Source organism: Paralichthys olivaceus, chromosome 14, assembly GCF_024713975.1.
Source record: "Paralichthys olivaceus isolate ysfri-2021 chromosome 14, ASM2471397v2, whole genome shotgun sequence".
Lineage (NCBI taxonomy): Eukaryota > Metazoa > Chordata > Actinopteri > Pleuronectiformes > Paralichthyidae > Paralichthys > Paralichthys olivaceus.
In genome coordinates, this window is record NC_091106.1 from 6,831,667 (window position 1) to 6,959,398 (window position 127,732).

The 127,732-nt window shown below is 40.2% G+C and overlaps 1 protein-coding gene and 1 long non-coding RNA gene across 2 annotated transcripts; both read right to left on the bottom strand.

The window, feature by feature from the left end:
* Window positions 1-599: 599 nt before the first annotated feature.
* Window positions 600-70,598, bottom strand: LOC138413661 (uncharacterized). The gene is made up of 4 exons (XR_011246074.1): window positions 69,757-70,598; window positions 68,852-68,915; window positions 68,130-68,248; window positions 600-1,123 (listed from the first exon to the last, which is right to left on the bottom strand). It is a non-coding gene; the product is annotated as an uncharacterized lncRNA (long non-coding RNA).
* A 2,700-nt stretch (window positions 70,599-73,298) lies between these two features.
* LOC109635942 (rab11 family-interacting protein 2) lies at window positions 73,299-91,102 on the bottom strand. The gene is made up of 6 exons (XM_020097429.2): window positions 90,939-91,102; window positions 89,103-89,667; window positions 84,801-85,207; window positions 83,435-83,789; window positions 80,914-80,986; window positions 73,299-78,117 (listed from the first exon to the last, which is right to left on the bottom strand). Exons 2-6 carry the CDS (start codon window positions 89,453-89,455, stop codon window positions 77,893-77,895), a joined length of 1,413 nt encoding a protein of 470 aa, XP_019952988.1. The 5' UTR covers window positions 89,456-89,667; window positions 90,939-91,102; the 3' UTR covers window positions 73,299-77,892.
* Window positions 91,103-127,732: the final 36,630 nt, after the last annotated feature.

A 127,732-nucleotide genomic window follows, 5' to 3' on the forward strand; every position in this document is an offset into this window, starting at 1 on the left:
CTTCCCTGATGGCCCGACACAGAACGAGGAAAGGGAAAGTGCTCTTTGGGGCAGGCGGGCCTGCCAGCCAGGTCAGGGGAGTTGCTCAAGAAAACAGGAAACTGACAAGAGAGACAAATGATAGGGCTCACCCAACCACAGGCGTTTAAGCACTTTGCCACAAAGGTTGATCATCCATAATTACTGCAAGAGTCATACTTAGAGAGGTTTTATTTTAAATAATACACATCTTGTGAGATTCAGTTTAAAAAAATGAACAGCTTTCCTCGAGCAATCAACACGGCAATGTCTATTCAGAGATGGGTAACCACAGTTTGTTCGGAGTGATCCCATTCCAGGTAAATCTGTTACCACTGAAGCCTGTCTGGGATGAAGCAAGGATAATCACCTATAAAGGAGCTCTCACAGTTTGTCATAGACACAGCAAAGCGTCTGTTTTAATCCACAATTAAAAGAAACATTAACTTTGTATGAGTTTTTCTAGAAAAAACACAAAGCAAACATTGTGACATCGCAACAGTCTGAACTGATATTATCTATTGACCCTGCTGGGACTGTTCGCAATATGTTAGTTACATATTTTCTCTGGACAGGCTGGAGGGAGGATTGTGTGTGTGCATGTGTGTGTATTTGTGTGTGTGTGTTGGAAATGGGAGGTGAGTTCAGAGTAGTGAAGCTGCTTTTGGCCAAAGGCAAAGATAAGCGAAGAGGAGTGGTGGGGGGGACACAATGGATTGAGCCAAGCAATCAGTGAGCGATCTGGGGCGGTGTTTAGTGGTGCTGTAAGATCTGCTAAACTAGCCCTAATTTCCCCTGTTGTAGGAGATGTGTGAGTTGAGGTGGAAAGGGGCAGGAGGAGGGGAGGCCTTTGGTCTGTCAAAGTGGAGTTAATCTGAACCTGAGGCATCACGTTCACTTTTGATGGAGGCCAGAGATAGGATGGCGAGGAGGAGGAGGAGGGCTGGAAGGATGAAAGATCACCCACACCTGCAAGGGGCTGCCGAAAGTTACAACTCACTCAAAGAGGCCTTTCTATCGCTGCTCCATTTGTCAAAGATGATGGGGGTAACTGCAGCGAGAGCACTTCACTCCATTTCTGTTTCCACTGGTGGCTCAGCGTGTGCTGGGGGATAAAGATCACATTGATTTGTCTTTAACACCAGTAAATGTTTCCCAAATGAAATTTAATGGCATATTTTCAAGCAGAGAAAAAACTTAATAACATGGGTCTGTCTGTAAAGCAGTTAAGATGAAGTAATTTAGTGCTGGTACACTTTTCATTTTTTTGTCACAACAGAATGGACACCAAAAAAATAAATCATCCACCACTGTTTATAGGATTCACCATGGCCTCCTTTTGGTTTTGAGAAGTGTCTGTGTACGAAATCCCCCATAATCCTCTTGGAGAGAAATATGAAGCACCGCCCCTCGAGGTTAGCCCTCTTTGGCCCTCCGTCTCCCTTTCATGCACCGAAAGATTCGTCAAGAGCTTTCCTTTAACTTATAACTGTAAAATGATTAGAGCTGCTTGCTGCCTTTGCAGCCTCAGATCAATCCATTCTGTTTCAACAAATCACACTATTGTTAACAATAACTCACTAACAATTATTTACTGCTGTCAGAATTTAACACAGAATTTGAAACATGCTGAACTTAGTAACTGTGTCAAGAGCAACTTCATAAAGCAGCTGTGACATTAATCTACCTTGTTTGAATGTTCGTTATTCAAACCAGAGTGTCAGAGCATTTGTTAATGGGTCAGTTCCACTGTATGTGGCCAGTAGACACAGATGCAGGTCCCCAATAAAAATGGTCAGAGAACATTAATCCCCCTCCTCTGACGGTTTCATCTGGCCTTTTTGCTCTTTGCCAAGGTAATGCTCTTCTGCTCAGCTGGCAGCTCAGACCATGCCGGGAGCACAGCACATCTGGATCAGAGGGCTGAAGGAAGGATTGTGTGTGTGTGTTATGTGTGTATAGATGACGAGCGCTTGTGTGTGTGTGTGTGTGTGTGTGTGTGTTTGTGTGTTTGTATTGGGCAGGTGGGCAACGCCACATGTATGGGCATATCCTCTCAACTATGAAGAAAATGCCCACTTTGTCCTGACATGACAGGGTGAATTCCCAGGCAGAGGTAGCTGCTCATAAACCAGAACATATGGAGGGGTAGAGAATCATAAAGATTTTGTTTCCGCTGCCCTGGAGTCCCACTGAGACCAAAGTATCAACTTAAAGTCAAAGAATGAGTGTGTACTGTGAGACAGCAAATCTGTAAATTATTACCCAGACAAGGCGAATAAGCATCTCTCCTCGAGAAACAAGCCAAGCTCGCAGCTGGGAATGAATTTGATTGTGTTCTACATGTGTATATTTGGAATGAGTCATGTTAATTGTGAACTCGTGTTCACATATTGAGATGTTTTACCAGTGCTAGACACATTACCTCTCAGGATCTGTGACGGTGTGAGTGATCCCTCTCGTCCAGACCACCAAACTCATACGTGGAATGTTTTTGTGGAGTGTGGTTTGGATTTTCATGCTTTTGAGTTTCACTTGCAAATCAATTTCCACATGTTGACCCGCGCTTTGCAACGACAAGGACTAAGAGTGAGATTTGTGCGTGTGGTGAGCACTGCCATAAATTCATGTTCTCTCTCTGAGCTATTCTAATGAGAATCTGCTCAAATATAGACAGGGGAATTGCTGGTGTCATATATAAACAAAGCAAAACCATTGTGTTTGACGAGTGAGCTAACGGAGGCTTGTATATGCACATCGCTGGAGTTAGCTGCGGCTCGAGGCTCTTGTTGAATAGATGTGAGGGAAAATGTGGGTCAGAATTCCAGGCAAAGCTGACAGGTCAGGAACCATTCACTTGATAATGGTACAATGTTGTGAAAAACAGGTGAACCAGCAGCTCACATTTCACGCTCATGGCTAATTGCTTTAAAGAGCATCAAGAGCATTTGAACATGACCATAGGTTATTGATGGGTCTGTCTTAACCCTTAATGCTACTACAGTGGAATTATGACTATCAGAATTGGTTCTGGCTGGAAATTTCCCATTTATTTTCTCCATTGATGTTTCAGAAAATCCTTATAAAAAAGTTTTGAGCCTGGAAACAGGTTGACCAGCTATGAGAGGAATCTTGACCAGAAAACATTTGATTTGGAGGAAAATATTGGAAATACAGAAAAAAGGCTAAGGTCCCAGAATGTACATCATTATTTTGAGTGGAGAACCAACACATTCCTGAAACCTTTGCAGATGATCCTTTTCCTATGACTTCCAACACGTCTTCTGGATTTAACCCCTTTGGACTTTTCTCTTCCTTATCTCATGTTAGAAAGGTAATGTAATGCTAAACGATCTGATTCAATATGATTTTCGTGTTTGTACTAAACATTTAACAGCAAGCTCCACCAACCACACCTGAGGGTTGTGAGTAGTGTAGTACTTCTCCTTGACAGGAGCATATAACATCGTTTCACAGTCCTGTTGCTTGTGGTACCTCTGATGGTTACAATATCATGGCTGATAATCAAAATATCTATTCACAAAATGAATGAGATTTTGACTTCCTGAACAACTCTGTTGACAATGGGTAGATCGTTACACCATCAAACCACATCTTCAGTTACAAAGTGGATGGAGTGGCAGTGTTCGCTTGAACCAACAATCAAAAGACTCACACACAGACTCACCTGTAAGAGGCAGCTCGTCTTTTCTTTTGTCAGTGTTCTTGAAATCATATACTGACTGTGAGCAGCTAACTGGTGACGTTGGGTGTGAGAAAGTGTTGTTGGAATATTTCGCCACATGGAGGGCAGCGTAATTGTGTGTACAGTGCCGTCTCTGCAGGGATTAGCAATGCCATTAAGTGGCGATGAGTTGCGGTGGGGGGCCGCATCCCCTGCTCCCTCATTAAATCGCTGGCAGCTGCCCTTTTTCACAGCTCCTCTTTGCCGCTGTACTGTACCATCAGCACCTGCGCAGCACCCATGGTTCCAGTTTAGGACCTTTGACCATCATGAACTCTCTCTTGACAGCATGAAGATGAAGTTTAATTGCCGGCTATTATAAGGGACACACAGAGCTTTTTGTTATATATTTCTAACTTGAAATTTTTCAAAAAAGTTTTCCTGCATGTTTTGATCACAGGAGAAGAAGTGCAGGAAATGAGAGAAAGGGATTATAATGACTGAAAAATCTACAAAGCATAGATTGTGCAAAAAAACACACAAATATAGATATATATATATATATATATATATATATATATATATATATATATATGCTTTTCTGTTTATTTACTGTTTAAGTATTTGTCATTCTCTGCCCATTAAGAGTTTAAAACCACAACCTTCACTCAGCAGCAAAAATCTGTCTTTAAACTAAATTAATTTTATTATCTGGATAAATATTGATATCAACTGAAAATCTTGACAACATTTTGGACATATCGTCCAGCCCTAGTCTGGGATGTTACCTTGTGGTGGGGATGGTGACCAATCACTCAGTGGGTGTGTGAACATGGAGACGAGGATTGATTTGCTCTGTTCAACGACATGACAGTGATCCTCACAGCATTAAGCTTTTTCAAGAACATTCTTTTCTCTTATAGACACAGCTCTCTCATGGCGCTTTAATCCATTACAAAAATTAATCCATCGACTTGTTTTAAGTGTGAATGATGGAGAAAAAAGACTCTATGCTCCTGCATGTGTGTGTGTGTGTGTGTGTGTGTGTGTTCCACACCACAATGTATGCAACAATATCAAAAGAGATCCATAAATATCCCCTGGATCTAAACAGCTTTTGAACAGAAGAGGTGTGTTCAAACACTACCCAGAATGCCGTGCCTGAGGCCATGGCCGCGGTTCAGAGATGGGACAGAGGGGGAAATAATAGGTGGGAGAGGCAATAATGACAAGCTTGACATGTCTCTCCGAAACGCCCACTTTTGTGAAGTTTGTCATTTCCTGAAGGCATAATTGATTTCTAGAATCGTCAGGCCTCCGTTTAAAGACAGTGTTTCCTGACTCAGTGTATTTTAGACTTAAGACAAAATAAAACACATTGATACATATACAATCTGTAAATGCAGAATCTTTCTTAACAAAAATAAATCTGTGAAGATTCTCAGTCATCCAGGTCATGGTATTTTACATCTCTTCTTTTTGAATGAGAGGTGAAAAGTCTTCAAGTGAGTCCAGTTTCCTTCGAACAACACTTAAAAACACAAAAGCACTTCAACAGTTCCACTGTAATTCTTGATAAGTACCGTAATAAAGAGACAAGAAGCGAGTCCAAGGCAGTTTAGTTTCAGTAGTTTCAGTGTTACAGAGCACAGCAGTCCTGCCCCAGTCTCAGCCCCTAAGGCAATGGAGCCGAGGTGAGGTCCCAGAAATACAATCATACACACATGGATTTGGGGAAATTAGAGTTTCACGTAAATGTAAGCATTTACAGGTGGTAAATATCCTGTTGGATTTCACAAATGTAAAAGCTTAAGCATGAAACCCACAGGCTACGGAGCAGACACAGGCACACACACGCACACATTTATGTTGGAAATGATTTAGTATTCAATGCTAAGCAATTCTGATGTATATGTTTTTTTTTCCCACACCTTTGGTTTGATAATGTAATACATTCTGAAACAAACACAATTTCAGTGATACGGTGTATGAGAATACCAACTATAATATGCAATCTGTGGCAATCACCAACTCAACTGCTGGATAAACAAATGAAATCTCTAACCTATGTCAATTTGTCATATCTGCAGCATGGAATATGAGTCTAATTTCAAGGTAATTAAGATGATCTTTTTCCTATTTATTTTTTCAATTTACGTGCCTTTTCAGTAATATCTTCTCCCATACATCACCCCTGGATATAGTTAAATCAAATTTGTACCCCTTGAATTGAGTATATCACAAACCTGATTGCATCTGCAAATCCACCTAGTTTCCAGGGTTTGACTTTAGTCATGCCTTGTGTAATTACGTCGCAGACGATGGCCACGACGCTCTAGACAACCGAATTACATCGACACACGGCTAAGGTTAACGCTCATCCGAGTTTCCACTGCAGCCTGAAGTTTGCGACTCTTTCATTGAAGCGGAAAAGAGATTGTAAAGACGATTGCTGCCACTCAGCCCCTCCAATTTGTTACTGAGTGTGTTGCCATTACCTGGAGAGCTGCTGCAGTTAAAAGAGAATAACAGCCATAATGGAGATCTCTATCCAAGGTTACATATCTGATCGAGGGGCTTTAAAGATCAAACGGTTGGCCAAACATTTGGCATTCCTCACAGAGTCCCTTTTGATGTTGTGGGCCACCTCTTTTCAAAGGTGTTGTCTTCATATCACCATGAAGATGTAAACATTTGTACTGTTAATCCATTTGGCCATATTGTGTTTGCTTTCAGGGCAGAGCCATATTTGTGCTATGCAGCAAGGCTCAGATCAACCATTCGTAACATTGTTAAAAAATTGAAATGCATAAAATATGTAGAATTTGCAAAAGCAGATGCTCATCAACTTTACTGGAGCCTTTATTGTAAGCAGCTCCAAGAAAAACGTTTTTCCATTTCCTCACTTGTAATACTTTCAGTTCAGTTTGCAAATAAAAGTTCCAGTCCCTTCTAGCCTGAGAAAATCTTGCAGACATTTTTACAAATTTTCATATAGATGGCCAGTTATCACAGTATCCCTGATTCTCATTGACTGCACTATATCTTAACCGCTCCTAAAATAAGAAGATTTATTCTACACAAATGTTAAATGAAAAAAATGGCAATCATTTAGATTTTGACAGAAATATCTTTTGGCTTACATCACCTTTATTCTGTACAGATGGACCTATTATCTGGCAAATGATGTCTGAAAAATGGAGAATATTAATGATGACTGTCACGCAGGCCCAATCACTTCCCCGGAAGAAAAAAAATATAGCGGATTATTTCTGAAAGGCAGAAAAACATGACGCTTATTAAATCATTTCTGTTCCCCCCTTCTTCATGCTTTTCATGGGTGGTCAACAGTAATCAGTTTACCGTCTGGCTCTTTCAGGGTGTTAAGACATCCACTTTTCATTTGCACAAACAGTATGATAGTTTCAAGCACCCATTTATATTAATCCCCTTTAAAGTTTTGTGCCGTCCCTCTAGAAAAAAACAAACCTCCCACTTTTAATCTGAAACCTATGGGTTTTTTTTTTTTAGGAAAAAGGATTTACCCATAATTCTCACTGCCTGCATCCCTTCCCCCCACATGCAGGAAACACATTTGCACTCTTTTCGAGCAACGAACGCAGACCTACACACACACACACACACTGGCGCCACACACAAACACACACTGTATAATTTATAAAGCCTAAGCTCTTTCAATACTCCAAAATGCCAGATAAACTTTTCTCATTTGCTCCTAATTTGGTCACGCAAGATAATGCCAACATCTGAAGGCTTTTTAAACTGCTTTTTAAAATGCATTCCTGAAAGGAGCTGGCACTGGCACCTCTGCACCTTGTCAGCTCCAATAATTATTTCCAATCCGGAGCTAGCCCTTAATGTGCTGATTAATCCAGCCCTCTCCTTGCTGTGAGATGCATTCAGCTCCATTAATTTTTCAAAAAGGCCTCACTCTCTTTAGCTCGGAGCCCTGCAGATGTCAGGGCTGTGACAGAGAAAGCCATTAGAAGTTAACACCTCCCACTCCCCTGAGACTGGCATGGACTTCACCCTCCCTCATTCTAATGCCAAACAGCCGTATTATGGACGTCAGCTGCCAGGCCTGGCATTCCCTGAACTTGGACATCACCATCTAAGCATCACCCCCCCCCACCCCACCCCAAAAAAGAAAACAGCCTTAACAAGAGTGGTTTCAAGAAAGCAACATAATGAGGAACAAGGGTATGGAGCACTCAGCCTCTCACAAGCAGTGTCAACATCTTCTCTTTCGTTTTCTGGGAATATTCAGGATTTGTGGGGATTCTCATGTCGTGTGTCACCGTTCTTATCCAAACTCTAGGCTCAGAGATTCCCAGCCAGGTTTGAGATCAGCCTCTGTGAAAATGTCCTTTAGAACAACTCGCTAGCCAGTGTGTTCAAATTCAAAGCGATTTGAAATCTGTGCTCCAACCTCCTCTCACTCTAGAGCTTTGTGCAGCTCCCCCCTTGTGCAGACTGGTTACAAGCTGTCTCAATTGAGGAACCCCCCCCCCCCTTCAACCAGCTTTTATCTGCCTATAGGTAGGTGAATGGTGGAAATTAGGATTCCTGGAGAGACTTGGGATGGAGAGAATAGAAACAAAGACTTCCCCATGTCGGGAACCGATGTCTCTTTTTCCACTGCTTTTCCCTTTCATCCCAAGGGCTCCTGTCAGGCAGAGGGAAGGAGAAGGAGAGCACATATAATACCTTTTAAGAGGCTGCCAGTTCTCTCCCATGCGATAAGCTCTGCTCGAATCACAATGGAGTTTCAGGACCCTGCAGTCACCCCACGGTAGGCCTGAGAACACACTCCAGCATACACATGAACAACGATATGCAAACCACATTGAAATATAGAACTGTAGCTAATTAGACCTACAATATTGGATCCATTTTACACTAAAAGCTCATTTTCCCTGTGATCATTTCATCCAAATAGTCTTTAGAGTCAGACTGTATCCTCTTAAGTTGCAATATAGCAAAGAAACACTTGAGCACTTCAACAACTTCAACATACATACATCTGTTTACAATGCAATGTTTTGGTTGCCAATATGGTAGTGTGGAACCCAACTCAGCACTGGAGATACCATGTACACAGCATTTTGTACACAATCCCCCACTGCAAAGTATTCAGAAATCTGTATAAACAGAGGCAGTGTCAAAATCCCAGCCCTTTTGAATGTTAATGAAACCGAGGTGTTAGGATGTCAGAAATCTGTCCAATAACGATAACAGTACAACTCCTGTTTACACTGAGCACGCTTCAGCTCCCAAAACCCAAAGTGCAGCCTCATTTACGTGCTAATGTGGGGAGGCAGATAAAGGACGGAGGAGCGATCACATGCCCTGTCAGAGAGTCACCCTTTGAACCATCCCTCATGCCGGTGAAGAGGGGGGAAATTAAAGAGCCTCAGCAGGTTTACCACCTTTCAAACAAAACTCACACTCCACTCGAGTCCTCACATTTGTGACAGATAGAAAAATAACTGCATTACTGCCGTAATACACATACATACACACTCTCAGGGCAGGAGTTCACTGTCATGCATCTGTATGGGAGATTTTCTTTGGCAATTAATCCAAATTATTGTTTGGATGGAGGAGAATTAAGTTGAGACTGCTGTACTAATGTACATGACAGCACCAAAAACAGCCATACTTACATGTATGAGGAATTAAGTACACACCAGTACGTTTAATGCTTTCTGGTGTAATGCTAGGGACAGTTTGGCTTGATAACAAGCTAATTTAACTTTCTGATTACCAGAGACTAAAAATAACCCATTTCACAAGAACAATTCTAAAAGACAAACCATGTGTTAAAGATCAGACCAAACTATCACTCAATGATTAATCAGAGAACTATTACTTGTCTCCACATTTCCCCTTAGTTCTAATGAGTGCTTTAGCTCCGTTCAGCTCATTGTTTTGGTTTTACAACACACAACTTTAATGTTTTGATTCAGTCAGCAGGCAGCTTTTTTCAGTGAATCAGGTCTGTGCATTACCTGCCCAGCACCAAGCAGCTGTTAGCAACCCGGTGCTGAACGAAGTTGAGCGATTCACTGCTTAAGATGCAGATATTTTTCTCAGGAGATGGAAGAGACAAATGCTGCATTCAAACATGCACTGAAGTGCTGACATTTTCCTGAAAATCTCTGAGTCAGTTTCTTCTGAAATGTTCTGAAACTTTGCCTGCTGGCCCCTTAGTAAAAATTTCCAGAAAATGTCCAAGTGAACCCTGCAGGAAAATGTCTGGAAGATTCCAAGCAAACGAGTGGGCATGCTCTGCTGTTGTTATTTCAAAAAAATAAATATGATTGTAGATTGCTGATTTTTCAAAAGTCTGATTGTTTCCAAAACAATAATTTCCTCATTTTATTTTCCTGTCACAAGGAAAGCTGAGATAATTGGTTCAAGAAATTAAAAAAACAAAAGCGTGGACTTTCTAATGTTTCCGAATTTTTCCATACAAGAAAAAAAAACTATTGAATTATTGATTTCATTAACTAAAAAGAAAGAAACAACACACACCCTCCCAAGACTTTCTCAGTTGTGGTGATAGAGGTAAAATACATTTAAAAAAAATAAAATAATACAGCTGCAGACTATTCCTCAGTTTCGGCATTTCATCCTCTGACCTTTTTGACGACTTCTGTCTTGTCCTGAGTTCAGGGAGATGAAACATTAACATAGTAATACCAAAATATTTTGACTGCCACAGGAAAGAACTGTGAATCAAACACTTTGTGACGCTGTCTGGACTGTTCCAGTTGAGCAAACCCCACCCATCTGGTGCCCCCAGAAGGTTAAAACAAATGAACTACTTGCTTGCACTTTATGACCCTGATCTGTTTAGGGTTAAAATGAGGTAACAGAGGACTGATGGAGCACGTACGTGATCCCAGCTGCATGCTTCTTTTTGGAGGAGTGACTCTCTCAGAGGAGGAAGTCAATTCACGAGATCCTCATGTAGCGTTTCGGCGTGCGTACGTTTTGAACAAACAGACTGGATGGATGTTCTCCATCACCCTGTGCCCCAGCCCTTCTACCCCAGCCATCCTACTAATGAGAGCAGCCAGCTAGGACACATTAGTGGTGCTGCATTAACTGTTCCCACATGTTGCTGAATTCTGAGGTAATGCACCTGTAATTTTTCCTCTATTCGTTAATATTTTACATGCGGGTTTAAGGTCGCTGTTACTGAGTCTAAAGGGTCTGGGTGGGCCTGCGGTCACAGTTTGATACTTCTGTTCGGTTTCCATTCACACCTGCTTACAGTTTTACAGACACTGACTGCTCTAACATATTGGTGGTTGTGTAATGTGCTCACATAATTCATAATAATGCCCACATAAAAGCAAACTGTCTAACTCAGGGGTCACTTCAGGGTGTAATCATTTTCCATCTGGTCACGTAAACTATATGACTGACTATCTTGACTGTCTTTTACAGTCAAGGAATTCCACTTTCATCCAGCTATGAAATAGTTGCATGTTTGCAAATGATTGCTGTAATATGAAACAATGTGGTTTTGGTAGCGTGGTTACTTTCCAGACTGCAAAAGGAAACACCCACATAGAATGATGAAGGTCTGGTGAAGGCCTGACTTGTAAGATATTCCCGTTCTTGTAATTCATGGAGAAGGATCAGACTCTAAGAGGCATACATTTTGAATAAAATTTCTGAGTAATTATTCAGGGGAGATTGGAACAGTGGAACATTTAGGCCTTTATCCCATGTATTATGCAGGGAATTAACAGCTCGAGAGCTATCTGCATTTGGCAAGAGGAACTAAGTAAATACCCCAGATGGATGAACCAGACAACCTAGAATCACACTAGATGCAGTCATTAAACTTCCCTGCATTTTGTTGCCCATGTTCATTTGTGTGTGGAACTGGGAATCATTACAGATTATACTGACGTTTAATTCAATTCAAATGTATTGGTATTGCACATTATCACAAAGTACAGAGTAAGGGAGAGACCCTACAACATTATAGAGAAAACTCCAACAGCACAATGAGCTGCACTTGGTGAGAGGAAGAAACCTCCAACAGAACCGGACCCAGGGATGTTATGTTGCAAAAAACAATAACAACACTGTGAGAAAAGCAAAGTACAATGACTTTGTTTTCCCTCTGCCTTTCTTTCATTTGGAGATATTTTGGCTGTGACAACAAAAAAATGAACCCCCAATGGCTGGAGTTCAGAGAAGGGGCAGCCCAGATTGCAAAAGAATTGCTTTGAGTAGTGGATCGGCATTGCAGGAATTTTTTAATTTCCTGTTACTCAATAATTCTGCTCTTGTTAGGTCCTTGGACAACATCCTGCGCTGTACCTTGTCTGATCAGTTCAATCCATTGGACAGATGCAGGGGAAACATGCTTTAATCCTTTATCATTGGTCCATGACATGGTGGCCCTGTGTGACCGGCCTGGCAGGTAGGAGACTGGGTGTAGTGATTTGGGAGGCGCTTGGACTAAGTGGTCAGGCTCAGTGATGTCACACACTGGGGACATACCACAACACCCCCTCGCCTGCTGTACAAGTGATTATTTTATCCTTCGGGCTTTTTATGAGCTCATGGTGATAAACAGGAACGATTCTGCTGTCTTTTAGTGGGGAAATAAAGAAAACAGTCAGATGAGAAGCAGAACGAAGCAAGCGGGTAAGTGCTTTACAGTGGGGGCATTGACTTCCAGGCCTCCGGGGCTGTGGAGCTGGTTTTCTCCTGAAGATCTTCCCCTCTTCAATCCACCGCCCTCCTCACAGTGCACTCGTCATGGCTGTTCAGGGTCAAATAAATCACCTGCCATCGCAGGTGCTGACCTGTTGTTTATTAGTAAATGTCTAAAGGACAAGCTTTGAGAGGGGGAGGAGTTGGAGAGAGGTAGTAGGGGTTAAAGCACTAGTCTTAGGTCTTAAGGTTGATTTAGCAGGCCCTCTGGGAGACTGCTGTACTACCCTGAAGAAATGAATGCCAGTAAAGCCTGCAGTGACTGATGTTTGAGAGAGTCTTAATTGTCTTGTTAAAAAGAAAGACGATGGTATGTAGGAAGAAAATATTCTCTTGGTGCTGTGAGCGTTAAAGATATGGAGAGCATTCTAAAGGTTGAGAAATGGATTTACAACCGCAGTTTTGGAAAAAGTGCAAAGTGACAGTTAAGAGATACCTGGTTTTTATACAAACATTTTATGTAAAAAAAACTATTCCACTTCATTTATTCATGTCCTGTGTTAAAATGCTGGAGGATTATAAAGGGATTATTTGATGAGAGCGCCGACTGTCAAAAATGACAGACACAGACGAGAATGTGCAAAATGACTTCCATCATTGCTTCATACCTGAGACAATAAAGGACTACATCGTATAACCTCTGGGAGAAGCTAGGACTGACAGCAGAGCCTGATCTTCAGCTATCTCATAAATTACACTATTGTCTCTTCACTCTTGACTTAGCCTCCTGAAGCATGTGAACTGGAAAGAGACCAAAGCGCTGGAGGCCTTAACATAACACCCCCGATGCCACCATCCAACAATGACTGGCACCTAGCACCAAAGGTAAGTCAACCTTAAAAATTTTAAATTAAAATAATGATTGTCTAAACATTTATACACTCAATTTCTGTGTACATATACGCCTTTGTCTAGACAGTGCGCTGCCATAAAGCCGGCAAAACAACATTAGCCTGCGAAAGCGGTACAAAATATCAGTATCAAATGATGTCATCTGCCCATGTAATGTAAAGCTAAGATTGAGCTCGATCAATTAGGATTTGCAGCAGAGCAGAAAATAGCTTATGACAGAGCTAAGGTGCAGGAATGTATGAGCAAAATAAACTTTTCCTCTGACACACACACTATTGCAGATTCACTATTCACACAGTACAGCCAGGCTATATGTGTTAATGTGCTTACTATGGAAAACATGCCACAATCATGTATGAATCTTACTGTAAATAATAATTTCACTGGATTGACAGTTGCAGAGATGCCTACACTTCCGGATTCTTTTAAACCAGGAAAAACACCATTGACTCCATTTATAACCCTTCGAGGGCAAGTGCAGAACCATGGGGAAAATGACATTCTGAGGTAGTTATATTACATCAGTGTAACACAGGATTAATTTACACAGCCTGTTAGATCAGACAGTTTTTTGGATTTTTAACTGTTTCTGCTGAGGTACTGGCTCAGTTCTGATCACATCTGATCACTCTGTTGTACATGCTGGGTCGGGCAACAGAGTACGCAACTATGTGCCAATCCAATTCCGTATAAATTTGTTTCACTCACATGAAAATATAATTTTTTTTCACAAATAAAATGGTAAAACTGGTAAAAATGGTATTGGAACATCTAGAAACTAAAAAGAGAAAGTCTTGAAACAAAACCCACTTAGCAACAAACTTGTTTTCTGACATTTCTCAAAAGTAGAACTTTAACCTTACTGTTTATACTAAATACTAAGATTCTTAGGTCAGGCAGACAACGTTTTGGGTGTGAATCCAGCTTGGGCCTTTGGCTGCATTTAATCTCCCCCCTCCACTCCCCTGGTTCTCCAGTCTGTTTCCACTGTCACTATTATTACAATAAACAATGCCCCAAATAATTATTTAAAGAAAAAATCTTTTACTGACACATCAGCGAACCTGTAGAGTTTTTCTTTTCATAGCCTATAACTTGTAACAGATATTATCAGTGTGTATATCAGCACGTCAAAGTGAGTTCAATCACGAATCAGATAAGAAGACTTATTACCTGCTTAATCTGACACATCACCTTGATCTGCTTTCAAACACACTGGCGTTAACAAAAAACTTCCTCTAAGTGAGCAAGTCTGAGCAGCCGGTCATAAGCAGCTCAAATCATGTTTGTCATTGAGCAAGAGGTTGAGAGCCAAGGCTTTGACGGGCTCGTGTAATAAGCCGGTGAGTTGAGATGACACCCATGGGTGCAGCCCAGGGGCAAATAAGGCCTTGGGAGTGTCTGAGGATTCCTCAGCTATAATGTAACCCTTTGTTTAAACTGTACTGCAGAAATGGGAAATATGTTCATGCTTGGCGTGTTCTTGTAATGCCGGGGTAATGAGTGTCGAAAACCGATGGCCATTCCAAATGCCTTTTGGCATCATGCATCACTTTGGTGTCAAAACCACAATCTCGAAGCAGGTGTAGATGTAATTGTTTCACTTAAGAATATGTGATTTATTTCAGGAGTGAGCTTTGAAGTGCAGGCAACATAAATACTGTATTACTCAGTAGTAACTTTCATATCAAGATATTTAAGATCAAGATCAAAAGGTTTGTATTTATATCAGTCCGGCAAAAGAACTGGATAAACTTTAACATGGAATCTATTCAGATTTTTATAACTAATAATAATCAATTAATTCATAATTAACTTTTTAACCATTAATTACATGCACAATACTTATCATAACTATAGCAGTTAGCGACAGTTAGCAATACTTTTCTTGTCGAAAACGATAAGCCATGTTTATGTAATTGAACAATTACATAAATAGAATCTTTTTTTGTGTATATAACCATGACACAAACTCATCTTTCCATTTTTTTTATCTACCCTATTTAAGGAGGGCGGGGAACACTCGACAATGCTAAATGCTGGTAATCCTAGCTGCAGGCCTCAGACAACAGAAATACAAATTTTCAGCTGTCTTAATTACTGGATTTCAAAAACAAACAATAAATCTGACTTCGATAGAGATGCTGGTAGAAAACAAACAACCTCTGGGCTTATAGATTGTTATCACCATATTCTGATGTCTTAGGGAGATTTGCATATAAGATTCATATAGTGTGGAAACGGGCCTCTGCACAGGTTTGGACACTTAAAATTGTGTAAATAATTTCCTAAACATAATGAATTCTTGTTGTTCAGAGCAGATTTTGGCAAAGGCAGTAACTTTAAGGGTTGTTGTTTTCCGAGTTGATTCTTATATGACTGAGGTACATCTCAGTCATTGGAACAAGGTGTGTCTGTTATACGCATGAGTAAAAGCTTTGGCTGCACAAAGATGTGCTCTGTTCTCCCCTGACCACCCGAGTATTGCTGCCCAGCTTTTGAGGTTTTGATTATATTTTATGAGTCCTAATTGTGACTGACCTGGGCCTGACGGTGGCTTCATTTTCATCCAAGGGAAGAAGGGTCCTTCCTGCTGATTGGGGCATCTCAGCCCGATCAGCGTGGCTGTCTGCTGACCTCCACCTTCACAGGACGGTGAAGGACACATCTCAAGTTCATCCTCCCCTTGGGTGGTATGGCTCTCAGCTTACCTCCACCTGTCCACTGGGGCCAGCTTCTCCCTTCACCCCTCGCCCTCCAGCCTCTCTGTGAGACTACTTAACATACCCCGCTCAGCTCCTTTTACAGCTACAAAACTCTGTCATTGTTTACTGACACTAGTCAAGGGAAAACACTGCTTTCAAGTCCTTTTAACATTTATTCACTAGATTTTATATATTTATATATTTTTTATAAAAGGAAGTTGCTCTGAATGAACCTTATATGGTTTATTCAGATGTTAGTGTAATACAAAGTAACAACAAGTATTTTTTTCACTCTGAAGTCCAGTGGCTATTCCTCTCTTTAGGTAGTAACGTAAGAATGTGAATCCAACCCTTTATTAAACTGCAGATTCCTCACTGTTTGTATAACCCCAACGTGACTCCTGAGTCGCATTTGTTCTCTAGGACTCCATACAGCAAGAAAATGGCCGCTGCATGACCAGAATCCTCTTTGATGCAATAATGAAAACAAATGAGTGTAACATGATAATATATCTAGGAGTGCTGCAGTTTCAAAGCTGACATCGTGGGGAATTGAGGTGCAACCAGGGTAAGACTAAGCTATGTTTGTCATCACTCTCGACATTGTCTCTCGCACAAATTATTTCCTCCAGTTCACTTCAGAGTATTAGTCTTCTTAAGGCCTCAATTAATCAAATGAAGCACGGTTCCACATGCCTCTGCTGGGCGACTTCTACTGACCCCGCCATCACTGCAGACTTAAAGCCATACTTCATTATTCTCTTCCTGGGTTTTTTAATGCTACAAGTAATGCTTGTGTAAACACCGAAGAAAACTGCAAATCATGTTGAAAAAATAGCACCTGAAAAATAAAACTATTTAGCAATAACAAATGTTGCTTAAATAGGACTTCCAAGGAATTATTACTATTATGGTGCTTCAAATATGGTATTAGGACATGACCCAATTTATCATGTGTGAATTGAGTTACGGAACCATATCCCCTTATTTCCATAAACATAATTTTATCTTTATAGACGAGGTATTACCTGCTATTTAGGTAGACTCCCAAGTTATTTTCTACAAGCTCACCTGTTGTTCTCATAAGGAAATCAATGCCTCTCTCTGGTGGTATAATAACATTCCCGCTGGAGAGTAACAGCTTAATTCACTCTTATCACTTTTAGTTGTCTGGCTCCCAGTCAAGCTGGGGTCCAAGAGGTGAAATGAGTTTGGCAACCTAAACTCCAGGCGCGAAAAGAGAACACACATCATGGTACAGTTAGTGGAAAAAAGAGAGGAAAAATTGCCTGCATAAGCAGGAAAGATAGAGTTTCATCGTCATCCCACTAAAAACGAACACTCGTCTTTGGCAGACTTCAAACACTTAATCGGCAATCATTTTTCAATGAGCCCCAGAGGAGCACATTTTAGTGCTCCACCAAACAGTCTGCTGCTTTGTGCTCTCTAATCCCTCACGGTTATGCATCATGGGGAGCCGGTGGTCGTTCTTTAGGCAGAGGTTAACCCCCCATCTCCAGACTCACAGACAAGCAGACAGAAGGAGACCCCAGCAGCTCTGCTCCAGTCCTCTCCCCTCTCCTCTACTGCTTCTCCCCTGGCTCGCCCGCAACATCTGTATCCATCAGGAAACACTCACTTTCTATTGGTGCAGCCCTCAAATTAAGATTGTCTTTTGATCTGGAGGCAGGACAAAATGCAAATGAAATGTGATCCTATAAACGGCCTTCTCATCCGCCTTGTTAGGCTGCATGGAGAGGTTGAGTCGTGCCTCTTCTGGACTTGTATAACACATGTGACTACTTCACTTCAGACACGCACGCACGCACGCACGCACGCACGCACGCACGCACGCACGCACGCACGCACGCACGCACACACACACACACACACACACACACACACACACACACACACACACACACACACACACACACACACACACAGACACTGCCTTCCCTTACCCTCCTTCCTTTATGCCCTTCTTGTATTTTGCTTGTGTTCACAATCTGAGACATAGTGCTTGGGAAATAAAAAATCATATGCAGGGAAGCTAATAATCTAAACAGCACTTAACCTGGCCGGTTGAGGAGTGTATTTGTGTGATGAGAAAATCTCCAGGCTCTGGCTCCGTCTCATTAATGAGAAAAGATGAGCGTTCCCCACTGCAATTAAGAGTCAATCTCCTGCATTAACTCACCGCCCCGCGGCCACACACATAGCACAAAGACAACAGGCCATCCCCTGTCACTCATTTTCCTGGGGAGAGCAGTGCGGGGAGCACTCCCAAGATAGATTAAATTAGATGCTCTGTCTTTCTGAGCTCACCTGCTGAAACCTAAACTAGGAGAAGGTAATGTTGCGAGGAAATGCGATAAATGCATTTTGGCGTATTTACTGCACCAAATGGTGTAAAGATTTTATGAACTTGCAGTGAATGCTTCACAATCTTCAACTTCAAAAGATCATATTGTTTCACATCAGCTATTTGGACTTATTATAAACGCAATGGCTCTGTTCTAGTTCAAGTGTCCCAATCAGTCATGACAGTGTGACAGTGAAACAACATGTACAACACCAGGACTCCGAAACTGAAGCAGCTAAATGTAATTCATCCATCATTAAGTTTATTTTCGAAAAAACTGCTTTTTCTGCTGTGATAAAATATATATAAGTCAAAGGTATTTTTCCATATTTAAAGGCTATGTTTAATGTTTATCATTCAAATGGATTGAATGAATCCAGGAGGAATAACAAACATGGTGGGTGAATTTAATGTACATTCTGTTTACTTGCTAGCAGTTTACTTCATCCTTGTCCTTGGTGGTACAGTGCTGTGTCTTGCTTTATTGCAACTTCAGGTAGATCATAAGTAGGCTATAGGGTGACAACACATGAGTCACTAACATTATTGTCATGCGCAACAGATTTAGAGTTGCAGATACACAGACTAAGGAGTGAAAGTTCTCATGTGAGAGAGATAACTGCATTGAAAGCTACTTGCAGGTACACTCACAACTGCAGCTGAAACTATGAGGTCTGCATGGAATGTAAAAACTAAAGTGAGCAGGCTGCAAATAGTGCTAAATAGAGCTATACAATACAGCAATGGAGCACAACAGTTAGAGAGCTCTTATGTTACAATGAGAAGTGTAAACATTTTTTTGGGTTCATTATGAAACTGTGGTGGGACAAAGTAGAATATGGCGGGCAGCCACGTCTGGATAATTAATGGGAAACAGTGCTTTAACATGGCAAGATAGGGCATTAGCTTTGGCGAAGGAATGCACTCTCAGAGCACTCTCTAGTTTCCATGTGTGTGGGTTTGTGTGCAAGCACAACAACAAACAAAATACAGGCCCTTTCCAAAAATAATTTTACAGAGCGCTACTAGAAGTCAGAAACCTTTTAGTTCAAAAGTATCATAAAGTGCATAAGGTAGCATATAGACTCATCAAACTTAAAGGCAACCTGTAGAGTTTTATTATCAACAAAGTCCCTTTTTCCATTTGTTTCTAACCAAAATGCATTGGAATAGCATTAGATCAAGATGTGAATTGTATATGTGCTCACATCATCGTTGTAAAATGGACATGCAGGACCCAAACAAAACAGGGACCCACACATACAAATATTGCTCCCTCACACTACTAGCAGCCAAAAACTCACACATGGTAATTATCAGGTAAAAATCAAAGAAAACGTAATATTTCCATTTGCAGAAACTCCCTGCAGGCTTCTCGTAGCTTAAACAAAGGTGTCTCACATCATAAAAAGTGAGCCACAGCAGATGCACTGTGTGACACTATTTTAGAGCTCTCGGTGGAAAAGCAGGCTTGGACGACAGCATTGTAATTTAGACAGCAAACATCATTAGGTACTCTAAGAGCAATATTCATCAAACAAGATTACTCAGGCACTCAAAAGGAGCGCAGTGCCAGGCGACAACAAACAGGCAGTCATGTCAAAGACGAACACGCTGTGGGCGTGGCAGGATACAATCTCAGCAGAAATACTGAGGATAAACATGCCACTTGAAAACCATTATTCTGTTTATTATGTTACATCATCATGTCTTTGCAGGACTAGAGTAGCAAACAGAGTCTGTGGATGTCTAGTGTGTGCGTGTTTGCGTATGTGTGGTGGTCATGGGGGTATTCAAGAGTCTGAGGGAAAATAAGAGACAAGTGGAGGGATAGCAGATTGAGTTGGGGTGGGGTGGGCAGGCATAATGAGTGACATATTGTGAAATCTTTACCTACAAAGCAGTCTTCTCCCATGCAAATGAGACTCACTTGATAAGGATCTGTTTGATGGGACACATGCAGAATATGAGGCAGTTAATTCCCTCATTAGTATTCCACAGAGCTGATTGGCAAAGACCAGAGAGAGCCAGCCGGAGAGCATCTGCAAAACCCAATATTGATTTGTTTAATGGTGTCAGGGAGTCAAAAATCGCAAATCTCCTGTCAATTGTTTATGAGGCTGTTTAGCGGGCCAATAGATGCCCCTCGCTTAATTAATACCTCATTACGGAAATGTGATTATATGCTTGAACTGTTAATGGGGCCCCTGAATTTCAAAGACCACCATAAAAGGTGTTTTGACAAACAGAGCTGGGGAAAATGCGATATCTGATGAGTCTCAGTGTGTTTGTTGATTTGGGACTCTGTTTGTTTTCTTCTCTTTTTATGCTTCCATTATGCATCCGTGCTCCAAAGGCTCATCATTTTCTTCTGGTTGAGTCCCGTTTCGCTTTCCAACATTTGATAAAGAAATGTCAGGCTACTTCAATACTACTAGGTTTTCGTTTGAAAGCAGCATTGTCAAACTAAAACGATCTCTGTCCACTCAATTTTGGCTCCCTATAAATATGAATTCCCGTCCATACTAGCACACCTGAAAAACGCATGTCACGTGACTACTTCCGTATACTGGGCATAGCGTGCTGGTGTACACAGGTATTCCCAGATAGCATGTAAGTAGTTGCACCTGTAATTGATTTGAACAGAAGGGGGTCATATGATAGGAGCCTGATAAGCGAACATCGTAAGCTACGTCATGACCGAAAAGACCCAATCAGCGAGTGGCTGTGAGTGTGTATCCGTAGCAGTTTTAAAATGAAAATGTAGTGGATGTAACCTCAGTTTACTGGAGCGGTTAACATCAGCCTAATTAAGTAGACTGCTCATAAAACAATAAACACAAGCAAACCTCTCATAAAGATGACAAATAACACTCCTGCAAAATGTCTGCGAGAAAAATTATTCCTGACAAAGAGGCCGATCCAAAAAGCATTAAACATCTTGTTACAAATGTCAGAAGAGTGAGGGGGCTGATGTTCACCTCGGCGAGCACACATGGCTGATCTGAGGGGCTCTCTATTTAAAGGCCCATAAAGAGAGTGATAATGGCATAGGTTTATGAGGACTCAACCCAGTGAGACAGGCTGTTACTGCCGCGGCTGCTGTTGTTGTTATTCCCACTGTTCCTCGATGGCCACTAAAGCGGAAAAATGGATCCCCACTTTGGGTTGAAATATGAAGCTAGGCTTATTCTCCCTCTCTTTCTCTTTTTGTGTGAAAGGCGCCCAGGCATTTGCCTGCATGGTTATGGAGTTAAATGCTCAGCTCCATGGCTGGGCTTCTGCATGGTCCCCCCCACCCCTTCCATTTCATTCCCCCTGACAGGATTAGCAGGTCTCCAGTGTTAGAAATACATTAAGTGGACCTTTGCAGTCACTTATTATGCCTGATTATGCAGCTGGAATGGGGAAGGTAGGCTCTGTTTGTAGTTAAATAACTTCTCAGATGCATTTTTTTTACAGCAGCAATCTTCAAAGCATGAACGGGTCAGTGGCTCAGGCACAAAGCTGAGATTGATTTCCACCCTCCTACTCTTTGTTCCCGTGGTTTAAAGAGGACAGGTTCTACTAAATTAGTTTGCCCATGTTATTAATGGAATAGCCAATTAAACTCCCATACAGTGGTGTCATGGCAAAACAATGCAGCCACTGAGCCTTCCCACAGCAATGGTTAGCCCAGCAGGGTTAATGAAATGGTTAACTTATGTTGATGTATAGATTAGCCTCCATCTGGGTGCAGTGTACCACTCTATTAGCATGAAGTCTATCATACAGCACAGAGTCTCAACAGCTGGCCATTTTATAAACCTGTATCACAAACCTCAGCCGAGCGATCTATTCTGGGATCTTCTCAGGTCAAGGCGATACATAGCGGCAGCATTGACATCACCCGAGATGACGAGCCTGTCAAATTCTGACGCCTCTTGTTTTGACAGCTGGGACAAAACAAAGTGAGAGGACAATTCAGTTGAGTCTGAGAAAGTTTCCATGAAATCAGCAGAGGAAGTGAGATTGACAGGGGAACAGGGAAAAAGAAATTTCACGAACAAACAGTGAGGAAAAATGTGTGTAGGTGTGTGCATTAGGAAAGTGGAGGTATACAGCGTTTACGTGGGTACAAAGGATGGCTTACTGTCAACTGCGTCAGAGCATATATTGTCCAAAATTAGAGATTATTCATTGTCCCGCCAACAATGAAACTCAATCCCATGTTCTTCCAACCTACTTGAGTTATTTTCTGTAACGCCAGCAACATTCGCCGTTTTGTTATTCATTCATTATCTCTGACAATGTAAATGAGTCATCACATTTAAAATGGGTCCCTAGGGTGAACAGACCCCAGGCATGATGTGAATGAAATCATGGGCATTTAGGTTACGGCTGAGTTCCCTTGGCCTAAAAATTCCAGTTAAGAGTACAAGGCAGAGCAGAGGGAAAATTAGTCGTCCTCGCTTGATGGCTGTTATACTTGGCCATTTCCTGACCCTCTGTGAATAAAGCTGCAATTTATGGCAATTATCCGTGTTAAAGACGGCACCCAGACAAATTAGCAATAATGCCAGAGGTGATGAGAATGTGCATGCTGAAGCAGCTATTATCATATTCTTTAGCTGGAACAGCTCAAATGTGCAGCAGATCCCAGCTAAAATAATTTCACATATGTTATCTTTATATGGAAAGTTGTGCTAAAACTAAATTGCTAATATTTCTATCGATGCGCCCCAGAGAAGCAGTTTATTTGTGGCAACAAGGAGAGTAGGAGCCAGCCTTCCCCCCAAGAACAGCTGACACAAGTGATCCGTTATTTCTTGGAGGGGAGGTCCAGCACATGGGGCCTCCACACATCACACACCTCAGGCCATGACCAGTCAGCAACGCCCTCCCCATCCCAGGCCTATAGTCCTGTCACATCTGGCCCCAAAGACCCAGGTTTTCTTTCTCCTGTTCAAAATGCACCAGTGGTTCCCATTTAACACCTGTTCGCTCTAATTTCCATTTTCAGGGACGCTGTGGATTTCAAATCATTTATCACTTCCCAAAGTGCTTCCACATGTGCGATGCCTTTCCCTGTGCGCTGGGTTCCTGCCTCCGGCCAACCTTTTCCAAATGTATTAAAATTCAGTTTGGTCCAAAGAAGTTCAGACACTGATGTTTCATTGTGGTGATGTCTGGTAATTATTAGTCTAAATTACGGCTCCAGCATGTGACTTGACAGGGTGGACTCCATGTTTAAAAGAGGAGATGGGGCGAGGAGGTAGGGCCAAGGTGGTCTGTCACGCTTTGTGCACTTTTATAACTCTGGACCCCAACACTGGGATGTCAGTCAGACTGAAACAGTTTCGCCACCGTGGAAACACTTGTGTGGTTAGGGACCTTAGAGAGTCCACTGGGGCCCACTGTGGGGCAGCTGGGTGAAGGCTGTGTCAAAAGCACTCCACTATGAGGGGAAGACTCCCACATCGAGCACTGATGAACATTAAATACCACCTCCAGTCCGGTTGATATTCCAGGTCAGAGTTCGTATTGTAAACCAGGATTAGATCTCAAAGTGGAAAACGATTTGAATGAAAGTGAAATCAGATTATGTCTTGGGGCTCTTTGGTCAACAGTCCAAAGCCTCAGCAGCACACCAACAGTGTGTAATTGGCTTTGACAAAATGGGACGGGACACATACAACCTGCTTGGAAAAATTGTGATGTGATTACAGTGTGTGCATAAAAACATGTTCAAGCATCGACCTGTAACGGCCTCTCCCACATATACTAGTTTTTCATTGTCGACACCTCTGTCAACAAATCGGCCCAATCTGGAACTATGTCCAAATCATAAAACATGCAGCTGAGTTTAAGTTCAAACATAAGTTATAGAAATTAAAAACAAGTTGCAAATTAATTGTGTTGTTACAATATCAAATAATAACCAAATATCATTGAAGGTAATAAATCCTTATTATTGCCACATATAACATGTTCAAAGAAGTGCTACAGAAGTAGAAAAAAAACATTTCCAAAAACACAAATTATTCAAATGTAATCGAATTAAAAAAGCAAAATGCGACATTTATGTTTACAAAGTAAGTTTCTTTTGACGCACTGAGCTCCATCTTCAAGTGGCGAATGTTTGAAACTGTAATGTAAGTGTGCTTAATTAAAGTGGGCTGTGAAAATGTGCACTAATCAGATATGGTTGGTAACAAAGTCCATGAAATTACTAATTAGAATTTCATTGAAAGGTACTGCTTTATCATCTGAGGAAATCGTAACCTTTAAAACGCTTTCAGGAAGGCAGTGTGCCTCTTTAAATGGGCTAAAGAAATGACTGGCTTTTGATGTAATATCTCATTTAGGATTTGAGCTAAATTGGACCATTTAAACATGTCATTGTTTTGGACGTAATTTATCAGACTAATTAATGACAGTTATTGCCTGAGTTGGGTGGTTGACAGAACACCAGGCTCCTGCAGGAAGAGATCACAAAGACAGACATTTAGCTTGGATGAAAACACACCATTAGGCAGCATTTGCCAAGAACAAGAGCCACCTCCTTTTTTTTATTTCTCATTCTTAACAACTGATTTCAAAGTGTTAAGGAGAACACAGAACACATGCATTCTGTGCTTATTTTAATCCTTGAGTGTAATTTTATTATAAGGGTTTCACAGTCCCACTTAATAGAGATTAAATATACTTAAAATGTACCAACACATGCTACATTTTAAATTCTGTCCTAGTGAGTATTTTAAAGTGAGCATCCTATGGGCGGTATAGAGTGTCATTCATGTGACTGGCTGCCTGATTACTATTCCTCCCATCAATTGGTCAGGATGGGCTGTGTTAGTTGAAGGGATCATATGTCAGCACTCAGACCTGTTTATCTGAAGGACAGAGGCACTGGAAGAAAAGACAATCTGTTCTTCTACTAATGACTGCTTGATTTAAGTGCCACAGAGTTCACTTCTTTCTGCCCTGACTCACCAGAGGAGCCAATAACATGCAAACTGTCGACGTCGGGCAGATATGTGTAGAAAGCTGATTAGTTGATAGTTCACGGTGGTAACACCCATGAGTCAGAGGTGAGCACGGGTGAAAAGTGAAAAGTAATACTGTAGGTTTCCCCTGTGTCGTGCCCTCACCAGAGGTGCTGGCCTGCTGCAGATGTTGAGGAGGGAAAGCCTCTGGAGCAGAGAGGTACATTATGGGGCCAAAATTGTCAGTTTAACTGGATGCAGTTTCAGTTTGACTTTACAGTCCAACCAAGTTCAAATGAAATCAGGAACCTGATCAGGTCCAACTAAACCTGGGAACTCAATCTAATGCGAGGCTGCCATTAAGTTAACTGCCAGTGTGGTGCAAAACAAGGCATGTTGGGAATGCAGCTGTTTAATTTGCCCTGCAGGCTTCATAAACCTTTTCCTTTGAAATACCAACCATGGTGGCAACACTCTGCTACATGTGTATACATGTAACACACCCAAGTGTTTGTCCTGGATCATAAATCTTCACAAAAAGAACAATAGGATACAAATGTAAAACACATATCTTTCTATTTTATTTTAAGGGTTCTTTTTCCATAAGTACTCATCGAATCGGCTCATAAATTGAAAACAACTGGAGCACTAATGAAATTGATTAGCACGGACAATTTAACTGATTTAGCTTGATGTCGGAGGCCAATTGATGTCGTTAGTTTGATTTGTGGCACACCCTGGTTCCTGGAGTGGAAACTAATTTGCACCTTTGCACTGGCGACACTCAAGCATTAACTTGTGAGTGCGTCAGTACCTGTAATTAAAGCAGATGGTCAAATAACCCTGTCAGGACTGTTAACAAAGTAGGGCCTCTACACAGTCCTAATTCTCTGCCCTGCTGGAGAGCCACATTGTGCCTCCACCAATTCCCCCTGCACGTTGTTACAGAGGAGTTGTTTTTTCACTTGGTTTGGGCCTCATTAAAGCTGTGGTCACAATTAAGGCGTACAGTAAATAGACTGGGTTGAGGACAACAGAGCAGACGTTTAGGCGAGAGTGTCTGTGACATGGCAGATATGACCTCGAATGACTTGAAATGAAACCGGTTAATACAGAGCCGCCTAATCTCCACTGCACAGGTACTCACTTTTGAATGACCTTCAATCAGCCACCAAAAGGAAAGGAAAAAAGAAAAAGAAAGACAGAAAGACAGAAAGACAGAAAGAAAGACAGAAAAAAAGAAAAAAAGAAAGGAAAAGAACAAGTACACCATGGGAGGTCAGTAAATGAAAGCTGTGACTGATCTGTAAGTTAGTGTGCGGTCGGGCTTCTATTTGAAAATAACAGAGAGATCCCTATTAGGCCATTTTCTCTAAACTAGATCCAAATTTATGTTCCTTCGCCCCTTAAATTGTGAGACGTGTTTAAAAGCACCACACTGAGATATGTGCTAAATACCAGCTGAGCAAAAAAAAAATCCCCATATCTGTCATTAAAAGGATCATAGAGTATAATCATCATTTTAAGATTGGAACACATGCTGTAATAGTGCATTCAGCAGTCCTGTGCAGTCACTATACTTTCTGACATGATACTACAGCACATAATGCAGCCTGTAATTATCTGCTTCCTGAAGGTGGAGGGCTGTGTAAAACTGCCATGAGCTCCTGTGTGCCTTTCATAAAACGCTTTTCTCCTCTTTGGCAGTCACTCTCAGGCTGACTCACTGGGCTTCGACAAGGAACTTAAGCAGGTTCACACCAGGAGGGGCAGTAGTACAACAGCCACTGGGTCAGGAGAACAAAGACTGGTAAAATATAGTGCACACCAACGCACATACTTTCCACACAGAGTATTCTTCAACATATTAATTTGGGAGAGGCATCAGATTGAATCATCACCAGCTTTGGAGCAGAAATATTTTTGCAATGGACTGAACTGGCATCATGCTCTCACCCAGCCATTGTAATTGAGTTTAGCCCAGGCTTCTATTTCAGGCCTTTACTTGACTCTTCATCCCCACAGACAACTGTGAACAGCCAGGATACCATGATATGCATATCTCTCTGAAGCGTGAGATTAAAGAATAAACATAATCAGCACAGGCGATAGTGCTGTTGTCCACTGCCTTATCTAAAAATACTCGTGAGACGTTGTTGTCCACTGCCTTATCTAAAAATACTTGTGAGACGTCATCATCCTGCTGCTCAGATTGGTGGAGGTATTGAAGCGCTTTCTTAATGATACAGCAAATGAAGGCAGCGAGAGACGATGTGTGTGTGTACGCAGTTGCTTGTGGTGTTAGAGGAAGAACAGGAGGAGAGAAAGAGAGGGTAAAAAAAAAAACATTAATTATTAGCCCCAGTGGGATCTCTTATATTCTGTCTAGCCTGGACAACACCAATTAATACAGCAATTATTATCCTGGCCCGTAGCACAGGGTTGACTAAGCTGGCTTGCCTTCTGACGATTATGGCGTGAGGGGGAGCAGGAGAAGAGAGGCATGCTGGAGCGAGATTATTCATCTCATGCTAAACCCCTGCTTTTATGATGCATGGGTGATGGGGGAGATAGAGCCTAAGAGTAATTTAGTCTGCAAATTTCAACTCAGCATTACTGCAACACAATCTCCCTATAGATTAATTTCTGTCGGGTGTCATCTTTAGGGGCGTAGTGCAACCCCAGTTCGATAAAAGAATGAGGCACGCAGATATTTTTTTCATATTTTGCCCTCCTCTGGAGTAACAAGCAGGCCTAAAGCTGTACTTTAAGTCTGAGACCCTCTAGATCCTGTGTGACAGGTGCACAGTTCACAGGGCTTCTCCTTTTCTTTTACCCCCGAGGTCTTATTCTAGGCTGTGACCCAGCCCTGCATTCATTTCCTAAACATTGTCTTCTCCCCTCCCCGCTCCTGGCCCTGATTCCTCACCAGTGGCTGCAGATGTAAGCAATAGCTCCACCTAGTTTCTGTGGTGCTGCTCTCTCCGGTGCACTCCTTTTACAGAGCAGCAGAGACGACTGAACGGGGCTCGGATGAGAGGAGATCTGCCGTTTCAAATAAAAGAGTGTGCCCATATTATCCCCCCTACTCCAGTCAAATTATCCACTGCGCTCTATTCTTCCTTATCATCTTTTAGGACAGGAGAGCTCTCTGTCTCTCTTGTTCTATTTTTTGCGATTCCCCGTACTCGTCCCTGCTCTCCTGCAGTGACAGCCCTTGCAGGAGCATCTTAAGCACATATGCCCCTTTTCCCTGAAGCCACTGTAAAATCTGTGCTGACAGCCAATGAAAACAACACAGATGCTTGCATGTTATCTTGACATGGCCATGTTAAGCTTCGCTCTCGTGATGCTAAATGGTCGTCATAAACCTTTTAAGATCTGTGCGGCCTAATGTGGACTTTTATAAAAACATTATGCTGTGTAATATGTTTAGGTTCAGCGAGGACATACAGTAAGCAGCTACAGCTCACTGTCACAGAGCTCAGACATCAGGCACAATGTGTGTTCTGTATTCAGAAAGGACCAGCAAGGTGTTCACATAGATGCATCCTCTATCCCCTGAATGGGCCATTTTTCATGTTAGGGCAGATTTGTATTCGGACAAATTTATAAATGTACGTATATATATTACATATATGTATATATAATAGCAATGATGTTAATATTTTACATTTCAGAATTACTCGACTGTCACCCGCGCTCTAATCTATCTCTACTTCTCAATGGGATCAATTGACAAAACAATTACAGTCTACAGGATCTTGTCTAACAAGCCCTTGGAGTACTAAGAATGATTAGATGGCGGGTATTACATGAGGAACCCATCTCTGGATTAGTGATGAACACAATAAATTCTGAAATAAGTGGAGGAATATGTACATCCCTTTCATGGAAGACGCTTAGGTGATTGCTGCCACGAGAGGATTTGTCAGCATAACACAGGATCTCAAACAATAATGTGTGTGATAGGACACCATGGAACACATTCACAGCCGAATTCATTGCCTGTTGTGTAAATGGATTTCTCCCCCATGAAACCGAGCGAAGGGCCAGAAAGAATTCTGTTTGGTTTCATCATCGTCTCCTTGAATACATTAAACCCTCCTCACCATCATCATCATCAAAAGTCAAGAGGAAATAACATTTGTGCCTTACAAATATGTTAAATTCAGGAAAATGTTTGCCTCCCACAGATCGCAGGTTTTAATTGGTGCATGTTGCGTGTGTGTTTTATTTGTTTTTTCACCAGCAGCGCCGTCATTTATTTACACGGGTGTTGTGTTGCGCCTCAGCACATAAAACCGGTCAGGCCTCTAAGAGGAGGCGCTGTCATTGTCACTGTGAGGTGTAGGATAACAGCTCTTGAGCAGGTTGTAATTAGAGTGGCTGAGGTGTAATGAGGGTGCAAGATTCCTGCTCCTGCAGCCCGTGCCAACCTGGACCGAGGCACTGATGGCACACCGTCGAGTGGAATCCCAGCCAGGGCAGGGTTTCCACCTCTCATGTCTCCACCTGTGACATGGAGCGGTACAGTGGACACCTGAGAAAAGGCTGCGTTACATCAACAGGGGTTTGGACTGAAGTCGCTGAATATTTCCACATTAGTTTCTCAGCTCATCTGGAGTGGTTCCCAACAGGTGGTAGTGTTAATAATAATAATGATCCTGAGGAATAATAACAGAGGCATTAAAGTGATTCTCAAGTGGGGACCAGAGGGAGCGTTCTGGCTCGCACAAACCGTGAAAGAATTTGTGGTTTACTGAAAATGTTTGTTCGTGCTGGGTGTTGTTTGAAAATACATCAAATTCTTTTTGGCCAACTACTCTTTTTCTACAGTCTCATTTTTAACTTGTGTTCACAAGACGTGTACAGTACACCTCCCAACAGACACACACACACACACACACACACACACACACACGCTTCTTTTTGCACTCTTGGCAAAACGAAAACTTCTGTCAGAGTCAGATTGAAATTTATATCAGTTTGTCAGGCGCAAGCCAAAAATGATCTTACTGCACATATTATTTTGATAAGTTTGGTGCCAGAGATAGAGGAGAAATAGAGGAAAGAGGGAGGAAAGTACCACAAACTCTACACACCAGATAAGTGCACAAGCCAAGATTCCTCTTGCTGCTCCATCAGAGAGTGCTCAACCTGACCCTCAAAAAAACATTTTGGTAGAGATGCCTCTTTGCATAATATTCCACCCCCAGCTAAACTCTCTAAAGTGCACACAATTCTCTCAGGGAAGAAAAAGCATCAATCACACTCAGATATTTCAAGAACAATCCAGTGAGGTGCGTTTATTCAACACTTCAGCAGTGAGCTAATTCGGCTTTTTGTCATGTGCCGGTTCTGTACACAAACTGTACTACTGTGTGTGTGTCTGTTTGTATTACTAACTGTACTACTGTGTGTATGCGTGTGTGTGTCTGTAACTGCACTAGGAGTTTGTTACAAGCCACTACTGAACGTGATTGAACTTTTAAATTAGTTTGTGAGCACTTCTCCATTTGACACTCGGGCAACAACTTTGCTGAGGAATAGTAATGAGATGAGCGGAGAAAAAATGTATGTCAATAATGTGTTGACATATAATTTTCTTCCCTTGTTTAGTTTTTTTAAATGAAGAGAAAGCCTTTATCAGTGTCTGAACCAGCACCATAATGTTTTATTTATTTTTTTTGGCTGTGTGTGGAGTCCACCACAGTGTAACACAGTTTACACCACGTCAGCGCTGCAGCAGAGAGAGATGCGATTAATTACTGCTCTGCTAGAGAACATAACCACAATAAAAACACTCCTTTCCACCAGGGCAGGGAGTGAGGGCAGCCACTGTGTATGTGTGCAGCTTCAAGAGTAAAAGGAGTGGGAGAGCTGTAGTGTTATTCCAGTCAAAGTTTACTTTTAGTGTACTCTAAATGAAAATAATGATCAGGCTCATAACATAGTTATTCCCCACTGATTATTTTTACAAACATCATTAAATTCATGGTTGCACCTACGAGAGCAGTTTACTCCAGCATCTGTCTGCAGTCTGGCATTTGCTGATCCTGTCAGCGACCGTCATTTTCCTACGGTTGGGCAAGTGGGAGCAGACCCCCACAGGCCATAAACTCCATAATGTAGGCCATCACAGCAGCTAGCCCGTGTAAGTCTGACTTCTGTGGGGCTTCCAAAATACCATGGCAGCGCTTTCATTTCCCCACCACTCGCCAGGCAGCTGCAAGAATGTCAATACAAATGAAAGAATGTCTCGGGGAAAATGTCGAGAGGATTAATCAACACCTGTACTCCTTGGATGTGGTTTGACAAATGGTCCTACGCTAAGAGACAGTGAGCAAAGCAAATAATAAGAATTCATCTTTCTTTGTATTCATCACATTTTGAGCAGAAATTGTGAAGTGTGTTCTACCAGGAAAAGGTTTAAAATGAAAACAGAAATACTTTCATTGTCTTAGTGTCTTTTTCAATGGCATACATTTCAGGATGAATGTGAAATCTGATGGAGAATGCATGACCATTGGTTTATGATTATTATGTCAATCATTCAGGAGAAACTGTTTACATTAAAAACAAAGAAAAAAAAACTGTGCATATCTGTGTTACCATGTGCCTAATGCTAATGTGCAGTGGTACAAGTATTCAGATCTTATACTTGATGAAACTATACCAGGGTAAAAATATTTCATTTCAAGTAAATGTTAAAAAGTGTTAGCGAGTTTCAAAAGTACTCACATGTAGTGGAGTAAAATATAAACCCCATGAAATACTTTCTAAAATGTATAAATCATAAATTATTAATACTCCTATAATGTGCTCTTTACTGCCACGCAGTAGTGGAATCAATGCCCACTGTTACTTTCCACCACTGAAAATGTGAATATTAACAAAATGACCAGTGATTATGTCACAGCAATTGTCAGTAAATTCCTCATTCAACATGAAATAATGATATTGAGCCAATTTGATAGTTATTCCATTTTTCAAATCATTTATGAAAAGCAAATACTAATTTAAATCTCTTTGCAAATGAGACGTGAAGGAAAAGAAGGTATGTTCTTCCTATAATATCATGGTTATCTTATTACCATGAGGTTTAGTACTGATGGACAGGCGTGAGAATAATAGATATCAAAAATGAGCTTATCAGTGTTTAGTCCTATTATATTCAATGAACAAATTACTTTGCATTAGTGTACCAGATGCATTTTATGACCTAACACTGAGTAATATACAGCCCTGTTGTCGGTGCTGATATGTAGAGAGCTCATGATGTTATGAGGTGATAATGACCAAGCCGGGGTAATTGCTCTGCCAGTAGGAGACCTGTATTCACTGCATGTGATTATGTAACGGACATTGCTGATATGGAACAGGTGAACCCAGAGAGGGTTTATTGATTCTGACCATCTACAACAGAGGCTTTATTTGCATGTGCACAGAAATGTAGATCAGACTGTCCTCCTCAAGTTGTGTTAAATATGTTTAGTTGGGGCTAATTAACTTAATAACATGTGGCTGCTAGAGGGCTGTCTTTATTATATTTACTTAGTCAGGATATTGGTAATCAACACAGTACTGCTTGTATGTCAACAAAACCAGTGTATGGCTAGCTTAAAGGATCAGTGGTAATATGTGTTATATCTGTCTTTCAACTTTTTGTTCCATGAAAGAACTAAAATTGATCTTATGGATTAAATAAAAGTCTAATATCACATATTCCATAGTTTTGCAGGAGGTTGAATATAGTCCCCTACATAATACACTAGTAACAAGAAATACTAGTTCCCAGCTATTTTAGGAAATAAATCAGCCTTTAAAACATTGTATTTGTGGACAATTAGCCTTATCATTTAATATGATGACAGAAGTTTTCATTTATTCAAAACACTTATATACTGTACATATATATATATATATATATGTGTGTGTGTGTGTGTGTGTGTGTGTGTGTGTGTGTGTGTGTGTGTGTGTGTGTGTGTGTGTGTGTGTAGGTAAGTAATTGTCCATAAGGTTCTTGAAATATGTGCTATGGACAAAATGTGAACAGGCCTTCCGCTATTATTACCCTGAATGATAAATGAGCAAAGCAAACCAAGAGATCTCAATCTCCAGCACCTTAGCTACATCACCTGCACCCAATTGCCTTTTCACCTGAGTGAGAGATGAAAGTCAGAGTGGTGAGAACGTTGAGCAGAGCTCGACCTCCCTCGTGCTGGCAGACACTGGACCTGTATCACCCTGTCTCGCCCTCCAACTGCTGTCTCACCCTTCACTGGTCAGACGCTATCCGTCTCCCTCAAACAGGAGGATCCACGATTCCCAAGCAAGGTGCAGCACATCGCTGTCACTGCCCACCTCTTCATTGCCTGCACCTGCTAAAACATTTGAGGTATTTGAGCAGCAGGGCAACACATTTGCTTTTCATTTAACCTGCCTTTGGAGACCTTTGAAGCACATAATAGCAGAGCAGCATAGGTCCCCCTCCCACCCCCCTTAATCATTTACCTAGTGAAGGCACATTCTCTGCAGCTAACCCATCAAGCGGAAAACGAGTTTGGCCCGCTATTTCTCTCACCCTCCCTCACCCCCCCTCCCACCTTTCCTCCCTTGCTCTTTCTCTCTCGGCCTGTTTTGCTGCGTGTGAGTCACTCCCACTCCCCTTCCCATTGTGAAACCCTCATGCAGTCGCTCACTGATTCCACTGTATGTGAATGAGGGAGGCACAGAGCCAATTGTTGGCCACAACTGGGCGTGAAAGGCTTCAAAAGATGGTGTGGCTGGCAGCCCACTGATATTACATGGCTAATTATCATTTGCGTCCAATCGTGAAGAAATGTATTGGCATTGGGAATATAGTCTTCGTATTTTGGGCAAGATAATGAGACGTGTGTGCTTCAACAAGGATCTTGAAAAAAATCTGGTTCTAAATTCGAGTTGGGAATGGAGCCAGACTTGGTCTAAATGTTTAATCATCTCCAGTGATAATAACATATGCTTTAATTTTTACTTGTGAATATCCTTATTAGACAGATGGGGAGTGTGTGTGTGTGTGTGTGTGTTTCACAGCTGTGATTTAAATATTACGTAACAAATAAATCATTATTTCTTATCTGAGGTCTGTGGAGTTATTCAGAGAAATAAGAAATACTTCTGAAGAATGAAACAGCTGTTTATATTTTAGGTTATCCTTCAATCAGAAGTGAATGCCTGGTTTAGATGGTCTGTGCACATCATATGGCAGCTCAGGAGGTAACAGCCACATAAACATAGGTGGAGGCAGTGATGGTTTTAATGGATGAACCCCCGGGAGTCACACACACTCTAACTGCCCTCACCTGTGAATGCTCACCTGGACCTGGGAACTTTTAACAGACATTATCAAACGCATTAAAGACAAAGCCAAGAATCGGAAGATGCCTCGCTGGAGAATGCACTAAGGAAATGCCACAGGGCAATTTTCCCCACCAGCTAAGGTTATTTGTACATTGCAATCCATGTGGCTGTGTGCAATAACAAGAGCAGACTGGGAGAGGACGTTCCAGCTTCAGACAGCTGGGGTAACAGCTGCAGGTCTGCATCCTGCTCGCAACAATAAACTTAAAATATTGTCCAGCGCTCTCGAATGACTGCTTGATATTGTTGACAGCTATTTGTTTGTGGGAATACTGTACACTTAAACTTTATATGTTAAAACAGACACAAATGTGAACTTGACAGGCACCATTGTCATGGTGAACATTATGGACTGGAGTCACTGGAGCTAATTGTGTGCGTAATGTGCACCATGCTGTAGATGTGCAGTGTGCACATGAAAACTGTGGGATTAGAAAAAATCCATTACCACATTTTATGAGTTGATGTGTCTATGACTCAATGACATGTCTGCTAATGGAGCGGAGAGTCTGGGGCAACATCTCTTTGAAATAAATTTGTCCAGGACATGCAGAGTTGCAAGTGTGAAAATACAGAAGCCCTGATGAATGGCCAAAAGCCGATGATCATCTTTTGCATCTGGACTTACTCAAAGTCTGCAGGTCATCTAGTGTTCCACGTGCAGTTTTTCATGAATCATAGTGATGAATGCACAGGTGCACTTTTCATGTACAGTCAACTTCGTCCAAGCAAACACAAAGCCTGTCCAAACTATAGCAATAGACTGTTGCCAAACTGGCTGCAAACTGTTCCCAAAATAGCTATATATTGAAAGATATATTATAAACACGCACATGTACTATGCAGTGTGATTAGTGGTTCAAGTGATAAAATGATGCTGATTTTGGATGTGTGGACAGTTATCATCAGTCTATTCTACTAAGAGAAAAATTAAAGTGCTCTTAAAGCATGTTTAAAGCATGGCCAAGACTCAAAAGCTCTTTTACAACCTTAAGAACACACTTTGTCACTGGTTTATTAACGAGGAAAATATATTTGAATACATGGGAAAATACAAGAGAAAAACAACTAGAGTGGTTCAGTCAATTGTCTTTGGTGGTTGCAACGTCACAGAAAAAGCAGGCTGCACTGAAATCAGTAGCAGCTCTTTGTTACACGGTAAGAGGCCTTCTGGGCCATTGAGACATATTTGCTCCATCACTCCATTGTTCAAGACTCAAATCCACATTTAAATCCTCTAGCCTTTGTCTTCTTCTAAGTCACATGGCTGCCTCCCACTCTGAAAACTACATAGATAGGAGCAGACTACAAGCAACTGCATTTATCTCTAATGTAAAACATCATTACTGGCATAAAGTTTAAAGCTCAAATGTTAAATTGTCCCAAATTTAGAAAAAGTGTTTCATCGTTAACATCCAGCTCTGACCAGTAACCATCAGAGCTGAAAATAGAACTAAAGCGAGTGGTTAATTAAAACCTACACAACACACATTAAAAAAACTTAAGAGACAAAATAAACAGTTTCTGTACACATCACTGAATATATCAGTGCACTCAGTCCTCATGCTGCTATTAATGTCAGTCACATCTCCTCACTTGCATTTCACTAAGGCCCTTGAGTGCTTCTGCTTAATGCTCAATTTAGTACAATCACCGTATAAAAGATCCACCTCAGCCACCTTCCTCCGGGAGAAAACCAAGATCAAACTCTTGACCCTGCAAAATAAAAATTTTATGGCCCCTTCCGAAAGAATCTAATGTTCATGCTTACTTAACATATCACCTTTCCCTGTTCATTTAGATTTTTTATTATTGGTGCTGTTCCCTTGCTGCCAAAGCTTGTGCTCCTTCTGTCCTGAAGTGATCTGTTTGTGCAGTTTCTAACAGGAAAATAACATGAGAGAGGAGACGTGACAAAAGAGGAATAAACTGTTTGGATAATTGTAACTGAACACAGCATCTCAAATCTGCATCTGAAGTTCAATAATCAAAAAAGTATGTCATAGTCCCTGAAAGACCACTTTAATGAGGCCAAACAATATTGCCCCCAAGAGAACAGACAAATATTTCCTCTTTGGTATTTGTTTGTGTTTATATGCATGACTGTTTCTCTCTCGGTTATGTCAACCAGAACTAAAGGGCTTGTTAAAAGGGGCCAATCTTCATGTTATCTAGAAATCCGAAATAATATGGAGTGGTTAGAAGAAAAAAAAAGATGAAAAAGGGACACGGGGCTTAAAATCAAATAAATCACACCTGGATCCTTGGTAAAAAAAACTGGCAGAGTGCTCCTTATATTGCACTCAAATTACTCCATTTGTTCCCTAAGATATTTTAATCCCAACTGACCTCAAACTTCCCATGAACCAGAGTCTGAACAAAAGGCCGCCCACTGTCCGGGCAGTAAATCTGTTGTCTCCCTTCTGGGCCCTCAACAGGGGATCATAGATCAGCACTGCTCTGCAGCTTGCTTCAATTTACTCAATTAACTCGGCTGAAGAACTTGTAAGTTCTGCAGATGTTGGTTTATTATCAAGGCCTAAAATGTACAAGTGGGTTCAGGAGCCCGGGGTTGTGGCAAGGTTCACAAAGGGGGTGGGGGGTGGGGGGCAAACTAATATCAACCCTTTTTAGTACAGAACATAGATTATGATAAGTCATGGCGAATCTGCACAGTTCCTTGTGACTGTTACAACCGCGTCTGTTCTTTGAGGCCTTTCAATGTCAAGCTTTATTGTTTAGGTGGTGATCAACACTAGCTCGTGGAATGATAGAGAAGGCCCCTAAAGATGAGCACACGCAATGTATATATTACTTCCGCTGCTGCAGCTGTTAGACTTCCAACCAACCTCTCTAAATAAAGTTCTCTGAAGATCTTATAGCCACATGAAATGGCTTAGTCCCGTGGTCTGAATCATTTGCAGATGACAAACCTCAAGAGGGTAGCCATAAGTCACGATCACAGTATTATTGCAATACCTACAGTTATCTCAGGAATGACCTTGCACCTAAATAATTTGTAAAAAAAAATGTTTTATGTATTTATCACTTCCTAGTTATCAGAAAATCTCTTGATTTGCAAGAACAGAAAACTGCATTTTTATCTCCCTCTAACCTCTCTCAGATAAATCAAACTAAAACTGACGTGAGGAATGTAAAGTATACAGTAAGGAGGATGCTAATATTAACCAGGTGTGGTTAGCATCACCATAAAACATCCTGCCGACACCATCCCTGTGTGCCCATATATTTCCTCGCTTGGCCAACTACATTTCAATTAAGAGCAGCAACACAGTATGACATTCATAGTGCTTTAAAATAAGGTTTTGACAAATTATTTTCCTCTGTCAAGCTAATATGCTAACTGCGGGGTTGGCTCTATTGAATGAGGGCTTATCTTTCTGTAGTTGGTGAGTCACAAGCCAAATCCAAGTTGGGAGGCTCTGCACAAGTTTTAATGGCTTGCCAGTTGATTTTAATGTGAAAAGTATTGCTCGTACACAGGTACAGCGGCTTCAGGTGCAGCACATATTTCTCATAACCTCGCTCCTCATAAACACATCAAGCCTATACCCCGGCAGTGATGCTGCTCTAAGAGGTTCTGAAAGCTATTTCAAGAGGAACCATTTTCTCAGCTGATGAATGAATCTTGGACGTGGACACTGTTGGATTTTTACTGAAAATCATCTCTGAACTAAGACTTTTGACAGGATGGGATCAGTTTTTATATATTGATAAAAACTGTGATGTCATTTAAATTGTGCACAAGTTTTTAGAATCTACTTATTCAATATTTCATGTTAGGATTACATGAATTATTGGCATACTAATGCAGATGTCATGGCCTTCTTATGCTAATATTGAATTTATGAACATTGTTCTGTTTTAGGAGAATTTCTCAGGATATCTGGTGAAGTTTTAAGTGGAATAGACAATGATACGATTAAGAAGAGCTATTCAGTCACATATATGCTATTTATCGTTGGAGTATGTTACTTATAATAGAATTTAATCAAAACCATAAAGAAATTTAAATCTTCAGACATCCAAAATATCTGTTTTTTGGTCTAATTCAATTTTACCTCTGCCAATGTTTCTGGCGTTTGTTTGACTATTTGGCAGGATTACACAAAAACTACTATACCAATTACCATAACATTATCTAGAGCAGTGTGGCAAGACCCAAGAAAAAGCCATAACATTTTGGAGTAGATCCGAAAAAATCTGATCTAGAAATTTATTTTCACTTTGTGAAAATATTGTGTTTTTCAACATAGTTTTTTTCCTCAAAATTAATTCATAGATGTTGATGAAAACAATCTGGTATGTTTGGGGGACTGATATTTATGAATGTGTGCAATGTGGTGCAGATCCAAATAAAAATCTGAATTTAGTAAATTTAAATGTGGTCTCATAAAGGGACTCTACACCATGATAGTTATAATTTAAAAAAAGGTTATCAGCGAATGACATATAACAACCCTTTGATATAAAAACAACAACATATATATATATATATTGATAAAGAGCGAGAGAGAGAGAGTGATTGAATTATATCTGTGAAAGATATTTCAGTGATATTGTATTAATAGCTCGTGCAAACAAGAAGTTATGGCTCCAGAAAACTGTAACAGATTAGCGTTACACAAACACAAACTATGAGACAGAAGGCAGCATGAAAGAGATGACACATACTCCCGATGTTTCTCCTCCATTTAAAAGATGAAGAGTAAGACAAAGTCTTTTGGGAGGATATAAGAAGGAATTCTTTGCTAATGATATTCCCTGTGGGAAGAATGTAATTTATTCAAGTTAATGCGTCTTATTTTCCGTTCAAGGTGTATTCCACGGAATTATCAAGCAAATTTAATTGTTAATCCATCTGCTCCGAAACAACCAAGATCATGTTCAATAAGCTCTGAGTCAGCTTGATCCAATTATGCTAGAACGGAGACATTTGTAATCATTTGCCATCACACCACCCCTGCAACCTACACAGATACACACACAAAACCGGCTTATGCTGTTTGGGAGAAAGCATGAAACTTGGTGCTTGGTGAGAAGCAGAGCAACACAAAATGTTTGAAATGAAGTAGTGACCCCAGAGAGTTCGAGGTCAAGGGTCTCGGGGTAAGAATTGTAAATGACATGTTCACCCAGGGGCTCCTTCTAATAACTTTTTTCTGAGGAGAGGATGAGGCCTGCTCCTTTCTCCACTGTCTTCATTGACAGGTCTTTGGGGAGTGATATGCAAGTATGGAATTGTAATGAACTTGTTTTCCTTCTATGAACCTCCTTGCTGTCTCCTAAATCACCTGCACAGCACATGAGCCACCATCCTCTCTCCCACAGCTGCACTTGCTCTGAAGCCCTGAACTACACAAAGTGGTGTTGATTGTAAGCAGATACAGACCCTCTGTCCAGTCCGCTGCTGATTTATTGACCAGGCTCTATTCATTTAATTGTGAGCTTTGCAGATTTGAGATTATCTGAGTTAATGATGACAGAATCTCATTATCAGTACTGCTCTATACAAATAACAGGTGTATTGCCGTTTTTCCACTAAATGTTTTCTACATTCGTGGAAACCTTGATGATCTTTGACATTTCCCACTGACAGAAGATGTATCTAGAATACATCTGGAAGTTTCCGTATATTTCCATTGATGCATAATGTTTACATATGCTAACATATAATATTAAAGTAAAATACTTTTTGTGCGGTTCCATTAGTTTCTGTTATTATGTCAAAAGTTTCTATAAGCACAGAGTAACTGTACATAACCTCCACCTTGTTAGTAAAGCAGATAATAACTTCTGACCTCAGTAAATTAAACGCCAGGCCAGTCACAACCTTTATAAATTGTTTTTGTTTCCTTTTTAAATTTTAGTGCACTGGGTGATTAAAACTCAAAACAAGCAGTAAGTCTGCTGCAGGCCTGTCTTTAGCAGGACCCTTCCCCTCCACACCTGGCTTCCATCTTAAATCTCGCTAGAGCAGCTTGTATTATTTATTTTTAGCTGTTATGGATTTGTGCATCCTTCTTTAGGAATGACGACATTCGCCATCCATCCAGCATTTGGTGCTAGAGTTTTAACACAAAACATTTTTAAATATATACAGATTTAACACATCCTCAAACATACTATCCATAGATGGTTACTTCCAGTCATTTGTTGCCTCTATTACTTATTTCCAATATCAAACTAAGCCATGTTTTCACTCACTCCCCCTACTGGCCAGGAGTTTTCAATCCTCTTATAAATTGTTTGTCCTTATCTTCACTACTGATTCTTGTTAGAATCACTCACCTAACAAACCGTTTCCTACGATAAATATGATTTCTAGTAAAATCCCACAACTAACAAAACCTTTGTGCTAAATGACACATCCAGCCAATTAAGATAGATATTAGCTTTTGTTTGTAACCAACACATGTACCTAAATGATTACACCTTTATCAGTTATAGAGTTTGTCAAACTGATCTATTTTAGTTTTTTTAGCTCATCATCCACCTCGCCCAAATAGCTCCTTTTTAAATGAACTTAGTAATTTTTATTCTCAAGGAGCTTGTTATTTTTTTATCATAATGTGTCTCATTTGGTTTGGATATTTTACCTTGTTGTCGGGTCCCCGGTGCTCAATACTTTAAAAACCTCCTCTGGTCTCCCTGGTATTTTACCTCCTTCATTGCAAATAATATGCATTGACTTCATTGGTGTGCTCTCTATAATCAATAATTCATTGACATTCCTTCTGTTCCAAGTACTTCTTATTTCCCACTTGTCTTCCAACACCAGCAAAAAGCAAAGGTTGTCTGATCAGTGTTTATTGATTCTTACTTGCTCAGGGATCTAGACATTGTGCTCTTGAGGCTGTAACTCCTAAACTTTGGGACTCTCTCCCTTTAGACTAAGGATCAAGACTAACATGATTAGTGTGCAGATTTCAGTTTTTTTTTTTCGATATTTCGATTTTTTTTTTTTGTGAAACACTTATTGACGTCTCCTCTTTTAGCATTCCTTCAATCAGCTTATCCTGATAAGGAGGTCATTTTCATTTTCTTCTCTATTGGCTGCTATCATGCTTTCTCTCCATCATTAAACATCAATATTTGTAAAACATATAAAACAGCCTCATGAAAATGAGCACATTGACAATAAAAATGAACAATCTCGGATGTTGAGAAAGGGTTACTAATATCAAAAACACAAAATAGCATGAACACTGTTGCTTAGATCAGTTGTCGTTGGTCAGCCCATTTTGAAGTTTGCATTGTAGTAAATGATATGTGATTACCACTCAAAGGCTTCTGAACACCTCAGTGAGGCCTGTGAAAGATGTGATGTGTTATATCCTGCACAGGGTGCACCGGTGGGTTACGCTCAGGTCTGCTCCTGGTTAACTGAATAGATCTTAATCTTCTGGGTAGACCGAGTGCAGCATCTGTGGTATTCAAAGAGGATTGATGTGCAGCATTCCTTGATTTTTTACCCCTGCCCTTCCTCATGCCCCTCCCATGATGTAATGACATTATCAATTAGCCCCCATTAATTTAGCAAAAACAAATAAGCATTTCAGTACACCTCCCTTCAAGCATGTGGTTCTGATTTCCTGAATGTTTGTCAGTGGCCGCTGTTTGGTTAATCCTTTGGCTAAGGTGGTATGGCAAAGAGAGGTCATGCCTTTCTCCTCCCTTGAACTCGTTTCCTCCCTGTCCTCTGAAGGATCTCTGCAGCTCTGTGGCACACTGTTAACTATTAGCTTCCCTAAGTCCCTCTTGTTTGCTTTCTCCACAGTCGTCTATAAGAAGCAATTATGTTCAAGATTTTAACAATTAGGAAGATTTTACCATGCAACAAACTGTTTTTATTTAATGAAAGGAAAAATTCAACTAAAACAGAATTTAGTTGAATAAATAATATGGTTTGATGAATAAAAGTATTTGTCACAGCGAGAACTGCCCAAAATATAGAGATATTCAGCACTGATGAGAATATTTCAACCTTTTTATTTTGGAATAAAAGCTATGAACTTAGAGTACCTATCTATACTATCTATATGTTATTAACATTAATTATCTGTCTGCTAGCTACAAACAGAAACTTTGTGGTTTAACATAAACATTAAATGTTCCCCCAGAAACCAATGTAGGCTACAACTAAAAGACCATTGTTCTATTTCTATGTCAGTAATGGTCTCTGTAAATAGTTAAACCCATAGTCAGGGCTTGTATGGGGCAAACTGACCCACACATACACTAATTTACAAAACAATTAAAGACAAATATTGTAAAACTACAGCATATATTATCAATGTGCATGATATGGATTAATGTTATTTACAGGGAATTAATGTGGAAACACATCAAAATGAGCCTGAGGAAAAGTTGACAACCTCCACTGCGATCCCCTGCATCCCAGAGGAGCAGTTCATACATTAATACTCCACCCCTGCAGGAAACTGGGGCTTTCCCCCCTGTATCTCTGTAAAACATACTCCACTGCAACAAAGACTATGGAAAGTAGCCCGTTTTTTTATATCAATAATGAGTTTAATGCTGACGCTCATAGATTAGGCCACGACGCCTGGCTGTACGGCTGAGACATGAGAAGATGACCCCCTTTCCTGCCTGACTGTGAAGTGGTGGAGAGGGGAAAGGAAAGTTACAGATCATACAGTTATGGCTGCTGCTAAAATAACTACTTTCTTTAGAACATTTGACCATTGATGCAAGTCTTTCATTGCCAAATCTAATAGTTTTTAATTAAAGTTATAAAAGAAGAAACACAAAAAGCAGTTGTAATGATAGGGCTTCACTGACTGTGATCACTGAGGAAAAAAATTTATCGTAACTATTTGTTTTTTTACTACAGTCAATGTTTCAACTACTGTGAAATCAGAACCACATGCTTTTATATAGATGGACAGCTCTATATAGTCAATTAAATTAATCATGTTGATCATAGGTTGTAAAATAATAATAAAAGGATCTGGAACAAACTGATCTATGCATATTAAGATAGATGACATTACTTCTCCTGAAAAGTGAAGCCAACATGTTAATCTGTGGGCTGGCTGCAGTATAAGTCATATATCCCCCCTCCTCAATGTTAATGGATGGGACATGGGACAAAAAGTTATATTGCATGCCAAGTAGTTCTTATTATCATTGGGTTAAAAACCTTTTTGTACTGTAAGTTTGGTTTTAATTAGTTGTTTGATATATAAAACATAGACGAAATGTCATGATTGACACTGACTCAGGATAGTTTGAGCAAGTGTATCGGTGGCACCTCGATACAATCACAATCCATCCCCCGATTGCTCCTGTGCAGACTCTAGCTTCAAATTGCGTCATTAGAGCGAAATAACAGCGTTCATATGCAGGATGATTTGGCTTTATTTCTGTATAATGGGAGGAAGTGGAGGCGTGTTATGTTTATATACAATAGTCAATGGTCTCGGAAATAAAGTGCTGTGGTTATCATAATTGCCACTCTAAGTAACTAAAAGTAACTGCCTACATTAATTAGTGATGAGTGGTTAGAGTTGAACACTGAGATGAATAAAACCATTTACTTAGGGTCAGTATCAAATACTAAACCACCTGCTCCTGGGTCAGTGTGCATTAGGTCTGTTCTCTTTTCACTCAGTAAATCTTCTGTCTGAATGGTGTCACGCTGCCTTGACTCAGGCCACACTGCTGCCTCTCTGTGCCACTTCAATGCTCATGGCTCATTTACTAACAGATGTTATTGTTTCCGAGGGCCACTTTTCAAAAGCAGTGAATGCTCAATATGCCTTGATTGAACTTGAACTGGAACCCATCATTCCAAAACTATCAGCAGATGGAAAATGTTAAAGAGTTTATGTGCCTGCAGATTAAATTGAACTGCAGTGATTCTGGTTATGACAAAATCATAATCGAGACTGCTGTGTTTTCTTGATAGCAGAGCATGTGCTGGCTACGCGATGGCTTCCCTCCTGTCTATCCTATTTACTTTAGACTGAAGTGAACAAATCTCTAGCTTGTCCCCCTGGTTGCCACAAAGTAATTCCTGAAGAGAAATCAAGGACCTTGAAGCGTGTTAATGCTCATTTATATAAGTCGTACAGCATGGTTAAGATACAGTACCTACAAGGGAGCACAGATAAGAAGGTGTGGACAGTGATGTGAAGTTTCTTCAGCATGTTTGTGTAATATTGCATTCACACTTTAGAGGTGGTGTGACTCAGCTCCAGACTTTGCTCCTGACTTGTGCTTAACCTAGGAGGAGCTTTCTAGACTGCATTCCAGAGAAGAATTCTGCATCAGGTTTTGAAATTTTAGAGGTAAAAATGCAGCTTTACAAAGCAGATTTTCTTGTGAAGTAATTTTTCTGTTGTGATGCCCTAAAAATAAATGTTTTAGTATTTTCTAATCTATAATCTACACAATACAATCACAAAATAAAGCCATTTAAATGTTAAATTACAAATGATTTAAAACTGATTTTATAAAACTACACATAGCATAGCTAAATACTATGTTTCAGCCTACGACTCTGGCAATACATCCCAGCATATCTCAGCTAAGGGACTCAGCAAATCCCAATCACACTGGCATGATGTAGGACACTCCGGTCTTGATTGCAAGCATTTGCAGTGCACCCTCTCATGCAGTAAATACAGTAACTGTCTGTTAACTTTGTATATATAATATTCTCTCTATATGCTTTGAAATAAACAATAAGAAACTTACAATAATAGTAAAAATATTGATAATAATGATAAAAAGATATATATAAATAGATAATAAAGATAAAAATGCAGATAATAAATGCAGCAGCTCACATGATAAAAGCTTCTTTTTTTTATAAAGATGTGTCTTAAGAAGTGAGATAAAACGGGTAACCGATTCTGAAAGTCTAATCTCTTCTGGCAGATTCAAAAGTGTAATAAACTGTTGGCCTTAACACCGTGTACCTTGTTTTCAGAAATATACTTTTCTCTATGTGTTTTTGTTTTGACTTATGTAGGAAAGTGAAGTAATACAAAAATCTACTATTTTAGACTATGTATTGCAACTGATTGTTCTAAAAGACTTGATTTATGAGGCCTTACATCACACCACTCTATGTTTTATTCAGTAGTTTTTGATAGTAGGTTTGTTTGTCTTTTTTTTATGTTTCTGTCTATAAAATATACAAATGTAACCCACAATACTCATAAACTGCTAACACCTTATAATGATGCATAGTGACATTATATGTTAGGCAACATATAATGGCTGTAGGAAGGTAATTGATGCATAAAGACCTATAAAGTTCACATTAGAAGCTACATAGATGAGTTCACGAAACCCTAAAACCAATCGTCATTGTTTTAACCATGACTGTTCTATGACATATGACTCAGCTGCTAATGAATGTAACCATGATGATGAAGGTCCTAACTAACCTTCAGGAAGTGCTAATTTTAGCCCAGATCATGACCTTTTATGTAACCTGGCCAGGTAGTTCTTAATCCTAAACCAAAGAACCCATGCATCCATCCATCTAACCGTCCATCTGTCCATCCAATCGCCCATACATCCACCCACCCTTCCTTCTTTCTATCTATCCGTCTGTTCAACATCTATACCACTTATCTATTATGGTGTGTGGGTAAGCCAAACCAACTTGTGATTGCTCTCTATAGTTCTTCAGGTGGGAGGACTTGTCTGATATTAACATAATAATATTACCATTATTTAACATGCTATTTTATTTATGTATGGTGATGATAAAAGCACTCCAAACACCATTGTCATCATTGATCCAGGATCATTCTCTAAGGTTTGCCATAATAAAGCAACAGCTTCCTTTTTTCTTCCTCTCACATATCCACAGCTGCATGTATATACAAGGTTTTGGCTGGGGAACAAGAGAGAATGGAATTCCTGCTTTGATTTATATGATGGACCTGCTTTTGACCCAGTCCCACTGCTGGAAGCTGGCCATTACCCCCATTCAGTTATCAGTAAGCTCTTGAAAGTGACCAGGCAACATTTTACACCACACTTGGGTCATTCTGGGCAGACTGGGCATTTAAGAAGTGGAGTGTCTTGTCAGTAAATATGTCATGTATGGATGTGCTTGCAGCTTCGTTTATTAAGATGGGATGACCAGAGATTTAGATTTATGAAAGGCTGCTCCCGGTGAAATAGTTTTGATAACAAGTTTACAAACTGTATGATTAAAAAAGTGAAAGTAAAAGCCATCCCTGCTATGTGTGTTGTATATCTTTTATCCGAGGGGGAGTCAAGTTGATGGAGACTCACAGAAAGTACAGAGTACAGTAGCTCATTCTTTTTTTTTTTATATATCTGGAAGGGCGATGTTAAAACCTTCCAATGAGCACTTGTAAAATGTCTGCTGGTAAGATGTGCAGTAGTTGGATAAGCAGAGAGGAAATCTAGAAATAAATAAAGTGGATTACATCCTCTGAAAGCTGCATCTTTGTCCTACAGCCGACTGGGTACCTCTCCTGTCTGCATGATAATGCCTCTGTCAAGGCTTGTGACCCACTTGGTACAAAGCGGGAAATTACGTCATTTGCAAATATGCTTTTATTCCATGATAGTGTATAATTGTACAAATGAAATGAGATTATGTCTGTAGTCCTCCACAAACGGCCATGCAGCTTTATAGGGGGGATTGGAAAAGACTGATAATTTGCCAAAAAACCCGTGGCGTGGAAGCATGTACTCAACCTTGGGCCCAGGTTATTTTAAGGAAAGCCAATCTTTGATCAGCCAAGCTGAAATGGCTAAGATAAGTGGGAGCTACATCTCGCGGCAGGACCGCGCACCAGTCTGATATTGCTATTTCCTCCCTGGTTTCTCAAGAGCGGTAAATAGCGGCTGCCCCCACCACTCCCCTCACTGCACCTCCTCGCCTCCCCCTTATCTACTCCCCACTTTCTTCTGGAGATCTCTGTCACTTTAATCCACAGAGTCTGCCGCTGGTTAACAAGGAAATCCTGTGTCAATTATCACCAACCACTTCCTGCTGGGAGAGCAGCGGGGAATCAAAGGGGCCTGAGAGTCTTTCACACCAGAGAGGAGCAGTAGGCCTAATTAAATGGCCCTTGTGTCCCGCTGGCTGCTGGTGTCCGGGTGACAGATAGCCCAGCCCAACGATAACTTCCTTCAGCTGATGATTGTTTTGATAGGGCAGCTAGTAGGCACTTTAGGTGCCTGAAGGTTGACAGATTGCGATCCAGGAGTCTAAATTAACTCATACACTGAATGCAAAGGTGTATAGGGAAAATGATGGATAAATTCTTTGAAATGTATGTAATCATAATGTAATGTGAGTATAACAGATTCATGGTGAAATGAGATCCAAGCTGTTAAAGCTTTATAATACAACTTGCATTTTTTTAGAATGGAACCATAAGCCTTTGCAAAAAAAATCAGTTCCTAAAGTACAAGTCAGTTGAGTCATTAAAATTCTGCTTTCATAAATCTGGGACTGTGAACCTGCAATGCATCATTTGCACACTAGTGGGTAAAGCGTGCATATTAAGATTTGATATGCCATATTTTATCTCGATTCTCAAAAACCAGCGTGTGGGGAAAAAGGGAGGTTATTTGAAGCCCAAATATGCAACGCTCAAAACGACAATTCCCAGATCACTTTCAGGTGGAGGTCTGTGAAGGCACAACTCCAGGTTCAAACTGCTTTCTATCAACTTTAAGCATCGTATGAGGTCAGCAAATCACTAGCCCGCCTGCCTTGTAGTTGTCATTTCACTCTTAACTGTCACTTACAGGTATCTTGTGTCGCCTGCATAATGTCAGATTAAGCTATCACCCACAGTCACTGCCAAAGTAGCTTTTCCTGTTCATTAAAAAAGTTAGCTTCTAAAAAAATTATCATTTCAAATAGTGGCTGTATGAAATATGTTTCCCAGGGATTGGCTATGGATTGTGCATGATTGATAGAATAGGCAATTTAAGGGTGGGGATGAAGTGAATGTGAATAAATGTGAGCAGAGCCTGCACACAGTCAAACGTTGTAGAATATTTAACATTTAAATAGGCTAAATATAGTGCTGAAGTTTTACATTGCAGCCAAGCATTAAGAACAAAAAAACCTGCAGCTGGATGAAGTTCATCGCAATGTCCTCCCCTCTGCGTCTCTCAGACTCCACTCCTGTTGGAGACCGCTTCAACCCCCTGTGCCTTGTCTACCTTTAAATTTTCATATGGAGGAAAAGGGCTGCAGAAAAACCAATTTACTAACAGAGCGACATCATCTGTTTGGCCGTTTATCTCTGACACACCACCCCTCAGTCCAGTGTTGACAGTACATGATATTCCATTAATCTGCCTAATGAAAATTTAACCAGTGTTATAAACAAATAATTGGCCATTATCCTCTCAAAGATCCCGAATAAATTACTTGGGCGTTTTTCATGGCTTCTGAAAGAAGAAGAAGCCGGCCCCTCCTGATTGATGTTGGAATAAATGCGGGGCCGGCTCCGACGCTGCGAGTGGGTCTCGGCTAAGCCTGTGATTGACTTAATGAGAGTCTTTGGGGTGAGTAAATGTTCCAAATTGCTCAGTCATTAGCTTTTGCTCGGCTGTCTGAAGATACCCCCGGATCTGCAGCGCGGGTCTCTCCTCTTGTACCATTCCGCCTGCAATTACATTTTCATTTAGAGCAAACCTCTGAAGTCCGATAGGCAGGCCCCTTTTCATTATGCTGGCCTCCTTTTTCTTTTTTATCTAAATGGTGTGAAATGTCTCTTCATTTAGACCAATTAAAGTTGAAAAAGACTGCGCTGTAATGAATTATCATACAAATTATTTACTTAATGCCACAATCTCTCTCCCTCTCTCCCACTCCTCTCTCATCCTCCTCTCTCTGGCACCAGGGATGCACAGAGTCAGGCAGGCAGGGAATACTGTGTGAGAGGAGACATGGCGGGAGTCCACAATGGATCCACTTTGAAACTGAAACTTCCTTCAAAATGATACACATTTTTCTGAGGTTATGCGTCTCTTTGGCATTTATCTGCCTCTTGCATGAACTGAGCTCTGCATATGAACGATCTTCACTAACCAAGGAGGATGGGGAAGCCAACATCCGAACAATGGGGAACAGTATGTCGTCAATATAGCTCATTTCAGATATTTCATTTCAGGAGATGTCTAAGCTCTTCTTAATTAAGGACAAGCTTATGGTTTCAAATTAACTCATTTAATTGAGGGGACCAGTTCTTGTCTGCAAGACAGTGTGGAGAATGTCTCCAGTCTCCTTCCGGAGGCTGTTGGCTGACACATAAACACGGGGATAGTTCACAACTATCACAGCAGCCCCATCCATACCTCTGGGACAGCCTCTCTCTCTGTCTCTACTCAATGAGATGCACACTGCCAAAGACTCCCTCCATTAGCTTTTCACCATCAGAACAGCTATTCACTGCATATTCTCAAGCCATTATTCATGTTAGCAGCCAATGCACCACATTAGGGTTGTTTTTCACCAGCCGACATAATGGAAAGACGAAAGAAATGGTATATTTTCTCTCAATGATTTGTTGTTTTTTTTAAAACCAGTCAATTCTCAGGCTGATCGTGCTGGGTAAAGCTGGTGGAGCTGAAGTGACTTGTCACCATGGAGACGGCAGCTTCTACTTCATGCCAGAGCAGTTCTGCTAAAGCTCCGAGATGAGGGGGCAGCAGGAAGGGGCTGTTGGTTTGTCCCCAGCTCAGCCACCCCTTCCCTTACAACAAATGAGGGGGACCGGCCCGACCTTAGATGGAAGCCAGATTTGTCACTGGAGGCCATATTTAAAAAAGAAAAAAACTAAACCTGGAGCTGGTGAAATGAAAAGTCCCAGCCTGGATAAATTACTTTTACGACCCACACAGAAGTCAGAAATCTATGGGGAAAAATAAACTCAAGAGGGGTCAGTTTCAGAGGAGGTGTCAAAGTGTTGTTAAACTCACTGGGCAATAATCTTAAGTACTCCATGATTTGCACTAATTGGTATGAAATCACCCACAGTGCTTAAGTGTGGCTACCGCTTCGGTTTGCTGCATCTGCTCTATGTCAGGGCCGATTCTTTCTGACAGCCTGGAAACAGAAATACAAAATTACTATACAAATTTCCCACCTTTGACCTTAAGTCACAGGTACAGAGAGGAAATGGATTGTCACCACAAAATCTTTATTGCTCTATGCCTTCTTATCGGCAGTAAAGAATACAGAAGCTATTCTAAACATTATGAAATAAAATGATTTAAACACAATGAAAGGATTGCTGCTTGGCAATTGGTACATGCAGTTATTAAGTGAAGGGGTGACATAATATGTCATAATATTTCCAGATATGTAATACAGTAACACAAATAAATATTTCATCTGTCAGTAAGAGACCGGTGATTATGACAGTAAGAAACTATCACTGTGAGAGGACCCTGTCAGAGTTTTATGTCTTAAATACCTTGCTTAGATCGTCATGGGATAGTGATATCCCATAACCACTCAGGGCTGGATGAGGCTATATTTGCTCTCTCTCAAACATCAAGCTGTGTGAGTATTCATACCTCATTATGTGTGGCATGCACCCTAATGCATACTAATTGCTGCCTATTAACCTAATACTTCCATTAACACTGTTTAATTTGAAGCAACATAAAAATAATATGGAACAACTGTTGAAAACAATTAAAGCAAGGTTGCACTAATATGAATCTCTCCACAGTCAGTCAGCAAAACAGTTTTTTAAATAAGTTTCATTAATGTGCCTTAATAATATACAGAATATGATTGAAATGTTGTTTGTGGCTCTAGTTTATATGAAAACCAAATCAGCACAGGTTAATCCCAAGTGCTTATGCAAGCACGTAGCTGTATATTTAGTTTCACTGCAGCTCTGAACAAATCTGCAAGTGATGATCTCCAGTGAATGAAATAGCCACCTGTCATGAAATGTTTCGGTCTCAGAGGAGCAGTGTCATGAGTTGTGTTAAGTAGTTAGGTGACATGGGAAGAAATTCTTAAACATATAAACCTGCAGGCTAACTACCTCCCTGTTACTTTAACACAAAGGGGCTTGTTACTTCAGCATTAATAATCAGGCCTCACCTAAAAAAGAATTAATTTGAAACTATGCATACACTTCTGAATAGGAGAGGGTAAAACTATTAATTAAAAGTGGAACAGGTTCTTATTTTAGTGGAAAGTGGAAAAATTATGAGCCTTTGTTAAGGAAGGCCCAGGAGCAAAGCTTTCATTAGCCTACATGCATGGCAAAAGCAATTCATCAACTGTAATTTTGCCTCAATGGGCAAAAAAGAGGGATCAACCTCAGCATGCTATTTATGGAGATTTACGGAAGTCTGGGAAATGCTAATGTGATTAACATTTATCTAGAACATGTTTCAAAATGGCCCTCGTGTCCACATTTTGCCTTTAAGATTAAGTTATTGCACTTGCTCAAGAAAAAAGTGAAAAAAATACAGAGTGATACAGAATCTGCTTCGCAGTGCAAGAGCACAAAGATGATTTTTTTTTGGGGGGGGTTCTCTGTCACATTAGTGGAGCATCCCCCCCCTCCGAGTCCCCTCCCCTCTGTCTAAATATCTCTCTTTATGCGTGTCTGTCCCCAGATGAAGGCGCGGCGAGCAGAGCGGCGCTTTTGTCCTACCGGAGTGTCTCTCTCGAAAATGTGAACTGTTCCACGGATTAGCCGAGCAGAGATTTATTTAATGCATCCTCATAGAGTATTGTTGAAATCTATTTTGGGATACGGAGCTTGCCAAGCTCTAAGCCTGGTAATATATGCCTGCTACAGTTTAAGAGAGAGGGTTCACAGACCCTCTTTATGTCGGGATCATATGGATCATAGAGTCATTGAATATGAAAATATTTAGGGCTGGTAACACATTTATTGTTTTTGCACAGCTCCCACAAAAAGGCTTGTTTCTATGGCCCCCCTCCTGTCTCTTATTTGTATGGCCTGTTTAAATATTTGATGTCCTAGGGAATGATTGTGATCACCAGATAAGATACTGCACATGCATATGCCATGAGAGGCCTCTATTTAAGATAGCAGCTTAAGGTTTCTGAGAGGCCAACAAAGCCATGGATGGAAAAGACTGCAGTGCATTTGCATTTGAGCTGTGGATTTAGGAACAGCAAGAGCAGAATGAATACTAATAATGTATCTAATTTAAAATGCTAAGTATTTACTTTAGAGTATATTCAACCTCCAAACCTTACAAATAAAATCAAAAGACGCATTTATATTCACCATCTGCAATAGTGTGTTTTCAGCCAATGACGACCCTTTATGTTTATGAAAAATAATAGAAGTTTAACACTGTTTGTCACTTGCAGTTAGACGACTGATCAGTTTCAACTCGCTGACATCAGCAAAGTCCTTAAAAACGGAATCAACTGCCCCCGACTTTGACTACACTTCCCAGCATGCCTTCGGGGGATAAGGTTTGGACCGCTTCTCCTCGCAGTAAACGGGTAGCAATGTGACAGAGAGTGACACAAAAGAGGAAAGCCAGGGGGTGTGCAGGAGTGGGGGAGAGGGAGCCGGACAAAAGAGAAGACATGGGCTTTGCACGGAGGACATGATAAAGCCAGGAGCATTATCGTCAGTGTGAAAGACGGGGGCCATACTTCAAACGGGATTTTCTCTCCATGACAGGATACTCCGCTGACGCAGAGCAAATAGCTCTCCGTAGCAGTATATAGCTTCAGGGCTTCTCGGCTTCTTTGTAAATTCAACAAACTACAATGCAATGATAGGATCTCATACAGAGAGGCCACAATGCTCAGTATCAAAATGATAGATAAGTAAATAAAAAGGGTAAAGTAGAGAAAGTCAAGAATTGTAAAAAAATATATATACTAGCAACTGATGCATTACTGCAGCTGCTATAGTGGAGGCATTAAGCTTTTCAAATATGACTCTGGAAAAGAAGCCTCAGGGTTCAATCAATTAGTCTGTGATTATTATTACTTCTGTTGTTATTACTAGTCCCAGCAGCCAGGCTGTTATGGTAACCCTAGACGCTGTCCATACTACTAATCCTTGCCCCTTCCCTAACCTTAACCTTTACTCTCTTAATCAACATCATATTCTGAGCAAGTGGGCAAAATATTTACATGTTTTATCTTGCGGCGTTCACTGAGAATTTGCTTTCACTCTGGGAATTCTCAGCTGAAGTTGTTTACATCACTGTTAAAGTGTGTGTATACAGTGAGTGTGTGCGCGTGCTATTCTGTCAGGATTCCTTTGTTGGCTTTTCATCTTTTGTCTGGGTTGAAAGTCACAAGTACATTAGGGTCCCAATAAATTAGAGGAAGAAAGGCTCCCATTGTAGATGGGCTGTAGTGGGTGGTGTAGTTGTGTCTTTATATAGCTCTGTCTTGCACATTGTGGTGTGACTGACATAACAGTTTAGGTCTGGCCTTAGAAGTTGTGGTAAAATACAAGATATTTTGAGTTAATTAAGTAGAAAAGACAGTAGTACAACAACCGCAGCTAGACAAGTTTATATGCCAGACTGGTGCTAAAGCTCTTCTTTTATTTTGTTCAATATTTAACCCATCTGTCCAAAATTCTGAAAATGACTATTGAGAAGTTTGATCCAAAAGCAAATATAAAGTGGACAGCAAGATAAAGGAAAAGCACGGAAACAGTGAAGCAAGCAAACATTGCAGTGAGACAAAGATATTTCTTATGCAAAGCTCACACACAATGTCATGTGTGATAGCGACGAATCCTGTCCAAGTCACACGCAGGGGGGTTGGTGGGGAAACAGAAACGAGGTCGGCTGCCTGCATCTTCCAATGACTCCCCCTCTTAGCTTTGATTCCGCTGATCCAGTATCTCGCCATATAGCAAGGGGACACAAAGCAGATTTGAGCTTTGGGCTAATCTCATTAAGAAACTCTAACCACCCCTATGAGTAGTGGGGGAAAAGCAACTCATTCTGCACTATGCCAGAGCCAAGGCTCAGGGAGGCAGGTGTAATGTTACATAATTAGCCTCTAAACGGTAAAAAGGAGATTATTGCAAATGGCCTACTAGCCAGCACATGCAGTGGACCTGGTCCCTGAAGACTTGTCAGTCTAGTGAAGCTGAAAACATCCTGGGGGAATTGATGTGTGAAAAAGAAAAAACAGGTTATTTGCAGTTAGTGTGTGGTAAAGAGTGGTCAAGACCCTTTGTAATTTGGTCCACTTTAACAAATGAACATGAGTTTGATTATGGTGTAAGTGCAGGCAGTTTAAAACAAAGTAGTGGGTAGCCAGTTTGGAGCAGTAGAACAGCAGGAAGATGAATTGACATGTTGCTGAGCCTTCCTCCATGTTTCTTCTCTTCCTCTTCATGAGTGAAAATGTTACTTTCAGGTATATAAAACCTACACGAGGGGGGTTTAGTGAGGCCTGACTTTGGGCTGGTGCTGAGATGTCCTGTCAACCACCAGCAGGGGCTGACTCCTGCAGGGAGACGACCAACAGAGGGATTGACAGAGTCGGTCTGATTCAGGGAAACCACACCTAGTCACTCATAACCTCAAGACTGGATTACCATGTCAGATTGTTGCCATATGTGGCACGGCGCACCACTCTGCCAATGACAGTGATCAACTACTGCCGCTCACCATAACCATCCAACAAATATTACTGTCAAGAGTTCAAACGCTGAACGGACTCAAATAAAGGATTTCTGCGCCATGATGAAACACAATAACCCATACTGTCCAGCAAACATGCTAATTAGAGAAACAGATGATCTGAAAGTCTCTCCGGGCAGAGCCAGTTAGGACAAAGAAAGAATGGCGGCATTCCTTTGTTTGCCTCTTCAGACACGCTGCAGCATCGGCTTGCTGTTACATAAAGTTGTATAACAAATGAGCCTGGGCTCTTTGAACTGGCTGACCACACAGGCCTGGAAGAGTCACTAGGAGCCCAACATGTGGCAACAATAAGATGGCCCAGTCCTCTGCAAGACATGTGGGAGACACTGCATTCCAGTGGAGCTCATTAAAGCTAAGAGACAAATCCAACAAACACTGCCCCATTCTCACAGGAAGACTATGAAATATGTGGGACAGGCCTCGGAAAACAATAACTGCAGTTGCATCTATTTATCTACTTTTTTATTAATAATTTGATCTATTATCTATTCCACATGACACCAAAATGAGGGGAAACTATTTGCTCATCATCTCAGACACTTAAGCGAGTCAATGTGACGGACAGCTGATTTTCAGACACGTTTTAAAGACAATGACATTCTCGATGGCTTTTATAAAGTGTTCAGATGTGGTTTAGTGTTTGAACCTGTCATTGAATTTGGCTTATTTATAACGCTGTTTGTTCCACCAGTCTGCCCAGTTAAGCTATGTGTTCTGTTTAACTTGGCTATAAACAGACTATTGCTGACTGTTTGAACTCCTCCTCATACATCCACAGGAGCAAAGGGTGTGTTTGTTTTCAACTGTTATTATAAAATGTGACATGATATTCAGTTTGTGTACACGACTTCGCAACGTGAGGTCTTGTATTATGAAGATCCTGGAGTGTATTCACTTAAGATTGATAAAAAAAAAAAAAAACTCAATAAAATCAAATGCCCACCGGGGAGGCGGTTTTTCTCGCTGTAGCAGACATCTGGCATGATTATTTTCAGCTCTTCAACTAATCCTCTCTAAATGTAAACTGAAGAAAAATGTGCCAAATGGCTTTAGAGCAAGACTGAATTTTGGACTTGTGGAAGATTTAAATGAGTTTTATAGAAATGTTAGAGGCATTATTGGAAAACACAGTGAGACAATTGTAATTAGTTTTCAGCCTGTCACATTTATAATCATTATCCCACTTTTTAGACATGCCAATTTTTGACTCCTGTTAACCATTGCAGCTGTGGAGAAGCCATGTAACATACAGGAGGGTTTTTTTCATGTTTTGATGGGCTTTCATCTGTGTTGCTGGGCGTTAGATGTTTGATATGTAGCGTTGTGACTGGAAACGCTTGAGTCGTGTGCACGCCATTCAGAGGTGGCCCAGTAAGAGCTAATCTACTTGTCAGGGTTGACTGCCAAGCATATCAGCCCACACACTTCACAATATGACTTTATTCATACTGTAGATCTGGGACATTAACTGTCTCTGCCCGCCAGAACACAACACTTACGCCCACCCCTCCCATTTGAAAGAAACCTACATTATAAGCCTGTGTGAGTGATAAAAACTGATCCACATCCTTTACACCTCACATCCACAACCCCCGTCACCCTGAGATTATAACCTCAGCCTTGTTGAGACACATGCTTTACTCACATTTACACTTAAACAGCACCATTTTGCAGTTTCTCTGCATTTTGATGTCACCATTCAGAGGGCTTCAGGAAAACTGCCAACAGGATGTTTGAACAAAGCTCCACTTTACAATGTTTCAGTTCTCATGCAGCCATATTTGAAATAAAAAAGACTTTAGGGGCTATGAGCTTTATAGCAACTATATCATTAGGGACTTCTCAGACGGCTACCAGCAGAGTAAGCACAAAGGATTGTGCATAACGCTAAAGCTGTGTGATTAGATGAGTCAAACCAAAAATTAATTCCATGCAGTGACAAATGCAGTGATAGCTTCCGAGCAGATGACCTGGAATCATCTTAAATAGAAAAACTGCATATCAACTTTGACTCGGAACCACAACATGTGTTTGATCAAGCTTATGGCACTTTTTACCATAATAAAAGTGGCTGGGATGAGTTATTGAGCTTAAAAAATGGTGCCTCATGGGCATTTCATAAATCTCTAATAGGCCAGTGACCTCAGTTGCCAACACTTCATAAATCTATATCAACAAAATTGGAACTTCAAAACGCACATAATATAGCAAACATGTCTAATATATTTGCTTCAATTAAAGAAATTGAGTACAGGTCAAATAGGCAGGGTTCACATATACATTAATAGTAACCCGTTGAGCAATTATTTACAAAGTAATAACTCCTTTATAAAGAAGAAAGGACACAGAGACATCTGCAGTCAATTAAAGCCTCACAATTTTACAATGAGGTATAACAGGGATGTCAGGTTTTCACACTAATTTAATACATGGTTCTCTGACCCAGCTATTATGAGAAGGATACTTTTGCATAACATGAAGATAATTTTAACTCTAAACCATAAAGCAGGGGAGCTGTCACAGAAAGTGCCGTTGCCAGATGTAAGAAATATCACTCTGGACGGAACTGTAGCGAGACAAAATGAAAATAAAAACCTATCCAAAGTTCACAATAGCAAAGCTATTCAAATAAACCAATAAATAAATGAGTGTACAAATGTGTAAGCCTCAGGGCAAAGAGAGGATCTTGCTGCCAAGTCACAATCTCAATCTCAGTCTGTAGCACACCACAAGGGGCAGTGTGTGGTACTTAACAAATACGGGCTGCAGTGCTGCTCCACGTTGGATTCACTGCAGGGGTGGGCTCACAGGAGTCAGTTAAGGTTATCAAGTGTTTATGGCTCCATTTTTCCACAAACGCAAACAGAACACACAAGAAGGAGAGGAAATATTAAACCGCTCAAAATGCGAATGTATCAACACTGTTACATGTAAATATATTTGATCCTTCTTGTGATAATTAATGGTCCATGGTTCCTGTGTAAAAATTCTAAAAAATCTCATGCTGCTGTTTATCTCTCCTGTTAATATAATGTCCCTATCACAATATACTGTGCTAATATTAACAAGACACCCAAGCCAAAGTCCTTTCATTCCAAAATGGCAAACTATTTATTTTCAATATGTCATTAAAATGGGCTCAGAGGAATGCTAAATATTTTATACGACCAATTAATAGCTTCTTAGTGGATGGATTTTATGTGAATTAACGGACAGTCTCGCTCTCCTTTTTAATTTACTAGATTGGATTGTTTCAAAGGAAAGGAAATCAGTTTTCACAGGTACAGTACCGACAATGGCCCTGTGTGTACTAATAAGCCTACTTAAAAATAAAATTTGATTACAGAAACATTCTTTTTTTTAAATTAGAGGATTAGTTCGTATTATTTAAGCATATGTGAGAGACAGATTGGTTTGTATCCTAAAAATGTACTCAATGAAAAAAACTTCCATTTTGGTAAAACACTATGGGTCAATACATTTTGGTGCAGATTTTCACTTTCTTTAAGAAAAATAGGGCTTTATTTTTTTTAACATTTTCTTACTCAGAGAATTAATCATGGATGTTGATGAAAAAAACCTGACATGTTTAGAGGACTGATATTTATGAGTTGTGTAATTTGGTGCAGATCCAAATAAAAATCTGGATCTAATGAATTTAAATTTGGTTTCCTTAGGGAACTGTTGGGCCTTGGCGGAGGTATATGCACTCTATTGAGTGCAGTTTTTCCTTTATTAGTTTAATGTTTTAACTGTAATAGAGTCATATATTTTGTGCATAACTATACAAAAGCATATATTTTACACTTGACTATTTAACAATATGGCTCATGCATTGCTTGGTCATTTATGTATTTACTGTGTTAGAGCAGAGGATGTTTTCATCTACATTCACAGTCAGCTGAGCCACTGAAGGAGCTTCAGGTTGAGGAGGGGATGGGGTAGAAGCTGGGGGCCATGCGTGTGTGGAACTTGAGAGCACAACCTGAATCGCTTTCAATCTATGTACTAAAACGATGGCGATGAAAATTAGACCCAGAGACACAAAAAAACACTTGTTTGCAGATTAATGTCCTGAATAGAGGCTTGTGAGGGCACTCTTTGTCACAGGCTTCACATTGTGCCTCATTGTGCCCTCACCTGAGACTAATTCTTAAAAGAGCCCAAAACCACAGAGGGCTGAGCAGCACACACAGGACTAATATAATAATACTTCATGTTAATATATAGTGCAGTATACTGTATATACTGTTTATTTAGTCATAAACAAGTAAGTCAGTGATCACACTGCAACACAGTTTGTGCTTTTTTTCTCTCTACAATGTCACATTTAGGCTCTAATATTCTCCAGGAGAATGAATATATTTGTTGACTAACAGCATGAATAAAACTCTTAAATTTTCAGAATTTTTAATCTTGTTTAATATTTCCACCCGTTTTATGCAAATTACAGTCTATTAGCATAATCTCATTTGAGAATACATCCTTTTAAAGTAAGAGATTATAACCTATTTTTTTAAACACATATAAATCAAATGTTTTATTGAAATGGTAATGTTTTAAAGTCTGTGCGCTCTGCACGAAAGGAGTGCATTTACATATATACTTTTTTTTCTGCATTAGTGGCTCAACAGACTAAAGATACAAAAAGAAGCTAAAACCTCCATGAGGGAAAACATCTAAACAGCTTAAATGTCTTGGCAAACACGAAACTGCAATTTAAAGAGCTCCAATAAATATTCTCTTTGTGTTATTTTACCAGACACGTATGTATATACATGTATACATAGCATTTCTTTAAGTTTTCTGATATCAATAGTGTTGTTGATGAGATTGTGGAGAGGAGAGGACATTACCTCCAGGCATTTAAGTGGGTCTGTAAAAGCTTCAGCGAGATATTGAGGTGGATAAAGATGTAAGAAAGGACCATTATGCTGTTGAGGTGGTAGTGGGGGGGGCTCTATCTCTCTCTACATTCCCTTCTCCTTCCCTCTTTACGTCTGCCTTGAACTTGTGAGGAGTTCAGCGGGTCTGAGCCGACCGTCCAGACAGGCCTCTGGAATGCAAGCGCGTCCACTCAAGCCCGTCTGACCTGCCACCATAACCAGCTCCATTTCAGCGGGCTAACTTACCTATTCATTTACAATGGGACTCCAACTTTATCTTTCCTTGTAACACAACATTAACTGCCAAAGAGCTGGAAATGCATTATCAGCCCGCCCCAAAGCTTGGATTGCTTCCCTCATAAATAAGATCATTATACGAGTGGTAATCCCATTAAATAGATCATTTTGCAAATATCTAAATCCAATTAATACTGTTTTCAGAGGGGGTGCAGCAAACACTGCCTTTTAGAGAGCTGACATGCTGTGACTCCACTTCTTTGTTCCTCACTCCCATCGTAGCAAGAGTGATATTAATAAACACAACCCCGAGCCTGAATCACTCTTTGATAGAAAACTGGGATTCAGTTTTTTCTTGTTCTTGTCAGTGTTTATCAACGGAAAACATTTAATCATTTCAAGCTAACTTCATTTCACTCAAAACGTAAAGAATTTTCCTACAATCTTCCCTCACTTCTCCTTCTGGTATGTATTGCACTTGCTTGCACAATGTGCTCTGCAGGATGTCCTTATGCTGTAATCCTATAAAAACCCCTGGCTGGACTGGGCCACACGAGCTAAAAACTTTTAAATGATTGCCAGATGGTTTAACAAAGTTAACGAAAAAGCCATTTATGGAATTAATCCAAACTAGTTTCCTGAATCATTACCATAACTCATCAGTGGAAGTGCCCTCTGAGTGCCCTTTAACTTTGGGATGTGTGCTCCTGCGTGAACCATGACACTTTCTCTGGACCATTAACCAGAATATTAGAAAGACAGAAAACTTAATTAATTGTCCTTGCAAAAACTAAACATCTGTGAGCAAGGGAGGTATTATAATCCTAAAGTAGATGCCCCTCAAGTGCTAATGTTTGTTCCACTGAACTACTAAAGTGCATAATCCGATAAAGGATATCCTAAGCTTTGATTGTGCCTGAAGTGGTTGTTTTACCTTTGTGGAAAGTGCGCCTGGCATGGTAAGAATGTTTTTGTATCTTTTCATGGTTTTTAATTGCCAGCTGAAGCTGTTAGGAAAACACTGCTGTGGTTAAATGAATTAGAAAACAGTGCCCCTGGGTGATGTTAACACATTGCACGCTCTCATCCAGCGCGTATGGAAGGCAGCTGCCGGTGAATGATCTATGTGTCATTTATATGGCTGTTTATGGTACAGAGTGAAGGAGACCACAGCTCTAATTATGGTTTTCAATGTGTCTAGATAACTCCTTTTGTCTTGAGGGTTCATTTTGATATCTCTGAGATGATTTAAATCACATTGTCAAAAGTTTATGCTGCTTCCTTCAACCCATCAAAGAAATCAGACAAACACGTGTCAGTTTCTATTCATTTAAAAGCATTAAAGTGAAAAGCTTTTAAAATTCTGGGAGGCCAGGAGCATTGCAGCAGACCATAACTCAGCATCCTAATGACAGCATCATTAGAGGTATCATAGCAGTAATTATTCTCTTCTTCTGAGGACGAAGCCTACAAAGAGGGGACTGGTGAAAAACCAAGGCTGAGGCTGAGATCCGTCTCCCCCTCTTCCAGTCGGCTGTCCCCTGTCTAATCTGTCTTTTTCTAATGAAAAGAAGGAAAGCGAGAACAGTGGAAAGAAAGAGATGTCAAGATTGAGGTCGGCCACCCCCCTCACAGGGTCAAACTCGAGGGGTTAATACCTGGTGTCCGACACTGCACATAAACTCCGCTGAGCTCATCACACTAATTAAACAGACACACATCCTCTCAGAGCTCCGATGGCCAATCGCTGCCAGCTAAAAAAGCAGTCCATTCATGGAGGTTGGCAGGGTGTGCGTGTGGGGTGGGCCAGGGAAATGCTACCTGCCCTTCCTCAGTTTGATTAATGTGAAGAACAATGGCGCTCTTGTGGCCCGCCAGCCTCACTCCACTTGGTTCTGGTTCACCGCCCGGGGAGAGGGGGCTGCATGTTCCAAACTCGTACCCCCAGACGAACCAGCACCTAGCCTAACAACTTCTCTGTGACTGGCTGTCTCCTTAAAACACCCATCTCCACGTCCTCAGACCACTGGTGTCGAATACAGTCCAAACAAAAGAAGACATTTTCAGAATACAAGTTGTTAAAATATTGCAAACAAAGCATATTTTAAACAACCATGACTGTTTTCACTTCCAAAATAAATCTCAGATGTCTGCTGCAGCATCTGACATTGTACATAGGGGTCATGCTAAGGTGAGATTAATAATTAGTTTCATTACACATTAATTAGCAATTGATAATTTAATTATTTTAGTATATTACATGTGAGAAAATTGTGAAACATTTTTTTATCCTATTAAAATAATAATTTGTTGTCCAAACAAAAGTTAGAACCCAAAGATATTTGCAAAAACCGTCACATCTGAGAAGCTGTAACCACGGAATATTTCTAGTTAAAACATTACTTTTAATGGTGATTATTCAATTATCAGAGTAATAACTGATTATTCTTCTGTGGATCGATTAATCAACAAGAGACTGACTTACAATGCCGTCACAAAAGCTGTAAACCCATCAATATACTGTAGTAGTGGTTGGTGTGATCTCACTGCAACAAGGTCTGTAGTTTTATCTCATGTCTGAAATCAGAATTAAACTTGGATACAGTCATTCGTGACATGAAATAGCACCTACCCTACTTTGGACTCTCCGTCCTCCAGTGTCCATTCTTGGACCACATCTCTGCTTGATCTCAACCCAACTGTTAAGTTTAGTAACTGCATAAAATGGAGTTGACAGACACATAAACACTTGCCTAAAAACAGCCTCTGTGGAAGTTCCCACTACAGAAGGCGTCTCTATGAATTTTACCATGATGATACAACAGACTCACAAGGTGAAGACAATACTGCTGTCATGCCTGGTAATTAGCTGAGTAATTGTGTCAGCACTAATGCATTATAATCCAGTTATTTCTGTTTATTCTAAACTAACTGCTGGTGCAACTTTTTCTCTGAAGTAAAATTACATCTCTCCCTTTGTGCCCTGCAGAGTCCCAATCTGTGGCTCAAGGCGGATTCATGATTTTTAGTAGTTCTCTCCGAGAGCTAACAAGACATTTATTTATACAAAACTGTCATAGATTATTGCTTCAGTGTCTAATTTCCTCATCTTCCCACAGACTCAAGTGGATGTATCACTTTTAACAGTAGAAATCACTCCCCCTGTGTTTTAAATTATTAGAAGTAGTCAGCTGCAATCTGTAAAATTAAAACCACAATGCCAAGCCAGAATTCTTTTGTGTAGTTTAGGCGCATTCAGACAATTAGAAGGGCTTGGAAAAATATTGTGCGGTTATCTTCCACTGACTTGAATAATGTAATGTTGTGTTTACAGTTTTCTCTAAAAAAAAAAAGATAAGACAGTTGGAGCTGACTCAGAACGTTGCTGCTTGAGTCGTCCCTAAGACCAAGAAAGTGGATCATATATTTACACTGGCCTCCTGTCCGTCAAATAATTTATTTCAAAGCGCTGACGTTGGTTTACACAGCACTGAATGATATAGGGCCAAAATACATTTCTGATGCTATGTTATGAAACACCCTTTAAGATCATACTGGACACGTCTGCTTTCTGTCCCCAGAGTCACAACCAAACATGAAGAAACAGTATTCAGGTTTAATGCTCCAAACATATTCTCTTTTTTTTATTTTTATTAAATAATTAATTTGTTACACAGCAATTGTAACTTTAGTTCGTATATATATCCTCTTTTCTATTTTCAATTTCAATCAAAGTGTTGATATTCTTGCTTTTACCCTCCCTCTTTATGCTGTTTAGATTTACTGTAAAGCACTTAGAGCTGCCTTCCTGTTGAAATGTGCTACACAAATAAACTTGCCTCACTGTTGAATAAATGCCTGATCCAAGTTTTATCAAAAGTGTCTCACCATCTTCCTCTCTGCTGGTGTGTAACAGAGTAACAGACAGCCAGCAATTACATTCAAGGGATAAAGACATCAACTTCACCTCTCTTGGGCGAAATAATTAATTGCAGCACTCGCTGAACTCACAAAGACTTTTAGAGCTTTACCAACTCTTTGCCAGTACTCTGTGCCTCAGCTGTATCATAGGGAAGACAAATTGAGCCACCTGCATGTCTCCAAAACCTTGACATCTCATCTCACTTGCAAATTGCAAGCATGTTACCCCCCTACATAGAAGTCCGTAGAGACTAGCAAGCTTCTCCCCAGCCAAGGCTTGATAGGCCTTCATGCAGCCACATGACACTTTGAAAACAGTGGAGGCATGCCATAACACTGGAGGCTGGAAAAAGAACATGCAAAGTCCTGATGATGATCGCCCATATGGCTGAGAGCTCAGTATTTGTCACACGCTCTGAGCTGTTTCAAGAACTGTTTCACAATTATTTGAAGAGAACTTATAATTGAAAAACAAACTGTGAACGGTGCATTTGAAGGCATGCAGTGAGTGTTATGAAGTGGATTTCTCTATAACTTATGGTTCATTTTGGACTTTTTTAACTAAAGCTATGTACGCTTGTGACATGCAGAAGGATATTTGGAGTACAGATAAACCAGTTTATAGATAACTGAGATATCTTGGAATATTTTCCAATGATATTTATAGTACAATTACAATTCCTTTTTGCTTTACACCTTAAACTGCTTTAAGAAATGCACTAGTGATGATGAATGATGATGTTTCTGACACAAGACAGAAGCAAAGCTGAAAAAAAACTAAAAGAATGCAAACATCACAGGATTAAAAAGAGGGGTCAAACATACGAAGATTTCCATTTTGTTAAGACAATGAGATCCGAGAGCTTTAGTCGATAAGGGCTGATGCCAATGTCAATGAGCCATAAACAAAAACACTTTACATGTCTGCTCCTGACAATTTCTTGCTTTATTCTTCATATGTGAAAGGTATGAAAATAGTTCATGTTTAAAGCAACTTTAGAGTATATAAAGGATATACAGTATCATCTTGCCATTCAGTCACCTCATATGTGACCACATATGATCATATATACCATGAAAATGTTAAGTTCACATAGCAAATGGTTATACTGCACATCATAAAAATAGAGAAAGACAAAAAGATAGGGGGAATAAGATGGAAGAGAAATATTTAAATTTCTTTCATTAAAACTTATTACTTTGTATTTTGAGGTATTGTAATCCTCTTTATGAGCAAATTTGTAATAGCATAAACCATTATTTATCTCAGATTAATTCAGTTAAAGACCTTTTAATTCTCATCTGGTGCAGAACGCCCATGGAGCTTCTCTTTTCACAGCAGTGAAACACCAGTACATCTCTCCTGCTGATCACTTTTTGTAGATTAAAGGATTGTTATTAATTGGTCAATTGGCTAATTACTCATTTTTTTAATTAGTCACCGCAGAGGAATAACAGGCTTTGTGCAATGACCCTCAATTACAGTAATGTGCTCATCACACAAAGGATGCATATGCAACCAAAATCCACAGAAATCTTTTAGACAGAATTTTATATTTTGTATTTTTGAAAATAACAAATAAAAAATCTTGTCTCAGGTACAGAACAAAAATGTTCTCACCTCTTTGCTAATGCAAACTGAACACTACGGGTAAGAGGGTAGGGTAGAAACCAGCAAGCCCACAGAGTGCCATTACTTGGAAAAGCAAAGCCAGAGAGAACACTGTTTTGTTAAGACTGCTGCTAAATTACATACTGAACACCTGTACTAAGCAATAATCAGACAAAAGGACAAGAGCCATAACCTCATTGGCAGAATCAGTATTCACAGCCTGACATGTTGCTTTGTTTATTTCATCAAAATAAACAAAGCAACCATCACATTTCCTTTCTGGTCTGTTAGTCTCTGGTGGTTCCTGGCATCGCTCATTCCGGAAGAATCGCTTCAATACAAGCAAATCAAACCTGAGGCCGTTCCTTTCCTCACAAACTTTAAGTGGTCAGCAAATGTCTTGACACTTGACCACTGGTTTCAACCCCTGGTCCATCTAAATGAATGTTGTTTTCTTAGAATCACAAACAACCTAATCTATAGTTGCCCCTGCAAGCTGTATGTCAACAGGATGTTTTGTTGAAAAGAAGAAGGCTCTACAACCCTCCCTGAAAAAGGACATCAATGCTAATAAAATAAAATATATATATAGTATTTTGGGCAATTAAAGCAACGTGCTCAAAGACAGGAATGCAAAACAACCCCCTGTACATTTGCCTTTTTTATTAAGACAATGGAAACTGATATTTCACAAAATCAAAACTGAAAAGCACATTTCCTGCTAATATATTTTTCAAATTTCTGCCGTTTTCCTTTCATAGAATTGTTCAGATGTATGAACTTCAGTGAGATTTGGGTACTGATACTTCTACCTCTGAGTTATTGTATTTGGCACAACTTTTTGGCTTAGCACTGCTCTATCAAACAAAGCCCTTTTTATATATGTATTTTGGTTTCCATTTCCAATGTTATCATTTTAATTTAGTTGTTTGCATTTAGATGACACGTATGCAGTGACATCCAACTAAAGTGAAGGTGGTGGCAGGCAGGACTAATGCAAATTCTCTGAAATGTTTAACTTAGCACAAAAACACCAAGTAGCCATAAGATCAGGTTAATACTTTCTATTAGTCCAGCGTGTAGTGATGTCATATCCTCCTGGCTGTGCCTGCTACTCTAAACTGTACGCTGCCATCAATGCGTAAGATGACCAGCGAGTGCAGCTCAACAAGGAGCTCTGTATGAGACACCATGAAGCCAGACACTCAAAGACATTGGCAGACTATGCTGAGCTCAGCCCAAATATACACCACTCACCCCTCAAACCTGGGCTTGTTTGGCTGCTGGCACCCAGAGGCATTAGTCAGATGTATGCCAGCTGAGCTGAAGTGTGCCCACAGAGTACACATTGCAGCATCACTACCAGCACTCGTGCCCTCACCTTGTCTACCTTGGCACTTTTTGAGTTTGATGGAAAAAATGGCCACTGCAAACGACATGTCAAGTGCCAGACAGCATATTTATACATCTTAATTAGCAATAATGAAAGGCGGTGCCTGCCAACTATCTGATGCCAGTGGTTACCGTGTAGACTAGAGTGTACATATGTTGTTTGCCTGGTACTTACATGAGAATTGCATGAATAAAATAGGTACAAGGATCCTGTGCTTCACTAGATCTAATATCAAGCATGTGATGCTGATAGGTGTTTAAATGTAGGTAATGTCACACTACTTAATGATAACTAAGGTTATATCCAGAGAAGGTTAAAACCTGCAGGCTGCAGCATGCTTCAGAGTTCCAGAATATTATGAATGAGCAGGAGATGATTATTTGTTGCTCTCACAGTTTGTCAAGTCACAGGTCATTCATTTTAAAGGACCTGTCAGGACATGGTGAACGACTGCAGCAGATTCTCATGATGTTTTGTTTAAAGCCCCAGTGATCTGAGGCCGTGTTTGGATGCAAACATGTTCAGATCTGTCGGCGGCGATAAGTTTGAGCAGTGCACAGCGAGACATTCTTTATGAAGGTAATGGAAACAAGTTGCATGGGTTTTTTACCGTGAAATAGGCTACAGGCATCCTCCTGACGTCTGGATTTATGGCCTGGTAATTCCCCTCTGGAATAATTTGGCTGGTACATCTGCAGCTTAGCAGCATTCCAGCAGAGCTCTCCTGTGCTAAGAAGTCAGGAGATGACTGATTGATTGATTGTATTACTCTAGTTTTAGCATGGCTTTACTGAGCTATTGCAGTAAAGTTCTAATGTGATCTATCCACTGCAAACTACAACTGTGCTTGACGAAAGCAGTGAGCGGCCTGCCTGCTGCTAGGTTGAAGATCACAAATCATAGTTAAATAGTGAACTTAGCAAAATAACCCACAGCAATAACAAGACTGACAGAGATTTTTTTAGAGATAAGGGGAATTTTAACCTCCTGTCACACAGAAAGAACATACCGAGAGCACATATGAAGTCTGAGCCATGATCATAATGTCTGAAAATAACAAGGCTTTCACTGTGTAATGGCAATTCTCTGCTGGATCATGATTATATATAATTCTTGACTCTTGATAATACCCAACAGAGATCATCAGTTAGAGTTTCTCACTGCTCTCACACGACCAAGATCCTTTGACAGGCTCTTTGTGGTGCCAATTACATGCTAAACATGTCTAAATGCAAACCTATAGTCTGCTGACAGCTCGTGTTTCCTCGGTTTTAGGTGATAAGTCCAAGGCACGTGCTGTTTCAGGTAATGACAATGAGATGAGTCACTCACCAGCCTGCTCGAGAAACACGAAAGGTCCGACACAAACTCAACCTGATCCTCAAAACAGCCGGGCCTGTAGAGAACGCAAAGTATCAACGTATGAAGGATGGACCAACACCGGTGTAGAGGAGTAAGAACTTAAGATAAATTATAACATTTGTGTTTAAATAATTACTGTTTGTATAAATTATCCCCTGAACTAAAACTTCACATTAAAGTTTTCTTTGGTTTAAAATCTCTTCTTTTTATCAGTTATCCTACAACCTTCATCTATTCAATCATAAATGAATGTAATCTGATGAATTGTATATATTCTTTTCAAACTTTGCATATCCACACTGTTTATAAATTTCAATTTTATTTTAATAATTCCTAATGTCTATATTGCATGTGATATCTATGTTTTGCTTGTTCTCTTTGCTACTGCAACCTGAATGTCCCCCTGTGGGACCAATAAAGGATTATCTAATCTTATTTTATCTTATCTTATTTTATTTTATTTTAACTTATCTTATTTTATCTTTTTTTGTTTTACTTTACTTTAACTTATTCTATTTTATCTTATTTTACTTTTGTCTATTTTATCTAATCTAATCTTATCTTATTTTATCTAATTTTATTTCAACTTACTTTTTCTTGTCTTATTTTATTTTAACTTACTTATTTATTTTACTCATGTTAAAAGTTTGCAACATAGCTGTTGAATAAAAAATGTTAAGTAAAGGATTTACAATATTTTAATACAAAATGCAAAACGCTAACTGCACTTTCTTACTTCTAGTTTGTTTGTAGCCAATCAGCCTGATAGCTAAAGATGCTAATAAGCTACAGTCTAGCTAACAACAACAATGTTTGCTAACCCAAACAGCAGCGAGGTTAGCTGACAGCTAAATAATGAGCTGCAGAAACATTACCTTAGTGTCAGCGGTGGATATTGTGCAGTTTGAAGCAGAATGTGGTCTGGTCAACAGAACAACATTCAGGTTCGTATTTAAAGTGAAACCACAGGTATGAAACCACAGGTATGTAGCTCTTTACTAACAGCTGGTGGCTAACACTTAAAGATGCTAAACTAGCTCTAAGCTAGCTACATCACCGAACAGGATTTTTACAAATAAAATAGGTGATAACCTTTCTTCCACAATCTTCTCTGCAATTTAGAAATGTAATAAATTATGAGCAGACACAGATTAGTGTTAGTTGTCACACACTGTGGCCCACAGACTGTGGTGCAAACTGCTGAATAAATAGCAATAAAGAGATGACAGTGAAAAGGCTTAAAGAATTATTTGTGAAAACATGTTTGGACTTAAACATGCACTTTATAAACTCTTATGCATAAAACAGTGTACATCATGGAGGTGTAGATTAGGCAGGCAGACAGGTATACCATTGTGTTCCTTTGCTTTTCAGGGATAAAATCTAATTCATCTTAGAACAGGGAGACTTTTTTCATTTGACATTAAAGTTGAAACGTTGATAATAAACTTGAAACACTATTTCATGAATGAAGTGGAGATGCCAAGAACAGAGTCTGCTCCTCTGGTCCATGAGTCCAGTCGGAGCAGAGACTGACAGCGATGTGAGCTGCCACTGATGCATCCTGGGAGTGTGATGGTTTAACCATAGACTGTTTATCCTTGCATCCGATGATCACAAGCTGTTTCACTTTGCACCAATGCAGCCACAAAATCCTAATGGTGACGAGTAATCGTGTTTGTCATGAAAGAAAAATAATTTATTTGATACTATAATCAATTCTGGATTAAAATTTCACTAATTCCGCGTGCGGTATTTGATATATTCTCAAAACTTTCAGTTAAGTTTTTCCTCAACATTTTAGTTGAGAGTTAATTCTCAAAATAAAATAAAAAATTACAAAATGTATTGTTTCTTATGTCTTTTAATTTTTTAAAAATATATTTTGTTGTATACTTACCAAGTTAAATCAACGTAATTTACCAACACCACACTGCTGATTGTGTTAAAGGTCCAGTGTCTAATGCAATGTTCTCTCTAGTGTGTTTCATTAATTGTACAAATTGTGGTTTTTTTACCCTAGAATTTCCCCTTTATAATTAAATACTTTATATTTACATCAGGAGGGGCTCCTCTCTACAGAGGCCGCCATGTTTTTTGCAGTTGTCCAGACTGGACAAACTAAACACCTTTTGAGTTCATAAAAATTGAAGGCTACCACAGGTTTTTTATGTTAGGTGAGGTTTTCAGCTGCAACATTCAAATTCACCACAAAACTCTACACACTGAACCTTTAGGGATTCCCTGACACTTGTCCTTTTATTGGCCTTGTAAAGTGTGTTTAAGCAAATAAAAAAGTTGGTAACAAGAGGATTTAAATATTTATCTATGCTTTGGGGTTATTTTTCAGTGCAGTATGAACTGTGACTGTACATCTATGTTAAATGTGAAGTCTGTATCCTTCGCCCCCTTGTTGGCTGCTCAGTGTTGACAGATCCCCTCTTTCCTCTGGTTGTCATCTGGCTTTGTTCACCTGATACCAGACGCGTGGCGGCTATCAGAGGAAGACAATGCCATCAATACAATACACGACGCCAGGATCTGCAGCACGTTCCACACCTGATTTATCCCAAGCACCTATTCAGATTAGTCAACTATCCAACAAAGAGTCCTGCGTCGGATGAATGGGTGGGGTCTCATACTCTGGGGAATCCAAGGGGTTAACCTTGACATCTGGCCCCCGATCATTCTACAAGTTCAGCCCAGCTGCCCAGATAGGTCTGGTTTTTCCCTGAAAAACACCTCATCCATCTGCTGAACTTCTCTTTAATAAGTTTCTCTATGATTGCCTGAGGCGCTTCCATTCACAGACGCGTGCGGGGTGACATTGATCCCTGATGCGACGCCCATCCATATTTAAAGGGCAGTACAGGTGACCTGTGGGTGGCCCTCTCTGGCACGCGTGGGCCCTTCTGCACCCACAGAATCTTACATAACACGTTTGTTGGATATTTCCTCAAATTACAGCAATATGATATAATGCACAAGGAACTAACAGGCTTTCAGCAAGGAGGCACTCAAATGGCACGTGCCACTGCCATACAAAAGCTGGGACCTGTGAAATTCAATATGCAGATGAATGTGTAACGAGTATGCCAATTAGTTTATGAATACAACAGGTGACACGTACATAAAGCCCAATTACACACTTAACTGTGGTTAGTGTCTCCCATGACAGATAAGTTAACACACTAAGATAAAAAATTAATCATGATGGATGCAGCCAATTCTGTTACTAGGCAGAAATATCTTTAAAGTAACTTTGAGTATTGCTTGAAATGTTACTGACATTAGCTTCGTGGAAAATTTCAATCCAGTACTTCAGTTCAGCACACGTGGTTTTGCTCTGTCTCAGTCACGTTTACCTTTCAAAGAGTGTGTCATAAAAGGAGCGATGCTGTGAGTAATTTTGTATATTCCCAGTATCCATGGTAACCACTGCTATGCTTCTTCCATCAGGAGATCTAACGTGGTGCCGTGGCGAGCACTGGCAGCTGCTCCGCTGTTGAGGTGCACCTCTTCAGGGACTACTCATTGGAGGTGACAGGACAGAGGTCATGTTTTAACCTGCTGTGTGGCAGCGTGACAGAGAAGCAAACCAAGCAACAAAAGCATCAGCTGGTAAACAAGGCAAGTGTTTCTCGAGTGGTTTTAACAAGCAATCTTGCAACTCAGTTGTCAAACGATGCCACTTCTCCCTTTTGCCAGTAAGGCATGGGAATTTCTCCAGGACAAAAGGAAGAGCTGCTTGGAGGAGGGAGGAAACAAAAGCACGACATGAATCAGCACAATGAAAAAAAATCACTAACCGTGGTTTAAATGAGATCATAGTAAATTAACAGTGGCTTCTAATTTATCCTTAAAAATCCACTTTGCATAAGATTTATACTGGAGTTTTAGATCAACCAGATCTGCTGCCAAATGTAAGGACCTGTTATAAAACTCATTCATTTCATGTTTGTAAAAATATTTATCATTCCAGCTTTAAAAGAAAAAGACTGAATAAGAACCAGAATGGCTCTCAGTATTTGCAAACCTTTGCGAAGGACCAACAGCCCCTTTGTGAGTGACTGCACATACTCAGAAATATCAGTCCCCTCTAAATGCCATTTTTCCCATCAAGATCCTTGAATTATTCTCTGAATCAACAAAAAATGCTATATCTAGCAATATTAAAGAAAGTGTAAAAACATTCCTGTATCTTACCCATAATTTAATGGTTTCTTCTCTGGGTCATGCCCCACCCCTCCACAAAATGTTGAGGAATTCGGTTGAGTAGTTTTTCCGTAATCGTGCAAATGATCAAACAAAGGGAGATGAAAATATGACCTCCTTGACAGAGGAAGTAACGGGAGGACAGCAGTGTACATTTACAGTGAGTGTGTGGAAGAGGACAATACACACCTTTCAGACCACATCCAGTGAAACATTGGAATTTAATCATAATCATAGTGATGACAATATGTAAAAGTAAATGTTTCAAAATTTAGCACATTGAGAGTGAGTAAATCACAAACTTCTTATGAATTAGTGCGTTTGTTGGCACTTTACATACAATCGCCATTAACAGCATTACACTGTTGTCATAATACAGCATTAAGACCATTCAGACCCAGTGTGTTTCCAGAAGTACAATAATATAAAAGCCATACATTCTTGTCCCCAAACATCCAGGTATGAAAGTCTTGCATATTCGCTATCATGGGAAAATATGAAAAAAAGGAAAAAAACTCTTCATTAATTCCTTATTTGAAAAAGGTCCATTTGTACACATAGAACAGTTCAGAGTTAAATACATAAAAGGTTGTGTGTTGAGTTTTGATTTAAAATAAACCCGTTTTAGTGGAATAGATTTTTTCTAGATCAGGAGAATGTCATATAATTTTGCAATTATACAAAGTGTTACATAATAAAAACATGTGATCAACATGCAGAAATAAGAATAAGAATCCAAATACACAGATTCAAGTTGTTATATTACAAGGCATGAACCTGAATGCACTGCAAGACTCAGTACAACTGCGACTCGACTTTCTTCACTAGTAAACCAACATGTTTTATTTTAGGTCTTCACCATGTTGCGGCACTAAACTCAGCACACATGTTTAATTGTGTTGGCCTCCGAGCGCCAGCCTCCATACAATTCTGTAAACTCAATGAAGCTTTGCTAACTGGCAAGATCTTTTATAAACACAGTCATCATTTCCTTCAAAACTGTGTGCCACATTACAAGCACCGTCAGGGGATTTAGCTGGGACTTAAGTCTTAGTGTCTGGCAGCTGTATGTGGCCTATGGCAAGCAGCATCATATTATCAGCAGAGGACTTAAAAAGACTGCCAGAGGAGGATTGTGAGATCCGACTTCAGCTTTATGTCATCTTCATCAAAAGGTTCAATGCATGCTTCGTCAACATGGGGGAAAATTTATTTCACCATAGGTTTGTACTGTTTTTATTTTTTAGGATGGGGCGGACACTCACCTACAACACTTACTTAATGCTTGTGCAACACAGTCTCTATAACTTAAATTACAAGCCCAATCTTTTAGGAAAATTTGCCTCCAAGCATGTTCAGTGCTTTGCATATTTAGACACTGCCATTAATTGTATGACAAATGTTATGCAAAGAGGCAAGGAAGAACTATAATAATGATGCAGGCTTTTTTGTGCACCGCTTTACACTGCACTGTTGTGCACAAAATGATTTGAAAATGCCTTTCATTTAGATTTGTGTTTCAGACTGACATCTACTAAAGAACCGAATTATATTAAAGCATAAAGCCAATGCAGCAATCAAGCTAAAAGGTAAAAAATGGCAGGGAAAATTAATTAATTCAAAGTACTCACCCCTCATTTTTCATTTGAACTAAATAACCTCAGGGTCCAAATGCATTCAACATCAAATGCCTTTTCTTTTGTAATTTCATCATTCAAGCAATGCAACGGGAGAACATTGTAGACATGGGTGTAAATCACCTGCTCCATTTTCTCTTATGATGAACAAAATCACCTCAACTAAAATGTCACTTCCAGGATTACATGCTCTTTTAGCAAGAGAAATTACTCATAGCGACAAAAAAAAAAAATCTAGTAAAAAGCCTGAGTATTGCAATTAAATCAAAGTTTGTAAATGTCAGTTTAACTCATAATCAAAGATCAGTGGCAAACACTTTTATTCCAACTTTTGAAATTTCAATTAAATGACGTTTGAATAATCAGAATAAATCCCCAGGAAGCACATTTTCAAACGTTTAACAGTGTGCAAGAAGTCAAGGTAGGTGAGGTAACTACACTCCATGTAGCCAAGTATGAAGAGCTCAGCAAGGTCCATGGTTAACAATAAAAAAAAAAACAGACTAGTTGAAGCAGTTGTTAAAGCCTGTAACATAAGACAGTTTACACTTCAACACACGGAGGAAGGCATTCAGTGAGAAGTCTTTCTACAATGGAAAACAGATTCGTGTCCACATATCTTCTTAATTAGTATCATAATACTCAGGGTTTTACAAACTGATTCAAACCTTTTTGGCTTTACAAAAAATATGTGCAGATCAAATTATCTTTTTCCAGTACAAGGGAATTTCCCCAGCATTTATGTCACATCATCGCATAAAATGTATGGACAGAAACTTCATGTCCAGAGGAAAGTTTTGTCTGACAAAACGAAGAACTAAGAAAGAAAAAGAAAATCACCCATGAAATGATCTCTTTGGATACACCAAATACTTCAAAGGCAAGCAGGGTTCAATTGGCCTGATTATTGAACTGTATATTATACATTTCAAAATGACGCGTTTCAAACCCTACCAGAATACATTCAGTGACGAGATTTAGGATTCAAGTGCAGAAAAGAGATGACGTACCTTCAGAGGAAATAACTTCTATCGCAGCAGCAGAAAATTATAATAATCGGCACAAGACAATATGTGTTTCTCATTGGTGCAACATTCATAAAAAAGGAAATCGAGTTGTTTCTGACTGTTGACATTCTATAGAAAAAGTGTAGCACTTTCTCTCACCTGTGATTTTGTATCATACAGTGTAAAGGTCAGAAGACTTTAGATTGGAAAGTAATTACTAAACAGATTAAAAAGCAGAATTAATACCAGCAACAGGACAAGAATGATCATCATCTAATAGAGATTGTAGATATATCATTAAAAATGGTGCGCAATTTTCAGTAAAGGACAGTAACTGTGATAATACAAAGCATATTTAACACTGTTCATGAAGCTGCTTTCCAGGAAGTAAAAAATAAACAAATTCAAAATGTAAACCCCAAACATCACTAAATGACTATTCTATTGTTGAACATGGACAAGGAACGGCCTCTTTGTGAGACCAAAACCTAAAAAGATAGTCATGTAGCTCATTTAAGTACCAGTAGTGTGATTCCACAGCTGCTCCATAGGTCAGCATAACATTAGTTCAGTAGTAACTGAAACAAAATAACAAAGCGCTGTTTAACATGGAAACAACATATGTTGTTATGGCATTAGCATCACAGATTGACGCGATGTATGAGATGACACTAAACTGTGAAATGAGGACAGGGAACATAATATAGACTGTCAGTGCTATGGGTGATGCTTGGCAAAGACTTTCATCAATATGAATTTGGACTTTTTTGGTAATGGAAAAAACAAATAGCGGTACACTATGGCGCTGTTATAAGATTTTCAGTAACAGTAAACATACGAATGCTTATGTGAATAACATATAAAAAAAGTGTATCTGTAAGTCCATAACATATGAAAATGCTTCTTTTTAGATTTATACTAACTATAAAGTGTTGTTACAGTAGAACAGGTTGTGAGAGAGGGGGGATTGGGGTATTGTAGCATACATTACAAATACATTCAAAATAATATTCATGTGTAAATGCTTGTTTAGAAGATATGCAAGTGCCGCTCTGTACCATAAGTACAATCTTCAGCTAAAACTGTATTTGGAGGAAATGAAGGCATGTAAATCAATGTAGGCTGTAACAAAGAACTCCCAAGCTTTTCTAAAGAATCAAATCAATATTAAGAGATGTGATTGAAATGTAAACATGAGCATTTCCAGCAGAATATATAACACAAAATGCTTAGGTCATGATTATTGCACTTAAAGCTTAAGTAAAAACGATTACCTTCAACAAGTGAACATGAGATCCTCGGTCCAAGAAAGTTATTTGATAGTCGTCACAGATAAAATAAAGAATGTAAAGTCAGCAAACAATAAAAGGGATGTACATTTGTTCTTTGAAAAGAAGAACATGAGTCAGTAAGCTAGAGAGAAACCAGATACTGTCCAGCAACTTCTCATCATAACTCTCTTTCTAAGAATCCGTATAAATCACTCAGGAGAGCAGAGTTCATGCACATTTGCAGCCAAGAGCCTCAGAATAGGAGACTTGCAACAAAATCAACACTGCCTCTGCTAAATGTGCGCAGTATTTTAGGCATTGTGTTTAAGAGTTTTGCTCGAGTATAAACACAGCACCTAAAGCTTTCTTCGCAACCACTCGACCGTCTTTCAGCAAACAGCACACAACTACAGCTACATCTGGTAAACATGAATTTGGCTGCACCTTAAGAGCCTCTGGACAGATGATAGCAGCTGTGTGCAACAGACCTCTGTAGGTTCACAAGTGCATTCAATACAGCTAAGCTTCATCTTTGTCACAAAATATGGATTTGAGTTGATTTGAATTAGCTGATGAATACCAGATATCCTGTTTAAGTACCTAAAAATAAACTGCAAGTATCCAGAGTTTTGAAAATGGATGTATAGGAATGTCAAACAAAGAGGGGAAGAAACTAAAAGAACTAAAATAACCAAAACCTTTTGAAAAAGTATTTAAGAACCACCTCCATCGAGTAAAAATGTTAGAACATAGCTCAATCATAAATTTTGGCCTTGATCAATCCCATTTATTCCCAGTTATTTTACCATATGATACTGATACATAAGCTACCACTTAAACTTTACTTGTAAATTTTTATCCTCATGTTTCTTGGCTTCTTACTATTTTTTATTAAGTTTACCCGCCTTCTTTTTTGGCTCATATGGTGTCCGCAGAATGCTTGGCGTTTCCTCCATGACGCGGACTAGGAGGTTGTCGATGTAGTCTTCCAGCTCCCTGATGTGGGCGTCTTTCTTTTTCACCACTTCTTTCTGCTTGATTAGTTCCTGCACAACTTCCTCAAAGGACAAGTTGCTATAGGCCGCCACACTCTCCTTTGTCAGCTCCTGAAAAAATAATAAAAAAAAAGTGAAGGCTCAGTTTAACCCCCACAGATTTTGAGGTTACGAGCTCCATAATCACCATATTATGCATAGAAATGTTTTGTAAAAGTAGACTAAAATTGTTGTATGATCTGAAATGTCAGCATCTGATAACAGAGGCAGAAGTAAAGTTACCCTTTGAGTGCGCTCACAATACGACAGAGAAAATAAACTAATTAGCCGTGAAAACCTAATGTGACAAACTGTCATGTGTTTATCTCTTGTTCTCTGTTGCTAATAAAGGCTAAACGAGAGCTGTTACGATGAGACTGTTCTCCAGGGAGATCACACTGTCATCTCACTGATTTATGTGGCAGATGTTATGATCTAAAACTGTCAAACAGTGTTAGTAACATATCAGCACTTTAACTTCTCTAATGGGACTTGACTTCGACTCTACAGTGAGCAGCTAGCATCTTGAGTTGTTTCTTTAAGCCTAGTTCACACTGCACGATTTTATCCATGTGCGAACTCTTCAAAGAAGCGATCAGAGAAGCTAGCCGGATGTTGCATGGAAATTTAGTCGGAGTCTGTGACATTTCCAGGCTATCAGAGCGCAGGACAGGGTGAGAGAGGTGAGGGTACCTGTGGTGAGGTGCCCCTTTGATTTTCTACATTTAAATAAAGAAATCAAGCAATAACAATGTGTGTGAGGGACAGGAGCACAAACTCATTGGGCTTATTTTGACTGCAGTGGACATGTGGTGGGTTGGGACAGTAAAAAAAACAGGTCAGGTTCGGGTCTGGCTTGGATTAGTTAGGACAAAAAAATCCATCCTGTGATGCCCACTGAAGTGTTTCAACTCCTCCAGCTTGATGTGTCATTCTGAGCAGGATAGCAGGGAGATCACCTGATTCACCAGAGTCTTATTTTGTGTTTGTTTTCGTGATTTAACGTACATTGAAGACCGGTCAGGGATTTCTACTGGTGAAGGATCATGTTGCTTGCAACCCTTGGTCACCAGTCAGTCATGTAGTATGAACTGCAACAATGACTGAAGAATCACACGTCAAGAAGTCATGTAGTGTGTACTGCGCAGCAATCAGCTGACTTTGAAAGTCATGTAGTGTGAACTCAGCTTTAGTTTTATGTATCACAAACCATGACCTTTCTAAGTAGACCTGCTGGTAGTTAACAAAAAGATGTACCCTAAAAATGTAATCTTTGTTTTGAGGGGGGAATACCAGACGGCATATTTCTGCAATTAAAGGTCCGGCTAATAAATATCAAAACAAGGATGCAACCCAAGCCCAGTTTCGCTCTTTGAGGACAATCTATTTGGACGGCGCAGCATGGTACAGTATGTGCAGATCATATTGCGCGGGTACGAGAGCGGCTGTAATCGTTTTTAATGAGGGACCACTTTATCGCTTCAGTGCTGGTCATCCTCCCCCGAACGGATAGAGCAGCAAAGCCTTCACCCTGTTTAAAATACCACACTTATCAGCTTCCACTCCCATGCACCATTCAAGCTTCTACTGCTGGCTAAAGACAATGCAGGGAGAGACCTGGAGCGGGACTGCTTACCAGGTATCTTATCGCTCCTAACAGCACAGAGGCTACTGTGGGGCGACACAAACCAAAATGAAATATTTGCCATAGAGATTAAATGTCCAATGTAAGGAAGGTTTCAAGACCAGAGCTTGGTAACCTATTCCTCACACACAGTCAAAAGACTACACTTAAACCATTTACAGCAGCAACAAGAGAGCTGACGGCCACATGGAAGTGAATGTTGGTTTCATATACAAGCATGTGTACGTGCACATGCATGCTCTCTTCCTCCCTATCTCACATACACACATACAGCATAATAATCAGGAGCTTTAGCGGCTGGTGACAAAGGCCTGGAAATGACCATGAACTGGCGAAGTAATGATGACCGTTTTTCCACGATCAGTAGTGAGGAGAAGATAAGGCGCCCACTTGGCATTCTCCAGTTGTGTCATTACAGTTTCTAATGAGCTCAGCTTTGAGAATCTAAATGCTCTGTGCTTTGAAATCTCTCACACTGCCCTCCCTCCCCCCCACTGCATGTGGTTAATTAGGGCCTTGAAGCGGAGGAAACGGGAGCTGCCATTTCGGCAAGGCACCGCGGCATGCAGAGGGGCACGTGTGGTACCGACAGCCCTCAACACCCACAGAGAAAGGTGAGGAAAGCCATTATCAGCATTCTCTTTCTCATTTAGGCGTCACTCAGGCTACTGCTCCCACTGCTCCCTCATAATATACCAATTGTGCTGTGTAATAGTCTGCAAAGATTTTATTTCTTTGTAAATTGGAAATGCAAAAAGAATTTATAGAAAATACAACTCGGGGTAAAATGGCATGAACAAATGATGTAATAATCATTAAAAACAAACTCCACTTCTTTACCTCTTCTCAACAACAACAAAAAATACTCCAATTACAGAACCGGTGCAACACACCACTGTGCCTGACCTTACAGACTGAAATTTCACACCACTTCAAATTATGATCGGATCAGACATGATGACCGATGTGTGCAGCTGCTAATTAGTTGAGTGGCACATCTGAATTTTCAGAGGTCTCAGAGATCAGTGTCACCAGCTGCTTTGACAAATGAAACTTTGTGTTCTCAACTAAAAATATGCTTGACACCGCACGAGGAGTAATGACACAGTTGCAACTGTTGAAGTCATTTATCCAGTTTTTTTTCTTCATCTCAGTCGCTGTCACTGACAACGTGTGACAACATCACCTGACAAACAGAGAAAAGGTTATGATGCCTGGCTTACTTTTTTCTTAACGTATACGTCCTTCTTCTTCTGGCCAAAGGTGATGTCTTCTTTTCCTGTTGACTTTTTATCACTGCAAAGCAATTATACAGAAAGTCAGTATTCAAATGAAGACATTACAGTTTATATTTGGGGGATTGATAAATACTATACTAAAACAGTGGCTGTGAAGGAAATATGGATATTTAAGAGAATATGGTGAAAAAAGACGATGACTGTATTATATCAGGGTATTACTTTATTTAATACTTTTGGGGGGAGAAGCCTATCCTGTCCATGATAGCTTTCCATCTCTTACGAGTTGTATCGTATATGGCCTGGCATCAGTAGATGATGCATGGAGTGACACTGGCATGGTTTTGGAATGTGCTCCACTGGTGCTGGTTGTCTGCTCACTGGTATTGGCCTGGGTGCGGGTTGCCACCTCATAATTCTGGGTTCTGTCACATTGGGTTATCTACTTGATTAATTATACAGCACATGTCTGTATTGAGTGAAAAGAAGAAAAACCCAAGTGTGTCAGCGAGAGAGAGACACGAACTCAGTGCAGCTTATATTAACTGCATTGGGCTCAAATCAGGTTCGGAAAAAAACTGAAAAGCCAAACATTAAGGTTGGGATCGGTTGATATCGTGATTATGTTCCACTTTTTAATATAATTAGGCTATTGATTCATTACAGTGATGACAGTATTGCACAATCAATGTCACCCCTAATCTGTGTTATCTGTTTATTTTTGCTGCAGCTGTGAATAAGCTCATCAATAAAAACTGCGCTTTGAACCTTTTTATGTTCCTGCACCACATTATAAGTGACCACTGAGCTACTGCATGACAAAGGCAGCAGTAAAGATGATGGACTAGTGCCTCCAGAGATAAGTGGTTAATTGGGTGGTCTATCTCTGCAGAGGATCTCATTACTATAGCTCAGAGGGCTCTGTTATCAAGCCCAGGCTCTCTAAAGAGCCACTAATGACACCTTCCACTCTGATAAACCAGAACTTAGCCACAGCGCTCACCAACTCTTTATGTAACACAGGAAATAGATGGAGCCAGCTCTGTGGAGATGTTTAAACAATACTTGAAAACAGAATAAGGAGTTGGGGGATTTCAATCAACAAGGTATTTCAAACTTTACGAGAATGTAGTAACCAATATCCTGCAGTGCAATGGTTGTCTCATGGGGCAGGATCCCTTTTTTGGAGTTTGAGATGTATATGGAAAAGGAGGAAGGACGAATAGTAGTGAGAGGCTGCAAAAGTATAAGATCCACTGCTGTACAGATGTTAACCATGAACCAAAGATAACACATGGAAAAATAGGATATTTCAGTGGAACATATTAGGAAGTTAGTTTCTTAGTCACCTAAATGTTAAAATTACTATGAACAAGTTTAAGTGTCAATGGTTTGTAAATGTTAATGAATGGAATATGTAGAAATAGGGAACTGTAAATACACATGAGCATTTACTGTACATTCATTTTAACCACACAGAGGGACATTTCAGTTACTCCTTCAAGGGGAAGTATGCTCCATATGAGGAACCAGACTTTTTTGTGTCTCTGGATTATATTTTTTCTCAAAGAGCAGAAATATTTGAAGAGATTTGGGTATGCTGTGTTTTGAAAATTGAGTTTGAAAGAGAACAAGTTGTATTTGTTAAATTATAATGTATTATGAAAAGGTGGCTGTAATATTGGTTGTATTGTAGAAGTATCTATGAAGATGTTGCCAAACAAAGCTCCCTTTCCGATACAGTTCCGATACCACTGCATTAAACAAATTTACAACTTATTTAATATATTTTAACAGCATATGCTACTAACCCTTTTGAAGTAATGATTGCTATCATTGTTGTTGGGCCAGGTTAAACCCTTTGATAGACAAATACACACAAAGAATGAATGTCACAGAACTTATTTTATTATCTAGTCTGACAATCATAACTGCAAAAGACCATGAATAAATAAATCTAGGAAGTCACGACAATAACTTTCTTCAAATAGCTTGAAACTTCAGTCTTGCACACTGTACAAGTCCCAGTTTTATTTTGGGGACTATCCAGTGGAAACATTACCAAACTGCTACCTCTGGCTCACGCTACACTCCTGGAAATCACTGCTTCTTCACTGCTACTTTCACTCCCAGCAGTTGTGTTGTACTACTACGGCCAAGTACTTTTTTACTTGGTGGTAGTAGTACAACACAACTGCTGGGAGTGAAAGTTTTATCTGGGTGAAGCTAAAATACTTTGAATGTTGTATCAGATCGATTTTTACGATTTACCTACTCGATGCCCGACCCAGCATTTTCTGTAATATCGGAGGAATTTCCTGGTATCAATATCGGAACATCTCTAATGTCTATGATTCATGTATCAACTGATTTTATAAGGAAACCAGAAAGTACCTCAGGCACCACCCTGATGAAGAAAGGGCAGCTGAAAACCTTCTGTGATGTGAACTTAACACAGCATACATGAGAAAAGGCCAAGCAGAGTAAATGAAAGAAAGGGAACTACCGGACTTTGTAGTTGGAGCTGAACGGGTTAGTGTCTGCTTTTGATTCGCCGCTAAAGGGGTTGGGGGAACGCAGGTCTCCAGAGCTGCCTGATCGGCCCCCGTTGCTGGTCTTGCGGCCTTCCTTCTTTCCCGTCACGCGTTCCAGTAGGCTGACCTTCTCTTTTTTCTCCTTCCGCTCTGTACGGTCCCACAGCTGCCCTTGCTCCCCCTCAAATGGGTTGCGGTTGCGTGGGAGCGTGGCATACTTCTGTGGCAGGGTGTCACTGATATCAGTAAAAGGGTCACTGTGTGCCTCGCCGTCCTGATAGCCTGGCATCTCGCTCTGGGAACGCCTGTGAGGTCCACCTGTACTCCCTGATGAGAAATCAAAAGCAGGACATTAGCTTACGATTAAGTTGTGATAAAAAAAAAAATTCTATGGAAAGAACTGATCACACTCTTAAAATTCTACAAATTCAACTATACTGTTTTGTTCATGGGATCTTTGTGACAGAACCTGAAGGTCTGGTCGGGCTTGTTTAATGACAAAACAATCACTGATATAATATCCATCAATACTTTTTTGAATTTTTTCCAAGCCGTCCATGTGACTCTTTAATCGAATGGGACAATACAAATTACGACAAGCACTAATTTAATTTAGGGTGGCTTGTTGTATTATTTAAACCCTCCAAAATTGTGTGTCTCCTACTTCAGAACTTTTCATAGTTTCCCCCTCTCCTGCATGACGATCTAAATGTTGAATTCAATATCACCATATTGTAACTGCCTCAGATGTATGTCTGAGGGGTGGAGATGTGCAGGGAGACATGACAGAGAGGACAGTGAGCTGAGCCATGCTTATTATTTTGCCTTTGTGATTATGTTTACATTTAGTGAGCAAAAATTGGGTTGATGGCAATGAATATTAGAACATTCTAATTGTTGCCTGATTTCTTATGACATTTATTTATGAAACTATATATTGTACTACTTTAAAATGACCTCAATGGGCCTGTATTGTCTGACAGGATTGCAAGAAAACACCTGACAACAACACTGACCACCAGATAATCAAAACACATATCTTATGTTGAAAAAGTGTTTTGACACAACAATGACAATTCCGAGTTTCATGTGATCTACGCAGCAGAGTTAATACGTCACTTCCTGCCTCTGCACCTGGCTGCTCTACCTCTCATCTGAATAATGTGGAGGATTTGTTGCTGTCTCGACTGTGCAGAGAACCTCTCGCTGTGTTGTGCATGTGTGAAAGGCAAACTCTGGGGAAACTCCGTAGCCAATTTTCTGGATTTTACCTGCAGGTCATGTCTGAATATGGCTTTAGTGAAACAAGATTAAAAATATTAAAGCTTTGGTCCTCACCACTTTCTTCCATTGAATTTATGGAGTCCTGTTTGGGTCGGGAGTGCGTCCCAATGAGATCTGACATGGAATGGGCCGCAGAGAGTTTATGGGCCCCTGCCAGTAGTGGTCTCTTGACCTTTGTTTCAGGCTCAGTTTGTAGGTCTGGAGCAAACGACTGATGGCTGGGCTCCAAGTCACATGCGGCAGAGCGAGGCAAGATGGCTGAAGACGTGTCACCGAAGCCGCTGTCATGTTTACGACCTTTCATTTTGTCTTTAAGCTTAGAGAAAGGCGAGCGTGGCTTTTCCTTTATGGAGAGGTCAAACATGCTGGCCGTCATGTTGTTCCTCATGAACTGGATGCTGACTTGGATGCGGCCTCGTTCTTTCCTCTTCTTTCCCGGTTTGGACTCCAGGGAATACCAGCTGTAGAGACAGTAGAGTGTGAAAAATTGTGAGTTGATTACACATAATTCAGGCAGATGGGTGTTCAAAGTCAGAAAGCAGTAAAAGTCCTTACACTATCAAACAATACGACAAATGGAAAAAAATTGCCCACATCCTCTCTAATGCGCTCTACCTACTTCTTTGTGGACACCAGTGAAAAGGCTAATTTGAGCAGACTAATCCAAAGGCTACACACAAACGCAGGGGCTTAAATCATTTGAACTTTTTCCTGACACAAGTGAGAATGCAATTTATCATTCAGAGGATAAACATTATTCTTTGAAAACTGAACGCAAGAGATGGCCTGCTGCTGAATAATATAGAGCAATTCAGTCTGCTGCGAAGCTTCTATTTGTTTAACCTCTCTGCTTCTTCAACTGGAAGTAATGGGATTTATGCCTTCACTCTGAGCAAAATGAAGTGGCATTTGCACAAATCTGGCCTTTGTTCAGAAATGCAACAACAAGCAATTGGGATATTGCAAAGCCATGTTGCAGGGCAACCGAGGACCCACACATGCTAATGAGATGCAGCCTCTATGTTCTAGGGCTTGTGACAATGTCCTATAGGAAACCAGTCAATGTACATCTGAGAATGTCTGTGTGTGGGCTCCATTATGGTGCAGTTTAATTAATAGAATTAAATGTTCAATATAATAGAAAACCCTTGATCTGGAAACATATTTGCATAATTGTATTTGTTTTAAAACCACTGCTAATATAACTTTCAGTATTCCTTGAATTCCAGCATGAAATATCAGTTATCTGTATGATCCAAAAAAAGTGTTGGTATTGGCTTTTTAAAAACCGCAGCTGTTGAGGTCTATTCTAAACTGTCTCGTGGCGCAGGAGGCCAGTCATGAAAGGCCTTGCTGGGTCTAATTCCCAGGCTGCGCGCCACGCTCAGTATGATCAGCGGCCACAGCATGCCGCTGCCGTGGGGCCGGGGCTGCACCTCACGTGTGTCTCAAGGCCAAGATAAACCTCTGTGTGCTTGGAACCACAATCCTCCCACTCGGCCCCGGACCGCTGGGAAACTCCTCACAATCAACAAACACAGGTGTGCGATAATTATGGGCTGCCTACTCAGATATCAAGACAGGCTTTCCTCCCCAATATGTCAGTTCAAAAACACTGCGGACGGATCCACGGTGAACACAGACCCACAGTGGAGTGTGGATATAGTATCGAGGGTCCCGGCATCATTGTCAAGTATGCCTGCATGTGGGATTAGGCCAACAAGCAATGCGAGTGTATCCATTACAGAACCTCTGCTGAAAAAGTGCACGGCCTCAAGCTGCATCGGCTCAGGCACCTAAAACAAATAAAACCCATCCACACTGATTATAAAATATTGTGATTCTCCCACCTGATGGGCAGAGAGGAAGTGTGGTAACGTCTTTCCATGTTGAAATTTGCAGAGACCTAATTAGCACCAGATCCAGTTTAGTTATTCTGTTCCTGTTTGCTTAATGTAGGGTTAAGAAACATGTGTGTGCTGGACTTGTAAGGGTCAACACTCTCACCTTTGGCCAAGTATAATACTGCCTCATCAGGATGTCATGGTATGTACAGTATGTTGTATTAATGTACTCTACTTTTATTCATTTGTAGTAGCACAGTCATTTCACAAGAGGACAACCCTTATTTCGACAACCCTGGACATAAGGCAGGTAGACAGCACAGACAAGTCACCTGTTTATGATAAGTCTGATTCAGGCTACATCTATACTACTTAGTTTGCATTTGAAAATGGTGTTTTCTAATGCAAACAGGAAGGCATGTGTGCAGGTGTCAAAAGGAAGCATTTGGGCGTTAGTTGTAAATAATCCTACGCATATAAACAATAGGGTCAGCAATACTTGTAACTGATTATCCATGTCGCCTTCTACACTGGTAGCCGAGGCTAATGCCGGTTGTTTTCTTCCGAAAGGAGTCATATGATAGGACCCTGAAGAATCAGCAAAGGTTCTGTCATGATCGAAAAGACCCAATCGGCAGGCTGTTGTGTTTACGTCATTGTTTCCAAAAATCTCAGTTTCTGCTCTTCAAGAGATTAAAACGAAGCCCTGGAGTTTTCAAACTAAAACAGGGCCAGCACTAGCAGCGTTTTTTAAGTGGCTCTAAATCTCTGTAGTAGTGTGGACACAAAGTGTATCAGTAGCTGAGTGAATGCATTTTCAGGCAAATATGTAATAGTATGGATGAAGCCCATCACAGCCACCACTTGCCACCAAAATCACTCCGATGGGAAACATAAAGTGTTTCCACTTCACCTGACTTCTGTACTTTATGGACTAAGGGAGGAGCTTGAAGCATTCAGACAAAAGTAAAGCATGACAAAAACAAATGTACTCAGAAAACGCCAGGATAAGATTCAAACCCAGGTCCCTTTGGCTCTGAAGGAAAGGCCATGTTCCCATTGCACATGTAAAAACAACAGCATGCACAGGAGTGACTGACAAGACATGTTTAGCCAGCTCCACTAGTTTCAATTAGGCCAACTGCTAGACACCAAGTCAGTGATTAAGCTAAAAAGAACTTCCCAACAATGCAGGGAAATGCATTACACAGCCTCCAACAATAGAAGAAAAATAATGCTCGACCATTGTTTGGTTAATAAATGTGTATGAATTGTGTGGGACATTTGTGTTAAACAGTTTAAAGCTAGAGAAGAAAGAAATCTGGAGTTTCTGTTGGACCAATTCACCTACTGGGCTTTCCAGATCCTTCCAATAAAATGTATTTCTAAAACAATTATAAAAAGAGAATAAAGGACAATGCAATGGCATTTAAACCACGCAGTGTTAAAAAAGTTAAGTCATCCACCTAATTGACAACAAGAGTACAGAATATAACACGCACTGCTCAGCACACTGTCATTAGTGGCATATGTAGCCTAATATAGATTATAACACATGCAACCTATGGGAATGTGACAGTGTGTAACAACATATATATCCCTGCTGTAATCCACTTATGACTGGAATAGTTCCGCAAATATTTTCCACTTCCTCTGAAAAGTCTGTTCCTTTTACAACAGTACACTGAAACATAAGCACGAGCTGGAACTGCACATGTATGCTGTAAAAGTCTAACATAGAAAAGAGCTAAAATACTTAACGAATACTGTCGGCCCAGTATGAAATGTGCTCAATCAAAATTCAAGATAAAAACAACCACCACTCAGATCAGTGACAGTGGATGTAAAGAAGTAAGAATCATAGCATTGCAATGACTGTACAGATATTATATGATTAATGGTAGTTCACTTTTTGCTGAGTTTAGTTAAATGAGATGTACGGTTTGTTGTGCAATTATGTGCCTTTTATGCTGAGTTCACACAGGCACTGAACTCCAGACAATTTCCTGAAATTATATGGAGGAGCTGTATCTGAGCAAATGTTCCAGTCAGTTGTTTCAGATATTCTCCAGATATATTCCTGTCACATCCTTGGTATAATGTCTGGAGAATGTCCCAGTATGTCCACTAGAAGAACACAAATATCACAGGATGAAAAAGAGGAGCTATACATGTAGAAGATAATCATATTTGAGAGTTTTTGATGATTAATGCAGACTTCAGTGTAGAAAACAAAACACTGTGCTTATACTATGTGCTTTATACGTAACAGTCTGCCTCCTAAATGCTCTACCCAGGCACCACTCCTCATCCGAATGTTCTGGACATTTTCCTGTTGTTGTGACCTTACTGTAAGTCGCCTGTGATAAAAGTGTCAGCTAATTGAAATGTAATGTAATGCAACACGTCTGACGCGAATAATCTCTTGCTGCGTTCTTCATATGTGACAGTTCATGTCCGAGCCAGCTAAGATGAAATCTTGGACTTAACTGCTACAGTATATGTTACTTACTCAGTTTTCTTTCTCTCCTTGTTATCAAAGATTTCATTGAGATTGATGGACCTCTGACCCAGAAACTTGTCCATCCCAACCAGGGATCGATGCATCACTATGAGGCAGAGTTCGTACACTTCAGGGTTGCCCTCCATAAGCAGACCAGGTAACTCAAAGGAGGCTTCTTCTCTCCAGACTGGACTGAGTGTCTTCTCTGCCACTGACGTCGAGTACTTCTCCTTGCCCAGCTGAATGATAGTGTAGGCATCATTGGTGCCATTTTTGCCCTTGGGTTGTAAACCGCTTGCTTGAAGAACTGTGGCTTGGACATGGGTTGGAAACCACTTCTGAGACTGCTCACCCAGTGACATTGTCAGCACTGGTTATTAACTGAGAGCCATTCAAAACTATCTAATGATGAATGCAGTTTGATTAATTAGTGAATGTGATGTGCAAAAAAGCAAGTCATGATTGGCTTTAGTTTGTTGTCCATGTCAGTGTGGTTTGTTCCTACAGTAACTATCATTACAAGCAAGCCTCATCTTTTAAGGATTCACAGATGTCCAAGCCACCGGTGAGTCATCTAAAAAAGACAAGAAGAAAGAAACAGAAACACATCACAATCTTTCCCAGAACCATAACATGACTCATGGAATCAGCTAATGACTCAGCTTATGATCTCAGACAATTGGTGGCAGTCACTTGAACAGGGTTTCTGCAGGTTTCAACAGGTTAGATTTAAGACATTTTAAGACCATAATGAATCAAACTTAAGTCAACAGGTACAAAAAATTATATTTGAGTCACAGAGTTACTCAAACTTCCCCTTAATTGTTAATAAAGTGAAGTGGCCTCGTAGGGAAAAACCCTCAACACGCCGCTATTACACTTGACCTGGGTGTTTGTCAGGTATTAGTAATCAGTTCCACGTTGGCCTGTGTAGTTTCTATTACTATGTTCTAATATCTGTATCGTTTAAAAAGGAATACAACACATAGAAACATTAAAAATACATCAATACATTTAAGAATTTAAATTAATTTAAAGCAGAATGAACATTGGCATAATTACAACCTACCTAGGTATTTAATTTGATGACTCTATATTTTAGATTTTGTAATGCCTAAAATTCTGATATTGAATGTTTGACTTTCTAAGACCCTGAGGAAATCCTGTGGATTAAAAGTAAACTCGGAAAATATTGTAACATTAAAAAACAAACAAAGATATTGCTATGTGACGCTTTCAATACAAAGGTCTTTGCAACTCAGAGAGGGCGGATCTCTCCCAGTGACACATTTAGTGTAGGTGTTGGTCCAATGAATTAGTGACGGACTCAGTGGGGTGATTTGATGATTGTTTAAGATTCTAAATATTCTAACTAAAACCAAACTACTTCTGATCTCACTTTTGATCATTCTGACTGAGATTAAGATTATATTCTGATATTGCACTCAGATGATCATGAGTGCTGTCAGTGTCTCTTTTCACTGCTCCAGGTTTTATCTCTGAATGACCCATGTTTTCAGTCCATCTCTGCTTTTCAACTTGAAGCTAACTCTGGATCCAATTCACTAATATAACAGAAAACTACATTAACAACTGATGCAGCTACATGACAAACACAAAGGTTTGGTTTCCCTCTAACTGTACATCCTTCCACGTGTTATTTCACGTCGGCTGGCTGCCACGGTCTTGTTGTTCTGTAAAGCGACTGAAATCCATGAGGTTTACATTAAGCTTCGCTGCTGACAGTAGCTCACACAGCAGGTTGACGTTAGCCCTATGCGGCTAGCTGCTGAGCTAACACACACACACACACAGCATCTCTCTGTCACTCACACAGCTGCTCACCTCGGTGGCATGTTCAGCGGCTGGAGGACATTCAGCTCTTCACACGTTCATGCGGTGGCTTAACCACAAAACTCCAGCCAGTGTTGCTGCTAATGTTGATGCTGCTGCTGCTGTTGTGTGTTCACTGCTGTCGGCCAGCAGCGAGCATTACTTCCTGGTGTGACGTCACTTCCTCCGCACGCAGGTGAAAGTTCAAGCGTCAACGGAAAAAAATGTAAAGGTGGTCTGAAGAGCTGCGCCGCCATAGAAAGCGTGGCTGCAAAGGTATGTGAAATAACAATAACACGAATAAAGTCATTATAATAAATATGATACATTTCAAAACAGAGTTATAAGGTGCTGTACAAGTTAAACATGAACAATTGAAACCATTAAAATCAATGAAGATGAGAGCACAACATAGTAAAACTTTATAAAATGATTAATAGTCTGCAAGATTAGTAAATACACAATCAAAATAAAAAGCTAAAAGTGCATTCAAACCCCACGTCCTGAGAAGGCAGGACTCAACTACAAAAACCTTGAATACACAAAATGACAATGTCAAGTTTAAAAGAAAAGAAGTAACATCAGAAAGAACAGAAATTTAGCTGTTGGTTTAGAACGATATATAAAGAAAGGTTTTTTAGTTGTGCAGTAATGAGAGAAGATATAAATGATTTTATCCAACACATTCTCCTCTGGAAGAGACAGTCATGTATGTATGTGTGTGTGTGTGACTGTGTGTGTGTGTGTGCGCGCGCTTGTGTGCTCGGGGGTGCACTTTACTTGAGAGGTAAATCATACAAACATGGGAAGTGCTTTTGTCTCATGAGTGGGACATGGAGGTGCAGATAAGGGGTTCACTTGAATGAACACAGACATGCTTGTCACCCCACTTGACAAGTGCATCTTAACCAAACACACCTGCCCATGCTGGTTTTTATCGTTCTGCAGCAACCATTGCAGTATGTACACACCAGTGGCCCGAGGCTCCGGCTGGGCCATCCATCAAACTGAGATTATTGCACTTATCTAGAACACATCTCTGAATGAAATGCTAAGGCTTAGTGAAATATTAGGCTGTACAAAAATGCGACTCAGATAGCATTTAATGCATTTGTGGATCTCGCACTCATGTTTTGTATTTACAGTTGAGTGTAAACACAAGGCGAATATTACGGTGCAATGTCACATAAAACTGTAAAAAGGATGTAGAGATGTGAAAATATGTGGGTTATTTACTTCGCAATTAGGGTTTGAAAATGGCTTTGATGCTCATGTATCAACATGCATTAATACATATTTCGGATACGATATAAAATCCATCATTTAAGCTGTATGATGTTTTGCATTATTGCAGATCTGACATATGTTTTTAAAGCAGATCCATATTACTAACTGAAAATATTCTTTATCACTTCTGCCTCATTTTACACACATTTACCTTAATTTTAGCCCAATATATTGTATATTTCCTTGAAATGTTGGGCTCTTCAGTAGAAATTAAAGTTGTGCAACATGGGCATATATGTTTATGTGATACAGATTTGTCAACCATACAATTAATAACATAAAGACAATGTAAGCTTTCCCTTTCTATCTATGTATAGGCCATAAATCCACTGTGTTCAGTTTCATGAATAAGTGAGCAGGACTTCAATGTGATCAAGCAATTCAACAGGATTAAAAAAAATATTGAATTTACCTGGTTCAACAAAAAAAGACATAATTATATCTGTAAACAGTTTCTCACCTTTATTTATTCAGTAAATAATCAAGGAAAATAAAATTAAACTGGAATCTAAAGTTATGTTTGGTGAGAATTAGTTTGTGATGATTGACTAGGGCTGGATGATATGGCCAAAGATAAAAGATACAAATGCTGAGTGAATGTTGTGGTTTTAAATGTCTTTATGAGCAGAGAATCACAAACAGCAGAACATTTTACCGATTCGAGGTAAATGTTATTGATGAAAATTATATTGTGATCATTATTTATATTATATTATTGCCCAGCCCTACGACTGACCAACTAAAGTGTCAAAATACAGTTACAAGCAGGCAACTTGATGATTTGATTATCTCATGCTCTTGAGTGTACGGTAACCAGCAGGGACAAAGTTTGAAGATAAGCAAACACTGTAATAAGTTCAGTGAGTTTTGATTCCAGCTGACAAGATGTGAAAAGGTTTCTCAACAATGGAATATACCCAAACTGCATCCAAGCATTCACACTACACAGCTCCTGCTTGACTTTAAAGTGTTTTATGTGATTTATCCGGTCCCATCACCGCTCGCATTCCTTCTCAGTAGTATTTTATTATCTGTTATGCTTAGCAGTGGCAGGTTGAGCTGAATGAAATAATGACCAGAGGCATGCATATTCTCCGCCAGGGTCAAGACACTCTTCCTTAATTTGACAATAAGTCAAACACGTTCATAATTTGCCCCTCTCGGAACATAATACCACTGAACTACTCCTTTGTGAGATAAAACATGAAAGACGCCGCATTCCAATATCAGCTGTATCCTTTTATTACTTAGATGGATTTAAAAACATAGCATCACATTATAAATTAGAGTAGTAGTAATGTAAGCACCCGCTCTGCTTTCTGAGGGAACCATGCTGAAGGTCATAAACTGTCCAACATTTAAGTGAACCGGCCTGCATGGCCCTGGTCCACATGTTGGACCATATTAGTTGTGGCCCCTAACGGCCGCTATTCACTCCATGCACATGGTTCTGGTTTAGTCCCCTTTCTTCAACACTATAAAGGTTGTATTACATTTATTAAACACTTTAAAAAATATCTGGCTGCAAGAATGTCCATCTGTTGGGGACAAGAGAAAATATATGAAAGAGGCATGTGGCTCGGCGGGGAGAGGGGGAAACCATTGTGATGTCAGTGCTGCTCTTAATGTGGTGCAGGTCGAACTTCAGGACGGATGACTTATTTAAAAGGTATAGCTTTAAGCCGAGCGAACAGTTAGATCACAGATGAATTTTAATAAAAAAAGATGGAGAAAGGCACACAAATCACCACTGCTTTGCTCTCAGGAATGTTTTCGTGCACGGCTTTGATATATAGTTGCAGATGTGCGACTGCAGCGTGACGAGCGCAGCTAAAAGGGGCTGCTAAGCTGGGGCAACATGTCAGGCCGGTGACTCCCTAAAGGCGGGGATTTCTACCTTGTAACCTCAAAACAAGTGAGTGAAAGTAACAACAGAAGAACTACAGCATCCACAACTCACTGGCTAGCCCCTTTTCCACCAGTGAGAAAACTCACTAACATCAGGCTTTTGCCTGCAATGGGAATGGATACATCGGCATTAACTAAGTGACTCAGCAGTTGACATGGGTTTCTATTGGCTCCGGGTTCAATCAGCACTGATGGAAACATGACGCGTGGGTCGAACGTGCTTATTTGGCAAGACAGCGCGGTGAGAGAATGCCTCAGTTTTCGGTGCATTTGTGAAGAAAAGCACCGGGGAAATCCCCCAGATAGGCCTTTTTTTAGCTGACTAACCCATGTTTAAAAATCCTGCTTTTACCCTCTAATTTTAGTATAAAGAGGTTTATCACCTGTTTATACTCAAGTTAAAAAAAAAACAAGGTCAAAATTGGATTAAGAAAAATTTATGTGGAGATCTAAACCTAGGGCTTCAACCAGCATTTTGGTAAAATGAGGAATAATAGCATAAGGAAATCTCACTGAAAAATCATTATTCTGAGTCCTACCATCCAATTAGCACAGCTTTGTTTGTGCAGGAGGTGTTTCTCCCTGCTTGTCAATCATGTTATGTGCACAGCGCTCTTCTCTGTAACCGGTAATCACTCAAGATGCCCCTTTGATTTATTTGACTGAGCCACTCAGGTAAAACCGTGGTACATTCGTTTTCTGCCTTTTGCAAAGCAGGTTGTAGAAGCTGGGCTGCTCCAAGTCATGGAATCAGCATATTATCAAAACAAATTAGCATTTTCAGGAATGATGACACCTTGTCCCCAGCTCTGTGTTTGTGAGATTTTCTTGGCCAGAGTGAGCTGAGAATGGACAGTCTCCAGTTTGGTGATCTTCAGACTATATTTTTGTTTCTTTTGCTGGTGATGTTGATTGTTTTGGTCAGTTGCAGCAAAATTTCAGGATCTGCAGCGTAAAAAGATTGGAGCAATGGACTATAGACTGAACTGAAAACTTGCTTCCCCTCTTTGGTTCATAAAAGTTGATACCCAAAGAAATAAAGTATTCCATCAAGTTGTATCTTGTTCAACATTGAGCTTCTAAACAAATCCTTGAGGTTAAGTTCATTTTTCTTCCAACCCTCAACTGGTTGATCTCTGGAAAGTGACTGAAAGAGGAAGATCACATTGTTCATTCATGTGGTGTTGAAATAATCAGACAAATTAGTTTTCAACTGGAAAAATTGACATGAACGCTGACTCAAGACGGACGATCAACTCGGAAAGTCTGAGAAAATGTTGGTACATGATGTGCGGATTTACTGATGTCATCGTGTATAAACCAAATAACATAATTTTACAATCAGCCTTAAATAGTAGCTTTTAATATCAGTTTTGTCACTTGCAAACTGTATGTTCATCTCTCACAAACACCTAACACCATCATTTATAGATAGAAAAGACATTTTATGATTAAAATGCAGGTTTTAAATTATTAATTCAATGGTCCTGATCTATTTTCTTTTATCTTTGAAAGATTTGAAAGATTGTATTTCCTTTATATCAACTATCATTGCAATTGTTAAAGGTGTGGTTTTAAAGTGCAGTAACAACCATGTTTAGACTGTGTTAGAGCAGTGTTAGATGACTTCATACAATAATGTTTAGTGGAGAATGTTCTGTGAATCCAAAGAAAAGAAAGAAACACAGATATCAGCCTCACCATGTCCCTGCAGGCCTCCAAATGAGTGCATTCTTACATGCACAGTTTAATGTCAGCAGCACACTCCGAGGTCATGTTTGGAGGGGCAGGGGAACAGGTGTTTGTCCTGTATCAGTATGAAAAGACTCTACCCAGGCCAGAGGAAGCACCCACATGTGTATGCCCCGCAGTCAGCCCTGTACAGGATGAAATAATTCATCTGAACTGTTCAGGAGAGACATTGCGAGGCAAAGTTCAGAGGCATGCTAATGACAAGAGCATGTATGCAGAGAAAAGAGAAAACTGTCAGCCCTGAATGAATTGGGAACGGCAGAACAGAGGTTAGGCCATTTCAAACTCCTTATACAGTATTTTTTTGTGTAACGTATGCAGAGGGTTTGCAAATGTCCAAAAGAAATTGGCGGTTTTGTAGCACATGGTGCATGCATTATGTTGTGCTCTCTTGGCTTGTGTGTGGATTTCCTCCGTCCACTTCTGCTACAGTGCAGCCTGTTGGATATAACACTGCAGAAAGTATGTTACCCATTGAAAACCCCTGTCAATTGCTATTTCATCAACTGAAAATGTAACATATGGCCGACTTTATAAAACCCTCCTGCTAAGGACAGGATTCTTCATAGCCAAAATAAAAATGCAACTGGAATTTATTTAAAGTCATTTAAAGTAATGAATGTAAAACATGCTCTAAATGAGTCTCTCCAGATTATCATTTTCCTGGGAAGGTAGAATGTATAGTGCACAGACATTTGCATTGCCAATAGGATATACAGTATGAATACAAGTCTTAACTGTAACAAGCAGTGAAACATTTAAATGTAAAACAAATATTGCATTTGGATAGACCGCGCATTAGGAACACAAAAATCGGAAGTAGTATTACCTTAGCCCTACAGAGAAAACGAGTGGGCTGTATCATTATGTTTACCAGTCTTCAAAGCGAGCAGCAAAATGGAATCAGCTTATTACCAGTTTCTACAAGGATGAACATCCCACACAGCTACTCAGTCTGCACAGTTTTATAGCAATTTGCCTATATTATGAATCAAATTATCATTTTCTCCTGCACACACTAACATGTTCAGTAAAACGCTGCAGAGTCAGACCTGATTCCTGTAGGGACACTGGGCCGGAGCAGCTGAAAAAAAATACAGAATCAATGAAATTGGGTTGAAGTGATAGTGGAAAATAATTTATAATATATATAATTATTTTATAATAATTTATAGCTTGGAATTACAAATGAACTGATAAATGAATGTATTTAGAGAAGGTATGTTATTCTTATCATGGAAAATGTGTTTGTATTTTGCTGTAATTCCAGGAATAAAAAGGTTTTGAGGTGTTAAATTGTATTTAACAATATAAGGACAAAGACTCATGGTCACTAACTCACCATATTTTACTCAGATGTGCAGTAAATTATGTTAAACCTGCAAAATATGTTGGCACTGATTAAGATAAAATAAGATAATCCTTTACCACACATGCACAATGAGAATATTATAGTATGACAAATGAAGAAGCATCTGAAAAACAATACCGGGATGTTCATCCACACATTCTATGGAACATCAATGTATTAAATGTTGGATAACATTTGTAGGAAGGTGCAATACTGCAAACAAGCAAACAGACAGGACTGAAAGTGTGTTAAATGTTTGCATTAAAAGCTGCAATGTAAAACCACCTACCACCTTTACAGAATATTAAGACTTGTGCATTAATAACATCACAACTAAACTGTTAGTAAAACCTGTGTTATTTATATGAAATTCAATTTAAAACTTACGGTACTCCTACTTAGTAACATCTCGTGCACTGGAGCTGAAGCTGGAAGCAGTCATTTGTTTCTTTGTGAAACTATGATCGTAAACTTTCTCTGTGTCCTGACCAGCAACATACACAGCAGCCTCCATGTCAGAGGATGTCTATTTTGAGCAAATGAGGCCTTTAAATCCAGCCAATAAATAAACAGCAATGAAGCGATGTGTTACCCTCTGGCAAGACATCACCATGCAATCATAAATCATGTCTAGTAACACCATTAGTTTTTGTGTAATCCTGTTAACAAACAACGCTGATGAAAACATAACCTCCCTGGTAATAGATTATTTTGATGTGCATGTTTTCAACCAGAGCCGATTTTACTAAAACTTGTATTTATGTGTGGCGTGTACGCAGTCACACGGAGAGCAAGAATAACAAATAGTGCCAAGAAGCTGCAGTGTTGCCCTAGACGTTTTCCTTGGCAGTATAATGTCAGGAAGGTCATGAGTGAAAAGATAATGTCGCTCCATCTGTGGGTAACAAACGCCCAAACAGATGACCTTTTGTATTCTCTCTGCTAAAGGCCAAGAAAGTGTGAGCTCCCACAACCCTGAATGACAACGTTTGACAGATGACTCTATGGATGACTTGTCAGGTCAGATAATAGCTGATCACAAGCTGATCTGCCGTCATGGATGTCAGAAACCTAAAAGCATTGGTGGTGCAGTGTATAAGACACAGTGCACAGTCTTCCTACAGGAACAGATACAAGACTTCTCTTAACCCTTTTTTTTGTTTTTTTTCGCTGCAGAACCGTGACACGAGTAAACGGTAACTCAGTCTGCTGAAAGTATCTGGTCATCGCTCCCTGGAGTCGTTCCTTGCTCAGGTCAGACACACTGCTGCTCTGTCATCATCCCTCTTCTTCTCCTCTTCCTCTTCTCCAGGACACATCACTAACACTTTCTAATCTCCACTCACACGTCCTCACGTGGGCTAACGTGTCCTCCAGATGTTTGCGTATTCACCTGCGTATTGTTTTTAAGCCTAAGTTCATATATATCTTTAACAGTCGGAAGCAAAGCGTCTTATAATTGATATTAGTCCTCATACTTCTGTGAGGTGATGGCATATTGATAAAGAGGAAATCATTTTTACGTTGTCGCTGTGACAACAAAGGTCAAGGTCTATGATGGAGAAATGCTGAAGTATTGTCTAATTTTCTTTAGTAACAAAAGGTTACACAGATGACATTAAGCAGAGCTGACACCGCTGATTGGCAATTTGAGGCTTATGACCTTTTGTGATGTACACAGCCCGTACTGTACTTTGATTCATTAATATTGCAATGACTGGTGTTAGCGTGTATTATTTTAAGTTTTTAAGTACAAGTTCAGTGCTGGTTCTGAACTTGTTTGGAATGGGCTGTTTGTTTGGCCTGTGGTGTGTCTGGTTGCAGCTTTTTTTTCTGAAACTGTGAAAGTGACCTGCAGTATTTGAGAGGCAGCGAGTGAAGACCTGCTGCTGGCCTCAGTCCGTAGAACCCTAAAGCTGCACCACCGCTGCTGCACAAAGAGCTGTTCACCTGTTTATTCAAAGTTCGATGAACTCAGTACGCACAACCCTGAACTGGAGAACCAGTGGTCGTTGCCATGTCATGACAATGAGTGTCAGCCCTGTCCCCTCTTTACTCAAAGATCATTAATATTGAACAAATGGCATGTCAGCACTGCTCTTCCTTTGGCTCTTACCAACACACAGGCCAAGTGTGGTGACAGTAAGGTGACCAGTTCTGGGGAAATGCGAGCCACAGACAGATATTTCTTAAATTATTAGATTGATTAAGGTGTGCACAACATGTCTATTCAAGTCAGCTGAGGGTGTGCTTCACAAAAGCTCAGGGGCGTATCCAGAGGAGCACTGGCACCAGCTGCAATGTGACTGGACCCTAAAGTGCCCCTGTTCTAATAATAAACCTGACACCTAAGAATACTAAGAATGAATATGACAACTTTCTTTTTTGAAAAGAACAAGGAACAATTTTCAAAATATATTCAATAATGTGTGGCTCAAAGATATAGAGCTGACAGTAAACAATGAATGACTAAATATAAACCTTAGTGAATCAGGAACTGTGCACAGATGTTGGACATATAATTGGCCCATCTGTGTAAATTCTGGCCCCTTTATGGCCCTCGATTAAGAAAAATCCTCCACTTCATCCCTCGTGACAAATCGCTGCTGCTCTTCACACAAACCTGTCAGAATAGATAATCAATATATTGAACAGCGCCAGAGTCTTCATCAAAAGTTGCAGTTTGCCTCCAGTGGGACCATCAATAACATGAGAATCCACACATGGTGGTGTCGCACCTGACAGTTAATCCCTTCAATTTGAATTGATTCTGAAAACAAAACTGTGCTCTCTAAGCCTTTCCATCCGTTTGTAAATAGTTATCCATTTCCAATTATGAATATGTTAAAAACCTCTCATTCTGATGTCTGCAAAAGAGAAGAGAGTCACATTCAAACATGGCTTTTGCCACAAATATGCTATTTTCCAGTAGAAAGGCCAATTTGATGCTCATCATGTGCCCTGGTGAACCTAGCTGTTTAAAGAACATCAATGCAAAGAGGGATTAAATATTCCTGTATTTTGCTAATCATTTATGGAATGCATAATTATCTCAGCCGCTTGTTGAGTGGATTAGGAATCATTGATTTTCTCTGTCTCTCAGTGTATATATAGTGTCTACCTAACCCTTTCAAACTCCCCAATAGAAATATCCTGCATAATACATATGTATATAGTTGGCAGAGCAGCACCCCAGTTCATATTTCATGCAATGTGAATGACTAATCCATGAAATGTGTGGGTGGGATGATTAAAACAGACACCAGCACTGAAAATATGTTTGCTTTGAAACTCTGAATGTGATACGAACATGAAACTATGAATAATTGGCAGAAGAATGGGAGGCTCGTGTAGATTTCGAACTCGGAAACGCAGTTTATGACTAATTGTGTTAAGTGAAAATAAAGTGCACTTTTGTTCGCGGGATAATTAGCTTTTTAATGTTGCCAGGGTGAATGTGGAGGCTCTCCTGGGCTCCGCCGCTTTTGGAGTGAGCCCTCTAGCTCTCCCATGGGGTAGCGGCGCCTGTTACGAGCAGCCCGCGGTCCAGAGGAGAGGCAGTTAAAGAGAGCGGCATGTGCACTATAACAGCTCCGACTGCTGCAGACAAGACTGTTGTTTTGGCTGAAGATACATTACAGAACCATTCAAAGCTGTTCCTACTTGTTAAACACTGTTATTCAGGTACTTTTCAGCAGCTTATTTGACATTTTTTATCCATCTGAAGACACATTTTATTTATGCAATGAGGAGCTGCTGTTCAACAACGGTCACTTATGTTTAAAATCAACACGTCTTGATAGAGAGGATGTTCATTTCAAATGATAGGTGTTTAGAAAATGCAGAAAACAAGTCACAAGAAATAAAACATATTACAGAAACTAAATCCTCATTGAAAACTCTTCATCTTCACTGTGTACCAGACCTGTTATAAGACGTTTTAACAACCTATGGCATTATATCTGCTTGTGATCAAGATAAAAATTTCATTACATTTTTTCAGTCGATATAGATTGTTATTATCATTATTATTATTATTATTATTATAATTACTTATCACAATACATGTCACATTATTATTCCTTTAAAAAATCATTGTTTTTGCCACTGAGTGAAGGTTGTAGATTTATGAGCAGAGAATGACAAACACAAAACACTTTACAAATCTGAGGCATAGATCGATCATGTGCTAATCTTATAACTTCTTATGCACATGCATTATATTGAATTTTTGTTATATTGCTATTGATGCAAATTTAACTATTAAAGGTCTTTGAGAGACTAAACTAAAGCTAAAGCTTCAAAGAGAGTTGAAGCGAGAGGAGGATTTAGGGAAAGCAGAGGACAAAATAGGTGGCAGCAGGGAGAGAGGGAGAGAGTAATTACTCCGTGCAAAGGCCACAAACAGAGCTCCTGCTGTCGCTGAAAAATCAAATCTGTCAGCAATTAGACGGAGGCCAAGAAGCACTTGTCAGTGGACAATGGGGCAAGAGGAGAGAGGGGGAGCAATTATTAGAGCTGATAGAGTACCTTTATTTATCTAAACAGCAGGTTAGTTTCCCAATCTCCTCCTTTGTCACTTGTTGCTTATGTGAAAGGGGCACCACTTAATCCGAATAGTGTTCCTTGTGGAAACCAATGGGTATTATACCAGGGCCAAGAGCTGGAGAGGGCTGCCTTTCAGCGCAGGGCAGAATAATCCAGGGGTTGATCTCATGCTCTTGCAATGCTTCCTCTGCTCAAAGCGCTGATCAGCATCCCTTACGTTTGAAGCTATTTATTAGAAGCTAGAGGAGAAGGGGAGGGTACCAGTCTAAACCATGTACCAAACCATCAAAGACTTCTGGTCCTTGAAGGAGCAAAAAGCCCACCGAGACACGGCGGAGGGGATTTGAGATGTGTGGGGCTTATTCTCCTTTTAGAGCCAACTGCAAACACAGTCCGCAGTAGTAAAGTGAGTGGTTCTCACAGAAATATATCGGCATCATCATGTAAACTGCGGAAGTCCGTCCTTTGTTTAGTTAATGAAAGACTTGGAGAAATGTTATTAAATGGTGGCTCAGGAGGGATTATTTTGGAAGCAAAGGGCTCTTATTAGTGGTTGCTTACAACGTAAACTCCTCAATTAGAGCAAGATCAATGTCTCATACTTAATCATTTGAGAGGGAAAAAAATCACAAGCTCTCACCTGAGGTTCTGACACTGTTGGAAAATGTGTTAAAACCGGTTTAATAGTAGAATATAATGATGCAAATATCAAAGATCGCTTTAAAATTGCTTTATTCTTAGCTACAGCACCACCTTTAACAACACAAAATATTTTTTGCATTTATATATTGTGTTTTTATATTTACTGTTTATTTATCGTACATGCTCTTATTATCTATTTCTTGTTACTGTTAAAAAAATATCTTGTGGGAAAAAGTTTCTTACACTATGTGAAGCTCTGTCTTCTGTTTTACATTTATTCCAAATTAATATCATTAACTTTGCTTATTTTAAGCGTCTTTGAGAACTTTGAAAATCACTATATAAATGCCATGATATATTTTTATTATTTTGTTTATTAAAAGGTAAAGATTTGTTCATGCATCAGTATTTCACAGGTACAAAATGCAGAAGCTCGTCAAGCGGCGAGAATAATTCAAGTTTAACAAAGTCAGCAAGAGAAATAGGCCAGAGTGGCATAGTGTAAATTGTTAGAAACATTTTGAAGTTTATGGTTCTTTAAAAAGAAGATTCACACACACAAACTAATTATTAATTTGCACTCAGTCATTGCCGATGCTGTGAATTAACTCCAGTAATGACGTGTCTCTATTTGTGATGTTTTCAACTTTAGCTGTTGAAGTTGAGAGCTGAGGAACATGGACTCACATGTGCAGTATCTCACAGTGGGCTGTTGCTGCAGTTGATAACTCTTGTGCTGACGCAGGCTAATTTCCTCAAACATCCTTAACTGGAGACCAAATTAACATCGACTGGCTCTCGAGTGCGCTGTTGCTCAATTAAAAATCAAATTGAAATTTTCTTTTTATTAATAATGTCTTAACTAACTTTAGGAATAACAAGAAATCAGCAAAAGTTTATTTGAAGTATCATTCGGAGCGAGGAGGGTTATATAGCTTCTGGATAAAAGTGTCTTTCTAATATTGAATATAAATATTTTTCATTTGCTTATATAGATCGTCTGAAATTGCCCCGCAGAGCCTGAGAGCCGTTTCCAAAGTGTCTGGGCTGAATTAGAGTGGAGTTATTACTTCATGTTGGTGATAGTTGCCTCTCAGTAGCGCCCGGACACGCAATCTCCACATGGACTGAGCGAACAGCCCCGCTCACTCACTACCTCCTGAATCGTAAAGAGGAGGAAATTTGTGGCGATGCGGCCCAATTGTCAATAAAGTATGCAGAGCGTAGCAAAGAGGTGTCTTAAATATGTTTTTCTAATATATAGGATCCAGATGTGAAACATATGAAATCCCATAAATCAGCAGAGCCTGATGAGCTCTCTCTACTTTTAGTCACTGAAAAATGTTTAAGCATTTCTCTTCTTTCTCAAAGCAGATTTCCAAAGATTACAGAGTTGCATAGTTTCTAAACAGTGACAGGTTTAATGTGGTTTATGGAGCGCTCGGACAGGAAGAACGAGTGAGCAAGATTCATCCACTGAAGACACCGAGAGCTGATCTTAAAGATCTTAACGTTTTAGGTGTTTTCCAGTTCCTCGCTCATACAAACACTTGCTGCTGAGATACATTACCGACAGGGCTGGTATGACGTTGTACAAAGCTTCCCTGCACTGTGATATCTATTTATCACTTAAGGATGGAAAGAGAAAGAATCTATTCATGTGGATGTAGGAGTTTACTCAGTAATGCACTTTTTTCTCTCTTTTTCTAACTGGAAAATATAAATCTAATACTCCTTCCATCTTAAGCATGAAGAAAAATTTGTCTGATTGGAAACCTTGTCGGAGGAAAAGTGGTGGTCGTGAGGAACATTGTTTCTTTTCTCCAAAATGCTTTCACAGCTTAAACAAATTTAATAAGACTTCTTTTGATTGACAGGAGAGCGCTCTCCCACAATGTCTTCTTTTTGCTCTCACATTCCTCGTCAGCAGCTGTGCACCGTTTTTGAATGAGACGAAGGCTGCAAACCTGCACTGCACACACACTCACACACACACACACACACACTATCGACTCGGAACAAGTGGGACTTTTATGCGAGTCTCCTCGGGCCCTGAATGTTCTACTCATGACAACTTTCTGAAGCGTTATTTTTGTGTCATTGAGAGTTCCGTAAATTCGGCCGGTGTACAGTACACGCTGCAGTCATATTAGTGCAGTTGTCATTCTGGTTTTTTTTTTTTTTTTTTTTGAGTCAAAACTGCTGCAAATATTTAAATCAATCAGTGGCAGCTTCGTTTAAATTCATGTGAGCTGAGGTGACGTTGGCACAGGAAGTGATGCATTTTACATTTCCTGCAGCTGCAGCATGTTTGAAAGCATTATACAAACGAAGAACTTGTTAGCACGGACAGTGACAGCAACACGGCAGGGTCGCACAGACGCAAATGTGTGAGGAGGCGATTAAAACACTTGCTTGTTGCGGCAGCGCGGTTTCGTGTGGTGTTCAACTTTGGCCTGCGATATTTGCATCACTTTTGCGCGTGTGTGCCTGTGCCCTTAAAGAAAACAACGCCACCTGTAGAAAGTTAAAAGTGTCGCTATTTGCTCGACAAATAATCTCCCGCACAAAAGCCCACAGCAACGACGCACAAGCACAAGTTATCGTACAACTAAAACCCAGATTAACGTTTTGATTCATGGTTGCTGGAGATTATTTGCTAACAGTTTTCCAGCGCTGTGCTTCTGAACGCTCGTTGTGTGTTTGTCAGGTTTCCCCGGCCCTCTGTGAGTCAGAGGCACAGTGGAGGTCTGTGCAGGTGGCACGGCTGTAGAGCCCGGCGGGGGTTTTTTTCTCCCCGCCACCCCCCCTTCTCCACAGGTGCTTATTAGCACATATGAGCTGCCACATGTTCCCAGCACAGCCACCGCCTGAGGGGGCAAAATCAGTCTTCACCCATAATCTTCACAGCCTGACCAGGCCCTGGCTCCCACTAACAGGGGCACATGGCATAGCGTTTATGGAGCACAGCAGAGGCATTACCTCTGCGTTTTCTCTCTCTCGCTCTCTCTTTTTTTCTTCTCTCCTCCCTGAACTGCTGGATAACCTTTGTGAGCATCTCCCCCTTTATTTCCATATTCCAAGTTTAAGGTCAGGATGAAACATGATATCTAGGTTCATATTTGTAAGAGATATCTATTCTCAAAGGCAAAGAGTAATTCAGTTGCAGACTTTTTTTGTTGCAAATGTTCTTCTAAAAGATATCAAACAGCTTAGGAGTCGGCCGGCGGTTGAAATGTTTTGCACCTGGTCGTCATGACAGAAACCCATTGTCATCTTAACAGCCCCCCACTCTGTGAGACATGTGAATGGTTCCGCTGTGCGTATGTGAGAGGGCAAGAGGGGGAGCACGGCTGGATGGGAGCTGTCCGTGTTTGAAGTGGGCATATGGTCGTCGCATTTGCATTTAATGTCCTTCAGATTACTTGTTTTAACTCGTGCTAAACACCTCACTCGGTTGGGGCTAATTTGATGAGGTCATGGTATGACCCCGTGACCCCCCTCTCCCCATGTTCTCTAAGTGAAACCAGCTGAGTCACAGAGCGGGAGAGGGCTGGAGGGGATCGGAGAGGAGAGGCCGTCTGCGTTGTGGCTTGATTGGCCTGACAGTCGCTGAGCTTCACTCACCCGTCAATCAGAAGTGGCACGTCCGCCGCTCAGTGGACGCATCTGCTGCTGGTGTGAATCCATCTCTCAGCCGTGTCAAAGCTGAACAACTCTGCAGCTCCTCTCCCAAGCAAAGCATCCAGTCAAAACACATTGAATAGACCTGGAAAGAATAACAAATGCCCTGTCTTCTTATCGCTCTTTTTTCCACTTTGAAGACGTTCGCAAGAGAGGATTGTACCAATATACAATATCTGTGTGTGTGTGTGTGTGTGTGTGTGTGTGTGTGTGTGTGTGTGACCTGCTAGACCCAGATTAAGACATTTATTTTCCTTTGCATGGCTATACTTTCTTATGTTTCAAAACTCTAAACAAGAGGTTTAACTACTTCTCCAACACAAGCAATGTTAAAATTCTGCTTTTTAAATTGGGAACAATGTGTTTGGTGTTGATTACATTTGATACCCTGCATTGTCCATCATTTATTATAATTTTGAAATAACACTATCGTATTAAAAACAGCGCGGCTGTAAGCATGGACAGATACGCATGTGTAAACACATGCAAACACACACACACACACTCCTCTTGACATGAAAGGCCGTCCATAGGAATAGTAAAAGCCCTCTTATGGAATGTTAGCAAGCCCCATTGAAGTACTGATCCATTGCGGCAAAGCGGCTCTCTTCTATTGCTGCAGACTCAAGTGTTGTCCAGACTCCAGAGAATAGTCCCGTATGGTCTGAGAGGCTACATTTTCCTAACCTCCAAGGCCACCGCCGCGAAGGCGCCTCAAGAGAGCCTCTTTCGTGTCAAAGGGGGAAAGCCATTCAACTTGAGAACGGCCCCCGGCTTTTGATCAGTTCACAAGTTACAGTTTTGGCCCTTTTTCTCATGCAAATGAGAAATCTTCAAACACTGTGTGGAAATACATCTCTCTCGGATGTACCTTAAGAGGTAGTGCTTTTAACATGGGAACTTTCACAGCCAAGGACTTGCTTGAAATTCTCCTCAGAATAGTGAAAAGCAGCGCTCAGCGCCCAGGTGTAGATGGTCCCCTCTAAGGACTCCTTTCTGTCCCGAGTTCCTTCCAGCCGGCGGCTTTGTGTGTTCACTGGAGACCACATTGACTCCCAATTAAGGGATTAGGATAAAAATGATCAGAACCATTTTCAAAAGACATGGCGTTTACCGGCTTTCCCACAGCACTTTGGATCACCACTCGTTTTGGCACACTTTAACCTTATTGTTGCAGATGGAACAGCTGTTTCTGAGCACAAAGCGTTATTAAAATTGTTGCTCTAATACTCGCAGCATCCAGGATAAACTGTTTTCATTCCATTTTGACAAAATGTTGTTTTTTTATCAGCTTGTGTGCGTGCATAAATTATATATTTTACTCTGCTCAAATCCATACATAATCCTAATTTGAGAAGCGCTCTGTGCAGCGAGGGGCTGCGTAAATATAGCAGGAACTCTGTTTCAAGAGGTCTTTCCCGAGTGGGTACAGATTCAAAGGTGTTGGAATGTCAGGTTTTATTTGGGATGTCTCTGTGTTTCTTGTGTTTCTCTTGGCACGCTGAAACTGCCCATTATGCTCCTATTAAAGTTCATGTTGCTGGAATATTGGGGAGAAAGAGGAGGGGGGGTGAACCAAACTCTTTTCAAGGTCATGTTCCATTGGAAAGAGCCAACAATGCCAGTGCTAATCCCTCCCCCACCACCGCGCTCTGACCCCATCCCATGGCTTGTAGGACTCTGTGGTGGGAGAGGACAAGAGGCCCAGCTTGTTCCTATACTCAGCCCCGGCATTAGGCAGCCCAGAGCTCCTGGATTATCTGCCAATTAGCACCAATTGTGCCGGACGGCATTAATGTAATGTTCCATATTTTTTAATACCGTTTAATTTTTGCTCCTCTTCTCTCCCCTCCTTCTCTTTGACCTAATCAAGATTGTCAGCACTCTCTTTTGCCTTTTCTCATTTAAAATAAAAGAGTTGGGGTTTAATTTGGCATTAAGGAGCGTAGAATGTGCCTTGCCAGCAGAGCGTTTGTTGGAGGGAGACTGTTAGCAGGGAGAAAAAGAGGGGGAGAGAGAAAGAAGGGAGAAAATCATTTTATGGGAGATACTGTGAAGGACTTGTTTGAACAGGCCGCGAACCGCAGTGTCCTGCTACATTAGCGGGGAATGCGGCTTTGTGCCGGGAATAACGTGTTGCCTCGCTATTGTGCCCCCTACGGTGGAAGGGTTTGGTGGGTTTGGATTAGGAGACTCCATTACATTACCCTAATAACTGGATAAAGCCGCCTCATCCAGTGCAACTGATCCTCAAGTATTAGCGCTCATGGCTCGTTACAGCGTTTTCAGCAGCTGATCTGCAGACAGTTGATTTCTCATTATAAGAGACTGATAGAAACACACAGCCGCAGCAGACGGTGCCCGAGCACGCCACGATGTGCAACTTTCATCTCAGGGCAAATGTGTTATTTATGAGGGAATTCCAAACAGACTATAACAGTCATTTTTCACTGATTTAGATTGGCATGGCAATAAACAAAGTCAGCAGCCCTCCCCCCAAATTTAAGAGGCTAAATGATAATCTTTAGTTTGCTATGAGGGGATTTCCACAGGGGTGAGTTTTATGAGTTTCATACTTTACACATAATTGACTCTGTACTACCTATAAAAGCAGCTAATCATTATAGAGCATGGCACTTTCTCACACTTTAATTATATATCTGGTGCAGGTGTTAGGGCATGTCAGGGGCTGCGTTATGAGACTCGCAGCATATTTTTATTGTGATCTTTTTTTTCAAAATGGTCTCATTTACCTTATATAAGCTGTGGGAGTTGTTTTCACACACTGTGCGAGGGAAAAAATAAAGAGGAGAAGAAAAAAAAAAAGTAAAAGGTGAGAGGAAGTGTGGGACTAGACGACAAACCCGAGTGGTGAAAGCGATGAAGAATTATTTTTTTTATTAAAATGCTAAATTTTTGTCGTTTTAGATCAAAGTGAATTGATGGAGAATGACCTTCATTACAACGTTTGAACATATAAAAAAGGCGCTGGCATGAGAATGTGGCAGAGGAGCGAACAGATTGCATATAAAGCCCGGCTTCTTTGATGTTAACTGTCCAGACCAATTAGGCCTGAGGACATGTGTGAATCCTGACGCTGTCATGGATGGATTCAGGTTGACTCTGTGTGTGTGCTGCAACCCCACACCAACCTAGCTCAGAAATTTAGTCGAAATTAAACCACATATTTTCACTGGGATTTTAAAACATGAAGTTATTTTTTAGTAGTAGAATTAGTAGCAGTGGTGGTATTAAAATTAGTAATAGTTTTTAGGTTATCATCAAAGTAATATACATTAGATTAATTCTGCATTTAAAGTGATCTACATTTAAATTGTAAATACAAAGCTTATGCATAAAATGCTGCAAATACATGGTGTGATGTTCTCTACGTGCACTCACAGTATGTCCGCAGGTCTAGTTGCCGTATAGGAGGAGCCCCGGTGAGGCCAGAGGCCAGTGGTCATTAGCGATCCAGCTTCCCTTCATAGTGTTAATATGGGGTCAGGCTGTGGACTAGAAATCCACAACCACAGCTGGCACATTCAGCATCTCCACGGTTGCTGTTTTCACTAGTGGAGTGAAAACAATCCGGCTGCTGTTCCCCCCGGTCCGCGGCGCTGACCTTGCCCTTGGGCCACACCACCGTGTACACCGCTCCAGCTGTTGTCACTCTGCAGCCGGGGAGAGAGAGAGCCCGCGCCGCCTCGCCTAACCCTCTCGCCGGGACCTTTTTCTTTGCTGTGGGCCCTTCCTGCAGGTGTGCTGAGGTCCTAGCTCCCCCTGTTTGATTACAGAGCAGGCCAAACACCAGGGCTCGCCTCCACCCCGGTCCTGCGGGTTTGATTCAGGGCCTCCAAATGCCTTTTAGATCCCTAATCCTAAACACTTAAGCCCTTCCTGATGGGTTCAGCTCCAGGTCCCAGCGATTTAACCAATCCAAATAGTGAGAGCACTGAGGGGTCGAATTCGACGGAGTTGCCTTTTGCCCCTTTTTTCTTTTAATTCAGTGTATGAACCCTTCCCCATTAATTGAAGATGTATACATGTGGTAGTAAAAACGTAGATTTCATTTAGGTTAATAATTTAATACTTCACACTCCCTATCACTCTGCTAACAGAGCTTGTATCTCTACAGTTACATCTTTATTTTCCAAACGATTCCCACTTATTTAAGTATGAATCAGTCGTAACTGTCTTTTAGAGAGTTTGAAAAAGACATGAAGATTTCTGGATTGTGAAGAGATGATGTGTAAGGAATCATTGGTATCAGTATCAGATATGACGCTGCATTCACATTACGAAAAAAGACCCCAAAAAGTTGCAGATACAGTTGTTCTCACCGAGTTTAAAGGTCGGTCTAATCTCTCCCATTTCTCCTGTGCTGTTTGAGTAAACAGTGCCGTCCTGGACTCCACCTGTTTCAGAGTGCCTGAGAAATGGACTTTTCCTGAAAAGTCTGTGACCTCTGACCCCTCTGAGCAGGAAGGCGCTGCCAGCAGGCAAATGCCCTCCTGTGTGGCCAACTGCCATTTAACCCCATAATTGTTACAAGGCAGCTCCTGCCCGTCCAAAACTTGGTTTCCGGAAATCGCTCTTAAACAATCAAATAAACGCACATGCGGGGGAATTTGCTATGCCCAAGGCACTGAGATGCTGAGGCGGTGATTACAGGGTTGCTGCTTGGAGTTGACACCTTTAAAAACATATAAAACATTGAAATAAGTCACCTGCGTCAATTATCTAAGAAGGATAGATTTTTAGAAAGCGTATTTTGAAGTTATTTCAACCACAACAAACTCCACATGAGACTTTTCCTCATGACCAAAAATGCTCATAAGCTAGTTTTTAAAGTCAAACAAACTAGTGTAGTCCTCTAGTTTGTAATTGAAACAATTCTCTTCTTTTAGCCAATATTTCACCAGTTAAGATTGTGCCATTTTCGAGTGGTGTAGAATCACTACCTGCCTCAGGCTGTGTTGTAGATACAGTATCCTCTTTACCTTTATCATGCAGCGCTCTGGCCCATCAGGCTTTCTGTGTGGTTGGCTGCACTTGGTTATTTTTTCCATCCCTGCACATTTGCTTTTTTGCTCGGCGCTCACCTCCAGACTCGGGCTTAGAGTGTTTCCCCAGCAGCCTTTCTGATAGCGGCGCGCTCGGTGATTGCTTCCCAGGATCAGAGCGGCATGCACCACGAGCAGGCGGCTCAGCATACCACACATGCTGCAAGATCAAAGGTCATTCTTGGAAGCCCGGGATTATGGGGGAGGTAAAATTATATTTTCTATCCTTCTGCTTTGTTTTTGATCACCTTATCTGACCCACCTCTACCTGCACTCCCACGCCACCTCTCACCACCACATCCCTCACACTCAGGTGTTAGTTTTCTTGAGGGGTGAAGGAAGGTTGAGGGTTGTTAATGTAGAAAAACAACATGCAGATTGGATGCAACCTTGAACAGCGGGTTCGGAAAGGGGCTCTAAGGAGGCTCCAAGGTCAGTGGATGTGGGAACCGCTGGCGTCTCCTGGGTCTGACGGATATAGTGACCAAATCAAAGAGTGCTCTTGAGTGACACGTCCACTGAGGTCACATCTATTTATTACTGCAGGAGGGAGAGTATCACATATACAGCAGGTCTATAATGGAGGGGACAGTAATGACGCTTGATGCATGTCATCAGCAGATGTGAATGACTTGTCATCGAGGACGTTATTATCCAAGTGACTAAAGCTCAAACAACCGACATAAACCTGTGTGTATTGATTCTGCAGCAGCCTCACATCACCGTGTGTGTGTGTGTGTGTGTGTGTGTGTGTGTGTGTGTGTGTGTGTGTGTGTGTGTGTGTGTGTGTGTGTGTGTGTGTGTGTGTGATTCAAACTGTCTTCTTTTACTTTGGTATAAGTAAACAGGACAGAGGAAGATGACGCTCTTCACTAACTTCTAACTACAGAGAGCTTCGGCTCATTTGCATTCCACAGAGTGTGAAATTAACACAGGAGGCATTGCATTGTATTAATGTCAAAATTGTTCAAATTTGTAAACAAATAAAGCAAATACACAGTGAGGGTGTGTCATTGACTTAGTCTTGTAATTTCAAGGCTATTGTAATAAATGTCATGGTTTTTTCCACCATTGTAAGTTCACCCAACATCAAACACTTGTTAAAAAAAAGTGTGCATTGTAATTGTTTATTCGCAAAAAATATTACACTCTGTCATATGATGACTCTGGGGTATATTTGTTTTGTAAATATTTTTTTTAATGTGCCTGCCGCCCTGCATTCATCTGACAGAATTAATTATTATGTTTAGTAAATGCTGGAATTTAATGTTTACATTCAGGGAGTTGAAAATCATTTAGGTATATTTTTTCTGGTTAAACAACAAATAGAAAAGTAAGGAGGCAAACAAGAAATGAGTATTAAAAGTACTTTATTCAGCAAAACCGGTGTTTTGCATATTTATATTTAACATGTATGATGTAAAATATAGACAGGAGCAGAAGTGTTAGTACATGTTAAAAACTGACACAAATGTTTCAACAATAGTTTGTGACATAAAGTAACACTTACCATCATTGAGTATTCTACTTTATTTAGTAAAATAATTCACAAACAATAATTTAAAGATACATGAAAGTTACAAAAAACTTTTTTGTTATGTGCAAAATACTAATACAACAACTTCATGTTTAACATTAGTTTTTAATGCTCAATTTCTCAATGTGTTGTGTTTTAGAAGGTGTTTTTGTTAGTTCTAATATATATATATATATATATATATATATAAAACAATATATATATTGTTTTAATGGTATATTAATACACACACATATGAAGAAAAATAAATGTTAGGATACAAATTTAATTTAAAAAAACAAATAATAAGGTGAAGAAGGTGCAACTGTAATAGAGAAAATATATTTTTGTATTTTGTTTGAATATTAATACACTTTTATCCCACTACCAAAATAAATAAATATATACTTCATCATACTATCACAACATATTAGAGTATTACAATATATTCACAGTCTCTTTATATGTATATTTATATATATATATATATATATATGTGTGTGTGTGTGTGTGTGTGTGTGTGTGTGTGTGTTAGCTGTGGATCTAATATTCTGCGGATGAAAGAGGCGAGCTGGATGAATAGTGGATGACGAGAGCCTGTGGAGATGAAGACGCTGCCCTCCATGTGATTCAAAATGCTTTGACAGAGTGGGAGAGGACCATTAAGTGGTGTGTTATTTACACATCATAAGCCAGTCTATTATATTGACATCCAGACGACCCAGTCCACCACTGTTCTGTGCGTGCTGCGGCCTCGCTCTTTGTTTGCTCTCAACACCAGCATGCTGATTGGGTGATTTTCTGATATGACATTCCAATGCTGCGGACTATGTGCAAGATCTTTTCGTCTGAAATTGTCCGAAAGCATTCATTACCCGCCGAGAAATGAGACAAAAGGTCAAGAACGTGGTGTGACAGGGTGGAGCCATGTGAAGTGGAGGTGGGGTTTACAATCCAATTGGGGATTAAGTTATCTCTTATATCTCTTACTTACAATAAATCCACACGTCTCCATCAGAAATGTCTTGTTTAAACTGTGGAGGAGCATGAAGCAAATGTTTGACTTTATTTAAAATTCATTGTTCAGTATTACATTGCCGGCTGGGGTGAGCCCTGAGATTGCAGAGGTGAGCAGACAGGCTGTATATTTTTTATTCTGATCCAGAAATTGCAGAATTGCCATCCAGTTGTTGTCCTCCGCGCCGTTCTGCCATTTACCAATGGCATCAAAATATTTGACATCCTATAATGGGATCGCATCCAGAGTAATTCCTGTAACTACTGTTGACATAGGTGCCCCAAGTAAAATAAATGTATTTCGGCTATTGATGTGCATGAACTCTCTGTGAACCATTAATGCAGATAAAGGAGAATATGTTCCCTGTACCCTGATCATTAGAATATGACTACCTCACAGTTATTACTGTAGGCTCCGCAGCGAATACTTTTCAATTTCAATAACATCTCAATAAAACTGAGGGAATGCAAAACAATTATCTGCCCACGAATACCCACACAGTTCAAAGCTGTGTCTCCGAGAGGATAAAAAAGGTGATTCAGAGACATTCTTGCAGAATATGAGAAGTATTACCAGAGTTGCGCATCCAAAAAAACTCAGTGACTGGCAACACAAATTACACTTTCAATTTGTCTGAAATGATTTACTGAGCTCAGGAAAATCATGTTGCTGTTTATGTTTTTCAAAGATCTCTCTCTCTCTCCCTCTCTCTCTGTCTGTCACACACACACTCACACTCTGGTACAATACAGTAGCCTTTGAAAATAGTCCTCAGAAGCAGCCGCTAAATGCAATTATAAGAGGTCAGTTTTTACCCTAAATCATTTGTTTAACCATTTGAAGGACTGCAGGCACAAGTACAGTACGTGTTGTGAATTTCGACTGATTTTGACCAATCATATGAACTCATGCAAAAGCTGAGAGAGAGAGAGAAGGAGAAAGAGAGAGAGAGAGAGAGAGACGCTTTATAAAAACATGGTTTCAGTTCATCATGTAATCCAGCTGTGATTTATAAATGAATTCAATGAACATTTCACTCTCCATCTGTAGCTTTTTTTGTACCAATGTGTTATTGTTTTATTAGTCAGCATATGGCCCCTGAGACCTCCGGGGGCCCCTGAGCCGCAGTATGGGCACCACTAAAACAGCAGACACAAGTATGATCTCAGTACGGCCGTTTCATGCCTCGTCATCGAGTCAATGAACAAAGTAGTAAACATGAAATATCTTTTCTTTTCATGGTGTCACAGTTTTTTGTAATTATTGCTGTAAAATCTTTATTTAACAAATCCATTTTCTTATTTAACAATGTCCAACAAAGTTAGATTTTGCTCCACATTTCATTTAAATCTGTTTTTCAAATATTCAGACATTAGACTTCAGAAACTCAGAGGTGACGTTCTCAAAGAGGAAAACAAAAGTTCATTTCAATGTTATTTCCCTGCTCCACAGTTCACAGTACACCAGTTAGGTCATGATCCAGGCTGAGAGAGGAGAGGGTGATGTCAGAGTAAAACATCGCTGGTTTTAAGACCCTCTGCATTGTTTTAATCAATGTATTATAACTGAGTGAAAACCTGCAAAGAATTTAAGTTAATTTTAATCAGGACATACAATCTGTAAATTCAAGTAAGATCAGACAACTTTTTTTGTTTCTTTTTCATTCACAGGAAAAACAAAAGTGAAATCTTTCTGTCCTTTAAACTATTAAATTGAAATAGAAAAACTACCATTATCTGTTCATGTAAAAGAAACGGTTGAATCAAACTAACACTAGTTTATTTAGATTTGATCATTTTATTACAGTTCTAACTAATACATAAACATTTTTACATACATTTGCAAAATCAGTTGTTCTTGCAGGAAGTGGCATATGTATATTCAATTAAAAAAAATAGTAATAATTTGAGCTGTTAGTTGCAATAAATCATTGATTAAATTAATGAGCATTCTTATAGTTATTAAAAATCTGCAGCAACATGCAAGAAAACTGCATCAGCCGTAGTACCAGTGGAGCACCCACATCCAATAAACACTTTATAATCGTGCGGGTTCACCATTAAATTAGTTTAAGAAATATTTGAATGGGAGAAAAACACAATGGAAAGCAAATGAGAGGCTGATAGGGATCTGCGGTGAACTTGGCAGATGATTTCCTCTCCTCACCTCGCTCTCTGGAGCAGCAGCACCCACCGAAGCTGGAGGGTCCCACTGGGAGAGCCTCTGTGTGGTTATCATACCCCATCTAGTGGCTGCAGTGGGTTAAAGGACAGAGGAGGTGGAGGATGGTGCCTGCTGCCCCTCAGACACCTCGAATAGCTGCCATCTACACTGTTGTTAGTGCCGTCAAATAACAGTCAGATAGAGATACTTAGATAGAGACAGATAGATCTTGCTTTGATTTAAACCGAATAGCGACTCAATGTAAATGACTGTAAAATTAAAAGAAAACAGTCTTAATTTGATTAAATGATTGAATGTCTCATTACGAAGAGCTTCAATATGTTCTGACAATATACTATAGTGTAAGATGTAACGGTCCTCTACGTGTGAATTGAATTTGATTTAGGGGGGGAACAGGCATATGGCAGTGTTGAGGCCACAGCGTACACGGTTCATGTTACACAGATATGAAGCAATAAGAATGTGCGAAAGCAATGCCCTCTAGATCCCCTCTTTTCACAACCCTATTATCCAATTGAAAACTGATCTTCAGCAAACTCCCATTGTGTGCCTCTCTCAGAGAATAAACGCACTAAAATTGATCTCGAGCCTCTGAAGTGGGCCCGTGGAGCTGCAGTTTACAGATGGGACCATTTTATTTCACTTCTGGTGGCAATTTACAAACATGCAAAACTGAGAGCCCTCCACCACAACCTGCGCGCCAAATGCAGGAGTTCCACCTGTCTCATAACCTCGTCGGAGCACAATTTTCCTGGCCACAGAGGGGGGAGAAAAACCTCGCTGTGACAATGTCAAACAATGTGTGTTAACAATTCCAGTCCGTACGGCGGGAATGTCATGCAGAAAAGAGCAGCCAGTTGCAGGATCTGCTAATGCATTGTGACTCCTGCTGTCAGCAGTTCAGCTCTACACGCTCTTCCTGTAATTTTCAGCCATCTCCACAGTACTGATACCGCTTCAAAAGCCTGCTCACTATCACTCATACTGAAGCTGTGGGGGCTATTAACTGTTTGCTGTGGTTTTAATGTTTTACATTGCACAAGAGCAAGGAGAGATGCTTTCAAAACACCCGTGTGGCCCAGCTGAATGAAAGATGTTCCTGTTGAAAGCATGATCACGCTGCTTTGTGCCGTGTTTGAATGTCTTTGTACATTTAAGCTTCCATTCTCAATATTTGGAGAGATAACCAGGTAATATAAAGAATTAAAGCAGGTGACAGTGGAAACCCTAGGTTTCATTTAAGGACTCACACCACTGAGCATCTTCTTTTTAATCATGCATGTTATTACCCCTCATTGTCAAATGTGTATTAACTGAATAGAGATGATAGTAATGTGAAAATCCCCAGCCCAAATAGAAAAGCAGTATTGAAATAGCAGTGTCGATGTAAACAAAGATTATTGAATATATATGATACATTTATTTTAGGCTGTATTTAGCATTTATCAGGTGTAAATGGCTGATAATGTAGTTGTGATGAAATGTATATATCTATTTATCAACAAATGAAACTCATGTGAAGCATCTGTAACCTGTGGTAAATAGATAATGATGAATAAGGTTTGACTCATAATGTCATACAATGGTATATTTTATTAAATACACGATCTATTAATTCAGTTTTAGTATTAATAACAAAGATACATCTAATAGAAATACAACAAGATTTGTACAACTTGCAATAATAACAATGCATATGGTGTACCACAGGGATCCATTTTAGGACCATTTGTATTTTTCATCCACCAATATATGAATTTCCATTTTTTTTAAACGTCACCATTTCATCTTCATTTGGTTTGCTGATGATACCAACATGATTTTGTCCCAAACAGATTTGCAATCTCTAATAAAAAATACTATCGAGATAAAGTGGTGAGCATTATGATGAGGAAAACTTGTAAATCAATGTTTTTTAAAGTAACCACACTTGAAATTGACTGGAAAAAAAAGATATATGTTACTTTTGCTTACGATAAAACATGAAGTTACCAGTAAATCAGGGTTGATTAACTGTTGTTCTTTAGTAATAACATTATTCCAAAAATGAGTTCATCTTATTTTAAAGCTAATATTGTTTGGTCCCCTCTGATCAACATAAACTTTATTTATTGTGTATATTATGTATAAGATTGGTGACTTTTTGAAACTCCAGATACATAATGAACATATAAATATAACGTTGTGATCTCTTAGTTTTACAAATATTATAAAATTGTCAGTAGTTATTTATAAATGGTTAGAATATTAGTTATAGAAGCCTCAAATGATTTGTAAGTGTTAAAGAAGTTATCACTTTTGACAAATATAACAAATACACACTGTCGATGTTTTCATTAAATCACGCCATGTTATAAATCATTTATTAAGTACTTTCACTCTTCTTTTCAATACTAAGGGACTGTATGGAAATTATTCAGGTGGAGAAAGGGGCAGAATGTTTCATTTATAAAACAGCAAGCCTTCTCCAGTATTAATATTTTCTTTGGACTCTAAGAGAAGCTCAAAATAGCCGGTAAATGGTTTGGCCTATTACAGCCACTGGATGAGTGAGTTAGGCCCAAATGGCAACTCTCTGGGTGGTGCACTGCAATGTTTTCACACACACACACACACACACACACACACACACACACACACACACACACACACACACACACACACACACACACACACACACACAAGCAAGCATATGTATGTATATATAGTCATATATCAGAGATATGAAACAAACCAGCAAGAGCACCAGCAGGACTGAGCAGTAAAGTTGCTCTGGTAGGTAAAAAACTGTCACAAACCCTATTATATGGTTTATAATTATAGAGCCCTCAGCTGTTTAAACCTATTTCCTGAGCATCCTTTTAATCAGGCTATAACCACCATTCCATTTGTTCATCCAATGGGTGATGCAATCCCTGAAGCCAAAGCTCTCTATTCATTAGATTGTTTTAATGTGCCTGAAAGCAGTTGTGCAAATAAACAAGCAGTTACAGTGAAAAGAGAGGAATCCCTGAGTCTGCGAATGAACCCAGGAGGGACCACAATTCTAACTTGTCCCTTTTATCTTATTAATCCCACGCAACGTCATTTTGCAGGTCCCCGAAAAGGACTTATAAATTGCGTCTAATAGGCTTCAAATCAAGCACTAATTAAAACTGCATTAACCTTAATGAATCAGAAAAATTGAGACCCCAATTTATTGGAGTTGTGTTTATACAAGGGCTGCTTTCAATAATACATGACGCAACCGGTCGTGTGGGATGAGCCCATCTTCCTAATGCGAACCGCCTGTGAGTGTATGTGTGAGTGTGTGTGCATCGACGTGGTGTGTTTTGGCCCTCGTCGTCATTACAGGCCTCGTTAGAGGTTAACTTAAGCAACATTCAGGCGTCTTTAGCGCCGCGGAAAGAGTCGGAGCCGCATGGTGCCAATCAGCGTCACAGGTGTTCATAATTGTCTGTCTAATTGCTTCATTACTGGCAAGGAGGCCTGAGCCCCGTCTGTGCTTTCACCACATCTGGATTTTGGGAAGCCCTCTCCAGCTCAAATGAGGAGCCTCTCCCGAGTTTTAACATGTATCTGCTTGTTGCTGTGATTTCCCAGGAGCACATCATTTATTTGCGCGCCGTTTCTGACTCAAACCACCTTTAATGGGAATTCCCGCGGCTGGCGGGGGTGGAGCGCTTATGGCAATTTGTTGACGAGCAGACCTCATTTGTTTTGCCATGAATGAATGTGAAAAGATGTTTAAAAAAATTAAAATGCGAATGATGTCAGCGTAGTCTTGTGCTCCGGCGAAGTACAGGGAGGTTTTAGCTCCATCTCCCTGAGTGTTTTTGTGCATTATCCCCTTCACTTGTATGGTTAGAAGGCCTTGGAGATTTCCCTCCAGAGATCTGCTGTCCTAATGAATCAAGCCTCTCCTGCATGGTAAAAACTGTGAATATTTATTACAGCGGCTTCACAAACCCTTTACCAGAGATCCCTGGTCACTCTTGTTGTGTCAGATCATGCACCGGAATTACAAAATTACACATCAAAAACCAACATGGAAAGACCTTTAAATCTCTAAAATCACTTCATGTCATTCTGATTAGTCACTGTCTAATGGCCTCAATACTTCTCCCCGTAAGGAAATGAGCGATAGATTAAGCTGAGGTCACCGCCGCTAATGAGACATTTAACATGCCATTCGCAGGAAGTGCCGCAAGATTTCCCCTCTCCCTCTCAGATAAGCTCGGGGGCGCCCGTGTCAAACAGTGCGAGAGGGGGACTGAGGCTCGACCCCAAACCCCCAGCCACCCCTGCCCACCCACACAGGCTGTTATGTATCCATGCTCACGTCAAGCCCGGGCCTGTGCGTGCCAATTAACTCACAGCCATATGGATTTCAACTGTGGCAGATGTTTGTCCAACCCATCGCTCAATTTGGCTCACGAGGGACTCTGGTGTCACCTTTTGGGAGTTTTTTTTGTAGATTTCTGTCAGATTTTGATTATCAGTCTTCATCAGGTTGATAGGTGTTTTCCCAACGGTGGAATTATGGCCCAGTGTGGCTGTTATTAATACATGAAAGTGATCTCAGCCGCCTGCAGTGCCAGCCGTCCCTCATGGGTCCTCGTGCAGTGTTCACCTGTAAAAATCAAACAGAATGAACACTGTGGGTTATATTGTTGTCCGGTGATGAAATTCTCTCCTCAAATGTCTAAAGTTAATTGAATTATAAAAAGATTTTGGGGGGCACAGTTCCTGTCGGCCTGCTGTCACATGTCGATGGGCATGTCGTGACTTGATTCTCCCTGACAACACAGCTACAGGCCACTGTGTCTCCAGGCAGACGTGCTGAGGTCCTCTGAGGGCTCTCTGGTGTTTCATGTAATGTCAACACTTGAAACACAACATGCTCGTTTTGATTTGTATCACGGCTCAGATATTTACAACCCTCACTGATGCTTGGTGATTGCACACATGCAGGAATCCAGCTGTTATGACGCAATTGGATATGACATAATGGCCGACAATGAGGGCCTTACGCATAAAGATGGTCTGTCAGCTTCCTGTGAGGTTTGTTCCAATAAGTATGAAACATGCTTTCAGAAATGCACTGAACTCCATCAGTCTCCATCTTGTTGGTTGTGAGAACACAAATGTGTGACTTTCTTAGAATTTCTCCTGCAAGCCCACAGAAGAAAACAGCACGAGATCCTCCACACGATTCACCACAGGGGATTGGCTACGTTGATGCTGTTTCTAATATAGATGCAAAACGGAATAAGACAAAAATAATACAAATGGATGAAAAAGCTGTGCCATCCACATAGAAGACACCAATGAAGAGAAGATGCTGACGAGAAGAGAATCTCCTGTTCATTGTGAAAGGCAAACTCTGGAGAAAGTCCTAACCCAATCCTGTGGACGTTCTCCGGGGCTCATGTCTGAAAACAGCTTATAAAACCAGCTTTAGTTTCCCATTACAGGAAGCAGTGTGTCCACCGTCTCACTAACCACAAACATTTCCTGCCTTTGTGTGCCCCAAATTGACTCACCGGTGCGTATTTCAAACACAAGTGGCAAAATATTTCATGTTCTTTGCAGCTTATGTGCAATAGACTTGGCAGCAACACAATGGCTGTGGGAAGTGATTTATTTTCTTAAAGTAATTAAATGCCTACTTGATCATTTTTTCTGGGGAAAATGTGAGAATGTGGCAAACAAATTAAAAGAGCACTCCATGACTAAACCTGTGCCTGGGATTGGTGGAAACATCACGGGCGAAACTGGAGCCCAACCTCCTTTAATCTACGTGGCTACATTTGGAAGTTTCCCGAGAAACAATACGGAGACATGCGTTCTATTTCTGTTTACGCCCGATTATTAATTTCAATTTATGTAACTCCACTTACTCCTGCAGTTTAATTAATGATGCTTGTTATCGGCTGTGTTTAAGAGGTAATGGACAATGCTGAATTTTGAGTGTTTACAGCGCTGCTTTACCCCTTTGTAATGGACTGCCAGTAAACAAGAGATTAACAGTGTTTGTCACTCTTCCTGCAGCTGTGTTATAATGCAAAGCCAGCAAGGGGGAGGGGTGGGGGGGCATTAAGCACATAACTTTGAAACGGTGACTTGAAATAGCTACCATGGTCAGAGGAACTGGCATGCCCCTCCATCACCTAATCCATACCATAATTCCTGATCTAATTAGAGGAAGGCTCAGCGCTGGGCCTGCCATAAAAGAATAACAGGCGGGCGGAGTGTGTGCCCAGAGAACGGACGGCGGGAATAAGAAGTCAGTGAAATAGAAAAAGAAAGGAAAGCAAGAGGAGAGAAAGAGGGGAGGAGGAGGGAGGAAAAACAAGAGCTCAGTGAAGTGAAGTGAAAAGATAAACACGACTGATGAACAGCATCATGAACACATGATTTATCTACTTAAAAGACTTAATATTATTTAAGTCTAATAAATGTATGTCAAGAATGATTCACAATCATATTTGTCAACTATTGAAAAATAGCAATAAAATGACAAAAAACTAAATACTGATAATCCACCAATACTGGTAACTAATTTACATGTATACCATTTATCATATATAACAGATAGAAAGCAGTATATTTATAGTTTATACATTTTAATAGCTTATATGGTTAACTTATTCTGCATCAAACATTTTGTTCAATTCAATGAATCAGAATAAAACTTTAAGAAGGATTAAAAAAATAATCAGCAAAACATTTCAGTGCATTTTCACTGTAAGGCAGTTCTATAAGACTAATACACAGACTATATTTAAAGATGGACGACATGACAGCCCATAATGATGTGAAGTCATAATGTCTTGATCACCATCTGGTGGCTGGCTGCAGTACAGGTCATAAATCCTGCCTCCTTCATGTTAGTGGATGGGACACGGACCAAACTAAAGGTACACATCACATAAATTTGTGTCATAGGTGGTTTCTGTCAATCACAGTGATTTTTGATTGTCACACACTTCCCATGATGCTATAAAAACATTAATGGGTGAGACTCATGATTGGTCGTGTGCATGTATCAGCAGGACCTCGCTCCCACGGCTCCATCCCCTGATCACTACTGTGCAGCCTGGCTGTGGGAGTGTTTGAATCCGGAATATCTGGCTTTGTTTCTGGATAGTGGGAGGAAGTGTAGACATTATCCATCTATTCTCTGGACTAATAAGACATTAGTATTTTCTTTGAATGTTTAAAAAGGTGTAGAGTCAAAAATATGTTATACACTACGTAATTTGAGTGCACAAATTAGTTATTTATGCATTTAAAACTCTTACAGGTACAAATTCCTAACCATGTCCATAAATGAGAAATTCAAAAGTACTAATTTATAATTTCTGCCACCGCTCCAACTACGTTCAACCTACCACCAGCAGGGCTCTGCAGACTATTACTCAAACAGCAGTAACTCACAATAAAAGCCAAGCTGCAGCACAGGAGAGGAAAGCGTCGGTCCCGTCCTCAATCTGTGTTTGTGATGAAGAAACTCAACATTTTCTTTCATCCGGTCAAGATGATGTCATTTAAACAGCCCGACCCTGCTGCTCGGCTTCAAAGTGTCTGTCTGAGGTCTGGGGCTGGACACTTGCTGCAGGTTCCGTATTGGAAACACTGATGCAACACCAGAAATGGTCGACACCTTCCATTACAGGGATGAAGGGCACTGTGGACTCACCTTATGTGTCTCCCTGATGAGACGCACAGCCTAAATTCAAATTTCCAACATTTGAAGACCTCTTTCGAAACCGAGCTGCATAAAACCAAGTGGGGAGATAAGCTGCAGCCCCTGTAATAAAAACTCACGGCAGATACAGTTGAGCTACAGTAAGTTAGCTGAGGATTACGCTGTTAAATAGCTCGCGGCTGCGCGTGTATCATCAGCCTGGATAACTGCACTATTGCATATTGTACAATCGCGAATTGCCAGTAACGTAGTCCGCACTCTGCATTACATTCATGGGGATGTCAGCAAACTCCCCAGTGATGTATCTTTGTGGTTTCAGAAATGAAATACACTGATCCACAAGTGAGATAGATGTGCTTACCAAGGTCAAAGAGGCTCCCCAGCGTAATTACCGACTACCAAACACAAAGGGCATTGTTATTGGACAAGTATAATGCCACACATTACCAGAGCAACACAGCTGTTTCTATCAGTGAACAGTAGCTCGGGAAGACATAGGGCGGGCATCAATTTAGCCTACTTATCTAAAGTCTCTAATTACTTGGTTTATTTGATAAACAGAACAAGGAGAATCCTTAAATGATTCTGAGAGATCCAAAGGGGATTAATTTCTCACTCCTCGGAAAAAAAACAAATCACTGGTAGAATCCCTTATTTCACTCTTTAATCACGCATTAATTAGGAGCAATAGGGGCACCAGTTACACTTGGCATTTGGTGAGATTGCAGGAGGAAAAAAAAGGGGGCCTGCATTAGTCCCTGCAGAGGAGGAGGCGAGCACATCAGGCTCAGACAAAAGACAACACAAGCAGACAGAACAGCAGGAAGTGTGAGTTGGGAGAGAGGGATCGGAGCTTCTCAAGCCCCCTACCCACAATGCACATGTTTTCACTGACAAACCCGACATTCATGCTCACTGCACCCTGGTCTGGATTGCCCTTTACAGCTGTTTTATTTTGAAAAATCTTTTCACAATCCACTCTGATGTTATATGTCATGTTCCTGTGTATAGGGCGACATCCATACTGCTCGGTTATCATTTCAAAAAACATCTCTGTCCACATGAGCATTTTGGCTCCGTATCAGTTTTCATCTTCGTCCGTAATAACACGCCTGAAAACATATAACTCATGAGCACTCACATACACTGGGCAGCCCGTCTCATATGCATGTAACCAGTTGTATCATTGTAATGATTGAGTTTAACTGCACAACAGTTGTTAGCAAAGACAACAGGGTTTGAAAATGCATGAAATTAATGATCCATTTAGCATTTTACACTGTAGCCGAGGCTTAAAGCTGTTTTAGTCCAGAAGGGGGGTCATGTGATAGGAGCCTGAAGAATCATCGAAAGTAATATAAGACAGAAAATACCCAAATCAGCAATTTCTTAAAATCTGCCCATCCAAATAAAAATCACCCTTGGAGTTTTCAAACTAAGACATGGTCAGCAGTGTTCTGAAACTTCTCCATTTTAGATCTGGATAATGACCTGAATTATGTGAATGTAAATAAATATTATAAGGAAGGTGATTTGCACTTAGTTACCGTACAGTAACAAATATTATTTTAACGGATTCTACACTGAGGACGTAATTGATTCATTTCTTTACAGCTTCATTTTTCTTTGCACATTAAATCTATTAATCTTGTTATTTTCTTAAATTGTGTAAATAGGTTCTTCTTTTCTATCTTACCATTATAATCAAACTGATATTTAATGATGTTTACATATTGGTAGCCATGGCATATTTAGAACAACAGTGTAAAAACAAAACATACAACTATCTATTTTAAAAGTCATTTAATTTCCTTCTCAACTAGCACCTTGACCTGGTTATTATAACACACATGTAGTATTACTCATTTATGTATTATGTCTCCCTAAAAAGTAGCAGCTTGATTATGTGTGTGAATATTGGCCGCTACCTTGCATGCTCACATGCTTTCCACCATAGACAGTGAAATATTCCACATTTAAAAAGCACTGAACCTTCAATGCAACAACACCTGAACTCCTGCTAAACACCTTCCACGTCTTTGCTTAACATTTTTTGGTCGTCCCCTTATCTGCGATGAAAACACAGTGAATAAAATGGCCCGTAGAATGTGTTTTGAAACCATTATGCTCTCAGTCTGTTTTCTTATTTTAGCGAGCTTGAATAAAGAGGTAGCTTCTCAAGCAATCTCGGCCTTGTTTGTTTAAGGTAATTACTACTTGTCCTCCCATCCTGCCGGCCCAGATGATGCATGAAAATTACCATTCCCCTACTTCAATCAAAGCGGGAAAAAGAAAAGGGAGAACGGGGGGAACAGAGGCGAGCAGATGGGAGGGGGAGGCGGCGAGCGAGGAACTCTGCGAGACACACAGAGCTCCCTCCCTGCATGACAAGAAAGGGCACTGTCTCTGATTAATTAGCTGGAGTTGGTAATCAGTTTAATAAGACTGAAGTTGATGGTGAGAGGTCCCCTTTGGCAGAGCCACGCTAAGCTTAGCACTCTGTTCAGGGCCCTCGCTTTCTTCCACCAAGTAAACACGCAGTGTCTATTTACATAAACAGTTGTTTCTTTTTTGTGGGGGGCTATTTTCTCCTCCAAACCGCCTGAAAGCCCTAACACCACCGCTTAAGTCAGCCCCAACAATGGCAGCGGGAATTGCAGACAAATTCATGAATTTTTCAACATATGAGAACTAATTAAATTGAGGCCTTTTTGAAATGAATATAGCGCGAGGTGCTCACTAGCCCCACGCACACAAAGAGGGGATAATTCAGCGATTGAATTCATGGCTTGATAGCATTCAGCCTTTAACCATGGCGAGCTATACAGATGGTCGGGGTCCTTTTCATTCTTTTCTTTCTTAATGGCAAATCTCATTATGGCAGTTATCAGTGTATGGAGAACAAGACGGGAGCGATGGGCCACAAAGCCGCACGGTGCAGGAATTTGGTACCTGTCTGCCCGGGAACATGATACTTACTGTCAGATCACATCGTGATGAGGATGTGGTGACATTTGGTTACTCAGATGACCGCCACCAAATCATTTATTGTTACAGTAAATCCTTTCTATCTTTAAAGTCTCACTTTTCGCAATAGTAAGAAAAAAAACATTTTGTTGTGTGATGGGTAGAGTAATAGGCCCATGTCTTAGAAATATTATGAATATTATTTCAAGAAATAAGCAGCAAGGAGAACCCATGCTCCGAGTAAGTTGTGAAACTTATTCTAAAGCATAATTCAACAGTACATTCCACATTCCTCATTTAAACGTAGGTGACGGCTGATCTTCAGATATTTCCCCTCTAGAATTACATGTAGCATAAAATCACAACTTTATTCCCATTATATTAGGACTTTATTCTGATATTATGAAATATTATCTCTTGAGGTGAAATTGCCCTCTTACAATGAAAGTTGGACATTTCTGAATATGCTAGATTAGAAGATTGATATTGTTCACATAATTGCAACCCTCTTAAAATAGTAACTTATCATTTATACACTTTGCTTTATGGACATGATGTAAGACGCTAGTTAAAGAGCTTAAGGAATTTGTAAGCATCTCACAGAGCCAGGCTAGCTATTCCCCCTGTTTCCAGTCTTTGGGTTAAGCTAAGCTAAAAGACTCCAGCCTCATATTCAATGGACAGATGTGAAAGTATTGATCTTCATTTCTTACCCTCAGGGAGAAAGCAAAGAAACATATTTCCCCAAAACGACGACATTTGGTGCCTTGTCGGACAGTTCACAGCCCAACACATTGCATTGATATAAAAACTCACCTTCAAGAAGCTGGAACCACAGACTGTCTAATAAAAACTCTTTTAATCAGTTATACATACAGCTGCAGGTGAATTTTCTGTAAATCAACTAATCAATACAAAGACTTCTTGTTTTTTATCTTGTTTGAACATCACACACATATGTACATTATTCAGTTCACTGGAGAGGACATACTGTCGTAGAAAACACTAAGGGGTGACATTTAAAGGATGAGCAGTTGAAGTGGAGCTGTGGAGCAACTCCAAACAGCTTCTGCAGACTCTGGCTCCTGCTGCTTAATTGAATCGATAATTTCTTTTCATACCGCAAAATAAGGTATTTTGTTACCATCTTATTTTCAAATTTTCCCACT

Coding starts and splice junctions, on each gene's coding strand:
- LOC109635942 (XM_020097429.2), bottom strand. CDS start 89,455: ATGTCACTGGGTGAGCAGTCTCAGAAGTGGTTTCCAACCCATGTCCAA. Junction 80,987..83,434: donor AGCTCCAACTACAAAGTCCG/GTAGTTCCCTTT, acceptor ATTGCTTTGCAG/TGATAAAAAGTCAACAGGAA. Junction 78,118..80,913: donor ACGTATACGTTAAGAAAAAA/GTAAGCCAGGCA, acceptor TTATTTTTTCAG/GAGCTGACAAAGGAGAGTGT.